Below are 107118 nucleotides of genomic sequence, written 5' to 3'. Positions count from 1 at the left end.
TCAGGACAGGTCATTATGGAACGGGGTCACCTGCAGCCAGCAATATCAACAGCGACCACTACAGGAGCGGCAGGCCAACCCAGAGAAAATACAGAACTGCTGCTGTGGCCATCTTTACCTGGAGTGGGCTGCCAGCCAGCGGCAGAGGGAAGTGGAAGTGTTCCTGAATGGGGTGTGTGTTACTCTCCAATCTCTCCAGGTAACAGTTGAAGACATACTTCCATCTAGTATATAGAGATTCCCAGCCCCCAGAGTTGTGAAACAGGAATCAGGTTAAAGCAGATGGAGGTGAGGGGTCATTTATAAGTTGCTTCAACAAAAAATGTACCAAGAGACTTGAAACTGGGCTTGTAAGCAAGCCCTCTGAGCCTCAGCTATCAAGCTCAATGAGAGAAAGCCAACACCAGCACCCCATCCCAAGTATCTGGCGCGAAAATACCCTGGAAAAGGGGTTCACAATCTGCTTAGAGCTACATCAGTTTTTTAAAACCAAAAACCGCCTGTTTTAAAAAAGATGGTAATAGGGCCTCCCCGGTGGCGCAGCAGTTGAGCGCTGGGTTGTGAAGCTGCCCGCAGCCTCTGCAGCGCTGGTTCGATCCCCAGCTGCTCCCGGCCACTTAAGGAGGGTCCCACATGGCGCACAGACCTCTCCTGCCGCCCGCTGCTCCCCTCAGCAGTGTACTTCGGTCCTTCTGCCTGCTCTGCTCCCCGCTCTGGCTCTGGTGAATTCTCTCACCCTCCCGCGCTTCTGACCGTATCCATATCCAGTGCTTGTATAAAATAAATAAATAAATCTTAAAAAAAAAAAAAAAAACGATAATATAACAAGAATCACATCAGTAACTTTTGTGGGTTTTTGTAGGAGTGATATAATGGGGGAGGGGATCTAATGGAGAGTTGGAATGGTCCCCTCTAAAAAAGTGAGAAACCTGCAGAAGGCATTTGACAACACTAGCTAAGTGTTGAAAAACAGGCTAGAACCAATTGAAAGAAGTAGAAAGTCATTAAGGGCTGCGTGGCTCAGGTATTACCACCTCTAGATTAGATTGTTCACTGCCCCCCTTTTAAGTGTTGCTTTGTAACCTTTATGACTACAAAGACACCTGGATAAGGAAAGAACTTTCCTACCCACCAAATTACTTTCTCACATTTCAGGAAGACATTTCTCAAGCATGTGGCTCTTGATTTGGGTAAGAAAGTACCCAGTGGTTTGGACACAGATGTAAGAGACAAATCTCTGTGCCCAAGGTTGATTAATGAATCAGAATACACATAGAGCCTATCTTCTCCGTCAGCAAACCAATAGTTGCTTTTCAAGTGACTGGCACCCACAGGGGAAAATACATCTCCATTTCCTAATTAGGGCATTGGTACCGGCTTAAGTTCAGAGTTGTGCTGCCTTCTTGATTGCCTTTGAGAAAAAACCTCCTAACAGCTGGAGAGCTCCCACGTAGGTCTGACAGCACCATGCCCGGCTGTACTACTAGCCGTGGGGTCATTGGATCTGCAGTATGGACATCACCTGGGAGCTTGGTAGAAAAGCAGGATCTTAGGTGGCATCTCAGACCCTGAATCAGAATCTTCATTTGTACATTAAATATTTAGAAAGCATTGCTTTAGAGCAGTACATGAAGATAATGTAAACTCATATGTATGATGTTTTAAGTTTTCTGGTAGTCTAAAAAGATAATAGGTACAATTTATTTTTATGATTAACTCAAGTATCAAAAAATACTTCAGGGCCTCCCCGGTGGCGCAGCGGTTGAGCGCTGGGTTGCGAAGCTGTCCGCAGCCTCTGCGGCGCCGGTTCAATCCCCAGCTGCTCCCCGCCCACCAGAGGAGGGTCCCACATGGCGCACAGACCTCTCCTGCCGCCCGCTGCTCCCCTCAGCAGTGTACTTCGGTCCTCCTGCCTGCTCTGCTCCCCGCTCTGGCTCTGGTGAATTCTCTCACCCTCCCGCGCTTCTGACTGTACCCAGTGCATGTATAAACAAAACAAACAAACAAATAAATAAATAAATACCATGCCTCTATTAAAAAAAAATGAAATAAAAAAATAAAAAAAATACTTCAATGTAGAGTCAGTATAAGAAAAGATTTCTGCGGGGAGAGCAGGGAGAGGAAGGAAGAAGGCTTGCCCCTATGTATCTAACCCTTATAAATAAGCCCTCTTGCTTGTTTTTTTGGGTGTGCCAGCAGTTTCCTGTTACGACCTTGTGCAATAAAGAGTCTCTGCAGAGCACACACCGGAAGCTGGTCGAGAGGGCCTAAAAGCAGACTATCGGGAATGGAAAAGTTCACTCAAGAGGCCTCAGCTTGGGTGCTAGGGCAGCCAAATTACATCTCTGCCAGAGAGATAAAGCTAAGGTGAAAGGTGAATTGTTCTCTACAGGCCTGCATACTGAGGCAAAACCATGCTCAGCTGCACACCAACGAGGGTTGGAGAGGAAGGCCAGTGACGTAAGAGCTCAGTCCAAGCAGAGGAGAGGCTGGGTGGAACAGACCTGGCTCCATCCCTACCCACCCACATCATTACACAAATGGGACATCTAACCTCAAAAAGGATAGGGGGAAATACAACCTTGCTTTTCATTTTATTGTTTGGCAACTAATTGATTTTTAATTTGTTTTTTTAAGAACTGTATTAACTTCTTAGCAGCTATCTGATTTTCTGCTGGGAAGGCAGGGAGAGAGGGAATAATTTGAATAGCGCAGGTGAGTCTGCCCAAATTAACTGGAAAATGGGATTTACTGTTCCCCCAAGTCTCAGTTTCTGCACACTGCTCATCAGTCAATTTACACTTCACACTCACCACTCAGGTGAATTACACAATCCCATTGTATACCACATGCGTCATGCTCACTGGGTGATAGAGAATTTCTAAGACTAATTTCACCTGTTCCCATTCCACCCCCCCCAATGCTAACTTTAGAACCTAATCCCTGCTATTTTATTCCAAAGAGAAAAGCAAAATATTTAGTAGAGCCTTCTAATTTCTTATTTATAGCTCATTTTAATTCAAAAACCATATTTAGACAAGAAGTCCCAAAGCTAATTTATTCTGAAGCCTGTTCTCTACAAACTACAAAGCAGATGGGGAGGTCTTGGGGAGGGGAGAGGAAGACTGGACCACCTCTCACAAGCACTATTGCGGTGTACAATGCCAGCCCACTCCCTTCCCAGCCACCAACTCCAGTGGGTCTTCTCCTCTCCAAAGTAATGCCAAGGTCATGCAAAACACCTACAATTGGGTGGTTTTGCTTAAACTAGTAAGGTGTAAACACACTCGAATTCACCCAAGGGTGCATAACCACAATGTTTGTTCTTCCCATGAGACTGTGCAAACACTAGCTGTGACCACAAATGTAGGAACGGCATGTGTATCACTAGGAGAGACTGAACATTTCCCATACAGGTACTTGCACCAACTCCAAGGTTGCAACACTAGCTTGTCTGAATCCAGAGGAAAAACAGGAATAGAAACTATCAGATTCCCTGCATGCCAGGCGCTGTGCGACGTAGAGAATGCATTTAATTACAGCACTGTTCCTGGCAGTAAGAGCTAGAAAACATCAGCTCTTATTATTGGTGCAGCTGCGGTGTACTGCAAGGAGGTTTTGGTGCAGATTGGCTTTACCTGCCCTTGAAACTCCTGTGGAATGGAGTTTGCTTACTCAATTTGCTTAATTGGGCAATTAAGTTTGCAATTAAGGGCATGGAATATACCTTTAATACTGGGAATACCCAGTGACCGAGCCTAGTCCACAAAGGTTGGCAGGGAGGCTCTGACAAGTCCAAGCTAGAAGGGGTTGACAGAACCCAGGAGGGCAACTTCTAGATCCTGGGTTAACCATTGTCCACAGTCTTTTGCAGTTAGAAAGCCCAAAGCAGCCTGCTGCCAAGGGAACTACTGGCAACAATGAAGCCCATATCATACCAAATGCTCAACTGACAGAAACAGCTGCCTGGCAGAATTCGGATTGCTGTGGGGGCATCCCTAGCCAAGAATGCTCCCATGAGACCAGCTGCAGTCAGAAAGACCAACATCCTAGATCCTTTCATCCCCTCTCCCCCTCCAGATTTCTCAATGAAAGGTACCTAAATGGGGCCTGGAGGAGGTGGGTAGAACAGGTTGGGAGTCCCAAAGGAGGTGCCTCCTAGCAATGTGCTCAGGCAGGGGATGTGGTCAGTTTTGCAGAAACCCTTTTCTTGTGGCCATTTTTAATGTGAGAATCATTTTAAAAAGGTCTGAAAATAAAATTTTAATATTAGTCCATTGTCAGTTCACCCCTTCCTTGGTATCTGATATCATCCACCAGGCAGGGAACAAAGCCAAACTGCCCCAAAGATGGCAGAGCCTCTGACTCCCAGATTTCTTTGGTTCTTTTCTGTCAAAATGAAGAGGACCAGGTGTTATTCAGAAGTTCTGCAAAAAAGCTTAAGGGGACAGTTTTCTCTACTTGTTAAGCCTAAGAGTCTCCAGCAGTGCAGGAAGGGAGGTAGTGCTGCAGTGCTGTGGGAAATGAAAGTGGGCTGCTTTTCCCAGCTTGGCACTAGGGGGCTCTGATGCACAGCAACATCTCCCTAAAGGGAAAGCTACACTGGACTATAAAAGAAGATTGGGGGGGTGGTGGTGGTGGTGATGTTTGTACCCTCCAGTGCCACCTGCTAAAATCTTTCCTGCACCCAGAGAGCTCTGGGAACTGGGTGCTGCCACAAAGTTCAAAGGAGTCATCAGTGATTTCTGAGACCCCTCAAATTATATGTCAAGATGGGTTGGAGCATTCTTAATATCCTGTGTCCCACAAGAAAACCAGATTTGGATTGGCCAACTTGGGAAAACTCACTGAGAATTGCTTATCCTGTGTGTCTACCCTGGGCAACTTTAGAACCAAGAGCCAACACCAGTGACAACCAACATTTACTGAACACTTTCCACTTGCAAGCCGTACTCTAAGTCCCGTTTCCTTTAATCCTAAAGTAGGATTCAAAACTATCAGGAAGGTACACTGAGATTGCCAATTTAGCGCAAACCACAGGGAAAGAGGACAAGCATTGCAAACTTTAGTCCAGGGGACTCTGACATAGTGTAGCATTTTCCAACATACCTCTGAGGCGTGTCATGAGGAAGGACATGGTCACCTTGAAGAAAAAAAGCAAGGTCTTCTTCACTTTTCCTGGATTGTATCACAGACACATCGATAAGCCTGTAGCTTCGGTCTAGCATGGTAGTTATCATTAATTCATGGGCCTGAAAGAAGCAGAATTATTCAGCACTGAGAGACACTGTGTTCGCTTTCAGTACACCCTTTCCAGCAAGGAGCAGCTACTACCTAAGGATGAGGGCAAAAGCAGCCAAGGACTCCAATTTGGAAGTTCCTGTGATCTACCTCAGTCACAGGAGAACGAGCTTGACCCAGCTCCAGTCCTGCACCACTTTGCTTAGAAGGACTGACCAAAGTCTACTCAACCTTTATATCTTTCTTCTTAGGGATCAGCCCATTCCCATCAGCCCTCCTCCAGAACATTTACCACTGCATCTTCAGAGTGTAAGCCTGCAGTTTACACTACTCACAAGGCTTTTTGGTGGGTACTTGACTTCAAGCCAACTTAGTTTTCAGATACTCCACTGCAGCTTTGTGGGGCCCCCCACACCTTCCAGCCCTACTGAGCATTGCATGACCACAGGCCTGAGTTCGTCCTTAATGACTTCTTAATTATGCCAAGATGTAATATCATCCTAGGTATTACCTCATGCAACTTGAAATACAATGGGTGGTGTTCTCTCAAAATAAGTATTTAAAGGGTTACAAAAGGGTAAACTCCAATGTTAAGCCAATGAAAATGGTCTCTCTTTGATGGCAGAAAAAATTTCTCTCTCCTTACCCTCCAGCAATTCAAAAAAAAGAAATCTAAATTCTCATGATTAGATTCACAACATCCTTCGATATTACCCACCAAAGAGAGGAAAAAATCTGCAAGACTTGGGTTCCATTTAAGATGCATATTTTTATTGAAGTTAAAAAAATTGTAACCAGACAAAGAATAAAGTAGACGAGAATGTTATAATCTGACTATATAATATTCTGTCATTCTTAGTGGATCACTAAAATATAACAAAAGGATTGTTCTCTATGCTAATTTTAAGGTTGTCCAGTTAAACCATTATTTGGTATCCTTTCAACAGGTTAACCTCTTAACTATTTAGAGTTTCTTCTGAGAAACATTCATATATTATACAGTAAACATTCATAGTTTATTTGGGAAACATTCAAAGTTTATACAGGATGTACAAATTTGAGACGAGACAATAAAAAAACAGACATTTGTAGCCGCAACACTATTCTAGCTGCATTGTGGTGATTACGTTGTTCAGCTGTCCATTATATACAACTGGATTTAAGAGCATTATTTACAGAGGGGCCAAAAGCACTCATCTAAAGTAAAGGCGCTCGGGTTTAATGTGCACTTTCATAGCCCTATGAAAACACAACCTATATACACTGTAAACACCACAGGGCATGAAATCCATTTCCAACCACAAACATCAATCTCACACAGGATCAAGCATACAAGCTCTAGGGTAAGGTGCCTGACTTTTGTAAGCATACTTTTCATCCAAGAGTGCTGCTATTCTTTTCACAGGACACTATTCACTTATTTAAAATAATGGTGCCAGTGCTCCAAACATTTCTGGAACCCCTTTTGAGGGCTTGCCTACGCAGTCTGCCGTGAACTCTTCCAAATGTCCTTGATGGTGGCAAGTCTTCATCCTTTGGGGATGGATTTGATTTGGGAGAACAGGCATAGTTATTCACAGCCAAGTGAATCAAACTGTAGAATACCACCCTGGATCAAGTGTGAGGTGCAACTATAAAACAATGAGACCAACTGTCTTGCACAGTTTGTAAATTAAGTTTTTAAAAAATGCCTGAGCAATGGCAGTCCTGATGGAATAAGTGCAGATTCCCCAGAGTGATGACGCCAAGAGCAACACTCACCCGAATGGTACAGCTAGGTGGGGGTATGCAGTTTCAAAAAATTGGTCCACTTGTCACCTCACAGCCTTTAGTATTCATCTTCAGTTTCCGTCCCTTTTGTTTTCTTGTGGATTGCTCGATTAAAGCTGTGGCAAGCAGGGACCCAGTGATTGTCATGCAGCCCCAGCTTGCAGCCAGGGAAGCCCTTCTGAGACCGATGGCAGCACATCCAGTACCCTGGCCCGTAGGGCAATGCCTGGCAATAAGGCTTGGGGTGCCACCGGCATAAGGACACATCCCCTTTCACATATTTTTTCTTGCACTGCTTGCAAGGATCCTCTCTGTAACGTGGGTCTCGAACCCAGCGAGAATCTGCTGGCCTGATGTTGTAGTATTCAATGATAAACTTGAAGTAGCAGCAGGTACATTTAAGAGCCACGAGACTCTTGGTAGGAAGTAACCTGAAGATTTTCACCATAATGTGATGGGGTAGAAAAGCCATGTATTGCTGAGGCTCCAAAAGCTGCTGGATTTTAAACCTGGTCTCCAAAAAGTCATGAGACACCTGCTTCTTCCAACTGGATGCCTCAAGTACCCCTGAGGTACTTTCCACAGGAGAGGCTGGTTGGACAAACGAATCAGCTGAAACACTTTTTTCCTCAGATGCACTGTCACTCTCAGCAACATTTTCAAGCTGGCTGGCTTCGGGAGACTCTTCTGTGCTTTCATTCAACTGGGAACAGTCCAACTGATGTTGACCAGGTGGCCAAAAAAACAACATCCCTGGAAGTGGGTCTTCACAGGACTTTACACCAGAAGGCTGGTCTTTCTCTACCTTGGACACAGTGATACTAATGCACAAAGATTCTTTTCTTCTCTGATCAGGATTTTTGCTAGCAAGTGGCACAAGCTCTCTACTCACACAATCAACAGCATTTGTGGGCAATTCGATGGCTTGGGGACAAGTGCGAGAAGGAAAAGGTGACCCAACAAGTTCCTCTGTCATTTCCACATCATACCTATTGCTGTTTTTCACAGCAGTTTGCTGATCTGGCTCTAATTCTGCACTGTCCATGTGGAAACTCACACCTGCCAGCAATGAGGGGCAGCCTCCAGGAGCACTGTCCCAGGTCTGGTCCCCCTTAGAAGAATGATGGTCAGCTCTTGAGGGGCTACAGTCCACAGAAACAGATCCCACAGGATTCACCTGAGAGTCAGGAGCCTCCGAAGCGCCTTTGTCTGTTTTGCCTTCATCAGCCTGAGTGCCATTTGCAAGCAACACCCGGCCGACATTTCGACGGAAGCTGTTGTTCCTGGAGAGGCTCCCAGGTTCACGTTGGCTCTGCTGCTTTAGGCACTCAGACTCCAGTCTGGCTACCATGTCAAGGACACGGATCGGCTCACTCTGTGGTTCACCAACCTCAGGATTTCCCCTTTCAGTAGCTTCTTCACACGCTACTAGAGCGGAGAAGGGTTCGGAGGCTGGGGGCACACCTCTGGACTGCCCAGAAAACCTTACCACAGGTGAATTAGTGCAGTTTTTTGCACAACTGGCTAATAGAGCACTGGCTCTTTGCTCAAGGAAGGCAACCATCTGTATGACAGACAGAGGCCTCCCAGCATAAAGGCCGTCCCCAGTGTCACTCACGTAATGCACAGAACAGTGCTCAATGCCACATGCAAAAGGCTCAGGCTGGTAGCACCGGCTGTTGACTTCCCTCATCCTTTCTAATTGTATTTTGGCTTTTTTAAGATCCCCTGATTTTTTCCTTCTTTTAGTAGCTCTCCCATCAATATCCCAGGAACTTTTTATTTTCATAGATCCTATCCTATTACTACACTGGTGGGCTGCAAAAAATGCAATTTTCTCCTTGGTATTTCCTGGTTTTACAACAGCCCAGATATCAAGCGGACCTTCCCCTTCTTCACCCTGGTGGATTGTTGCAGATGAGACATTCTTCTTGGTTTTAACATTCAAGTTGCTCTCTACAGGACTCTTCCCACTCATACTGCACAGAACATTTGGAGAAAGGATCCCAAAAGGTTTTCGAGTTGATGCTTTACCAAGAGAAGCTGAAGAAAAGACACTTGGCTTCATGTAGCTAGTTTTGCATTTTTCATCATGTATAGCTTTTTCGTGGCTCACAGGAGTTTTCAAACTTTCCTTGCTGGTTTCCACAGGTTGTACTTTCTTCTGGAGTTTCCAATATGGCTTGAGGTGCATAACAGAGGCTCTATAGGAAGAAAGACCACATTTGATTAAGAAATTGATCATATTTTTAGAAAACTTTTTAAACTTAAACTCAGATGGTTCTAGCAAGGAAATCTGATAGAAATTCCTTATTAACTCTCATTTCATCTCATTTTTAACATAAATATTCAGATTAACAAAAACAATCACTTTCCATGGTGAACAGGACAGAAAGTAAACTGCATTAGTCTGAGTAAATACCAAAAGGACATCAGTTAACATTCTATATATGAACTAAATCTTGAAATATAAAGAAATCTGAACTTAACTAAAAATATCCCAGTAAGTACAAGGCAGAGTATAAAAGAAAGTATCAAAGAAACTCATCCAATATCCCTAGTACATTAACTACTTTCTAAGTCATCACCAGTGGCATTTTACTGGCTGCAAAACAAAATTGTCAAATTGCTTTCTAAACAATTTCTTTACTGTTGACTACTGAGATGTTTGCGATTTTTTACTAGTTTGCATACACTCTGCTCACCTAGTAGTCTGATATAAGCGCTTTACTTTTCTAATTTTCTGTACATATCTTAAATCAAATATAGAACTCATAATCCTTATTACTTATAAAAATCATTTTGATTTAGCTCAGAAAAACAGTGCCTTGTTTTGTCCCCTGATCAGAGGTAGAGATGGGAGCCACTTTAGAAATTAGAGTGAAAGATGTTTACATATAGAGAGGCCTGTGGTCTAGTCGACTCCCTGCCACATGAATAACTGGCTGGACACGATGATTTTACCTTAGAGAAGTCACTTCCTCTTTAGGTCTAAGGTGAAATATTAACTGGAGAGTTGAAATACTAGATTATGTAATGAATGTAGTCAGTTTATATGTCAAAATAGCTCATTGCTACACAGAGCATGCTAAATTGAAGAAAACATGTTTTGTGAGGATGACTGGTAGTCTCCTACAAAATAAACCTACAGACCAAATAAACACCTGCAGTCACACATCAGTGGGAATGAGAAAAGAACCCCAGAGGCTTAAACACAAAGTGTTTTGCCTGTTCTCATCCATGCAGACGCTACTCTATGATGTACATATTGGACAACTCTGCATAGTCTATCTTATTGGCTCCATAAAATTCACCTGCCTGCAATGTGGTAATTACTATGGTAATTACTTTCAGATATGTCTTAATTGTCAAGAATGAAAGTGGCCATCCAAAACAAGTTTACCTTTTATTTCCTAGAGTCCAATCTCAGTAAAAGACAAAATACAGATATGACAGGTAGGGAGAAATCTTTCAATTAACCTGGCACACAGTTATCTTTTAAAATACATCCATGAAAGAGATTAATTTGTTTCTGATCTTTGCTAATTTATATCCTGAATCTGTAGCTATATTCCCCCTATTTTCATTGTAGCATTTTAAATAGCTTTCTACCACTAATTTCATAAGTTAGTCTTACAAAAGGAGCCACCTACAATCCCTCAAGAACAAGATGAAGATAAACAAATAAATGAGAAAATGATAAATGAATAAGAGAGGCACACTTAGTGCTGTCTCTCTGTGTCAATGATTTTCTGGTATTTCATATTCCTTCGACCTGATCTAAGTGAAATGAAAGAAATGGAGACTTGAAAAATTCAATAAATTGTCACATAATGATCTCATTACAGAGTGTCTAGGAATAAATTAAAGCTTCAGCAATGTGTGTGTACCATTCTGCATTGCACACTATGTTCTCTTTGTCCTTCTCCCCCACACATTATTTTAAGTGCTATTATTGATAGGCAGGAACATTAAGAAGAAACTAATCTGATTACATAATTTTGTTTACACTTACTAACCTATAAAGCCAGCTCATTACTGACACATTACTAACAGACAAGGTTTCAGCAGGTGTAATACAGGAGATGATCCCAAGGAACAGAAGTGAAAGAAAGCAATAATCAGGGTGACAAGCTTAAGGACAAGGGACCACTCCTTGGGACTCCTAAAGTAGGTAGAACTTTTAGGCAGGGGCTGGAGTCCACCACTGTTGAAGGTTGCCTGGGGTATTAACATTTCCCCTTCCTTTGTTGGACTTGAAGGCCCTGAAGAGGTAAAAAACAGAAAAGTATTGGCAAGACAGAGAGAAACTGCAGAAATTGAGTTCTGGAGAAAAGCAGTGGTGGATGAGGGTATAATGCAGGGAACCAGAGGCATCTGCTGCAAAAATACATAAAATAAAAACTTCACTTCTCTAACAGACTATACCAGATGGTGGCGTGTTCCCCACCCCACAGATTCCCACCCCCTCAAACACTGACAGGCACGGTGGAAAGCTCCAGTCAGGTTTCCATGGTTGCCATCTCTTCATCACAATTATATTTTTAAAGTTCTCTATAATAAAGTCCTGCTTTCTTATAATTAAATAAAATGCAGGTTTACAGCACTTGCCTACACATTGTGCCCACAGATACTCACAAAGGTCCTTATAAAAAATTAAGATCTCTGAGCTCACCAACAAAATCAATTTCTGGGACTGGGCCCAGAATCTGTTTTTAACCTTAGATTTAATTTGGAAGGAACTTTAAAGGTCACATTAGCTCTGATGTAACAGTATCAGTTGGGCTCTGGATTTGGGGAGGGGTATAGGGATACCAATTGGAGGTAGAACTGCCCAACCCAAAAAAATCAAGCAGATAGCCCATACAGAAGGATATTCTAACAGTTGGGTAAAGACAGCCCCATTTTCTTAGTTGTCACTCTCTCTAAAGCACAATAAAGTCAATGGCCTTTTTACTGACCACTTTTCCAAGCTCTCTTGTCCCTGGCCCTTATGCATCACTGTTTCTAAGACCTTTGTAGACCTTTGTAGGCCTTTTCTAGACCATTGTAACTCTTAAGCTATGACCATATGTTGACGACTCTCAGTAGCTTGATCTCCCTAAACATATTGTACTGACAGCCTAACTGAAGCTGTCATCTTGTCTCTGCTTTACTGTTGCTACCTAAAAGAAAGCCTAACCTATTTATCAAGGTAATGCAAGGTCACAGTACCCATTCCAGTCCACCTATCAGCTTCACACTTGTTTCGCCCTTCCATACTTCACACTTTGGAAGCTTGTTCACAGAACGATTACCAGAGGACCAGGTAGATGAAAATCAATCATATCATTAAGATACATATTTAATGGCAGCCAAGACCGTAAAACTAATGTAACCGCTTCAAAAAAACCTAAAAAAACTTCCTACTAACCACTACCATTTCCTTCTATCCATTTATCATCAAAAATTTAGTAAACATTCCAAGTTGAAGACTGCTGATGTAATTATGAATAAGACATAGTCACCCCCTTAAGAAAAAGCAAATAGGCAACTACAATAGAACGTGGTCTGAGTTACAAAGGAAGGTATGGGTACTAGGAGAGTCAATGGCTGCGGGAAGAGAAAGGAGACAGGAGGAGTGTGAGAGGAGGAGAGGGGACCATCATCAAGCTCAGTCTTAAGAGTATAGAAACAGGCCAGAGGAAACCTAATTTTCTAAGCTAAGCCCTAAAAAAAGATACATAAAATACTAAGAAATGTATTAGAAAATGAGGCTTTTGGGAAGCTGAGGCTGATGAAAACTCAAGCTAAGGTACTATGAAAGGAGAGAAGTAAATTGATTAACAAAGAAAAGGCAGGATTTTAGCTACTGATTATAAATGGAAATTGAGGGAGAGGAGTCAAGGATGGGCCCTCATTTTAAGGTTTCAGCACTGGATGAAGAATGAGGTATCTTTTAGTGACAGTTGCTGCACAAACAGACCAAGGTAACCACAGGTAAGTTCACTTTTAAGAAATGTTGTCTGCAAGATAAGAGATGACTGGCCAACAGAAATAGGAGGAAAGGAGCAAGACAGCTGTCACAGAAACATTTCAGGGAGGAAAAGCTTTCCTAAACAGAAATTAAAGATGTCTTTTTCTAAAACTTTCATAGTGAACAGATATTACTATTAAAATCAGGAAAAACATACACAAAAGAAAGCAGCAGTCCGGCCTTTCTGGTGGTACAGGGGGTTGAGATGCAGCCTATGGAGCTGTTCGCAGCCTCCATCCCCCAGCCGGCCAGGGAGCAACCCACACGGTGCAGCAGACCTCTCCTGCCTCACTTCGCCCGCTGCTCCCTTCAGCAGTGTACTTTGGTCAATTTGCCTGTTTTGTTCCCCACTCTGTCTCTGGTAGGTCCTCTCACCCCCCAACACCTCTTGACTGCACCCCAGCTCTTGTATGCATAAATAAATAAATCTTTAAAAAAAAAAAAAAAAGGAGCAGTCATTTTAGACCCTATAGAAAGGTCAAATAAAGAATTGTGTTAGTAATGAAGACCCCAGGTGACCCTGCTGTGAGGAAGTGTGGGACAGAGTCCATGGTGAAGGAGGGACTGGGAGGTGAGAAAGTGAACCACAGCAACTCTTTCACAAAGCTTGGCTGTAAAGGAGAAAAACCTTTGCACATATTTGTGCCTTAAATCCTTTCTAGGAATAAGGTGAGATATAACAATGAATCAATTAAAACTGGAACAATTTTCCTCCAATGAAGACCAAAACACAGCTTTCCAATAATTCCAGTGTTCTTTTTTTTTTTAATTTTTTTTTTTTTATAGAGGCATGTTTTATTTATTTGTCTGTTTGGTTTTTGTTTCTTTGTTTTGTTTATACATGCACTGGGTACAGTCAGAAGCACAGGAGGGTGAGAGAATCCACCAGAGCCAGAGCGGGGAGCAGAGCAGGCAGAAGGACCGGACTGCTGAGGGGAGCAGCGGGCGGCAGGAGAGGTCTGTACGCCATGTGGGACCCTCCTCAGGTGGCCGGGGAGCAGCCGGGGATCGAACCGGCGCCGCAGAGGCCACGGGCAGCTTTGCAACCCAGCGCTCAACCGCTGCGCCACCAGGGAGGCCCAATTCCAGTATTCTTTTTAAACTTTAACTTCTGATTTTGGCTCCAAAAAGCTGGACAAACTCTCACTTAAAGATAGTATACAATCGCAAAATGAAGATATAGAAGATAATTTAACTTTCTTACTAAAAAAAGTGTTTAGTAAGACACAAAAAATGTAAGTGTGAGGAAATAAATGTGTGAGGGACTATCAGAATGAGGTGAAGACCAATCTACCCAACAGGTTATAAGTACAGAACCTTACATGTAAAGCTCATCATAACCTCAAAACAAAAATCCACAAAAGAAACACATTAAAAATTGGAAAGAGAGGGCCTCCCCGGTGGCGCAGCGGTTGAGCGCTGGGTTGCGAAGCTGCCCGCGGCCTCTGCGGCGCCAGTTCGATCCCCGGCTGCTCCCCGGCCACCGGAGGAGGGTCCCACATGGTGCGCAGACCTCTCCTGCCGCCCGCTGCTCCCCTCAGCAGTGTGCTTCGGTCCTTCTGCCTGCTCTGCTCCCCGCTCTGGCTCTGGTGAATTCTCTCACCCTCCCGCGCTTCTGACTATACCCAGTGCATGTATAAACAAAAACAAACAAATAAAGAAAGAAAGAAAGAAAACATGCCTCTATATTAAAAAAAAAAAAAACTATTAAAAAAAAATTGGAAAGAGAATTCAAACATAATAAAAAAAAGATGTCAAAGCACAAAAAATGAGAATGAGAGAAATAAAAGAACAAACTACAGAAACAGCCAAAAAAAAAAAAAAATGAAATGTCAAAAAATACATTTCAATATTACAATTAATGGGCAAAGGAAGGTGGTAGGCTATAAAATCAATATACAAAAATCTGTTGTACTCCTGCATGCAAAGAAAATGAAATTTAAAAACAATCCCACTTACAATCACATCAAAAAGAGATACCCAGGAATAGAAATAACAAAGGAGGTAGGTGAAAGACCTATACAATAAAAACTACAAGACATCATTAGAAGACATAGAACAAAACACAAAGAGATGGAAAGATGTTCCACATTCATGGGTAGGAAGAATTAATATAGTCAAGATGGTCATATTACCGAAATAATATACAGATGCAATGCAATCCCTGTCAAAATTCCAATGATACTTTTTTAAAGAAAATAGAATTAAAAATAATATAATTTTTACTTAAAATGATATGGAGTCATTAGAAACTGGATAGCTAATACAATCTTCAGGGGAAAAACACAAAGGAATGAAGGAATCATATTATCTGACTTCAAACTATACTTCTAAGCAACAGTAATTGAAAGGTATGAGAATAAAAACAGATGCACTAATCAATGAAATAGAATTGTAAGCTCAGAAATAAGCCCACACATGGGCATTCCTGGTGGCGCAGCGGTTGAACGCTGGGCTGCGAAGCTGTCCGCAGCCTCTGCAGCGCCTATTCGATCCCTGGCCACCATCGAGGGTCCACACAGACCTCTCCTGCCGCGCCCGCTGCTCCCCTCAGCAGTGTACTTCGTCAGTCTGCCTGTTCTGCTCCCTGCTCTGGCTCTGGTGAATTCTCTCACCCTCCTGTGCTTCTGACTGTACCCAGTGCTTGTATAAATAAATAAATAAATAAATCAAGAAAGAAAAGAAAAGAGAGCGAGAGAGAGCGAGAGAAAGAAAAAGAAAGAAAGAAAGAAAGAAAGAAAGAAAGAAAGAAAGAAAGAAAGAAAGAAAGAAAGAAAGAAAGAAAGAAAGAAAGAAAGAAAGAAAGAAAGAAAGAAAGAAAGAAAGAGAAAGAAAGAAAGAAAGAAGCCCACATACAGATGAGCATTTAATCTACGACAAAGGAACCATGACCATATAAATGTGAAGAAAAATATCTTCAACAAATGCTTCTGGGAAAACTGGACACATGCAAAAATGAATTGAATCACTCTTTAATTCCATACACAAAAATATATTCAAAATGGATTAAAAACCTGGAAGACATGAAACCATAAAATACACAGAAGGAAACAAAGGTAAAACACTCCATGATATCATTATAAGATGTATCTTTGGGGACTTGATCCCAACAGTAAGAGGAAATGAAAGCAAAAATAAACAATTGGGACTACATTATGTTAAAGAGCTTCTGCACAGCAAAAGAAAGTATCAGCATAATGAAGAGACAGCCTACGGAATGGGAAAAGATATTTGCATATCATACATCTGATAAGAGATTAATAGCCACAATATATTAAGAACTCACGCAATGAAGCAGCATAAAAACAACCCGACTGAAAAATGGGCAAAAGATCTGAACAGCCATTTCTCCAAAGAGGACCTACAGATGGCCAACAGGTACATAAGAAAATACTCCTCATCACATTATTAGGGAAATACAAATGAAAATCACAATGAGAGTTATCTTATACTAAGAATGGCTTACATCAAAAAGACTAGTAACAAATGTTGAAAATGGTATTGATGGGAATATAAATTGCTGCAACTCTTTTAAAACCCAGTAAGGCACTTGCTCAAAAAAAAAAAAAAACTACCATATGATCCACCCATCCCACTAATAGCTTAAGAATATGAAATCATTAACTGAGTTAAATGCACCACAATTTTTTTTAAAGATTTATTTATGCATACAAGAGCTGGGGTACAGGCCAGAGATGGGGGGATTGGTAGGTGACAGGACCCACCAGAGACAGGTAGGGAACGGAACAGGCAGACTGACTGAAATATACTGCTGAGGGGAGCAGCGGGCGAGACGAGAGGTCTGCTGCACCATGTGGGTTACCCCCTGGCCGGCTGGGGATTGAACTCCTGCTGCAGAAGCTGCGGATTGCTCCATAGTACGGTGCTTAACCCCCTGTGCCACCAGGGAGGCCCATACCACAATGTTTATTCAGCACTATTTGCAAAAGCTAAGCTATGGAATGTTATGACAGGGCCTCCCTGGTGGCGCAGTGGTTGAGCGCTGGGTTGCGAAGCTGCCCGCAGCCTATGTGGCGCCGGTTCAATCCCCAGCTGCTCCCCGGCCACTGGAGGAGGGTCCTGCATGGTGCACAGACCTCTCCTGACGCCCGCTGCTCCCCTCGGCAGTGTACTTCCGTCCTTCTGCCTGCTCTGTTCCCTGCTCTGGCTCTGGTGAATTCTCTCACCCTCCCGCACTTCTGACTGTACCCAGTGCTTGTATGTATAAACAAACAAACAAACAAACAAATAAATCTTTAAAAAAAGGACATATATATATACAATGGAATACTATACAGCTATTAAAAGGATGAACATTTGCCATTTGCAGTAAAATGGAAGGAACTTGAGATTATGCAAAGCAAAATAAGTCAGAAGAAAAAAGACAAATAATGGATGATTTCACCTATATGTGCAGTATAAGGCAACAAAAACAGATGAACAGACAAAAGAAAAATAAACCACTGGACAATGAAAACAGAACTGAGGTTAGAGGGAAAGGTGTGTGTGTGTGATAGGACCAACGGTGGAGGAGGTTTAAGGGGTGGTGAAGGAAAAACAAAAAAGAAAAAAAGTACTAGCTTGCCCACAGATACTATGGGAGAATTATGTAGTGGAATGGAAAAGACTACTGCAGAAAAGAGAGGAGAGGAGAAGCAGCACTGACCTAGAGTAGATATCCAGAAGTAAAGAACTAGTCTTTGAGAGGAAGAGAGAGATGTCCTTCACCACGATATAAGGGAAGAAAATAAGATGGGCGGAGATGCTGATAGATCTACGGCTGGGAAGGTGTGGGTTTTCATTGGAAAACCTTTCTCCCTGACCCACCCTCAAAGAAGCATAAAAAGCATCAGTCGGAAATGAAAGAGCATTAGGGATGAGGGAGTTTTGAGAAGACAATATAAACGGTCACTTCAGGCAACAGAAATTGGAAGGTCACTGGGAAATAGTATTAAGATTGTTAGGCAGTACTTAAGAGAGACTGAGGCCTGTGATAAAAAATTTAAAGGAAAACCAATTTGATTGTATTGTGTTTTCCTGTTATGTTCATATATTCAGATACATACACAAATATGAAACAAAGTGGAAATTAAAACAAGGTGGAGTTTTCCAAGCAAGTAAGACATTAAATAAAAGGGAGCTGGGGGCATTTTTGTGGGATATTATGAGGATTGACCACAGAATCTAAGCTAACTAACAGAAAAAAAGATACATGGGAGCTGATGGAAAAGAGAAAAAAGTGTCTAGATAAGTGCAAGTCTAAAAGTTACACTAACTCCTTTCTATGAAGGGCTGAACCCGACTGAGGAATCAAATGGCAATATAGGGTTGTAACAGAAAAAAGATGAGATTTCTCTTAGTGCTAAAAGGTAGCAGAAGCTGTAATACAAAGGCAGATGCCTTTTTTCTGACTTGTCACTTCTGTCTTCAGCCCTTGCCCATCAAGATTTAGAAGATAAGGCATTTCCTGTTTTTGCTTTGTTGAAGGTACAGGAACACTAATTCCAAAAAGAAGCCACGATTTATTAGCATAAGAACCACTCTTCATTTACAAAAGGAGAGAGGAATAAAAATAGAATACTCTCCGAAAGACCACTGCATCCAATGTTTATCTTCAGAGGGAAAGAAGTATAGAATAAATAAATTCTCCATTTCTTTAAAAATGTAAAAGCAGGGCCTCCCTGGTGGCACAGGAGGTTAAGACGAAACCTATGAAGCTGTCTGCAGCACTGTAGCAAGAATTCTATCCCCAACCAGGGAGCAACCTACAGGGCACTGCAGACCTCTCCTGACTCGCCCACTGCTCCCCTCAGCAGTGTATTTCAGTCAATCTGCCTGTTCTGTTCCCCATTCTGTCTCTGGTGAATCTTCTCACCCCCCCTCACCCGCATATCCCTGGCCTGTACCCCAGCTCTTGTATGCGTAAATAAAACAATCTTAGAATATTATAAATAAATATATAAAAATAAAAATGTAAAATCTTTCAAAGAACATCTTAGGACTTCTTTCCTCACTGGACCACTATCAAATGATTAACAACTCCAGCTGCTATGTGTGCTGTGTGTGCTGTGTGTGTGTGTTTTGAAATCTTGTTTTGTAAATGAGGTATCAGAGGAAAAGACAGTTGTAACCGAGCTAAGTAGCGGGAGAATTAAGATTAGAATCAGACAAGTCACTTGAAACTACACTTTACTTACTACAAAAACAGCAATAAAAAACCTAGTTTTCATTATGACAAATAATTCTTACAGCACCTATTCAAAGACTATTTTATCTTTCAAATTAAGTCAATTTTTCTTAAATCCCACATAAAATCTCTACACAAACCTGTGATGAATTAAAGAAGACATATGAAAAAAGAAGTTACACTAATCTATAAGTACGTAAAATTGCCTATACCACGAGAGTGTTAATACAGGCAGAGACATAGGAAAACATCTCACCAAAAGCCTCTAAGCACTGACTTCATGCATCTAGGTAACTGCAATAGAGTACTTTAACAACACACACACACACACACACACACCCCAGATTGTAAGGCAGATAAGGCAGTATTTCTCATCTGAGCTCCAAAATATTGGGGGTTGACTTATCCCAGCACACCTACTCTAAAGTCATTTCACTATCGAAAGAATATTGACAGTAGCTTTTGGTAGCATATGCATCACTGCCAGTTTTCATTAGTCTTAGAATTCACAATGGTATTTAAATACAGTATATAGATTGCTTTCATAATTAAAGACCAAACAAGCTTATTATAAATTTGATGAGAAAAAAAAATGAAAAGGAATATAAGTTGGGAAAGGTAGCCACTACTAAGCTCTTCTAATATGGTCACAACAGAAACATCTAACACAGTTGGCAGTATGGCAAAATATTAAATTGGGACAATATGCAAATTTACATGGGTCCCCCCTTTTGTGGAGCAAGGAGGGAAGGGAGGGATTGAAGGAAAGAACACAGCTGTCAGGATTCTTAAATAACAGTTGGGGTTAGAGACAAACTGAATTATTACATTTTGTTGAAATTACCATATTTATCTAAATTAATCCAGTATACAATAGTTCACAAGGTTATTTACTATTGGTCCCATGACATGATGCCCAACACTCACCGAAAGTCTGACACATCACAGTTTATTACCATCTATGCTGATAAGAAACCCAGAGTTGGACAATCCGAACTAGACAGAATATCAAAATCCAGATAAACCCCAACAAAAAGTTTTGTCCTCAAAAAAATCATTAGTGTAGTTTGAAAATGCATTGAGCACTACCAGGAAAATTTTATCTCCAGAGATTTCCTGATATTCAGCATTCACGTTAAAACCCTCATTTTTCCTATTCTAATATTTCTTACACAAAACCGCTACCCTTCCACATAACAAACTGTTACTTCCTTGAGTGAACTGATGTCTGTTTTATTTTTAAATCAATCATTCTTCCATATATATTTTTATGTAATTTTTAAGGCAAATTTTTCACATCATTTGTACATGCAGTACTTTCAAACAACTGATTAGAGCTTTAACAGATCAGAGCTTTATTGAACCAAAATAAAACTCAGACACATTAAGGATGTCTTCTCTCCTAGGGAACAACTGTTGAAGATCTGAAGGCCAGCCATGAACAGTTCAAAAATTCATTAGGTGCCAAAGAATGTCTGCTATGAAAAATAAGAGAAAAGCTACTAGGTTCTATCTAGAGTTTACATAAATGCACTGTTGTTGTCTGCCAACATACACATATACCCCTGGGCTGGGTTTCGTACATAAACCAAGTACCAAGTAATTACTTTAGTAAACTCTCTTGCTTCTAGCACAGTTCTCTAGGATCTGTAGAATCAACACTGAAGTAGCAGTCTGTGCACTGGTTGGTCAAGGTACAGTTTGTTTGAATTACCTCTTGTAAGGAAATGAAGTTTATGGTCAATAGGAAGCTGAAAAAGCTGCTGCCCCGGGACTGTTTTTAGAGCTTAGTAAAGTCAATTTAAATACTGGAGTTAAAATAAATATATCCGAGGAGTAAAGGTGAGACATCGACCCTACCAAAAAAACAGGTACCCAGGAAACCAAACTGTCACGTTATCTGCTAAATATATATCAGGGTTTATGTACTTTTTTATTTTTTAATCTTCTATGTAAAACTACTGCTTGAGTACACAGAGGTCTATCCTCATGTTTGTATCCCCATGGGTATAATTTGACTAAAACTGGAATCCCTAAAGTCAAATATGAAATATGATGGTTTATTACAAGGTATATAGAATTCTCAGCTTCAGAGTAAACTTAGAGCCTTGAGAACCAGTTTTGCATAAATCTAGAATCTGACAAGAAGCCAGGGAGGTGGTTAAAAGAGCCCTTCTAAGTTCCATCTTCTGGAAATTCTTGGATATGAGTAGGTATCTACTTAATGTGACTGTAATCACATTGTGCAAACAATGCTGCACTTTCCATCACAAGTATTTTACATATTATTATTAAGGTCTCCAAACCTACCACCACTATAAATGTATGAGTGCCAGAATTTGTTTATTCTCTCCAAAGCTGGATTTACAATGTAACACTTTCATTAATATAATCTCTCCTGTATTTAAGGGTTTGTCCTCAGTTGATTCCCAGAAGTAGGATTCCTGAGTCAAAGTATTATTTTTATGACTGGACATATCTTGCCCAACTACTGTCCAAAAGGATAGTGCCACACGCCTATCACCAAGAAAAAAATCATGTTTTTATGCTTAAGGAAAGAAACCACCAAGGAGTTAGAGATAAAAGATACAAATAAGTCATAACAGAATAATAGAATACTTTTTCACTCTAGAATAAACAGCTCCAACACTAAATAAAATGTTTACCATGTGTTAGGCACTGTTCTAAATTCTCAACTCCCCTCCCCAAATCTAAGAACTGCATACTCTTATCATCTCCATTCATAGCTGAAGACACCACCAAAACGGGAAGGTTAAGGAACTTGCCAAGATCACACAATAAGCGCATCAAGGAGGCTGGATGTTCACCAAGTCAGGAGTCAAAGACTGCTCTTACCATCCATGATGGCACAATGAAGAATGGAGCAGATGAAGAACACATGGATGAAGCACTCCTTAGCCAGCCTATTCTTAATGCCATCCATGGAGATTGGAAAGCCAGTGAAAGGAAGCCACAGGAATCCTAGCTACAGGTTCAATTTTGGATGCCTTGAGTTCCGATGCATTAAAATTAATCTATTTGTTTATCAAATATTTAATTTCCTTTTAGACATCAAGTTTTGAGCTAGACCCTGAAGCTTCAGAATGAACAAAACTGATGGAATCCCTGCATTCATGGCAGATATGAGAAATATACATGTCCCTTAGCCTTCCATTCACTTCCAAATTTGAAAGTTTCCAACACATTGAATCAAGTCCTCAACAGAAGCAGGTATCATTAGAAACATTCAATTTTATTGTTGGTAAAGAAAAACTGCAACAACTTCAAAAACTGAATTAAGTATGATGCTCTGGAACAAAAGCATGAGGACAGATGACACTACTAGATTGTAAGGCTGTGCTAGGATGATAATACAGAATACACACAAATACTATTCTGGTGTTGATCTATAATTAGACTTATTTCATAAATAAGCCCCAGCCAGTTAGATGCCTCACTCCTTCCTGGTTCAGACACTGGGCACCAACAAAATTCTTCCTGCCCTACTTCACACCCATCACTGAGCACTGAACAGGAAGTAAATCAGAAAGCACAGAGAGTACTAAGTAAGAAAGGCAGATACATTGACAATCAAAAAAGAACTGAAACAGTGGTCAGGATCAATCAACCATTTCTTAATTAAACATGTGGTTTTCAATTCTCATTCTATCACCTAAACAAGGAGCCTAGTTAATTCCTTCATTACCTTGCATAAATGCACGTAACCACAACTTTAAAGAAAGGAAAATATTAACTACAATAGAAAACCCTAACTTTGCTGATTCTAAATTAAAGTATACAGAATTCACACCCAGAGCCCTTAGGTACTTCAATTATTAACAAACCAAACCACAAAGATACTCAAGGTCATATTTTAGTGCTGGATTAACAGATGGCAAAATTATACATATAAACAGCAAAGTCAAGAGGGTAAGAAAATAAGTGATTGAATGAAGGGAAACATGGTTAAGTTTGAAATAAAACAAAACTTTCTCACCCAAAACTAGTTATACTTATTTTTCTACTGCCAATCTTAACAGAAAAAAAATAAACTATTAGTACAAATAAAATTGAAGTAATCACAATCACAGGCTGCTGGAATTTGGAACTTGAAGCTCATAGATCCACTCTTTCTTTCCATCTTTAAAGCAGGGTCCTATTCCCTAGACAAGGCAGCATTGCAGCTAACAAACCACAACCCAATTGAAAAAAGAATGTGAACAAACACATCTTTCTAAACATAACAGCACCTAAGCTGTAAGGAATGTTTTCTATCTACACAGTACTGTCACAAACATTTCATTTTGGCCTTCTGTCCATTTCTAAACTCACTCTTCTTGGGGCCTTTAGACCGGCCATTCCTTCTTTCTTCCTATCTCTGCATGCCTATCCCCTTGGGTCTTCATGTCACCACAAACTGTGCATTATATCCCTCTCAATGTTTTTGTACTTCACAGTCTGCGAAGACTGCAGAAAAGATGATAAAAGTTCCAAAACTTGCTCAACATCACAGTAAGTGATGTAACCATTACTTCAAAGGTCAACATTTTCTGATACACTAAAAATTCAAAACATACCACATTTTAAGTTAAAAAAGATTTAAATAAAGAGGTACAAAAGTTCTCCCTATGAAAACATTCCACCATAAGTCTTACTTCATGAACTGACACTCAGCCTGATACTTTATTAAATAACATATCCCTCCCAGTTTTAGAGAGCAAAGTATTGATAAAAGACATCTCAGAGTTTTGTATCCAAAAAGCCTTCTACAGTGATTTGCAAGTAACTAACCACTACCCAGAGGCAAACCAGAAGCCAACCTGCATTACTTGGATCTTGGGGAGAGATGATATTGCTAAACCTAGGTCCACTTATATAAGTAGACCCTTAAAACCTGAGCATTCAGTGTTTCACAAAACAATTCCCCTAATGAGAATAAAATTTACTAAAATTCTTATGTCTCCTATGAGTAGGATATTTAGGTGAGAAAAATATTAAGCACCTAAAGATAATCAAATAGGACATTCTTCAGTTCCTGAATTCACTTGGAAAATACTTAATTGCCTACAAATATGCTCCAATGTGGCTGAAACCCTGATGTAATGAAGACAAAATGAATAAAGCAAATAATGTGTGAACAAAGGTTTCAGCAGTTCAAATACAGAAAAGCAGTGAGGGTGAGTCAGCAGAGTATCATTAAAACATTTGCAAAAGAATCTGCATTATCAGCATTTATACTACTACATGCATCAATTTGCTTTTTCAAACTTTATTCAAATATCAAAATAAGAAGTATTACATAGAATATGCATTTACTTTATAAATTTGCATAAGATCTAGGGTTTAGTATTTTTGTTCATATATATTTAACGCCATTAAAATAGAACAAAAAATTTAAAATTCTATCTATATTGAAAGACCTCAATAAATGTCTTTAGGACAAGATTCATATGTTACTCAAATTTACAAAATGCTGCTCCAGACCAGAAATCACTCAGTTCAGGAGAAGATGAGAGCATCATAAGAAAAACTGTTTATATACTTGTATGTGCATACCATAGAGATTTGATTAAAACTACAAAAAAGGCAAAGCTCTGAGGCCCACCCACTCATGAGATCTACAATACTAGTGTTACTCAAATTGTAACTAATCTGTGGGCCCTACAGAAATCAAGCACCTTAACCTCAAGAATTTCCACCTATCACCTTGGTGAGCTTTCTTACATTTCACATCCCATGTACACAACTGCCAGTCTCTAATTTGAACATTCAAACAATCACTTCTATTCAAATCTCAGTTGGAAGCTTATCAAGTAGACCTTTGGGAGTTATTAAGCAGATCTTCCAGTCATTCAATATTCATTAAGCATCTTCTTTGCACCAGACATTCTCCCAGAGAGTGGAAATACAGAAGTGAAAAATTCCTGTCCTCATCAAATTTACATTCTAGTTGGGAGAAGATAATAAAGCACACATTACAAGAAAGGTCTCTAGGGACAGAAAAGCAAGCAGGGAGTGTGTGTGCCACACATAAATGATACATTTAGGTGTAAAATTTTAGAATGCTATTCTACAGTCAACCATATCATGAATCAAAAACAATTTTATTTATTTTATCTAAATTTTTTTATTTAAGTTTTATTTTTATATTCCCCATACAATTACAACCCCCTTATTTTGACCCCAAACCCTCCTTTCCTGCCCCCAACCCCCATAGAGTGTCTCTGGTTCATAGTTGTTTGTTGATTTTGATATTTTCTTTCTTATATTTATTCTTTTTCCTGGTCCCTTATTTACGTTTTCTAGATTCCTGCTATGAGTGAGACCATCTGGTATTTTTCTTTTTCTTTCTGGCTTATTTCGCTGAGCATGATCCCTTCCAGCTCCATCCATGTTGCTGCAAATTGCATGTGTTTATCTTTTTTGAATGCTGAGTAATAGTCCATGGTGTATATGAACCACATCTTCTTGATCCAGTCATCTATTTTTGGGCATTTGGGTTGTTTCCAAAGGTTAGCTATTGTAAATAGTGCTGCTATAAACGTAGGGGTGCAGGTGCTCTTTGGAATTGATGTTTCTGTGTCCTTTGGGTAAATACCTAGGAGTGGAATTGCTGGATCATACAGAAGCTCTATGTTTAGTAGGTCAAGAAATCTCCACACAGGTCTCCATAGTGGTTGGGCCAGTTTGCACTCCCACCAACAGTGCAGGAGAGTTCCTTTTTCTCCATCAAAAACAATTTTAAATAAAACCCAAAAGAAAGAATATGAATGCTCATTTACATGACAAATGCTGACATGTATAAGAAAATGGATAACATGGACGAGAAATCAGGTAACAGAAAAGTAATGGTACAAAACAAGGTCTTTTTGAAACTGAATCTGATCCTGATATGTACTGATAAAAGGTTATTTCTGAAACACTAAGTGTATGTGACACAAATTTTAGAAAAACATTTATGGAAACCCCATGAAACTTTTAAAAGCGATTGACATAACACAAAGAAAAAGATGCAGGAATCAGGATAAAACTTAGTAATTAATTATTTTTTAAGTTATTCACTGTTGGTTATAAGTGTACAGTATTTCTCCTAAGTTTTCAATACTAGAGCTAAATTTACATAGAAAGGTGATTTAAAAATTAACATTTTTTTCCTAGCATGGAACAAGGAATAAAGGAAATGAGAAGGCACAAGAGGCTAAAAGGAAATCTCCTTAAAATACTAAGAAAATTTTATCAGAAAAAAAAAATGACATAAATTTTTTTTTTGGTTTTAATGAAAAAGGCTTTAATCCTAAAATGCCCCCTTATAAAAGAAGGTACATAGGTATTTTAACTCTATCTCATTATCATACTTCTTACTCATTTCTCTAGAACCCCAGAAACAAAGAAAATTCTGTGACTCTCCAAAATAGTGACTAGAAAGTCAAGTCTTTAGAAGGGGAGTGATTCAAAGAATCAAGAAACATAAAACTTGAAGTAGCCTTCAAGATCATCCAATCCTGTTACTGTACACATGTGATGTGTATTTGGCTTACTAAACAGGATGGCTTTCCTCTTGGAATTACAAATCTTGGGAATCATAAATTCATCATTAAATGACCACCTTGCCATGAGTGATGCAGAACCCCACTTTTATCACTGAGCTAACAACACTCCTAAGGTTAGCTTGTACTATAAATTAGGGGTAATTTATTCCGTCATAATGGGGATCAAAATCCCAGTATCAGAAACCAGAGTATGTGAGTCCTCAATTTATATTGTTTCTGCTCCTGGATCAAAATTAAGCCTGATGGTCTAGGTTAAACATGAAAAACAACAACAACAAAGAAAGAAGCATTTAAGAAGAATATGAACCAAGCTATGATAAATCTTGATGTAGTTTTTCATTCACCTTTGATTACAATACCTCTCCATAAGAACCAAAGCACTCACTCAAAACAGGAAGATTGTCTCTCCTCCTACCCTGTCTCTCCTAAAGGCAGAAAAAATATGATTTTAAATTTTGTTTCTAAGCTCCTTAAAGGAGCTTACTTATCAAAAGGCAAACAGATATATAAAAAAATGTTCACCATCATTTCCAGTAAGAGATGGAGGTTAAAACCAATGAGGATATTATCTTATACCCGTTAAAATGGCACATATTAAAAAGACTTCCAACAACTACTGAAGAGGAGGAGAAACAGGAATCCTATTACACTGTTGGTGGAAATGTAAACTGGTGCAACCATTATGGAAAGCAATCTGGATTTACCTTAAAAAACTAAAAATGGGTTGGTAATATTTTTGGCCATTTATATCATGGTCTTACTCACTAGAATGGAATCTAGACACTATCACTGTAGCCAATAAACCAGGAATGACCTAAGGAATCTCAGTAAATCTGAAGAACCTTCTAGTTTTCAGATAGAGGATTTAACTTATTTGGTTTAGCTTTTCATTATTTCTCTGAGTCAAAAAAGTTTGTTTCCAAAGTCTTTTAGATTGGGCTTCCCTGCTGGCACAGGGGTTAAGACACAACCTATGATGCTATCTGCAGCCACTGCAGCACAAGTTCGATAGCAGGCCAGGAGATACCCACATGGAGCAGCAGACCTCTCCTGACTTACCCACTGCTCCTCTCAGCAGAGTATTTCAGTCAGTCTGCCTGTTCTGTTCCCCACTATATCTCTGGTGACTTCTCTCGCCCCCCCCCCCATCTCTGGCCTGGACCCCAGTTCTTGTATGCATTAATAAATCTTTAAAAAAAAAAAAAACTAAAAAATGGATATATCACACAACCCAGTAAGCAATCCCACTTTTGCTCAGCTTTCCAAAGAATATGAAAATATCAACAGAAAGAACCTTATGGTCTATAATGTTCATAGTAGCACTGTTCACAATAGTTAAGACATGGCAGCAGACTAAAATGTCCATCAGTAGACCACTGGTTCAAGATGATGTGGTATATTCACATTCTGGAGTACTATTTAGCCACAAGAAAGGATGAGATAAAGTAATTTTCAACAAAATGGAGGGAGTTTGAGAGATTATGTGTAGCACAGCAATTCAGAATAAAAACAAATACTGGACATTTATATAGAAGACAAATCAACCTTTAAAAACCAGTGGTCACGGGCCTCCCTGGTGGCACAGCGGTTGAGCGCTGGGTTGCGAAGCTGCCCGCAGCCTCTGCACCGCCGGTTCGATCCCCGGCTGCTCCCCGGCCACCGGAGGAGGGTCCTGCATGGCACGCAGACCTCTCCTGCCGCCCGCTGCTCCCCTCAGCAGTGTGCTTCGGTCCTTCTGCCTGCTCTGCTCCCCGCTCTGGCTCTGGTGAATTCTCTCACCCTCCTGTGCTTCTGACTGTACCCAGTGCTTATGTAAATAAATAAATAAATCTTTAAAAAAAAAAAAAAGCCTTTAAAAAACAAAACAAAACCAGTGGTCACAATAAACACCATGAGGGCTCTGAAGTTAAGAGGAAGGATTAAAAAGAAACAAGATATAAGGCATGGTGGTGGGAGAGGAGATATAAATTTCAAATTAAATGAAATAAAAATTAAAAATGGAACTGACTCATTTATTCACTCTTGCCAATAAATATTACTCCATGGAATAAACAATCACTTTTAAGGTTTAAGAATGGGACAATAAATTAGAGAAAGAATTCAAAAATACATGCAAAATTGTTTAAATAAACTGCTTTATAAAGACATTTGCTCAAATCTCTCTGTCCTTTCCTGGGTGTCTAGGAAGTGATTATCTAGCTTTCAGTGCAAATTTTCTAACCCCACTTGTAGGAACTTTTAATAAATACATTCATTTCTGCTATATGGGATTGATGGACATGTTGGGGAATAATCTGAGTAAAATTTGAAATTTTTGTTTACACACACACACACACACACACACTTTCTCCTGTGAGAAATGCAAGATACACATATAAAATTGCACCCAGCTGACCATAGCTACATAGGAACATACAAAATACACACATTTCGGGGCCTCCCCGGTGGCGCAGCAGTTGAGCGCTGGGTTGCAAAGCTGCCCGCAGCCTCTGCAGCGCCAGTTTGATCCCCAGCTGCTCCCCGGCCACCGGAGGAAGGTCTCACATGGCGCGCAGACCTCTCCTGCCGCCCGCTGCTCCCCTTAGCAGTGTACCTCAGTCCTTCTGCCTGCTCTGCTCCCCGCTCTGGCTCTGGTGAATTCTCTCACCCTCCCGCGCTTCTGACTGTACCCAGTGCTTGTATGTATAAATAAATAAATAAATCTTTAAAAAAAAAAAAAATACACATTCCAAATATATTTTTAAAAACACAAGTCAAGCGCACACACACCATCTGTACTTCTGCTGAAAATTTTTAAATATCCTATAGCAACCCCTGTTAGTTGGATGAAATGCCTCCAGGGCTCCTCAGTTTGGAATCAGGCAACTCAAGCACCCCTCTGCCTCAAGTCTAATCACTTTAAATATAGCCTACATGCAGCACCAAGTGGTCAGTCCTCTCCAGGACTCCAGATTTGAAAAGTAATAAAAATCTGGATTTGGATAATAACCATCTCAAACTCGACATGTTCAAATTAAATTCCACCATCACTCTCCCCAAATCATCTTTATTTTAGTAAACAAAAGCTCCTATTTTTCCAATTGCTTAAGTCAAAAAACCTTGAGTCATTCTTGATGGTTTTTTTTCCCCCACAATCCATATCAGCAAATCCCACTGGTTCTACCTTAAAAATACAGTCAGAATCCAACCATCTTTACTAACCATCTTTACTCCTCCTCCTCTGGTTCTAAGCCACCATCATTTCTCACCTGCATTAGTCTTCCTCTGGTCTCTCAAATCTACTCTAACTCTCCATCCTGTCTACTTGCACACTCAACAGTCAGAGTGATCCTGTAAAGAAAAAAGGAAGTTCTATCAGACCACTTACTGTGCCACACCCTTCAATGGTTTCCTTTCTCAGATGGACTCTGAACTATTTCTCATTTCCTACTTGTCCCTTTGCTTACTCTGACTAGCCTTCTTGCTTCTTGTGTTTCTCAAACACACAAAACACAATCCCATCTCAGAGTTTTTATACTTGTTGTATTTCCTCTGCTTCATCCCCCTGATATTCACTTCTTTGACTTCTTCCATATTTCTGCTCAAATGTCATCTTCTCAAAAAGGGATTCCTTGTCTATCCTCATAAAATACTACCGCAACGCTACAACAGCTCTAAAAGACTTGGTTTTTGTTCACTGCTTCCCAGCTGAAACACTATGTTACAAACAGTACTTGTTGCTAAAAATCATACCAACTGTTATAGGAGACCTAAAATATGTTCTCAAAATGCCCCCAGAGTTTTTATTATGAGGAGTTTTTCTATCCTGTATCTCAAATTCTCCCGTTTTCCTGACACTGAACTTACACAATTTTTCTGGTCATCAATATCCATAAAGAAAAATGCTTGACTAGTCCAAAATGAATTATACTTAGATTTTCTCAAACTCTTCAAGTCTACTCATAAAGATTAGATAGTCCTCTAAACTGACTAGGTACTTGAAAATCTAGTTTTATTTTTGCCATTCTGTTAACAATCAGGGTATTTCAGACAGCGTATCTCAAAAACTGACCTATTCCTCTCGCCCCACCAACCCCTTACCTTCGATCTTAGATATAAACACAATTTTAAGGAAAATTTCTAACATTTAGGTCCAAAACAACAATGTTCTATAGTAAGAGTAAGAAAAGGCACTTCAAAATCTAATGTCAACAAACTTAAATGAAAAATAGCCTATGGGGCCTCCCCGGTGGCGCAGTGGTTGAGCGCTGGGTTGCGAAGCTGCCCGCGGCCTCTGCGGCGCCGGTTCGATCCCCGGCTGCTCCCCGGCCACCGGAGGAGGGTCCCACATGGCGGCAGACTTCTCCTGCCGCCCGCTGCTCCCCTCAGCAGTGTACTTTGGTCCTTCTGCCTGCTCTGCTCCCCGCTCTGGCTCTGGTGAATTCTCTCACCCTCCCGCGCTTCTGACTGTACCCAGTGCATGTATAAACAAAACAAACAAACAAACAAATAAATAAATAAAATAAAACATGCCTCTATTAAAAAAAAAAAAAGAAAAATAGCCTATGGCCCCTGCCTAGGCAATTTGATTCAAATCTAAAAATCACTTTTTACTACTGCCTCATTTGATTCTCAAGTTTCCCAGCCTTCTCTACCAATTGTCTTTAATGCGGATGGGAGGAATTGGGAGAAAGAAGGGATGGGCACTGGGTTTAATAAGTCTTAATAGGAAGCTATTTGATCATTCTCAGGCAGAATGTAAAGTCCATCTGGATTTGCTTTGACTAATTTGTAATGTGAGTGTCAGTTCATGGGATTTTATTTCCTTTACAAACTCAATTGTGTCTTACTCATGCTGAGGATGTTTAGGCATACCTTGGGCAGGCCTACTGCCTAATCTAGAAAAATGTATTTGGGGGCCTCCCCTGGTGGCGCAGCAGTTGAGCGCTGGGCTGCAAAGCTGCCCGCAGCCTCTGCAGCGCTGGTTCGATACCCCAGCCACCGGGTGAGGGGCCCACATGGCGCGCAGACCTCTCCTGCCCCACCCGCTGCTCCCCTCAGCAGTGTATTTCGTCAGTCTGCCTGTTCTGTTCCCCGCCCTGGCTCTGGTGAATTCTCTCACCCTCCCATGCTTCTGACTGTACCCAGTGCTTGTATAAATAAATAAGTAAATCTTAAAAAAAAAAATGTATTTCGACCGCCTTGGCTTCATTCATCTGATAACCAATGGACCCACCATCCTGCCCCACTGCAAAAATGAGTTATCTCATGGTTACTTGTTATTATGGTGATGAGGAACCTATAAACGGAGATAATTTGCCACTTCATTGAAAACTGAAAGATTCTGTAGCTTTGTTTTTTAAATCAGGAATAATGTGGGAACAGACCCAATTATACAGTATATTTATAAACATGTAAAGGAGTGTGTTTCTTGACTCTGAATAAGAAGGTTTTAAATTGTTTAACTTTCAGGAAAAAATGAAGGGAATAAGAATACTGAAGAACAAAACATTTAACACGCAGAGCTGTGTATTACTGCTAAACCTGGCACTACAGATTTTCCAGAATAGAGGTTCTCAGATTGCTTTTTAGATTGATCACACACAAAACGAATGTGTTTGTGTATGTGTGACCAACAGTCTGAATGGGAAGAAAAAATTCATTAAAGTAGCTAGGTATCAACCAAGCCCAATGCTCCTGAAACATCAACAGTTCTAAGAAAAGGTGCCATATCTTTATAAATTCTTATTAGGACATAATATTAACTAACTATTCCTGATTTAAAAAAAAAATAGCAAACTAGGGATAGACAATTAACTTCAGCTTAATAAACTGATCAGAAACCTACAGAAAATAGAATACACAACAGCAAAATATTTTTTTTTTAAGAGAGTGTTTTTATTTTTTTTTTTTTTTATTTTTTTTTTTTTATAGAGGCATGCTTTATTTATTTGTTTGCTGGTTTGTTTGTTTTGTTTATACATGCACTGGGTACAGTCAGAAGCGCGGGAGGGTGAGAGAATTCACCAGAGCCAGAGCGGGGAGCAGAGCAGGCAGAAGGACCGAAGCACACTGCTGAGGGGAGCAGCGGGCGGCAGGAGAGGTCTGCGCGCCATGCGGGACCCTCCTCTGGTGGCCGGGGAGCAGCCGGGGATCGTACCGGCGCCGCAGAGGCCGCGCGCAGCTTCGAACCCAGCGCTCAACCGCTGCGCCACCGGGGAGGCCCAACAGCAAAATATTGAAAACATTCTCATCCTAGAGCCAGAAATAAACCAGACACCAACCATCATATTACAAAAAAGATTAAAAAATTCAAAGGCAAAACACAAAAATCTGTCATTATTTCCAAGCTACATATTATTTGGGGTTTTTAAGCTAAATTATTAAATAAAAATTATCTTGTATAATATCAAGTTAAAAAACTTATTAGATGAAAGACCCAAATTAAGAACAAAAAATATTAAACTAAGAACTACAACATAGGCATGCATCCTAAATGCCCAGCTACTCCTGGGCATATATCAAAAAAAAGGGTCTTGGCACTTTAGAAGCACTGGGACCAGTCAGAAATGTTGCAAGTTGTCTCAACAAAAGGTCATGTATAACAACTTTAGGCAATGGTGCAACAGACATACATAAAGCCCTCTCCCTTAAGTCATCTGTGGATATTATCTTGATTCCGTGTGTTACTATATGACCAGGTGTTGCTGATAAATATAATCCTTTTTTGGGCAACTCACTGAATAGAAAAAGCAAAAAGGTAGTATTAATTAACCTTGCTCTTACTGTGGAACCAAGCTTAGCCAAGGTTTGGCCATTTTGTATATCCTCCACCTTGCTATGTTAGTCCTTGTACAGCCGTATTCCAGAGATAGTTTCAATAGTTACAACCCTCACTCCACTTGGTGATGAAAAAGCAGACCACCCCAGCCGCCAATGAGGGCAGTCCTATCCATAAATGGGACAGCATCACTAACCGTCTAATCAGTTTGAAACTATAACTGTGCGCACCAAAATGCCTTTGTAGTAGCCAATGAGTAATTGCCAGCTTCTTTCAAAATTCGCGCCGCTCGTGACCCTATAACATACCCCTGCTTCCTCTGTTCGGGGCTCTCGCTATCTGCCACTGCGTTGGTAGGTGCCGTGAGCTCGGACTCAGCCCCGAGCTCAGTCCGTAATAAACTCCCTTTTGCATTTGCATCAGCTGTCTTTGGATTCTTGGAGGCTATGCTCACCGAGTCTGCTGATCTTGGGCACAACACTTACCAGTAACTAGTAACTCTTATCTTAAGCTACCACATTTGACAATACTAATCAGCTTTCCTCAAACCAGCAAAACATCCTCCAGAAATCTTGCAAATCTAATCACTACTGTTTATAGATTAAGTATGTATTTATTTACTGATTTATTTAGAAACAAATTACCTGAAAATTTCAAACACAACTTAATTAGCAAAGTGCAGTCCATAAATTCTCTGTGAACATCCATTCACTATAAGCAACTAATTCCAGACCTAAGAGAGTAAATTCAGGCACTGCATTGTTGAAGTCAGCTCACTCCACATCACTTTTCATCCTAACTCACTACATACTTGCTTCTTGATTTATGTCACAGACGTTATGGAAAAAGCAGTTACATTTTAGTTTGAAATTACTGTTCATCTTGGTAATTTATGGATGGGTTGTTTTGACTTACTTTGCTGGACGTAATTCTCTCCCTCCATTTTGTTGAAAATGGCTGCATTTCATTTAATCATCTTTCTTGTGGTTATATAATACCCCCAGGTGTGTTACATACACACCTGGGTGTGATCCATTCATTGTGAAAGGAGATTAGGCTGGTCCATGTCCTAACTATTGTAAATAATGTGGCTATGAACACTGTGGAACATAGAGGTTCTTTTTAATTAATGGTTTCATATTATATATGCCCAACAGTGGGAGGGCAAGGGTGGGTCACAAGGTATTTTGATTTTTAGGTTTTTTTTAAGGTGAATACAGATTGCATTCCATAATCATTGCACCAGTTCACATTCCCATCAACAGTGAAACAGGATTCATTCTCCATATCCTCCCCAACATTTGTTGGGTGTCTTTTTAATATGTGCCATTCTCACAGATGTGAGATATCTAATTGTGGTTTTTAAACTGCATTTCTCTTATTAGGAGTAATTATCAATATTCTTTCACATGTCTTTTGGTCTTCTGAATATCCTCTTTGGTGAATTGTGTGTTCATATCTGCTGCCAACGTACTTTTTTTCCTCTGATGAACTGTACGAGTTTTTAAAAAAATATATCTTGGATATTAATCCCTTATCAGCTATACATTGTGTAAATATTTTTTCCATTCAAAGGTTGCATATTTACACATCTTATATTTTCTTTTGCTATATAGGAGGTTTTTAACTTAAGGTAATTTCAGTTGTTTATATTTGTTTTTAGTTCCCAGGCCATATGGGTTGAGTCACCACAAATACACTGCTGATATGATGGAATATATCATCAATATTTACTTCTATACATTTTATTACTGCAGATCTTTTTATCAAGGATTCATATTGTCCTTCTGAAGGATCACAGGCAATTTGTTATCCTTAGGTTGTCAGCCTGGTATCCTATGACCTTTCTACTCTGGCCTTAACCAAAAAGTAACCATCAATAAATAAAGGAAAACAGAGGATTATGAGGTGGCCTAGTGTGAAATTAAGGTTAATGAGGGTCTAACCAACCAATCATTTCAAATGTAATGGGGGTAGAGGACACTGATTTACATATAAGAGCTTAAGAGTAAGACGAAGTTACATGATTTGAGGACTCACTAGAAAATTGAGCAGAGTGGATGAGTTGACCAGGTCATCAGATGCACAAACTGAAGGGCAACTGGAATTGATACAGAAACTGGGAAAAGTAGATACTAATGTTTCAATTCTCAAGAACAAACTATGTGAAACTGTATGATGTGTTTCCTTATGTCCCCACACTTCCATATAGAAAACAGGGCATTTGGTTCAACATGTATTTATAGACAGTTACTTCTCCTTTATGGAAATCAAAAATACTATAGAATCTACGCCTCCCTGGTGACTCAAGGGGTTAAGCACCACACTATGAAGCAATCCATAGCCTGTGCAGCTTGAGTTCAATCCCCGGCCGGCCAGGGAGAAAGCCACATGGTGCAGCAGACCTCTCCTGTCTCCCCTCTTGCTCCCCTCTGCAGTGTATTTCAGTCAATCTGCCTGTTCTGTTCCCCACTCTGTCTCTGGCGGATCCTCTCAAATTTTTTAAAAATTAAATTAAAATTTTTTAAAAATTTTTAAAAATTAAATCCCAGATAGAGTACCATCTATCAAATATCATTTAAGGATGCTATTTGTTGATCCTTCCCCAAGCAACACAGACTTTTTTAAAATGATATAAACCCACAGATGTGAAAAGAACTGGAGATTACAATCACAGATTTTTGAAGATTAGAAAATGGATAAAAGTAAAGGACACAAAGACCTAGTAAAATTGAATCCTAAGGTAAGCATCAGGGAATTCTTACCCAAAAAAGCTTAGCAGGGATAAAATAAAAAAAGACTACAACAAATCATTATGGAAAGGAAATCCCTGACCCCCTCTTTCACTCTTTTAGGCAGGCAAGCAAATGGCCTTCCCTTAGCCTTTCAAAAAGCTGACTATAATGTAAGGACGGTTAAAATAGAGGGTTATATGGGTGAGGGATTGCCAGGGGGATAATTATGTAAAGTAAATGCAGTTTAGTTATTAACATGTGTACTATAACCTAGTTCACGGTATGCTGGTAAATAAATGTTAAACAACTGGCTGGCAGGGGTTTACAAGGATAGTTATCTGTAGTATTTACCGATTCCTGTGGTGTAACTACTTTTACCATGGCTGCTTCAAGTGACCAAACAATGTCACTCAACACAGAGTACAGAAGAGATGCACAGTAACCCATTATATAGCACGTCCATCATAAAAACAGAATAGTTGTAAATGATCTCAAGAGCATCGATAATAGAGCAAAATGTAATACAAAATTAGGAAGTGGGGAGTTTTTAGCATTTATTACCTTGATTTTTAGTGTAACATTTAATTACAATTTGCATAATCTTTGGAGTTGTTATATTTAGCAACTGGATCACAAAATTCCCGAAAACTTAACAACTAGTACTGATGTGCCATACAAAGTACTGGCCCTGGGTCCTCTATACCCATACCCTTCCCAAAAGTTTTCGCTTCAAGGAAAAGGAGATTAGAGAGAGAAGTCTCTCCCCTAATGTGGAGATCAGAGCAGCAACTAGTCTAAGAGGTAAAAAATAAAGATCCTTGACAAATTCCCAAACTAAATTTGTCCAGCCAGATCTTCCTACAGTCAGATAGACAACTGACAAGTTTTACTTACATATTCCAATAAGCTTTACAGGCTCTCACAATTAAATATCAGCAAATATTCAAGAATTTGGGAAACGTGGAAACAGAAAAAGAAGTTGGAAGATAAAGCACTTCAAAGCATATATCTCAGCAGTCACCCTGAAATTATAAAAGCTTTCTGTTAGGTTTAATGTAGTACTGTTGATGTCTTGGATTTCTTCAATACATGTTGGACAAAGAGCACCACCTTTTTACTCTGTACTTGGTCCTGCAAGTTACGTAGCCAGTACTGATAAAGACTAAGCAGGCAGAAGAAAATTCTGGCGGGCAGCACACCATTAATGGTTTCAGGGATATAAAAGAAAATATTACAAATTTTTAGAAAGAACAATATGCTTTTGGGAAAAAAAGTCAAAAAGTAAGAGTAGTACAAATAGGATTTCTTGGTAATTAAGAATGTGATAGCAGAAATAAAAAACAACAGTATAGCATAAGATGAGTCCCAGCAACACAATATCTGAATAACAAGAGTTCAGGAGAAAAGGGGATAGGGAGAAGGGAAAAAGTTCATCAAGTAATCTACACAAAGGTGAGTACTTAACAAACACATTAGAAGACATTACTGTGCAATTTCAAACACTGAGATCAAACCAAAAGGGCTGACCAAATAAAGAATCAGGAATCCAATGGACTTGCACTTCAAGAGCAATATAGCAAGCACGGAAGAATCTAAAAAATAACGAAGCCAGACTTTAAAATTTCAAAGGAAAATTTTCAAGCTGGGATTCTAAACTCAGCCAAACAATCAATTAAGAGTGAGAAGAGTAAGACATTTTCAGCCAACCAAGGTCTCAAAGTTTAACTCCCATGAACCTTTCTCAGGCACATAGTAGAGATATTTTCTGCCAAAATAAAAGCATAAACAAAAAACAACTATAACTAGAAAACAAGAAATCCAATACAAAGAGACAAACACTATCCCCTGCACTCCACCACTACCATCAAGATGTTGGTAAAAGGAAGTCTCAGGATAAGAACTGTGCACAAAAATAGGGGACAATCAGTCCAGAAGTGAACACATCTTCAGGAATATAAGATGCTAATAGAATATCTGAAGTGTTGGAAATTCTTGAAAGTAAATTTGGACAAGTTGCATGCACCATTATTCCATGTCCTCCTGTTGCTACAGCCACCTCCAGAAAAACCAGGCCCATATGTCCACAAACAGTAAAAAAAAAAAAAAAAAAAGACATTCACTAACATAAAATTTTATCTCCTACTTCTTGCATTTCTCACACAGATTGCATCTGCCATAGAGATAACAATCCTCCCAGTTTATACATTTTCCTTTGCACAAGGATGTTAGAAAATTACCACATGGCTGCATATAGAACAAATAATTACATTAAATATGATTTTTCTGTTTTAATCAAACTCTCCTGTCACCATAGGTAAAGTAAACTGGATCCTACCTTTGGGGTGGGAAAACAGCTGACCAGAACTCTGCATCAGTCAACTTTCTCTGCACTAGCCTTCATCTCTGGCTCTGAAAATAAACACAGTTTACATAAGCAAGTGCTGGCACATCCTCTGTTCACCTCCAGATTGGATGATGACATGGTAATGGTGAACAGAGGATATTTAAGAAGGAATTTGCTCAGCACAGAGCCAATCTGTAGACAGATGTAGTTCAGCCAAGGTGGCTACACATGTTTTCACTTATTGTCTTAAGAGTGATTTGATTTCTTTGGACTTGGTATAGAAACATTTCTGGATTTAAGGAAAACGAAACAAGGTCTTACAGTTGTTGTGTTGGCAGGGAGTCAGCCACGAAAACAATTCTAATCTAAAAAAGATCCCCTTTGCACTTAAAATTGAAGTGGGACAGACACGGTCAATAATTCATATGTTAATTTTGCCTAATTATGTGAAAGATTTTTTGTCTTCATTATTAACTAGCAAACCTACCATGGTAAAGAGGTTTGTAGGATCATAACACTCCTGACACACATAACCCTCATGCCAGTAAAATATAACCTCAGAATAAAACGCTACTCAAATTTTCCTCGCAAATGGGCGACAAAACAAGCTTCTTACCAAAAGATTTTTTTCCTCAAAGTCAAACTAAAATTTGCCAACGTACACAGAGAACATATTTACAAATTAGTGGCTGCTGGTCAATTAAATCTCAGCATACTCAAAACAGTCATGTTCACACCTGCATATTTTAGGTAAATAATACTTATCTCTTCTGGTTTCTAGAGAGCTAGCAGACTTAGGGAAGTTCATCTGGTTTCTGGCCACCTTCTTCTATCTCACTCTCCCACAAAAAATCTTGAGGGTTGTTTTGTTTTTGAAATGGCTTGCTTCTTCCATCCTGAGTTTTCCCAAACTATTTCAGGGTTCTGACAATTCTGCCAGTGACTAAGTCTCCTCTTGGGAATAGCTGCCTCATTATCACTATTAAAAACAGTCACTCCTAATGCTGACTGATAAGGATCTGGAAACTCATTGTAACTTCGGGAATGCAAATCCCACCCTACCCAATCTAAAGATAAATGCATTACAAATGGAATAACAGACTCACTGCAGGACAGAACTTGAGCCATCTTTGCATTTCAAATAAGCTATTTAGTGTTTTGCATATTCCAAATTCTTACTAATATGAAGAATGTTACCATTGTCTTCTCATAACCAATTAATTCATAAAGTACTAGGAGTCAAACAAGCAAAAAAAAAAAAGAAAAAAGAAAAGAAAAAAATGCAAGACACACAACAAAACTCAGCAGCAACTACCCTGAATTTTTCTTAGGTTAACACCCTTCCAGAAATATCTTATGCTGTACATGTGTTGTGTGGGTAACTTGTTCTTGGCAAGCTAGTCCTCCTGTTGGAAAATCAACAACAGATAACCTCAAATAAGAGGTCTTTTCCTACATCCCTCAATGGAACAACTACTTAGGAACTTAATACTGCAAAAAGGATATTCAAAATAGAGAGAAGATACATTTATTTCTATCATCACCATTTCTGCATCTATCTATCTAGATGAGCATCATTGGAAAGTTACATAATCATAGTCCATCAGTCTGGAAACGTAAAAGAACTATATAGAAACAACTTCCCCATTCACACTAACCCCCAGCCCCAACCCCCAATAAACAATGTGCAGAAAGTTCTTTCACATCAACCAAAATCAAACTAGGCCATTTTAAAGTCACTGGAGAGAAAATGCAGTTCAGAGGTATTTAACCTTTTTTTGTGCCATAACTCTTGGCAGTATGTGAAAACCATTTCTCAAATAGTCTTTTTCCCAAAATACCTTTAAATCAAAAATACATAAAGAAAACCAATTACATTAAAACACTGGTTTCAAAATATTTTTAAAACTCAAAGTATTATATATACTTTTCTTTTTTAATATATAAAATAAGTGCTAATGCTAAACCTGTTATAGGACAGGGAGAGGGGCAGCCCAAACCCCGCAAACCTGCCTATTCTAAATGGGTTCTGCCATCCGCCGCATCAACATATGACACTTTAATGGGAAGGAACTTTAATAAAAACTAGGAAACAATACAGGTAAGGCAAAGAGTCTAGTTTCTAAATGAAGCACCCAAAGTTACCCATCCCCTCGTGGGTAAAACTCCATCCATATGGGATCGGCCCAGAGCAAGGCCCCAAAGCCTGCCACAAGTCTAAAGCATCTTCCAGTGGGGACCCACAGAAAAGAGTCAGAAACAACCAAACAAGCCCGGAAGGAAAAGAGCAAAATCAACATCAAGATAAAAGCTGCCATGGTCACCTCTCCACGGGTCTCACCCACATCTGTGTCACCCAGTCCACGACCAAAAGACAAGTGCAGTTTCTTCACATGTCTCTAGGCTCCATGCACCTCCTCCAGGTCTCCTGGCTCCATCCTGCTTCCTTCCTCAGTCTCTTCTGCAGCTTCTCCTCTTCCTACTCAGCTCCACCCTCCCTTGGGTGGGGCAGGGAACCTCCCCCTTTCCTGGGGACCACCCTGTTACAAACCTACTATCGTAATTTCCAAAACAAGACCCACATAACTGATATATTCAAAATATCTGTAACAACTGCATTGTGATAAAAAAAGAAAACTATTTCTACTGATGACAAAGACACAAGGGGAGCTAATTTGCTATGGTGTGAAGGAAATGCATTTCTGTTAGAGGTTAGTGAAAACAAGTACTTTTTTCTCATTTAAGTTGACTGCCCCCTGACTCCTGAGGATTTAAAGTATAATCATTCTAGAGCATTTAAAGAGGCATTTGGAGATTGCTTGGTTCAACCTCTTCATTTCAAGAGACACTGATGATATTGCTTGTGTTGGGGGGAAAGGATGTTCTGAACAAACTCCACAAACAGGTTTTATGGACCCCACCCCCACCCCAGACCAAACTGATCCAAGACACCAAGGACTACAGATCCCATAATGTCTTGACCACCAAAGGGAGGATTGCTGGGAACTGAATGTGGAGTTAAGCGGCCAGGCTTGGTGTATAACCAGACATGTGGGCCTTGAGGGTACCTTGGTTTTTAACAGCTTTCAGTGTGCTATTGGGGTTCCAGCTCTGCAGAACTGGTAGGATTCATTCACCAATTTATCTCTCTCTCTTTCTCCCTTAGTCATTCATTTCTTCACTTCCCCCTTTTTGTAAATAAACCCTTTATTAGCCTTTGTGTGTGTGTGCCTGCAGTTGAGTCTCATTATATGTAAGTCCCTTTTAAGCGCACGGGTGAGGACTCATAGTCAGGCATGCATTTCTCATTGGGGTAGCCCTATAACACTTGCCTGAAATATCCTGATCCATATCAACATCTAACAACACTCAGCACTTAGGATACAATGTCAAAGGCAAAATACTTCAAATCTCCAACTCATTTTCATCATTGGAAAACAAGGATAACAACCCAATATAGAAACACTTAAATGTGAAAATCAAATTTTAAAATCCATGTTAAAGTACCTTTATTTTATTTTTTTAAAGATTTATTTATTTATTTTATACAAGAACTGGGGTACAGGCCAGATGCACGGGAGGGTGAGAGGATTCACCAGCGACGGGGGGGGGGGGGGGCACAGAACAGGCAGACTGATGAATACACTGCTGAGGGTAGCAGTGGGCGTGCAGCAGGCGCAACAGGAGAGGTCTGCTGCGCCATGTGGGACCCTCGCCGGCCGGCTGGGATCGAACCAACGCTGTAGACGCTGCGGACAGCTTCACAGCGCTGCACTCAACTGCCTGCGCCACCAGGGGAGGCCCATGTTAAAGTACCTTTAAAGGTAAGACTAGTACCTATGAAGTTCATCAGAAATCAAAAAGACATGTTATTCTTGCTCCTAGGGTTACATTAGGTATCATCAGATGATTCAATATGTTCAATATTTTACACTATCAAATGGATCTCCCAAAAGACAAATTGACCATAAAAATAAGTCACTTCAAATGCAAAATGCTAGGGTTTTTTTTTTGTTTTTTGTTTGTTTTGTGGGACCCTCACCAGCGATGGGAAAGAACCAGCGTTGCAGAGGCTGCAGGCAGCCTCGCAGCCCAGCGCTCAACCGCTTTGCCACCAGGGGAGGCCCAAAATGCTAGTTTTTTCTGACCCTCCATTTCTCAATCAGTAAAGCAAGAATAAATGCTAACAATCATGAGACTGCCATAGGATCATTAAAGTGTTGGCCCCCTCTCATTAAAAACATTTTTTTTTTTTTATTGCAGTAACACTGGCTTACAGAACTGTGTATGATTCAGAGGTATAGGAACACACCCCTATACCACACCACACCCATTATCAAGGTAATCCTCCTCTCTTAAAGGGTCGATTGGAATTTATGATTCAGACAACCTTCTAAAGCAGGGAGGGAGTTTTTCAAATTTCTGCATTATGGACATTTACTCTCTCCTCTTACACCAGTTGATAAAGTTATTTAAAATTATTAAAGTTATAACAGATAACATCTTCCCTTTATGGTCAATACAGACTCAGCTATCTAAAACAGTCGTTAAAAAAGTGAGCAATTTGTTTCCACAGAAACACTGCTTAAAAAGAAATGCTGAAGGTAGTATTACTACACATTGGAAAAGTAAAGGGATTAAAACCAAAGGCAGAAAATCAACTCAAAATGGATTAAAGAACTAGACATAAGACCTGAAACCATAAAATACATAGAAGGAAATATAGGCGAAACACTACGTGATTTGCATATCAAAGACATCTTTACAGACACATCACCCAAAGCAATGATAGTGAAGGCAAAGATAAACAGCTGGGACTACATCAAATTAAAGAGCTTCTGCACAGCAAAAGAGACAATAACAAAAACAAAGAGAAACCCCACCAACTGGGAGAACATTTTTGCACCCAACACTAATGATAAAGGACTGATCACAAAAATCTGCAAAGAGCTGATGAGACTCAGCAACAACAAAGAAAATAACCCAGTCAAAAAATGGGCAGAAGAGCTAAAAAGAAACTTCTCTGAAGAGGAAATGCAAATGGCCAACAGACATATGAAAAAATGTTCAACATCACTTGTCATCAGGGAAATGCAAATCAAAACTACCATGAGATACCATCTTTCACCAGTGAGAATGGCACATATTAAAAAAACTAGCAACAACAAATGTTGGCGAGGTTGTGGAGAAAAAGGAACTCTCCTGCACTGTTGGTGGGAGTGCAAACTGGACCAACCACTATGGAGAGCTGTGTGGAGATTTCTGGACCTACTAAACATAGAGCTTCCATATGATCCAGCAATTCCACTCCTAGGTATTTACCCAAAGGACACAGAAACATCAATTCCAAAGAACACCTGCACCCCTATGTTTATAGCAGCACCATTTACAATAGCTAAGCTTTGGAAATAGCCCAAATGCCCAAAAATAGATGACTGGATCAAGAAGATGTGGTACATATATACCATGGAATATTACTCAGCATTCAAAAAAGATAAACACATGCAATTTGCAGCAACATGGATGGCGCTGGAAGGGATCATGCTCAGCGAAATAAGCCAAAAAGAAAAAGAAAAATACCAGATGGTCTCACTCATAGCAGGAATCTAGAAAACTTAAGGGACCAGGAAAATGAATAACTATAAGAAAGTGAAAATCAAAATCAACAAAAAACTATGAACCAGAGACACTTTTTGGGGAGTGGGGGCCGGGAGGGGAGGGATTGGGGTCAGAATGGGGCATTTGCAATTATATGGGGGAATATAAAAATAAAATTTATTTAAAAAAAAATAAAACCAAAGGCAGGGCCTCCCCTGGTGGTGCAGCGGTTGAGCGCTGGGCTGCAAAACTACCTGCAGCCTCTGCAGTGCCGGTTTGATCCCTGGCCGCAGGAGAGGGTCCCACATGGCGTGCAGACCTCTCCTGACGCGCCCGCTGCTCCCCCCAGCGGTGTATTCCATCGGACTGCCTGTTGTTCTATTCCACGCTCTGGCTCTGTGAATTCTCTCACCCTCCCGCGCTTCTGACTGTACCCAGTGCTTGTATAAATAAATCTGAAAAAAAAATAAATAAAACCAAAGGCAATTACCAAATTTCTAAAAAAAGACAAAAGTAAACAAGCACTTGGAGGACAAGAATCACACAAAATAATTTAAATACTTAAACATACAAGTGGGAATAAATACCAATAAAGGCAAGGATACTTAATATCCTCCCACAATTTTTGGTGTACTTGCCTCTGAAAAGAATCAGGTGCCAACAGTAGACATGTCAAAGCTACAGTGACAAATATGCAAACATGTTAGTTAACTAACAATATACAGAAAATACAGTAGGTAGTCCAAGGAACACAAAGGCTCGTAGTACAAAGCAGATTTGTTAAACACTAGGGACTGAAAAAAGAACCATTATCTACCATGCCCTCCTGTAGCACCCTTTTATTTGTAGTCATAATTGCAAGCTGTTTAAAAAGACAATAGCAATATTATTAAGGATGCCTTCATGCTGTGCCAAAGCACACATACACAGCAATTCAGAACAATCAGTCTTAACTTTCATGAGAGCAAAGGTTGCAGCCAAATGAAATGGGTGGGTACCATATTAAATAATCTTGGAATTAGCTAATAGGATATAGGAAAAAATGATGCTAATGCAGATGCTTTTTTCCCCTTCTTTACACTAAATTTTTAACTATTTGAAAAACAGTAGTCAAGAAAGGTTCCATTTACTAAGAACTAAATATGGCCTATTTTTAAGCACAAAAGCAGCTTATTATTTCCTTGCATAATCTGAAAACTAAAACACATGCACTGGGTGCTAAATTTGACATCATGTAATTTTCAAAAGGATGCTGTATAGAAATAACTGAAGTAGAAACCTTTAAATATATATATATACACACTGCAATTCTAGAGAAAATCATGTGTTTCACAAACATTTAATGAAAGTGGAAACTGATGAAGACAAGTTGCAACATAAACCTAATTGCTTGGTTTTGCTGTGAGTATTCTGGTGCTCTTCAATCTCATTAAACAAGTTATTCTCCAATATGGTTTTTCTGACTTCATTTCCCTAATCATGAATGAAGTCCAAAACATTAAGCAATTGTTTTTCTGAGTTTAGTGATCATATAATTCACCTTCATGGTTTACTTTCGAGCAGAACATAAAATCTACTTGTTTTTTAAATGACTGACTAGGAAGAGAGGAAAACTATTACAAACATGCAACACAGAGTTAAGCAGGCCTTAGGCTCAACCATAGAGTTTATTTAATAAAACAGTGAGCTACGCTACTACTAGACCACACAGGTTCAAAATGTAGCAATTTTTTTTTTAAAAAATAACAGGGCCTCCCCGGTGGCGCAGCAGTTGAGCGCTGGGTTGCGAAGCTGAACACAGCCTCTGCAGCACCGGTTCGATCCCCAGCTGCTCCCCGGCCACCAGAGGAGGGTCCCACATGGCGCACAGACCTCTCCTACTGCCCGCTGCTCCCCTCAGCAGTGTACTTCAGTCTTTCTGCCTGCTCTGCTCCCCTCTCTGGCTCTGGTGAATGCTCTCACCCTCCCGCGCTTCTGACTGTACCCAGTGCTTGTATAAATATAAATAAATAAACAAATAAATAAAAAATATTTTAAAAAATAACAGTAATTTTTTTATGTATCTATTTGTATTTGGTTGTGGTAGAACTAAAATGTGGCACTTTATCTGTCATTATAGTATGTAATTATTTTTTCCAATGTAGCCAATTTAAATCATTTCAAGGTAAAAATCAGAAGGAATGAAAACAAAGCATTAACAACAATGAAGAATGATTTTATAGCCATATCTTGTAGCCTGATAACAGTATTTATGTAGATACAACACATAATAGTAAGATGGGGGAGAAAATTTAGGTCTTGGGAGAAATCCCACTACTAAATTGATTCAGTAAAAATTTTTACAGTTTTATAAAGACTTCTAGGTTTTTAAGACTCACAATTTCTTTTTTCAAATAATGTCTTTTATTTCATTTCTTGTCCTACAGAATATATTCTTTCTGTGGTTTTTTTTTTTTTTTTTTTTTTTGCAGGGGGGCTTCCTATTTATTTTTAAAAATTTTTATTTTATATTTTTTACATCATTTTTCATTTTTGTGCAATGTATGCATTTTCATCTTGATTATCGTCCCTGTAAAATTCCCACCCCCCCAACCATTTTGATCCTACTCCCATCCCTGCCCCCAAGTGTAAGACTCACAATTTTTGAAATTTTTTTTTCAGATGTAATAATCAGAAACTAGAATTAAGTTAGTTAATTGCTTACACCACAGAAATCTATTTCTCAAACTAAACTGACAGGGGAGTTAAAAAGGGAATGTCTTCTCAAAATTGCTGTTTTTAAGGGCCTCCCCGGTGGCGCAGCAGTTGAGCGCTGGGTTGCGAACCTGCCCGAGGCCTCCGCGGCACTGGTTCGATCCCCGGCTGCTCCCCGGCCACCGGAGGAGGGTCCCACATGGCGCGCAGACCTCTCCTGCCGCCCACTGCTCCCCTCAGCAGTGTACTTCGGTCCTTCTGCCTACTCTGCTCCCTGCTCTGGCTCTGGTGAATTCTCTCACCCTCCTGCGCTTCTGACTCTACCCAGTGCTTGTATAAACAAAAAACAAACAAACAAATAAATAAACATGCCTCTATAAAATTAAAAAAAAAAAATTGCTGTTTTTAAAAGAACCCCAAAGAACTTATGCTCTTCTTAGTTCCTGAGTACGTTCACCATCTACTATCCAGGCAAAAACTATATATTTGGTAATCTTAAGAAAAAAAGTCTTGAAAATCCAACCAATGTCTCCTTGACAGCTCTAAGCTTAGAAAGATGATTACAATAAAAATGGGATGCCATCAAAATAATTCACAATTAGAGACTTTAGGCAAAAAGACCAAGGTAGATGAAAATGAAGCAAATAGTTTTAGCATTTGCCTAAAGAAATACAAAAAGCAAAGCCCAGGGTAACAATTAACATCTCAAAAAGACATTCCTAAAACACTGCCCAAAAGCAAATTTTTATATTTTTTGCTTCTCTTTATCTCTAAAAAATAAAAAAAGCAATCCTTTTTTTTGGGGGGAGGGAAGGGTGAAGTGGGATGGGGTATGGTCATACATAATAAAGAAAAATACTGTACTATATAAAAATATACCAAAAATTATATCTTGTAAATCATAAATTTATTAGGATAAATGCACATTGTAAGCAATAAATTATTTTTAAAATAAACAAAATAAAATATGAGAAAATTCTATTTTCTGTATTTGGAACCTACTGAAAGGGCAAAAAAAAAAAAAACAGCTTAACTGAACAGATCATATAAGAATAATAAATCATTAATTTCAATCAAATCCCCACTTCACTCTCACTAATTTGAAGTGCAGGGACTCTGTTTTTCTCTTGCCATTTGTGGAAGCTGCCAATTTGAGATATTCTATTTTGTTGTTTTTGTTTTGCAACTAACTGACTTATGTATAAAAGAAAAGTCTTACAAAAATATATAACTTAAAATTCAAAATAAAATGGCAGGTAAACATGGGAAAGCGTACTGAAGTACAGAAACTTCCTTGAAAGGTTCTACCCCACCCCCTAAAGACTTAAGATTAGTATTCAATTAGTACTAATTAGTACTCAAATTTATATATTCTGAAAGATATTTTCATGGATAGGGGCTAGTGTTTCAAGTATTAAACAATCTGCTATCCCCAACATTAAAAGTACAGCACTCAATGCTGGCAGGTTTTTAAAAGTTTTTAATGACAAAATGAGGTTACCATAGTAAAAACTAAAATCACAAGCATAAACATAGACCTAGAGTCAATTTCATTAAAAATGAGACATATACTAATTCATATTAAACAATTTTATCACTTTAGCAGCAGACATGTCATCGTAACTAAGCAATAAATTCTTACAAGGCATCAGTTAACTTTATTTCTGATGTAAAATCCTAAATTTGTTTAATATATACAAATACAAACACGTTTTTAATAAACATGTTACTGAGGCTTTCTTAAGTCAACATTAAATCAACTTTTAAAAATAGTTAAATGAGATATTCCCCTCCATGATTTTTTATTAATTTATTAACTCAACAGTTATTTAATAAACACAAGTCACCAATTAAGTGATGTTGGTTTCTGTTGTGACTATATTCACAAATTGGTCTAGCATTGTAGTCTAGCATTGTAGTCTAAAAAGGATAGCAATGTACATACATTTGACTAATGCACTAGTTTATACTTCTTATATTAAAATTATAATATCTACTAAGAAACAAAATCACTTATCAAAATGCCAATTCTCTCTCCTCAAGTCTATATAATTTTATAGTGACAAAACCTATATTATTATTGAAGGAAAGTGACAGAGATTAAATTTAATATATCAAAGTCTTCATTTCAGATGCTACCCTAACTCCCAATCTAGTATTACAGAAGGGGTAACAAAATCTCTATTAGAAAATGCCTCAAATCCTTTTTACTGATGGAAATTATCAGAATATAGGTTCTGTCTTTCACTACCTACTATAGGGGTGGTATCAGAGGCCCAGGAAGTGGCATGAAACTTTTGTTTATCACAAGGAAACACAGAAGTTTTTAGAAACATGGGACTTTCTCTTTGCTTTACTTAAGAATCAGTGTTGGAGAACAGAATCATAAACAAACAAAAGCCTCCAAGTCTAACATTAAACACTCAACTAAAAAGCCCAATTTTGTAAAGCTGAACAGACAAGTTCTAAAAATTTAGGAGGGCAATCATAATAAACACACTAAAAGTCTCTTATACCTAATCTGTCTATTAATTCAATTGGCAACACCATAAAATGTAATACTTCAGTTCCTAACTTAAAAACTAAAAAGTGTTTCAAGATAGGTGTTAAATCCTTCAAATATTTAATAATATCTTTTGATAATAGCTCCTTCACGTCTGTCTTTTCAAAATCACTAACAATTATTATTATTACCTAGTATTTGCCAAGCCTTAAATTAGGCCCAAAGGACAAATGAATAAGACAAACACCATCCCAGCCCTCCTATAGTGCTGACAGTCCAACAAGGAAGCCAGGAAAACAGTTACATAACATGTAAGAGCGAAACAAAATTTCTAGAAGGAACAAAGGCATAAATCTTCCTAACATTGGATTAGGCAACAATTTCTTAGATATGACACCAAAAAGTACAAGCAATGGAAGAAAAATAGATCCCACCAAAATTAAAAAATCAACTGTAAGCATCAAGAAAGTGAAAAATACCTCTTCCAAGAATGGGAGAAAACACTGCAAATCATTTCTCTGATAAGGAATCTGTACCTAAACTATGTAATGAACTCTTGTAAGTAAGTAATAAATATATAACCCCATTAAAAAATGGGAAAAAGAGCTGAATATACAATTCTCTGAAGATATACTAATGGGTTATTAATGAATACATGAAAAGATGCTCAACATCATTAACCACGAAGGAAATGCAAATCAAAAGCACAATGAACTATCACTACACACATAAGGATGGTTTTGAGCTATCACTATATACATAAGGATGGCGACAATAAAAAAGATAACAAACGTCAGCAAGAATAGAGATAAATTGAAATTCTCATACACTGGTGTTCAATGTGTAGCTGCTTTGGAAAACAGTTTGGCAGTTCCCCAAAAAAACGGTAGACCTACTGTTAGCATATGATCCAGCAATTCCATTCCTAGGTATGTACTCAAGAGAAATGAAAATGTCCACACAAAAACTTATACAGGAATGATCATAACAGCAATATTAATAACAGCCAAAGAGTGGAAGCAACATAAGTGTACATCAACTGATGCATGAATAAAAAAAGGAATACTATTCAGTCATAAACAGGAATGAAGTACTGATACATGATACAACATGGATGTGCCTTTAAAACACACTAAGTGAAAGAAGTCAGACACACGAGACCACATAATGTGTCACTCCGTTTATATAAAATGATCAGAACAATCAGAGACAGAACACAGACTTAACGACTGCCAGTAACTACAAAAGGTGGAGAAATGTGGAGTGACAGCATTTTGGTATCTTCATGATAGCAAGTGGTATTCTTAGGACTTGAAATGCACTAAACTGCTATGTTATGTTAAGTGCTATAGCACTGAACTGATTTGTGAACTATAATTCAACAAAGACAATACTTTAAAAAATGTTTACAAAGCTCTATGAAGTAGTACAGGTAATTAAGGAACCATAAAAGGAACCTTAATCTAGTCTGGAGAATCGGATGAGAATTAAGTGAAAACCTAAATGCAAAACTACTTGTAGAGAATTCAAGAATGAATGGAGTAAGTGACAAGGGGGGAAGAGAGAGTAGTGCATAGCTTACATTTGTCAGACCTTTACCTATGTGCCAGCTACTGATTATTCTAAATCCTTAAATATATTATTATATTGGCTGCATTTTATAAAGAAATGGGCATAGTAAAGTATCTTGTTCAAGGTCACAGCAAGTGGCGCTATCATGACTTAAACCAAAGCACACTGGTCCCAGAGTCCCACACACTTGACCAGTTTACCCACCTTTCCTGTAAATTGCCTATATAGTTTTATATATTCAGTACTGTACAGTAACAAATACATTATACATTTGTACATAAGTTTCTTTGAGCACCAGATGAAATACTTAGGTTTGGAGACCGTATTTTATAACAGTTATAATTTAACCTTTAAACTTTGGCTTCACTCTCAACAAGGCAAGATGATCACGTAGGAGCTCTGAGAACTGAAACTTCCTGAAAGATACCTTCCCTGCCTCACAATTTAGAGCGCACTTACTCATTATTAAATTACCAATATTTCATTTGATGTATGTAACTAAGTATATACCCTGAACCAATACAGTGGAATGTGTTTAAATTTACTAATATTTGTGTAAGGAAGTGGATCAACTTAGGTTTCTAGCATGGACAATGATGCTTTTCACTTTTTATTAAGCTGGGAAAAGACAGTTGGGATACGACTTTTGTGTTCAGCTTTGAACAAGATGAGCTGGAGGAAATATAAGGCTCCAAAGTCAAAATGGTAATAGCCAGTTAGATCTTGTGTACCTGGTCCTCAGAAAAACTGATAATCCAGTGAAATGTATGACTCCTTAAAATGCACTAAAATTTTACTGGCAACATATCTGAGCACCCACCATACACCTGGCATATCTGTCCACTATTAACCCGACCCTATCTTCTCCCTTGGCTTCTGAAGTATCACTTATTCCCTTACTGCTGTTTCTTATCTGAACACTTAAACATCTCCATTCTCTTCTTCCTCGCCTTCCATCACTCAAAACATTTCATGATTCATCAGGACTCTGAGATTTCTCTTCATCATGAAAACTCTCCCAAGGCAATTCCACCTAATCCCATAACTTTGAGTACCATCCTCTACATCTCATCTCTAATACTAACTGCTGCTGAGCTTCCGGTCCTATTTCCAATACACAGTTTCACCATTCATACACTAAACCTTTCCATATTTTCCCTTCAAAAAGGACAACCATTCACCCAGAAGCCCAAGCCAGAAATCTGTGACTCACCCTCGAGCAACTGTTATCTACCTTATCTGCATAAGAACCTACCAGGTAGTTAAAAAAAAAAAAAAAAAAGTTTAATAATCCTGTGCTATATCTCTAACACATGCATACAAAATGCTTAGTAAAAATGTCATATGCACTCAATAAAAGAGAGCTTATCTTTATAAATATGTTAAATTTTTGCCAAAACAAATCTTCCGAGGCCTTTTCTTAAGTTTTGATCAGAATCAACACTTTCATAATGCCATTTTAAAAAAGGGGGGGGGGAAGAAAAAAGTTTTTAAGTCCCTCCAAGATAAACTTAAAAATTCAAATTCTTATTCATACATTTCCCAAATATCACTTGGTATAGATCTGTATAGTTGATATCAAAGGAAACAGCAAAGTTATTAAATATATCATGAATTATGGATTCTAGTTGAAATTTGGCCTATTGATACTGACAACACAAACCAGTAAGTGAAGTCTATTGTTCACAGGGTCATTCAGAGACACTGGTGAGTCATAAATGGAAAAAAAAGACACCAATATATTCAAACAAGGTAATAGGAGACACCTATGCAATACAATGTAACTTAAAAATGTCTGCAAATGAGACATTCAACTTTCTGCATTGACATTCTGCAGTGACATTCTGCAGTGACAAAGTATCTCTGCATCTCTTCTTTTTGACACTATTTTGTATTCTGAATGTTTTTAAAGAGAATGATGAAGACTTAAACAGCCACTATCTTCCAAAGTATAATGCTTTGTCAGTGCCCCCTGCCCAGTGACGTTAGCCTATGTCTACTTTTTCTTGAGGAGATATGCCACAATGGGTAATGGTGAGTTAAGTTCATTTAACGCTATAAAACCCTGCCATTTTCACCAATGACAAATTACACACAATTGCATCTCAGCTTTCTGGCTAAGATTAAGTATAAATTGAATACAATAGGATATATTCCAATATCAGAAAAACAAAGAATAAAGTACCAAAAATTGAGACTGGAGTAAAAGGTTGATTTTATTTTGGCTGCTGTTAGCTTTACCTGAACAAGATAGTAGTATATTTGTGTTACAAATGAATGAAACTATATATTTTAAAATAAAAGGGAAATGGTGATATGCAAAATCCCATAAAGTTTTTGGTATAATGCAAGTGCCAGGGATGCCAGATCCAGTCTAAAAGGCTAGGATGGGCTTTCAGTGTGAGGCAGGCTGAACAGTCTGTGCCACTTCATCAGGACAGGTTATGGAACAGTTGATTAGAACATGTGAATCATGCTTTGTGTACCCATAGTCCACTATTTCTTATCCCTCTCAGGTCACTGTTCAGGATATACAACATTTCAAAAGATCTGCATTAGATAATTTCTTGGAGCACAGGAAGAATAAAATTGGAGTATTGGGAAAATAAAGAAACAGAGGCAGGAACCATGGGGAGCTAAGACCAAGCAAGTAGATTAGCTAAAAGATATAGATGCAGATGTGGCAGCAAGGAAGACAAGTTGGTTGCAAAGTCACACACATACAGCCTATTGAAAAGTAGAGTAGCAATTTCTGACACCTTAAGTGGTAGATTCTTTTATAAGACCTCAAAACAGTTTACTGGTATTCTCAACTAAGATTTTCAGTTTGACTAGCAGGACATAAAATGGGGATGACTCAGAATTTATTTTTCAACTAGAATCAGACATTTGGACCTGAGATAATGATTATCTGTTAATTTGCTTCCGCTTGTGGAGAAGTGTGTGTAATGGTAGGCTACTTAACAGAATGGAAAATTTGGATGCTCTTGCTCACATCAAGTGTTTCTGTACTTACTATCTTGTTTGGGGGAAAGTATAGGGCTACAGGAATTTTCTTAAGAGCTAAAAAAAGCTTCAAAAAGTAATTTGCATTAAAAATCAGAATTTCCTATTTAAAATTTGAAAATTAAAAGTATTCTATGTGTGGGCCTCCCCAGTGGCGCAGCAGTTGAGCACTGGGTTGTGAAGCTGCCAGCAGCCTCTGCACCGCCGATTCGATCCCGATCCCCGGCTGCTCCCCGGCCACCGGAGGAGGGTCCCACATGGCGCGCAGACCTCTCCTGCAGCCCGCTGCTCCCCTCAGCAGTGTACTTCAGTCCTTCTGCCTGCTCTGCACCCCACTCTGGCACTGGTGAATTCTCTCACCCTCCTGCACTTCTGATTGTACCCAGTGCTTGTATAAATAAATAAATAAATCTTTAAAATATATATATATATATTCTATGTGATACATGGGATGATTTTTCCATTAGTATTTCATAGAAATTATAGGGAAATTTTTCTCTTAAAAGTTTAGAACAGCAAAACCTACCCACTGATTGCTACCTTCTACTCCACTAAATTATACTTCCTATACACCATATTAGTAACTTTTCCCTTCCAACTGAATCTAATTTTGGGGGAAGACAGAGGAACAGTATATGAATTCTGCCCCAAAATAAGTTAGTTATTCTTGAGCTAAAGGAAGTCAAAGTAATACAAGATTTAGTTAAAAGCCAGTTCTCCTCCCTTGAAAATACATTTTACTTACACTAGCATTGGCTAACTTTTAACATTACTTCTTCATCACAGTGGCCTCATTCAATCTAAATAAGTCAAGGGAAACTGGAGCAAATAAAAGATAACAGCCTCTTTGTGGCATTATAGTTCTACTAAGTTATTCCTGATTTCTTTTTCGCTTCTAGTTGTTCTTCACTAGGAAGGCACTTTCTGTGGTGAAATTTTTATACAGGTCACACTGCAAGGGTCTGAATTCCAGCTCCAATACATTGTTTAGGCAAGCTTCGTAACCTCTAAGACTATTTTTTTTGCATGTAAAAATCAGAACACTTTTCTCACAGGATTATTATAAAATTTTAAGGATAAAGGGGGAGAAGGAATGAATTAATATTGTTACGCTCACTTTATGGAAAGGAACTTCCATTAGAGATGTTCCATGTGCACATAGTGGAACATAATCAGACACGGAGCTAGTCATGAACTAAACCAGCACTGATGGCTCTGAGAAGCAATTCCATCAAAAAGATGCTCAATGCTTGAAGCAGGCAATATATTTCTGTAAACCAAAATTTATTTCCCTTTTCCACCAAGAGACTACAGAGACCTTAAAAGCACAGCTTTTCTTACCTTGGTATCATTATGGAACACAGATGGTTAACAAAAGCAACATTTTTTTTTTTTAAACAAAAAGACTTAAATATAAAATTTTTAAATGTAAATGATTTTATAACTTTCTCACGTTATATCTGTTCTTACCTTGACCCATTCAATTAATGCTGAGCACTTATGCAGGAGGCATTAGAATAAATGGATGAAATAGTCAAAACTTCAAAAGGAACTAACATTCTGGTAGTAAGAGAGAAATGAATAATAATCACAGTAAGTGAAATACATGGTATAGGTTTCCAGTCAATAACTGCTATGGGGTAAAAATAGACTATGCAGACTATGGTATAGGAACTTGGAAACGCAGAGGGAGAGGTAAAGATGTCATGTTAACCAGGGTGGTCAGCATAGGTTTCCTTGAGAAGGTTATATATAAGAGAAGATTCAAAGGATGTGAGGAAGACCAACACAAAGATTTACCTAAAAGAATAGTGTTGTTCCACGTCTGGGGAACAGTCAATCAAGTCCTAAGGCAAAGGCAAACACAGCCTATCTGATTCATAACAATACTACTAACAAATAGCAAAGTTGTCAGCTATTGTTAGTATCTAAAAATATCTCCCTCTTCCCCCAAAAAAATGTACCAATAAAGCCAAAAAAAAAAAAAATCTGTACATATTCATTCAAAAAAACATGTATACCAAACACCATGTTGAGACACCACTTGCCATGTTAGGAACATGACAGGCACTAGAGTCTATTCTAAAGAAGGGGCCTAAGGTTGACTACAAAGTATTTGTTCCCTGCTTCAGGTTTATTTGTACAAATAGCAGAAGAAGACATCAGCGCCCAGCAGACAACAGCCCAGGGGTCCCACAGGTCCTTCTCCCCTAATGTGGGCAAACAGCGTTCTCTATTCTGGAGCTTTGACTATTTCTGGGCCTGGACACCTTTGACAGCCTGCACACCTTTGGGAATCTTTGCTGTATCTGCATCCTTAGCCTGGGTTTGAGCCTTGTTCTTTGGCCAGGAGAGCCTGAGACATTTGTCGATAAGGACAGGCTCATGTTTCCCAAGCAAGGGTGAGTGAGAGATGTTGACAAGTTGACTAAGCTTGCAGCTGTGCCTTTTGGGATGTTAGCCTTGAGCTTCTTGGGCTTTACAAGAGTCTTGATAGGCTCAGAATGTGCACTCATGGCCTTGGCATTATTGGCCTGCATCTTCTTATTGTGCTTCTTGGCAAAGCACATGTTTCTTAGGAACCCTCTTATGAAATTCCTATCTAGTATCGTGATCGGGGTTTCCTGATGACATTTCTGTGCCATTTTCAGAACTGGTTGTGCATAGTGTGGTTCTTGGACTTGACCATGGCTGCGCTGAAGTCCATGGCTTCCCAGGTGACTTGAGCCAAAAGAATACAAAGCAATTTTTTGCTTATGTATAAATTATGTGTTTTTCTTGCTCTTTAGCTTATTGAAAATTGCTTTTCTAAAAAAAACAGACTTACAGAAATTTCACCTCCAAATAGGATGATACTGTACTAAAAGTATCTCAAAGTCTCTACCTTCAGATCACAGTGATCACCTCTTAAGTCTCTTTACCTAAAGAGATAATTTCAAAAGTATGAACAATGTCAATATTGATGTCTTCTCCTTCCCACCCCTAAAGGGCCAAAACATCACTTGTCATTGGGAGTCTAATAATTTTTTTTACCACTTTTCCAAGATTCACTTGAATTAGAGGGAAAAATACATGATTAATATTACCAAGAACAAGGTGCTATGTTGTCCTCTGGCAGCCAACTAAGGGCCCCCATTCTTCAGAACATCATGAAGTATATCCTCTTTTATGCTATGTACTCCTTCAAAAGAAAGAATAGTTCACAATACCACCTGGTTGCACAGAACATTACTATGACTTTTCTTCTCAAGTCTGACCCAAAAGCTTGTATTTATAAACTTAAAAAAAAAAATTATTATTCTATAAAAATCTAATTTCAGAGATTATTTTTAGATAACTTATTTGAAGACTTAGCAATCAGATAATCAAAGGTTAGAAAGTTGAGAACCACAAGCAAGAAATACTGTATGAAAAGGAACTAAATGGAATATACTAGTTGATTACTTTCTTTTCTCCAGTTAGGTTAAAAGGAAGATTAAGCTTACTTGAAAACATGTTTCTACATAGTAAGCAATGTACATGTGAAAAAGAAAAAAGAATTAACACATTCTAAACTTATACCCTACTCTACTTTTTTAAAAAAGATTTATTTATGCATACAAGAATTGGGGTACAGGCCAGAGGTGCGGGAGTTGAGACAATTCACCAGAGACAGAGCGGGGAGCAGAACAGGCAGACTGATTCAAATACACTGCTGAGGGGAGCAGAGGGCGAGACAGGAGAGGTCTGCTGCACCATGTGGGTCACCTCCCTGGCCAGGGATTGTTGCAGATAGCTTCACAGCGCTGATGCTCAACCCCTTGTGCCACCAGGGAGGCCCCCATAATCTACTTTTTAAGAGAGTAACTTCCAAATAACGTATTAGTAAGCCTTTTTGTCAATATTTATAGGTAGAAGTTACAGACAGGGTTTCTCTTTCAATTGTAACATTCAGTGTCCTCTTAAGATTTTTTTCCCTAATAAAATGAAAACAAACTAGAACACTCTTCACCCAGTTAGCATTACATTAGCTGGCTATGTACTCCATATTTTCAAGGCGCACTTGAAAAGTACTTACACTAGTTAGAACTACTTTCTCCCTAAATGTCCTATCAGAACTAACCTCTGTCATTGTTTTTTTATTATTATTATTAATTTATTTATTTATACAAGCACCGGATACAGTCAGAAGAGCGGGAGGGTGAGAGAACCCACCAGAGTGGGGAACAGAACAGGCAGACCGACGAAATACACTGCTGAGGGGAGCAGCGGGCAGCAGGAGAGGTCTGCGCGCCATGTGGGACCCTCACCAAATTAGGAAACATAAAAACCATGTCAGCAAGGATATAAAAACTCTGACCCAGCAATTATACTCTGGTAATGTATCCCACAATATGATCTATGAACAATGTTGTTGTTTCCAATAGAAAAAGATAATAAAGATAGTAAAGATTCCATTTCTCATGGGAGAAAGGAACTGTGGTGATGGATCACAGGCGCCATGTTAGTGGGAGAACTATAGGGAGGGACTACAGCAAAGGAGAAAAATCATATATACTGTCCAAAAATTAACAAAAATGTAAGAAAATAATTTAAGACTCCACATCGCAACCTCCCTTGCATTTCATGACACACTAAGTTCTCACTAACAAAACATAATTTGAAGTGTTGTGAAGTGGCAGCTTCTAGAGACCTTTGCTCCTTCTTGCTGTCACTTGAAATAGGTTGCAATAACTAGAGATTCCACAGGTCAATGAGGATGCTGGCAAATATAGGGTGGAGTAGCAATGGAAAGAACCCAGACAATCAGAAAAGGGGTGGGGAGGATGAAGATAAGCTAGACAGCTCTCTCTGAACTGCATAGATATATACAATTGTCAGAACTCACAGAACTGCCCACTAGTATTTGTGCATTTTACTCTATTCATTAAGCCTCAAAAGAAAACAAGAAAAAGAGCAACACCATGAAGGCTATATCATCCTTAGACCACCTATCTGAACAAAAATGAGATTTTGTTTCTTTTTTTTTTTTTTTAAGATTTATTTATTTATACAAGCACTGGGTACAGTCAGAAGCGCGGGAGGGTGAAAGAATTCACCAGAGCCAGAGTGGGGAGCAGAGCAGGCAGAAGGACCAAAGTACACTGCTGAGGGGAGCAGCAGGTGGCAGGAGAGGTCTGCACGCCATGTGGAACCCTCCTCCGGTGGCCGGGGAGCAGCCGGGGATCGAACCGGCGCTGCAGAGGCTGTGGGCAGCTTCGCAACCCAGCACTCAATCACTGCGCCACCGGGGAGGCCCAGAGATTTTGTTTCTTAACACATGTTAGTGTAGGTGTTCTATCACTGATACACTCTACATATACCAATATGTAAAGAATGACAAAATCAAGTGGAAAAGGTAAGACAACATTATGATGCAGAACATGCTATCTGTTTTTTGAAGAGACAGAGAAAATAGCATGCCAAAACAACATATAAGAATCTAAGAACACTGTTTGCCTCCAGTGATACAGAGTGTGTGCAAAGGACAGGAGAGAAAAAAAATTCACTTTTTGCATTTTTTTTATTTTGAAACATGTGAACATACTACCTATTCAAAAAATAAATTTCTTTAATCCAATTAAATATTCCATTTATTTGAAAAGTTTTTCAGTATAGACAGACTTTAATGATTTGAAGACTTACACTGACTTTAGTTTCAAGAGATCCCATATTGAATAATCACCAAAGAATAAAAGAAAACTGGAAGGGGAAAAAAGAGAAGTGCACTGAGAACATTCTTTCAAGAGAAAAAGACAAGAAAATATTTTAACCAAGAGGAAAAAAAAGCAGCACTGGGGTCATTCTACTGCTGGAAACATACTATATATCTTTTAATTTCTCATTATCTGCTTTTAGAGAAGAACAAGCAAAAGCAGTTAGCTAAATCAAAGAAGTTAACAAGGTTTTTTCTCTGATTAGCTGAAGGGATCATACAAAAGACTCTTTCATGCTAAGGAATATAGATTCCTAAGTTACAAATAGTAACATGAAAGTGTGTGAATCAATTAGAAATTGAAATAAAATTAGGATTTCTGAAAAATTTTCAATTGCCCTTAGAAGGTTCTTTTTCCCCTCAATACTGTTTTATAAATATGCATCTATACTCCATAACTCTTTTTCATGGTACAAAAATCTAACTACCTTTAAACAGATATTAACTTCGTGTCATTAGCCCAAGTCTTGGCGCTCACAAACATTTTGTGATTAGTGTAGATAATTTATAATCCACTTTCCCATACTTATTTCTATGTAATGATTACAATCAAATTGTATAAAATACAAAAATATTTATTTACTTTAGAAATATCCATATATTTTGGATTTCCATTTTTAAAAGGTAACAATAAGCAAGCCCTATTACTTGCCAATTCTGTATCACAGGGTAGAGGCTGCCTGCCATCGACTGATCCATCCTAATTACCACATCTCAAGTGATATAAATACATTTACATCCTCTGGCTGATAGTAGTACAAACATCAAATTGTTTCTAATGGGTGTGAAAATTAATATAAATGAGGTCAGAAGATTGTGTAAGACTTCTCATGCATGTGCAATTAACACACGAAGGAACAAATGGAAGTGATACTGCTTGCTGCCCCCGAGGGAGAAAGGAGGAGATTCCTTCTTATCCAGCAACAGCTCATGAGAATGCTATAGCCCAGCAAATGCTAAGTCACTACAATTCAAACTTCAGATTTCTCCAACGAACATTTTGGATACTGCAGTCCCTCTAAAACCTATGTAAAAGCATTTCTTCTTTTGTGATAGGGAAGTATCCCTTAAAAGGCTGGGAAATCCATGAAATATTCATAAAGGAACAATTAATTACTGAAATAATTTTGTAACTCTTCATTCTCTACTACACAGGGCAATAAAATTCAAGCAGGACAGAGTCAGTAGCTTGGAAAATAAAGCAAGATAACTACAGTGAGAATCAGGTAACTTTTGATAATATTTTAGGTAACTAAGAAGTTGTAATATAAAGGACTAAATCTTCAGGTCAAATAATGGAGAAAAAGAATTCATTTTTTAAATTCAGAAATAAAACATAGTTTAAGTTCACTTAAATGTCAAGACCATCAAATTTTTAAAAATCAGTAGTTCTAAAATGTTTTATATGGTAAAACAATGGTGTAGTCTTAAAAATACATGCACTCAAAATGTAACATTTTAATGTGAAGAAACATTAGAATCTCCTGCCAGTTAATAAAACCAAAACATGAAATTTTCAGGAAAGTGTTTATTTGCATTTTAATAATCTTATGAATGATAATTACCAAAAATGGGGGCGGAGGGATGCACAAAGCGTTAAACAAGACAAAAGAATAATTCTTTTTTTTTTTTTTTTAAGAGTTTTTTTTTTTTTTAATAGAGGCATGTTTTATTTATTTATTTGTTTGTTTGTTTGTTTGTTTTTGTTTATACATGCACTGGGTACAGTCAGAAGCGCGGGAGGGTGAGAGAATTCACCAGAGCCAGAGCGGGGAGCAGAGCAGGCAGAAGGACCAAAGTACACTGCTGAGGGGAGCAGCGGGCTGCAGGAGAGGTCTGCGCGCCATGTGGGACCCTCCTCCGGTGGCCGGGGAGCAGCCGGGGATCGAACCGGCGCCGCAGAGGCCGCGGGCAGCCTCGCAACCCAGCGCTCAACCGCTGCGCCACTGGGGAGGCCCCAAAAGAATAATTCTTAAGGATGCTACTTGCTAAATAATAAATACAAGATCTCAAAAATCTTCTAGAAGTAATACACTTAGCATCATGTCTGGTATATCTACAAATTCTTAATTTTTTTCAAGTAAATCACTGATAAACAGGTCCTGAAATTCCACAAGTAAAAAATGTTGGCACATAACTTTTATCAAGTTTAACCATACAACATGTTCAAAAAAAAACCACTCTGGCAAGGAAAATATCAAATAAAAAACAGAATTCCTACCTAAAGCAACAGCTATATGACCTTCTTATGATTAATTTCAGGTTCCAATTTCATAGTCCTCTTTGCAGTATTCCCAAATGAGCTCAAATATGATGATGGTAGAACTCTTCATTTATCCAGAAAACTTCCTGAAGCAGAGGAACTTATCCTCTAGGACTAAAGTGACTGGTGCATATAAAGTATGGGAAAACCTCCAGAGAATAATCCTGATGACTGAACTTGAAATAAAATCTCTTGTCCTACTTTGGAAACAAGTTTGCCTCTCCTAGTTCCTAGACAATACAGTAAATGTGCCTTTCGACTTCCTTATCAAACTCAAATTTCATCTTCAGAAACTCCAGCTAATCAATACTTACTGTATTTCCAAGAATGATTTTACAGCTCCAAACAGATACTTTATCAACATTAAACAGTTCACTTTTCAAGAAATTAACACTTTAATACAAAGCCTTACAACGGAATCTGCTGGAAGGTGCCTAAGTTGAAAAAAGATTTTTTTCAAAAACATTTAAAGCTACAAATTTAAACAGCCCAGAATGTCCTTAAAGATAAGGACTTCAATTATGCATCTACAATCTGGTAACATAAATTTAGAAATTAGTGGCAGGTTAAAAGTAATATTCAGGAAACAATTAGCAATAAACAGTTTATAATGAAGTGCTAAAGTGTTAAGTGGTTACTCAATAGCCAGGGCAGGAGTTCAGGTAACAAAAATTGCAGAGGTACTGGAGAGTCCAATAAGTTTTATGGGGAAAGACTTCTTATAATGATTGTATCTGGAGACATGGAAAGGGGAGGCCACACTAAAGAAACTGTGCAATCAAGCACCAAGTTTGTTGCAGGCAGTCACAGGAAAAGGCGGGAAAGGATGGGACCATTACAGAAAGTCCTAAAAGCTACCCTTTCAAAGGTGATGCCACAGAAACCTAGTGCAAGAGAGTAACATCTCAATGGTATTTTTGTACAATAAAGCTGTCAACTGTGTACAAAAAGATTAATGGCAGCAAATAATGGGTCTGTGAAAATTACCCAAGGGACAATAGAAATTTAAACTCAGGAGGATCAATTTGAGTTTGATAGAGCTTCAACAGAAGCCACTAGCCACTTGTGACTTGAACACCAGAAGTATCAGTAGCCTGAAATGAAATTATTTAAATATAAAATACACACTGAATTTCAAACTTTGTAAGAAAATAAGAATGTAAGCTATTCCAATAATTTTTATGTTACATGGGTTACATGTAGAAATCATGTTTGAGATACACTTTCTTAAGCATTATTAAAAGTATTAAAATTATTTTCAGCTGCTGCTTTTAACTTTTTTAATGTAGCTAACTAGAATATTTTAAGTTACATGCGGCTTATAATACAATTCTATTGGACAGCAATACTTTATAGTTATCTCACTTTTCTGACCTTCCCACTTCCATGATTTAAAATATTGTTAACATGTGCTCATATTTATAAACTTTATATATATCCACGTGCCACTGTACTATTTTTACATACAGTATAATACATACACAAAAATAAAAACCGAAAGAATGAGAAAAACGGGAGCTCTAGGCTCTAGTACTTTTCTTTTTTATTGTCCAAAAGAATATTCCACACACTCCAAATTGGAGATCCACTATGTTAGAAGAGACTGATCAGAAAAAGGCATTCAAATGAAAGGTTCACTAAAATTTGATGACTGGTTGACTTCAGAGTTTCTGGACCCAATTTCCAATTGGAGGAAAGGGTTCCACACACACAAATAATTCTCCAGACAGCTGAGTGCCCTACAAATGAACTCAATTCTGACAACATCTACCAGGAGACAGCATCAGGTTCCACAGGTTATGGATTCAGCCCTACAAGACTGACCTCTTCACTGATTCAGAAACCAATCAAAAGCCTAGACTAGCAACATTACTTCTAACTATAAATCTGAGGTTCCCATGACCCACATTCCTTGGATTCAATTAATTTGCTAGAACAGGTCACAGAACTCAAAGAAACATTTTACTAGATTATCAGTATGCTATAAAAGGATAAAACTCAGGGACAGTCAGATGGAAGAGATACCCAGGGCAAGGAATATGGGAAAAGCATGGCGCCTTCATATACCTGTCCACCTTCCCCACACCTCTCCATGTTCGCAAGCTCTCCAAACACCATCCTTTTTGGGGGTTTTATGGAGGCTTCAATACATAGTCACAGCTCATTAACCACTGGCCATAGCAATTACCAGCCCCTTTCTCCTCCCTGAAGGTCAATGTATAGGAATGAAAGTTCCAATCCTCCAAACACAAGGTTGGCTCCAAAGGCAACCAGTCCTAACCTGACATGCTATAAAAAGTCACCTCGTAAGTCACCACATAACAAGACACTTTTTAGCTCTAATACTTAGGAATACCACCACCCTCCTGCCTCCCCACCCTATGTTTTAAGAGTTGTGTCAGAAATAGGACGAAGAACAATATACACTTATTATAAATCAAAATATCACACTATGGGAGTAAAAGGAGAGAGGCTGGATTAAGGATGATATAAACGACATAATGGTTTTTAAACTCAGAGGCGCCACTCCATCTACTCCCACCAAAGGGTTTAGGTAGAGAATTCAGGATATCTATAAGTACAGATGATAAAAAAGTATTTTACATTTTACGTTCACTAACCTCCAATTGAAATTAAACTAGCTTGGGGTTGATGGCAGTAGCTTGCTAATTCAGTAACATTGTTGGTGGGGGCAGTAGCCCCCTTAGCAGGCAACATTCTGCACTTTCATTCTGGGGTCTGTTTCCAATAGCTCTGCTTATCTGTTCCTTCAGCCCACTCAAAGTTTATACATCTTTCTTCCTTAATAAATTTGTTCCATTTGCAACAAATACTGGGCACAAATGGTCCTGCTACAGAATAATGAACAATAAATGAAATACAAAGTAAACAGGGATAAACAAAAAGCATCCTATTTGCTGCCAGAAAATAAATTATCAATTTACACATACAGGTGTAGGCATTAGCTGGAAAGAATTATAAATGAAAAGCCCTAAAAACTAAAATCCAGATTACAAGGTGTATAACAAAAAGCTGAGAGTAGAGCTTTAGATAGTTTGGATCTGGAAGAAATAGAATTGCTAGCAAAGCTGAGATCAATAGAGGAGAGAACTCAGAAAATTAAAAGGTACTTTTGTACAATTAAATAACAAATATGACAAAGAGTATAAAAATTTAAAAGATATTTTTACTCCTCAAAAATTGCAATTGGGTACAGAACAATGTCCAAAATCCTTTCAAAATTGGGTCCCAATCACCCATGTCTGCAACTGTTCCTTTACACCAAGTCTTTTTTTTTTTAAGTCTTCTCTGAACCCTAAAATAAAGCAATTTAAGAATGACATATAGGAAGCTTTCTCTGACAATCTCAGTTGCCTTCTCTGAATTCATACAGTATTTATCTCTTCAGAAACAAACCAAATAATAAGCTTAAAGAAAGCAAGGATTCTGTTTTCATCTCTTTATATTCTGAATACCTAGCACAATATTACTCGAATGTGTTGGTAACAAAGTAGTTCCTCTGAACAGGTAGTTTTAGGAACCACAGAGTGGAAATAAGATTACAGGATATTAAAAAGTATAATAAATTGACTTGGAACGTGCACAAAGGTACTTCCTGTAATGACGGTAATGTTCTATACAATCACACCTCTTAATGACTGGGATATGTTCTGAGGATGTATCATTAGGCAATTCTGTCTTTGTGTGAATGAGTGTACACCTAGGCTTTTCCAGTTCATGTGCTACCTGTAGTTGACCAAAATGTCACATGCAGTGCATAACTGTGTATCTTGAAGGGGTTATGGGTTACACACACACACACACACACACACAGATGAATTTGTCCAGACTAAGGAAACAGTATACACAAGATTTGTACATTTTACTGTGTACAAATTTTACCTAAAAAACAAGTATGTAATTCATGACAGAAATGCTGAAAGTGTTTAGGGGTAAACAATGCTTACTATAAAGCACAATAAAAATATAAGATGGAATTAAGAATGCATAAAGGAAGAATAAGAGGGATGAATAAGCAAATATAGGACAACATGAATTACAGAATATGTGGTGGGTATTTATTCAATGTACAAACAATTCTTTCAACTTTTCTGTGATGAAATTTTTCATGATGTCAGGGGAAGAAAGCAGTGTAGAAATGAAGGTTGTGAGAGGTTCAGTACTTCTGAACCTGGTAGTTAAGAATTGATTTTAAAGGAAAATAAAAATGATATATGCATGCCTCTGAGAGCGATATGTCCAGATGGTCCCTCTTCTCTCGACCTCTAATTTTAGACTGCTTATACAGACTGGTCTTGAGCACTTGCCTCAAAGAAAGTACTTGCTCTACTAAGTTCCATTCATTCTAGGGCAATCCAAACCTGTGTAGTCTAGAACCTTTCATCTATGATGATTTATTTCCTATTTTTTTAAGCTGAGTTTCTAATAGCTAATTAAACTGACCTCCAGATGATACCTCTCACCAATCTGACATAACATCATTGATTCATCCTCTCGATCCAATTCTAGCATCTCAAACCCAAGCATCTCCATTGCAAGGGAAGGTTAAAATCAGTGGTCAAGGATGCTGTAGCAAGACAATTCATCTGTGTGTCACACAGTCTGTCACAAGCTCTGTACCTGACATAGAAGTACTCAAAATTTGTTGAATGAATGAAACCTGTGCATGACAATAAAAATCATATTTACATAGCACTAAGCTTTACATTTGTACCTACGCTGTGCTGGGCTAGGAAATGTGCGTGCTAGGATTCTTAGGTTTAATTTTGAAAATGGGACGATCTGGAGCCTCTTCTGTGGCGAGCTAATTAGAAGAAGGAATTGGAAATTAAAAGTTGATAAATTAACATAAGGAAGCATCTATACTTTTAACCATTAATATTTTCCTGGATATTACAATATGTTAATCAACTTCAACATACCACAAGCATGAATTAAAGAGGAGAAAAAGAATTATGCAAAGATAAGGATTGACAGGAATTCAATTTCCAGATGACCTAAATGCATTTGGATAATCTGCTCTTTTTTGTTGTTGTTGCTTCCAAAGGACTACAGATTATGCACTTGCTGAATTTTGCCTTTGTCACACATGACCTAACAAGGAAGGCATTCATTATACCACAGCAGCTTCCCTCAAGTATTTGGTTCTAAACAGCTGCAAATTTTGGAAAATAACACCAAGTGATGTCTCTACCAATTAATATGGTCTCTCCCCAACAAATATTAAAAAAGACTTATGTTTAGTAGAATGTCAACACTGTCCATATTAAACTGGCTGAATATAGTTAAGTTTAGAACATAAAGCAGAAAACCTGTGTAGGAACTTAAATGTTACCTTAACAGAATTGAGCCAATAAATACATTCTAAAGAATTTCTAAAATATAACTCATTCCTCATGATATTTGCTTAAATCTTTCAGAAATAAACACTAAGGACTGGTTGATTTAGCCTTTTCAAATGTAACTAAGATGATAAATATTTTAAAATAAAATTGATCTCAAATAAATTTCCATTTATAAGAAGTAAAAAGCTGACCCAAAACTGCAAGTAGCTGAAGAAAAGCATTCTGCCGAAAGTAGAAAACAAACTCTAAAATGTTTCAGAAGAGTTATGGTTGTTAAATAGCTATAAAAATATACACACAAACTGACTCCTTTATGACTGTCAGTGTTCCTCTGTCACATTAGAACACACTAAGATACTTTTTCTCCACGTAGTCATTTTTTAATGAGGATAAATAAAAATTCCTAGCTACTAAATAGAGGGGGAAATGCACTGCCAAGGAGGAGCTACTTTATTAACATCGTCCATATATCCTGAAATTTATATTCAGTTTTGACTTTCATTCCTTTCCACTTGCACTAGTGCACTAAATTTACAGTGTCATACAGGGTGCCCCAGAAAGGTTATCTGGAAAAAAACATGTGGAAGTATACAATTCCTTCAATTTCATTACATAACTTCTTGCCATGCTCCTTTCCTCTTAAAGATTACACCCTCAATATCAGCAGTCTCACACTTAATTTGGTAAACTAATCAGTCGTAAGGATCTAAAGTTCAAATTTTGTTGGTCACTCGACACTGTCACCATGAAAGTTCTGATTTCTTAAAATGAGACAGAATAACAATTTTCATTTGTACATAACAATGCTATCAAGTTTCCAAGGTATAGTGAGGATCAAAATGAGGTTAACAGTAAAGTCCTGATTTCTGAACTCCTAGTCAAATCTAATAATAAATGTTTGCCTTCATTTCTTGTATTCAGGGGCATAGCAGAACTTCCATCTACATGCTGATGCAAAATCCAGAGAGAATACCTTATCAATAACCTTCAAAACGCAAACGGTGAGCAGGAAGTATTAACACAACTCTGTAAGTCAAGGTCAGTGACAATGGATTCCTATCAAAGCTTCTGGAAGAAAACACTAAATTGAAATTACGTTTCAGTTTTAAGTCACCTACCTTTCCAACTAGACACTATTTAAATGATTATAGTGAGGAAGAAATTATTAGTGAGTCAAAGAATTAAGATGCTGGAATACCTGAAGACGGATCAGTAATGACAAATGATTAGATACACTTTAGCCTAATCTCTTTTGAAATCTTTGTAAGAAAAATATTCGTAGACGAGGCACTTTTGAAAAATTTTGTAGTTTCGTATTTGAAAGCACTATAAACAAAATTTCAGTTACCTGTCCAGGCACGCAGTCCTGGGATGTTGTTATATTGTTAAAGCTCAGTCTTAGTAAGAAAGCAAGAAAAAGGCTTGTTGCTGAGCTGTGCCCATAGGGAACCCTCAATTATCCATGGTAGCACGGGACAGGGACAACCTGGATAAATTACATCGTCGGGTAATTATTATTTAAGAAATACTGGATTAATTCAAACCTCCCCACCCCCTTGCAATAGAAAAGGCTCACATTAAGATCCGCCCTCTCTCTTCCTGGCCATTCTCTAAGCAAAATGACAACATGTAGACAGATGATCTCAAAACTGTCTAGCAAAAGAGAACGGCCAACTGAATCATCAGCACTCAAACTGGTTCCATTTTTTCCAGCAATCCCAATCAAACCAAACTTGCTTTAGTTCCCTGAATGGCGTTGAGGTGAAGCACCCAGGTCCCCTCCCCCGCCCCCCAACATCCTGATTTCCATTTCCCTGAATCAAACGTGCCCTGAATTGTATTAACAAGCCTGTTTACAATGAAGTTAAAGAACTTGACAACTATTACATGAAAATTGTAAAACGCTGATATCGAACAACTTTCGATTCAAATCCGCAGCGGCTTCGGGCGCTGCAGGGAAGACCGAACTTCCTTTTTTCTCCCCTGCGGGGTCCACCCGGTGCTTCCGCGCGCCCAGGTCCCCGCCGGGGCCTGCGGTGACATCACAGCCCCTCTCCTGGAAACCCCTGACGTCACAGACACGCGGACCCCCAGCACTATGACCTCACCGCGGGCTGGGGCCGAACCGCAGTCGACCTGCGCCAGCCCAGAAGCGAGGCCAGCCCCGAGCCCCTGCCCGGCCCGCTCCCCGCGGAAGGCTAAGGGCGGGCGCCGGCTCACCTGCGCCGGGGCAGGAACGGGCAGAGCGGCCGAGCCCGAGCGGGCGCGACCCCCGCCAAGGGCCCGATTGCCCCTCCCGCCGCGGGCCCCGACGGAGAGAGCGCGGGGCCGGTGCCCGCTCACGGCCTAGGCGTCATCTCCTCGGCGTCAGCCCGGACCCGGGACCCCGCGCCCGGCCCTCCGTGGCCCGCGGGGCGCTCCGAGCCCTGCGGGTGCGCGGGCGGAGGCGGCCGCAGGAGGCGGCGCGGGCCGGGGGGTCGCAACCCCAGACGCGCCCGGCGCGCCGCGAACCCTGGACCCGCGGGCGGCGCCCCCGCCCCCACCCGCCCGGCGCTCCAGGAGCGGCAGGAGGGGGCGGGGAGCGGCCACGGTGGCCGCCGCCGACCCCAGCCGCGCTGCCCTCACGCCCGGCCCGACCCCGGCCCCGACCCACCTGCGCTCCTGCCCCGGCCGGGGCCTAGCCCGGGGTTGCACACCCCGATGCGGCGGCAGCGGCGGGAGGCCTGGCTCGCTCCCCACCGCTGAGGCGGACCGAGCGCCCAGCGCGGCGCGGCGGAGCTCAACGCTCGCCCCAAACCCATTTGTTTGGCTAAGACGGCGTGACGTCACGCGCCGGCCCAATCGACGGTTGGCCAGGGGAGGGGCCGCGGAAACCAGCGGGTTGCAGCACCCCCTGTCGGCCGTTCTGCGGTACTGCGGGCGCTGGAGGCGGGCGGTGCGGGGACTTTAATAGGAGAACCGGCTGAAACATCTGCCGGCCCCCAAGTGGTGGACTTGTGAGAAAGCGCCAGACCTTCTGCCGAGGGAGGAATCGCACCCTCGGGCTAGAATGGTGGTCACGCCAGTGTTCATTGGATAGACAAGACAAGTTTGTTAATACTCGTCAGTTGACGTGGAGTTACGAATAGTGTTAAATACTGTTAGGTATCCTGGTAGGCTAGGGTTCCTGTTTTGGTTCTACTATTAGCTGGGAAGGCCGGACTGCAAATGAGAGTCCTCATTTGTGAAATGAAGGGTTGGAAGTCCCTTCTGTCTGTGGTTCTTTTCTATGCAAATCTTGGCAGGAATACCAACAAAAGGAGATCAACTTTGAGGTTGAAGCTAAGGGATTGTAAATGATGAATATAGAAGAGGTGTTTTTAATACTTGATTAATTTATTTGATGCTTTGAAATCAGAGGGCCAGAGAGACACCTTTTCCTACCCAGCCTTTAAAATAATTGCTTCCATTGTAAAAATGATTTTAACCACATCAGCAAACATGAGGATCTTAAAAAAAAATAAAATAAAATAAAATCCTTCACCCTAACACAACCAGTCTCAGCATTTGATGTATTTTTCTCTTAGGGTTTCTGTCCTATCATATTAATGTTACAGTTGTGATCTGTTTTTCATATTTGTATATAAGTTTCAAAAGCACTTTAACGATTGTATAAATTTATGTTAAGTGGACATGCAAAATTTTCTGAATTCTCTGTTCTTGAACATAACTTATCCTCTTTTTGCCATTATAAAGAAATCATAGATATCTTCTTGAACATAGGTTTTTAAAGATAAATACCCCTGATATGGAATTACTAGGTGAAAGAGTAACCCAACACTTACAGTTGCTAATACAAACTACTAAAATTATTTTTAAAAGGTTGGACCAAATTACACTTAAATCAGCAGCCTTGATCCTAGCCAGATATTTTAAAAGTCCTGACAAATAAAACTATTCTTGTAAAATATCTATGTATTAAATCTTATATATCAAAAGTAAAAAAAATTCATTTGCCCATAATCTCACAACTAAGAAATAGCCACTTAACATCTTTGTCTAGAGTTATCTATCTAGCTATATATATATATATCTTTAATTAGAGAGGCGTTATACCTATTGCTATCAAATAGTCTTATTTAATACTTGGTGGTATTAGTTCAATATATCATGATCATGTGAAACTTTTTTATGTCGTATTTTACTCAAAGTTCTAAATCTTCATCCTTTCAGGTTCATCTCAACATTGTCCTTAAAACTTCTTGATTCTTTAGAGAAACCAAAAAGACTGATTCCTCCCTTTACTTTTTCCTCTTTTTCTAAGGCCCTTATTTTAGTCCATATACACCTTCCATGTGTGTATTTAATACGTCCTGCTAAATTCTAAACTGCTGGAGGACATGGATTAGATTACAGTATCCAACAATTGTATAAACATTTAATGAATAATTATAACTATGCTAATGATCTGTACTATTCTCATGATGGCAAATAAATATGCTCTCCATTTTATAATAGTGTTTACTACAGTTCCTTAATAGCCAACATTTATTGCATTTATAATGTGTGATCCAAACTCTAAGATGTTTAAAATATACTGTTTCATTTAATCAGAATACCTCCATAAGGTATATTAAAATGAGGAAACCATGGTTTGAAGAATTAAAATATTTGATGTGGTACAATTTATAAAACTAAAGTTAAAAAATACTCCAGGCCTCTTACCATATCACTGCATTGTTAGTGGCAATTTCAGATGGGTGAAAGATACCAAAACTACAAAACACAACACAAAAATCGCTAAACTAAATCGCTAATATGGATGTTACCATGCGAACAGCTCATCTTCATTTACCAAAGCCTTGAGTGTGTGTGGTATTAAACACGTGTATTAACTCTGGCTAGTAACCTATGTGGGTTTTTTTTTTAATATTTAATATATTGTGATCTGATTATGTTTGTGTAATGTAATAAAACTGCCTAAAAATTGGGCCTCCCCGGTGGCACAGCGGTTGAGCGCTGGGTTGCGAAGCTGCCCGCAGCCTCTGCAGCACCGGTTAGATTCCCAGCTACTCCCTGGCCACCAGAGGAGGGTCCCACCTGGCGCGCAGACCTCTCCTGCCGCCCGCTGCTCCCCTCAGCAGTGTACTTCGGTCCTTCTGCCTGCTCTGCTCCCCACTCTAGCTCTGGTGAATTCTCTCACCCTCCCGAGCTTCTGACTGTACCCAGTGCTTGTATAAATAAATAAATAAATCTTTTAAAAAAACTACCTAAAAATTATTTTAATGATGAAATAAAAGCCCAAATTTTTTATTATAAACATAAGATTACTGTCAAGTTGCTAGAGAAATTTCTAAAACTCTTACTTTCAATTTCTATTCTTTTCATGAACTGGCTGTAAAGCTGGTCAGTGGGCCACACTTCAAATAGCACTGGTCAAGGAAAAAGAGAAGAGCAGGAGTCTATTTGTACAAGGAATGATCCCCCCCAAAAACAAAGCCAGTAGGACCAGTGCAGAGCAGCAGACCACAGGGTATATGACAAGTCTTCAGGAGGAGCTCCCCAAATGGGATCTGTTTGTAGGGGAAGGACAAGGTCCAGGTGACCTGAGGTGGCACAGCAACAGAAAATCTCTAAGTATGTACAGTATATAACTTCAATTATACCACCAAAGATTAAAACTTAGTCATGGTTAAGTCAGCAAACATCCTATTACAACCCAGTGCAATAAACTTGTTTTGAATAGACTTGTTTTCCTTACTGCTGTCTGCTCAGAAGAACACAAACAGCTTGTCACTTATCCCTTTAATATATTCACTTCTACCTCCAAAGAAAAAACACCTATCTCCTCTTTTCCCCCACCCCCAAACTCTTTATCCTTAACCAAACTTACTCCTTTCACTACAAGGGAAAGAAAACCAACTGGCTCTCTCCACTGGACTTTGAATCTAGGCCTACTGATACTGCAGAATTAGGCCTCGGGGTGTGATAATGCCTTTTCCTACCTACTTAGCCATGTTTTAGTGAAGCTCAAACAAGAAAAAAGAAGTTAAAAGTGCTTCAAAAGTTCAAAGTTTACCAAAGTAAGACATACACTTAAATATGCCTAGAATAAAGCCTTTGGAAAACACTAGAAGCCCTTTGTTTATGCCTGGGTTGTGCATGTGTGAGCACAGTTGGTAGCAGTAGGCAACTGGGTAAAGCTACTCAGCCATGAACAATAGCTTCATTCCAGATAAATGAAAGAGCAACTAAAAAGAAACAGAGAAACCAGGGCAGCAAACTGTCAACAGATATAAGTACATCTCGTAACTGAGATTTGGATTGCAAGGGACATAGAGTTGAGTAAATTTTGAAACCAGAAAAATACCAGAACATTATACTTCTTAACATTCTTTTGGATCTGTGCCCCTATGAAAATCTGATGAAAGCCAAAAGCCAGGAACATTCTCAGGGTGTGGGAGGAGGAAGCACATACTGATAGATACACTGACAATTTTGACAATTTCTTCAAAAAAGTTCCTTTACTGCAACCTGCACACTTAATGGAGGGATTTAAAGACATGTAGGATGTGCCCAAAGCTTCCTGCAGTGAAATTCAATGGCAAAACCCTATCAAAGTCCAGGTCATCCTCTTCACATGACATTGCCCTTAGAAGATCCCACTGTTATCAGTGCCCTTGGGCTTTTCAATAACATCCAGGTAATGGTTTCTACAACACCCATGCACTGGACCACTGCAATTGCCATACACCCCAGCTCTTGATAGCTTATGAAAGAGGCAAAGTTCTAGCTGGTGTGGTGAACATTTCTAAACCCCACACCATCCCCTGATTTTCTGTAAGCGTGGCAAGCATCAACTTCACAAAGTGACACAATAGAAGGGCGAGGAGTCTCTCTGTGCCCAGGGAAAATAGCATTATGACAGGAAGCAGAGTGACTATGCTGGGCACACTAAGTCCATTTTCCAGAAAAAGTCTGAAACTACAAAGGAACAGCTTCAAAAGGATGGAAACGACAGTTGAATCACTGCTGTATTCTAATGCCAACCACTGTACCCGGCATTTAGAAGGTACTCAGTAAGTAATGATTTCTTTTAAAAGCTAGAAAGATTATTCTGCAAGGGCAGCAGTACTCTATTTAGGAATGTTTTAATCCCTGCAAATATGAGAGAGGGAAGATGCTTGTGAAAGGGTGGTAGAAAAAATTCCACTGGGAGCATTACATTCGGCTCCTAAAAGAACCTAAAGGGATTTTCCCAGAAGACATCATCTCCCACAGTCAGTGAAGTAAGCTCAAAAGGACAGTCCAGTTAAGGACTCAGACCTATAACATGAAGCCTGTGGGAACTAGAGGTCTAAAGTTAAGGGTTGGAGTTTCCTAGAGGACCAGGAGGAGAAAGGACTATGCTCAAGCCACTGCAAGGCAAGACAACAACGATATCTTAAGAAACAAAAAGGGAAAGAAAAATCACAAAAGGAGAATTCAGGTTTGTACACCCCACAAATTATTGTAGCACAGATGGAAATAAGCTTAGCCAAGAATCATGCTGCATTCCAAGTACAGCAGGTCCTCAAGTAACAATGTTCTGTTATAATGTTGATGAGGGGGAAAAATCTGTGTCTGGTACTAGGGCAAGCATCCTGGGACAACAGAGTTGTTAACTAAAGAGAGCGTAAGAAGAGGGAGAGGCAGAAAGATGAAAGTCACCTGCGTCCTCAATGACATCATGCCACCTGTTTGCCGTGACATGTCTTGTTATATAATAATAAATTCTAATACAACTTGTCATTTATAGAACTTTCTAGAACAACTGTGGCTGAAAATATTCTGTTATATATAATACATATGTATATCTATATATTTTTTGTTTATTGCATGGAAAATAAAATGGGAGGGAAGGGAGACATTAAACTTCCCTGGCAGGACAAGCTCTAAAATTGCCAAATAATAAAGTAATTTCTCTTTGCTGTGCTTCCAGAATAATCTTAAACTAATGATATCAGAAGTTGATAAAATCGGGCCTCCCTGGTGGCACAGCGGTTGAGCGCTGGGTTGGGAATCTGCCCGCAGCCTCTGCAGCGCCGGTTCGATCCCCGGCTGCTCCCAGGCCATCAGAGGAGGGTCCCACATGGCGCGCAGACCTCTCCTGCCGCCCGCTGCTCCCCTCAGCAGTGTAATTCAGTTCCTCTACCTGCTCTGCTCCTTGCTCTGGCTCTGGTGAATTCTCTCACCCTCCTGCGCTTCTGACTGTACCCAGTGCTTGTATAAATAAATAAATAAATCTTTTTAAAAAAAAAAAAACCAACTTGAAAAAAAAAAAGTTGATAATAATCTTAGTCTATTAATACATACATTTGTATTCTCTAAATAAATGAGTAAGAACTGATATGATACCTTGAAATCTTGAAGCAAACAATATTTTTCAGTCATTGAAACTGAATTTGGGGGTGCCTGAAGCATTGGCATAAGATTAGCCAGTCTGTCCTTGTTCTTCCTAAACTCATATGCACCTGCTATAGCAAGGAGAGGCTGCCTCGCTAAAATAATCTAGTTACATCAGCTTGCTAAAATGGTCCAAGGGATAGATTTGCTAAGAATTGAATTCTTTTTAAAAGCCACCAATTTGTTCTGCAGTTTTAGGATTTGCTGACATTTTCTACCAGGCATAACTATACTTTTAATGCCAAGTCTTGCCTTGAAATACCAAAGACACTTTTCAAAAAGTACAGAGCATGGTTAACAGTATTTTCTTGCAAAAAGTCATTTGTCTTGTCAATTAGTAAGGTATCCAAACTAGATATTTTGCCTTGGAAAGAGGAGAGCTTGAGGTTCTCTCAGTCACACCACTGCATACTTCCTAACAGAGCCCCATGCATATATCACCACACCTCACCACCTGCCACTTTGTAAGAGTGCTGAGTGACATGTAATTTTTCCAACGTGCCTTCAGCAAAACAGCAGCTGAAGCGTAACACATGTGTATTGTTAAAGTGAGGCTAATCTGTCCTTTCTCTAGATGGTCTTCTCAATAAAGCTGAAGTGAGCCTTCAAAGCAGCCTGATGACCTTATAAACAAGTATGGGCATCTAACTGATCCCACTTTTTCAGAGCTACTCTCATTCTCTTACCTCAGAACCAATATTTTCACTCAGATTTTATGTTCCTCAGAACCCCACTGTTTCTGTGGGTTTTGCCATCTGCCACTTATTTCTGCATGTTTCTCTTCTCTTGCCTCTGTCCCCACTGATCATCCATATTTTTTACTTTCTTACCAAGTGATTTGACTTTTACAGTCCACGCTAGCTGACAAGAAAACTTTTGTTAGTCCATACAGGACGTCACTTGAATCTCTGCTGATTGGGTCAAGGTTTGAATCCTCTCCCTTTCTCAATTATTTTCTTTATTCCCTGTTACTCAGAGGCAACATTTTCATGGCTATTTGCATTTTCTTTTTTATATTTCTACTATCAGCAAAGCTCTAGAACTCCACTGTTTGAATAAAATTGATGTAACTAATATGTGTGGTAATGGTACCATTCTTATGTTCATTAGGGAAGAAGTTGTATTCTGTTAACAAAAGCTTTATTGGAATATCATAGGGAAAAAAGTGCCTTTTAAGTCTCAAAATCATTGGCTACGTCATCCCTCCTTCAGAAGGATATATAAAGACTAAAATGAATAAAATTGATATTATTCCTTTTTTTATATTTCTGCCATCACTTTTACACTTGGATGACTATGGAATTTCAGGAGCAGAGTCAAAACCATGGCTCACACAAATACATTAACCATTGATTACAAACCCCTATACAAAATTAGGTATTCCCAAGATCTGTGATCTCATAGTATTTTGTCCCATTTTTTCCATAGCACAGCATATTAATACAATTAATTTATCAACGTATAGAGTTCATCTTTTCCCTCTGTAATCTTTTTAAGGACATGTACTACTGATTTGCTGAACCAGTACATGGATGAAAGATCTGCAAGAACAATTTCATTGACTGCATCAAAATATTCAGAGGAGGATCTGTACGAGTGAACTTAATATAGTATATACAGATGTTGATTTATAATGATTCCCAGATGACCTTGATGTTCTAGTGCAATGGTACTTCAATTTAAAAAATTATAAAAAATATTCAGAGGGAAAAATCCCTTTGCAAATTGTCAAACATGTTGGTTTTACATAAATGGAAACTAAATGAAAGAACATGACCCTCTCCAATGACCATAGCTTTGGGACCCTTCCCTGAGGAAGCCAGTGTTCACGACTAGAAAGCTGCTGGACTGAGTCTTGAGGGTTCACATCAGCCTTAGTGCTTTTTCAAAAGTAAAATGATTTACATGCTTGCCACAGAAATTTTTTTCTTTTGCTTTTAAGATTTATTTATTTATGCATACAAGAACTGGGGTACAGGCCAGAGGTGTGGGGGTGAGAGGACTCACCAGAGACAGAGTGGGGAACAGAACAGGCAGATTGACTGAAATACACTGCTGAGGGGAGCAACGGGAGAGTCAGGAGAGGTCTGCTGCACCATGTGGGTTGCTCCCTGGCCGGGGAACAAACTCATGCTGCAGGCTATGATAGCTTCCTAGGTTGCATCTTAACCCCTTGAGCCACCAGGGAGACTCCAGAAAATTTGATGCCATAAATGAACAGATTGGGTCTTACAGATTGGGTTATATTACAATTTATCCACTCTTGCCAAGATAAATTATGTGAAACTTCATGAAATTATTAAATTAAACTAATGAATTTGTGGCAAGAGCTGTTTTTTCATTTGTTTTTAAAGCACAATTTAATATTCATTTAGGCAGCAATTGAATCTGCAATTTTTTAAATGTTATTCCTATCTGAGCTCTCCTTCCCTTTTCCCGTCAGTCTCGTAAAATTGTTAGTCCAGTTTAAATCCAGAGCAGAAAAAAATAATAAATCCAGAGCAGGACAGTAAAGTAACTATTTTTTTTAAAAAAAAGAGGAGGACTAGACGGTCGGAAAGAAAGCTGTTTTCAAATACTTCTGAAAAAGTAAACTACTTTCCTCATATATATATATATTATATATAATTTCTTCTTTCTGGAGGGGAGAAGAGAATAAAGCAGAAGTGGGACAAATAGGAGATAGATGACTACAGGGATTATACATTCATACTATGGATTAAGAAACAAGCATTTAAAGTGAATCATGTAGGGCCTCCCCTGGTGGTGCAGGCAGTTGATCGCCGCGCTGTGAAGCTGTCTGCAGCCTCTGCAGCGCTGGTTAGATCCCTTCAGGCTGGTGAGGGTCCCACATGGCGCAGCAGACCTCTCCTGTTGTGCCCGCTGCTCCCCTCAGCAGTGTATTTCAGTCAGTCTGCCTGTTCTGTTCCCCACTCTGTTCTGGTGAATCCTCTCACCCTCCCGCACATCTGGCATGTACCCCGCTTCTTGTTTAAAATAAATAAATAAATCTTAAATAAATAAATAAAGTGAATCATGTAGATCTGTGTATGTCAAGAGATAATCCTCAGAAAACATCAGCTCAAAACTAAAAGCAGGTTGCAGTGGGTACATGATACATGCTATAATTTGCACAAATCTTTTTTAAAAGATTTATTTATTTATGCATACAAGAAGTGGGGTATAGGCCAGAGGTGGGGGGCAGAGTGAGAGGATTCACCAGAGACAGAGTGGGGAGCAGAACAGGCAGAATAACTGAAATATACTGCTGAGGGGAGCAGCGGGTGAGACAGTAGAGGTCTGTTGTGCTTTGTGAGTAGTTCCCTAGCAGGCCGGTGATAGAACTCCTGCTGCAGAGGCTGCGGATAGCTTCACAGTGCTGTGCTTAACCCCTTGCGCTACCAGGAAGGCCCTACACAAATCTTTAAAACAAGCAAAACATACACAACAGTGATAGATACTGTTTATGGACAAATAGTTGCAAGACAAATATAAAGACTTGGGAGAGAATGGTCCAATACAACTTCAGAATAGTAGTTACTTCTGGAAAGAGAGGAAAAAGAACCTATTAGAAGAGGCACAAAGGAGGACTTTGATACTATCTGTAACATTTGATTTATTTAACAAAGAAAATACCTGAAACAAATATGGTTGATTCCAACATGAATGGAGCTGGAAGGGATCATGCTCAGTGAAATAAGACAGAAAGAAAAAGAAAAATACCGGATGGTTTCACTTACAGGAGGAATGTAGGAATCCAAATAAGGGATTGGGGGGAGTAATTATAATAAAGTGAAAATCAAAATCAACAAGGGGAGAAGGGCATGGGATCAAAACAGGGGTGGAAAGAGCATAAGGGACTACGGTAATGGTACACGGGTGAATCGGTGGTGGGAATTTCACGGGGACTATAACCAAGATGAGAGAGCATACATTGTACAAAATGAAGAATGATGTAAAAAATATATAAAATTAAAAAAATTAAATTAAAAAATATGGCTGGTTCACTGCCATATTTGAGGTAGTGAACACATAAGCACTTGTATAATTAACTTGAAAAATTTCACATCTTAGTAGTATTTCATTAATGTAAGAAATAGAAGCAAATTTTTCACTTGAAAATTTTAGAAGGGGTTATGATGTGTAGAATGCCCATGGGAAGAAAGTCAATTAAAGTATTGTTTATCGCCTAAAGGTCATATTGACACAAAGCAAACAATCCTTAGGTTCATTCCTATTTGTTTCTCTTACATCTAAAGCATTAATGAAATACAGACATTATTAGCTAAACATATAAAAATTTTGCTGTGCAAAAATGATAATTCTTTATTATGTGGCAGAAAATGATATGAAGATTTCTCTCCACTTATGCTGGCATTATTGCTCTATTTTTCCAGTGAGGAAACAATAACAAATCCCAGGCATTTACAGGCCACATGGAACTTGAACTCTAGGGGCAAGTTCATTCCGTGTAAAAGCATGCACAGAACTGGCAGGCAGACTGAATATCAAAGTTCTCTTCTTACCCCTAAGTGACATTCCTGTCAGATTCTCTTCAGGTTGGTTCCATAACCTGTGGAACCAAAGTTATAGACAAAGAAAGTACAGAAATATTGGCTGACAAATTACAAAGCAACATCACTCAATGGCTAAATACTGTGGAGGATGCAGAGAGCCAAGACATTCACAAGGAGAAACCCACACAACTCTGTCCAGTATCTCTATGGAGCTGTGGCAGACACTGACTATGGTCACCCCAAGTACCCAATTCCTTGACCCTTATGCTTCATGCAAAATAAATTTCAAACATAACAGTAGAGTTAATGACGCCTCATCAAGTTCTAAATAAAAGGCCAGATAATCCTTTGCCTAAGTCACTTAAATACTTTGTGAGCACAAAGAACAAAAAGAAAAGGCACCATTTATCTAAAATGAGCTAGTGCCAGAGACTTGGGTTATAAGCAGCATCCAACATAAATAAACCATTCTGTGATATTAGACATATGATGGGAAAGAGTCCTGGTAACACCCAAGCATCCTCAGGAAGGATTTCCAGCTGAGAAAAGCCTGTGGTTCTGTGCAAGGCATTCAACAATCTTTTCACATTCTGTTCTGTACTTGCATTGGGGGAGAGGTTCCAACAGATGAGAACTCAGAACTTAATAAGGTACTTTATTTTTCCTTAAAGAGACATGTTGGAAGGGCCTCCCCGGTGGCGCAGCAGTTGAGCGCTGGGTTGCGAAGCTGCCCACAGCCTGTGCACCGCCGGTTGGATCCCCGGCTGCTCCCCGGCCACCAGAGGAGGGTCCCACCTGGCCGGAGGAGGGTCCCACCTGACGCACAGACCTCTCCTGCCGCCCGCTGCTCCCCTCAGCAGTGTACTTCGGTCCTTCTGCCTGCTCTGCTCCCGGCTCTGGCTCTGGTGAATTCTCTCACCCTCCCGCGCTTCTGACTGTACCCAGTGCTTGTATAAATAAATAAAATAAATAAATAAATCTTTAAAAAAAAAAAAAAAGACATGTTGGAAACATCAAAAGCTATCTCCCACAGGGCCTCCCTGGCAGCGCAAGGGTTTAAGTCTCAGCACTGTGAAGCTATCTGCAGCCACTGCAACAGGAGTTCAATCCCCAGCCAGGGAGATAACCCACATGGCGAGGCAGACTTCTCCTGTCTTGCCCACTGCTCTCCTCAGCAGTGTATTTCAGTTAATCTGCCTGTTCTGCTCCCCATTCTGTCTCTGATGAATTTTTTCATCCCCCCCAGCCCCCACTTCTAGCCTATACTCAGCTCTTATATGCAGAAATAAATAAATCTTTAAAAAAAAAGATATTTCCCACAATGAACAGACCAAAGGCTGAAAATATTTTCAGGCAGTGGTTCTGGATCTTAGCTACCACTTAGCAAGCTTTTGAAAAGTAGGGTGCTTAGGTACCACCCCAGATCAATTGAATCTGAGCCTCTGGGAGGAGGAGACTAGGTACTTGTGACCTTTTAACAATAAAAGTTAAGAGTTACCACTATATTTGATTTCTCCCCTGAGGTGTAGTGCACATAGTTACTGTCCAAAAAGTAACAACAATGTAAGAAAAAAAGTTTTTTGTAATGATAAATTACACATTTAGAGATGAAAAAAAGAATTACTGCCATAGGGCAGATAGATGGTGGAAAGCACCCTTGGGTGGATTATTTGAGTATTTGAAGGAGTTCTGGTTTATATGGCTTGTGCCTCTTTCATAGTGCAATTGCAAGCTACTAGTGTGACGGCACTGAATGTGGAGTCAGGTGCAAAGTTGGCCCTCCAGAGCTCCCGAGTGTGAGCTCCCCAATGATGCACTTGTGGACTTTTGATGAATTACAGTAAGGACTGAGAAAGCAATATATATTGTGTCTTCAGACACTTTACATGCTACAGAATCTTAAGTCTATTTAAAGAATATAAAGAAAAACAAACATTAGATTAAAAAGTAATTTATCAAAAAAAGTAATTTATCTGCCATTTCATCAATTTTTGCTTTTCCAATCTATTTTTAAAACCAAAGTTTATTTTAAATTTTAGTCTTGTAAATAGAATTATTATCTTTTTCTACTTTACTAATAATTTTTCAATTATTTCATTTGAAGTATAAATTAAATTAGACACTCTAATGACAAGAGTAAATTCAGTCTGGATTATGGAACTAAACTGAGTTTCAAATATCTCTGGTTGTAAGACTTCTCATATAAGACTGTTACAACAGTTAATACTGTAGAGGACTTGATAGAAACAGCTGAAATACTACCTTTACACCAACTAGAAATAGAAGACAATGAAACAATTCTCTTGTGAAAGTCACTTTTAAATAAACTAGATGTATAAAACACTATCCTGTAAATTAGAATCCTATCAAACTTATATTACAGCAATTATATAATTACTCAAATATAGCAGAGAAACTAAGTGACAGAAAGTTCAAAAATCACTATAAGAGAACAAAAAAATGCTGTTTCTAGATCAATAGAAGAGACTTGTTAAGTGGCAAAACAAAAATTTGACTTTCTAGAAATAAAATTAGAAACAATTTACTAGTAACAGTCACATTATATAATGTACAGTTAGAAAGCCTATTTAAGTTTCCACTTGACCTATTGTATAATTGGTTAATAAAACCAAAAGAGAAAAAATATTTTAGAAGACAAAAAACCATGCATTTCTGAATTACTCTGATGAACTTAGAAACAAAAATATTGTGTTATTTTATCTATTTCTGAATTACTCTGATGAACTTAGAAACAAAAATATTGTGTTATTCTATCTACAAGTAAAAGCAAATGCAAGTAATTTTCAAGATTCATATTTTTTAAATCTATAACTATAACACATCTTTAAAATTTATAGTCCTGTCAAGCTTTATTGGTGCCATTGTATAATCACTTGGCAATAAAACTTAAAGGAAAAAGTATATAATTAACCTATTAGGGAAAAAAGTAACCTGCTGTGATCTTGGATCTTCAGAAGTACATTCACTAGATGGCTAGATCAATTTGAAGACAACACACTTTGCATCAGGCTGTGTGGACAGAGGCCAGTTTAGTTTTGGTGTATGGTCACTTCTTATTGCTGGAAGAGAATGTGCTGAGTAAGGAGGAACCCAGGGGAGGGAATGGAAGGATTCCTGGGGGGCTTCATCCTCACTCTCCATATGGCAGGAATGAAGGGCTCTACTTCTCAGGAATTGCTCTGTTCCCCTACAACATCTGATCCTTGACAAGAGGCTAAGAGAAGGAACAGTCTGGATCAGAGTCTCCCGGTTTGAGTGGGAAATTGTATGAAAAAAAGGTTCTGAGCACCTTCAGTATGAGGATCTATAAGATGTAATTGGCATGATGGAGGGTTCTTTCTTCCTGGGACCCTAATGCTGTAGGAGTGACATCTGGTCCAAATAGGATACTGTATCCTGGATCTCCATGGCATCACAGTTGGATGCCCTTTTTCCTTGGGGACCTGGTCATCCAGAGAATTCTCTAGTGATCCATTTGAGTCTCTGCCAAATATCTTGCTTGGAATATCAGGAACATAAGAACATTTTCCCAAATGTCTCAGCACATGCATTTTCTGTTCTTACATTATCAAGTTTTCTCTAAGCCAACAGAGCTTTTAATTCATTATTATAAACCTGTGTTTTATGGAAAATAAACTAATTTCAGTATAACCAGCAGTTAATTTGAAATTCTCTGAATTTTTGGTTTCTGTTTTATAGATGCTCAACTCTTCACAGCATGGTTGATCTTTATATCTGCTTTTATATCTCTGTTTTCACAGAGAAATTCTCTCTGAATTGGTCATTTGGTGAAAATTCGTTTCTTTTTCTTGATGCCATTCAGAAAGAATTTGAAGTTACTGCCAGAGTTTTGATCTCTCCCTTCTCATGTTTATGCCATGGTTTTCTTTTATTTATTTATTTATTTATTTATTTATTTATTTATTTATTTATTTATTTATTTATATATACAAGAACTGGGATACAGGCCAGATTAGTGGGAGGGTGAGAGGATTCACCAGAGACAGAGTGGGGAACAGAACATATGCCATGGTTTTCTAACTACAAAGACATATATTCTCACTTGGAGACTTTTCATATGGTCTTTAAGTCTATTAAATAACTTACCTTCTTTAGATAATTTAGTGTATGTTTGGTTTCTTGTTACTTCAAGAGGCTTTAAGTAGTATATACTAAAGTCAGATATATAGATCCATTTCTTCAAAACTCCTTTTGATTCATCTTCTAAAAGTTCATCATTTTCAAATGCATTTGTTACATCCACCATCTATGCTGTCTTTTCCAAGATGGCAGTCCATCTTCAGCACATTCTCATTTGCTCTGACTGCCCTTTTAGAACTTGTTCCATGTATACTTTCTTTCATTTTGCATTTTCTAACCTTTCTTCTCTTGGATTCATTGGTCAATCTTCCTTTCTATTCTCTAGTTTCTTGTGAGTAAGCACAGCTTCCCTAAAAGTCAAACTTTTTTTTTAAGGATTTATTTATTTATGCATACAAGAGCTGGGGTACAGGCCAGAGGTGTGGGAGGTGAAAGGATTCACCAGAGACAGAGCAGGGAACAGAACAGGTAGACTGGCCAAAGTACACTGCTGAGGGGAGCAGTGGGCGAGTCAGGAGAGGTCTGCTATGCCATGTGGGTTACCCCCTGGCTGGCCAGGGATTGAACTCATGCTGCAGAGGCTGTGGACAGCTTCATAGGTTGCTTGTTAACCACTTGTGCTACCAGGGAGGCCCTAAAAGTCAAACTTTTTTTTTTAAGATTTATTTATTTATTTATACAAGCACTGGGTACAGTCAGAAGCGCGGGAGGGTGAGAGAATTCACCAGAGCCAGAGCCGGGAGCAGAGCAGGCAGAAGGACCCAAGTACACTGCTGAGGGGAGCAGCGGGCGGCAGGAGAGGTCTGCGCGCTATGTGGGACCCTCCTCTGGTGGCCGGGGAGCAGCTGGGGATCGAACCGGCACTGCAGAGGCTGCGGGCAGCTTCACAACCCAGAGCTCAACCGCTGCGCCACCGGGGAGGCCCTAAAAGTCAAACTTTTTATTCAAAATAACTTTTAGTGCTTCTGAGTTTGTTTTTCATTCTTGCTGTTTTTTTTTAAAGATTTATTTTATTTATTTATGCATAGAAGAGCTGGGGTCTAGGCCAGAGGTGAGAGGATTCACCAGAGACGGAGTAGGGAGCAGAACAGGCAGATCAACTGAAATACACTGCTGAGGGGAGCAGCAGGCGAGACAGGAGAGGTCTGCTGGGCCATGTGGATTAGCTCCCTGATGGGGGATTGAACTCATGCTGCAGTGGCTGGTGATAGCTTGATGGCTCTGAGACTTTAACCCCTGTGCCACTAAGGAGGCCCCTCTTGTAATGTATTTTGAAGGCTGTTTTGGTTGCAGCTATTTGAGATTTTATGTGTTTTGATGCATCTTCTAAAGACTGAATCTTTCTTAAAATGTCAATCATCAATTTAGCTGATTTCAAGTGTTTAGATTTCTCAAACTATTTTAAGCTCAAGAAAAAAGTTAGAAATTTCTAGCTCTTTATTTTTGGCCTCCGGTTTTTATATTTCTGATCATCTCCTTTATGTGGCATCCATTAAAGCTTATCCAAATATATTTTCTTTTCCTGAATTAGACTACTAAATTTGACATGGATAAATTTGCTAAAATAATTGATGAAATGTCTCAGCTCTCGGGACTCAGGATTAGGTTGTACTGCCAGTGTTAATTTTCTGATTTTTGATGATTACTTTGTCATTTAATAGGAGAATGTCCTACACACACACCCCTAAGTTTTGGGGGGGCATCAATTTGGAAATTTATTCTCAAATAGTACATATCACTTTCAGATACCCTTCGAGAGGATTAAATTGGAGCAGTCTATTTTTCTCTGTCTGTATTAAGCAGAGTTTTTCTACAAGCCACCTGAAAGGGTAAATATTTTCCTTAGGTTTAGTCTGTAGGTGAAGAATTACAGTGATGAGTCTCTGTCATTCATGTGTCCAAAATCTTCTGAACATTCTCTCTCCATAACCATAGTTCCTCACGTGGAAATCCTGTGACATCTCACCTACACCGAGGTCTTCACCTGTTGTCAGGCACTGGTTTGGTTCTAAACCAAATACACACCAGCCTGTGTTCTCTGTAATCTGAGGTAGCCAGCAGTGTGAGCAGCCTGAAAGTTCCAAAATGATGGCCATAATTCTCTGTCACACCAGTCTAGAAGCAGTGCTCCTGACAATGTGGGACTTCATTCCCCACCACCCCAAGTGGCTCTGCAAGGGGCAGTGTGACTTTATGACCATAGCTACTGCTAGGGGACCTGTCTTCTAGTCCCCACGTCTCTGGAGTCACTGCTCTCTACTCTTGTTTCTTCAGGCCTATGGTGAGCAGCTTTGGACTGTTGTTAATGCCTGGACACTTCACCAGCCTTCATTGTATCCTTAGGCCTGCCCACACCTCTGATAAAAATTCCTTTTAAAATTCTTCATTTAAACCCACTGAGTATGCCATGTCTTTCCAACCAGCACTCTGATACATTATATTTGTATTCTAGAAAGGAGGAGATATGCATTTGTGCCTAAGTAGTCTTACCATTTGGAGACAGGTCAAGTTCACACAGTCTGAAAGAAGTACAAAACCAGCTTTTACTTGTAGCATTGAAGATGTAGGGGAGACTCCTCTGTTTTCTTCTATCACTTTCTACTCTCAAATTCTCTCACTGGGACCAGTTCTCAATCCATTCCACCTCCACCCCTTTATCAGAGAAGCCTCTCCCCTATAGCTACAGAGTTTTGTTTTGTTTTACTCTCCCTTTTTCTTGACTCACAGAACACATTGTTTTTTGTATCCACTACCAGTATGTTGACCTAGTCAGATGCTTTGCAAGACGGACTGGGATTTTTTTTTCCCCTCCCTTCAACAAGTCCTTTTACTTTTTACCTGAGTCAGAAAAGAAATATAAAAGCAGTCTTTACACAATATTACATTAGCCATAAAATCACACCCATGCGAAGGGATTATTAATCCTCAAAAAGCCAAGGCAGAATTGGATGCAAGCGGAATATATTTTTGCAGATGGTTGTGCCATGGTGTATTTGATTTGAAAAATATTAAACAAAGCAATACCCCTTTTCTGTTTGCTTCCCTAAAAAAAAAAAAAAAAAAAAAAAAAGAAAAAGAAAAGATGGACTGGGATTTCTAACGTTGAAGGTTCAAGTAGAAAGAAAAAAAGAAGCTTTTTTAGTGTAGTCTGTTCTAAATTTATGGCATCTATAAAATAAATAGACTTCTTAGGTAAGGTTAAACATACTGTAGCTGTTTCTTGCAATTGCTGGAAGGTTTGCTAAAAGGCTGGATGTCTTCTGTTAGGCTGGCCTGCCATGTAACTGATCCTGGGAGAGAAAGAAAGAAGGTGAAGAGACCCACCCCACTACCTTGGAAACTACTTCTTTGAGGAAGCAGGATTTGGGCTTAGCTTTAAAGAAGAAATGAAATTAAATAATGGATAAGGAAGATAGTGATTTTGGAAAGCAGAGAAGCAATAAGAAGCAATAATATGGGAATGTGACAGTTGGGACAAAGTGGGTGCATCACTTTCCTGGTGATGTAAGCAAGTAGAGGGAAATAGGTTCGGAAGGCTAATTAAAAAACAATTGGAGAGACCTAAAATGCCAGGGTAAAGGAGTTTTTATTTTTTTTTTATTTTTTTTTTTTAAGAGGCATGTTTTTTATTTATTTATTTGTTTGTTTGTTTGTTTGTTTATACTTGCACTGGGTACAGTCAGAAGCGCGGGAGGGTGAGAGAATTCACCAGAGCCAGAGCGGGGAGCAGAGCAGGCAGAAGGACCGAAGTACACTGCTGAGGGGAGCAGCGGGCGGCAGGAGGGGTCTGCGCGCCATGTGGGACCCTCCTCTGGTGGCCGGGGAACAGCCGGGGATTGAACTGGCGCCGCGGAGGCTGCGGGCAACTTCGCAACCCAGCGCTCAACCGCTGCGCCACTGAGGAGGCCCAGGTAAAGGAGTTTTTAAACGCTAGTAGAAAGCTAGTACTTCAGAAGTCACTCAATGTAAATTCAGTCAATCATTCATGTAAAATGGATTGAAGGGGTAGAGACGGGATGACAAATTAGGAAATTAATGCAGTTATCCAGATGTGACACTGAATGTGCCAGCATATTGGTCCTTAAAAAACATTACAAAAAGAAGAAACTACACATTGGTTACTGAGTAAATGTGGTAGGAAAAAAAGTAGAAGACAAGAATGACTTCAAAGTTTAGAAATTGAGAGACTGAGGAAATGATGGTCCATGGGCAAAAATAGACTTTTTTTATAAGACAAATTCATTTTTAATTGTGCTGCTTTCAAACTACGCTGCATATCACATTTCCAAAGATGTAAAAACCTAACTAATAGAAAATATACATGATCATTCTGTCTACATAGATAACAGAATCTGAGTCTTGAAACAAAGCACATCAAGTTCAAAAAGTATTGGTGTTGTGCATCTCTCTAATAGAAGCAAATAAGAGATTTTTATTGCTTTTTTTCCCCATAATACCCTCTGTGCAGTAATATTGGAGACTCAGTTCTATTTATAACTCTTTTCCCACTGCCTAAAACAGTGCCTAATACACAGTAGGTACTCATAAACTACTTGATAAATGAATAAAATATTTCCCAACATGGAAGCAGATTAAAGGTCTTTCTGTAGAAAAACAAAATCAAATTCATTTGTAGATTTTGTAGAAAATCGGAGTAATATTCTAATTGATAGGATCTGCTGTCACATTTGTGGTGTAATACATCCCTTTCACATTATTGTGTTTCCACCAGTAAATATGCAGGGACACTTATTTAAAGAAAGCTGCAACAATCAAAAGATAAGCTCTATTACTTTTACGAATAATATAAATTGACTGCTTCTAGAAAGTTGTCTAAACTTTCATTTTGTTGTCTAAACATTTACCTTTGCATTTTACATATCTGAGAAGGCAGTAAGCATCACAGTTAATTAAGATCACAGGCTTTGGAGTTAGGCAGTGACACCCCATTCAACTTATTTCCTTCTATTCTTATAGGAGGAAATTTTAATACCACAACATACTATGACATCATGCTAGAAAAGGAAAGAGAAATCATCAGCTGATGAACCAGAGACTGTGCCATTGAGAGTGTGTTTCCACAGTGTTCCACTCATGTATTTCAGTTTGGCATTTTGACAGAAAAAATAACTTCCACGAGCACAGCTTTGAACTAAAATCAAAGCACTATTTTTCATTTCTCCTGCTACCTTTGTTAAGTACTATTGCCATGGAATAATTATTTCACTTAAGTACATTTATTTCTTCTAATATAAAATTAACAAAATTCTAGTCTTCAGGAAAGCAGATAAGAAGATAAAAATAGCATAATGTGCTATTTTTTAAACTCAGCAATTAAGGAAGCAGCAGGGTGTGGTGGAAAGTGAACTGGACTAAAAGAAATTTTGGACTCTGAAATGTCACTTAGGAGTAGCTAGTCTTGTACACACTGCATAATCTCTGTGGGTTAGAATCTAGCAGCTAGATGATATCTAGGATTCCTTCTAACACTTGAAAAAAGGTCTATGATTCTAATCATTATTCTGGAGGTTACTATTGTATATGTCTAAAACTTTCCTGAAAATTCTTCCCTTTTTTGCTTCATGCTGGAGTCTTTAGGGGACTAATATCTAGCACCCACTCTTTCCTGTTCTAGTTCTCAATCAGTTGAGAAGTAATACATCACATTTATTATTAAGACTAGAGTGGATAATGTGGTATCTAGCTACAGGCAATTGGACTTCTTAAAACTGAACCCCAAACTTAGAAGATAGTCTTGTCCACTGTAGGGTAAAGAAAATGTCAGGCTTTTCTGCCCTCCCGCCATCAGGATAGATGATGGATCCTTGTCCTGAATGCATGCCTGATGGCGGGCGCCTGGAGTGGGGTGTGGGCATAGGTAGATGGGATTCAGCTGAGCTAAGACTGTGCTTTTAAGGGCGGCGTCACGGGGACGCCAGCAGCAGCAGTAGAAGCCGAAGCAGAAGCCGAAAGAGAAGCCGAGAAGCAGCAGAACGAACGCCAGAGAGCCCACATAGAGTGAAGACTTGCTGGGGGTTGGGAGGCCTGCCAGCCTCCCAGCCCCTCAGCCAGCACCCCTGCCTGCCACATGCCTGGTGAACCCCAATAAAAAACCTGCAAAACCGCTGAGGACTCTGACTCCTCCTTTACCCGGTCTGCATGGGATCAGAAAACCTGCACTGTGTCCTGGTCCTGCCCTTACACCAACCCAGCCCTAGACATTGAACTGTCTTAGACTTTCTCACATAAAATCACGTATAAGTAAAATTTTGGGAATGGAAGAACAAATGAAAGTGTGTGCCTTTCAGAGAGAGTTTTTATAAATGTTCTTTATTAAATTGAGGGAGTTACCTTTTATTCCTGGCTTACTGGCTGCTTTATCATAAAAGGGTGTTGAATTTTGTCAGAAAATTTTTCTGCATCTATTGAAATAAGTATATGGCTTCTGTCCTTTATTTGATTGATATGATATATTCCATTAATTACTTTCAGGTATTTAACCAACCATGCATCCCTGGGATAAACCTCTCTGGTTGTGGTATATAACCCTTTTTATATGTTGCTGGATTTAGTTTGCTAGTATTTTGTTGAGAATTTTTGTATAAAAATTCATAAGAGAGGGCCTCCCTGGCGGCGCACGTGGTTGAGTGCCACACTGTGAAGCTGTCCGCAGCCTCTGCAGTGTGTGTTTGTTTTATTTTTATTTTTTTTATAGAGGCATGTTTTATTTCTTTATTTTATTTGTTTGTTTGTGTTTTTTTATACAAGCACTGGGTACAGTCAGAAGCGCGGGAGGGTGAGAGAATTCACCAGAGCCAGAGCGGGGAGCAGAGCAGGCAGAAGGACCCAAGTACACTGCTGAGGGGAGTAGCGGGCGGCAGGAGAGGTCTGCGCGCCACATGGGACCCTCCTCCGGTGGCCCGGGAGCAGCCGGGGATTGAACCGGCGCGCCGCAGAGGCCGCGGGCAGCTTCGCAACCCAGCGCTCAACCGCTGTGCCACCGGGGAGGCCCTGCAGCGTGTGTTTGATCCCAGCCGGCCGGCGAGAAACCCACATGGTGCAGCAGACCTCTCCTATCTCACATGCTGCTCTGCTCAGCAGTGTATTTCTTCAGTCTGCCTGTTCTGTTCCCCACTCTGTCTCTGGTGAATCCTCTCACCCTCCTGCACATCTGGCCTGTACCCCAGTTCTTGTATAAAAATAAATCTTTAAAAAAATTCATAAGAGATATTGTTCTCTTTTTTCATTTGATGTCTTTGGCTTTGGCATGGCAATACTTTTCTCATAGACTAAGTTAAAAAAATCCCTCTTTATTTTACAATAGTTTGTGAAGAATTGATATTAATTCTTTAAAAATTTGATAGAATTCACCAGTGAAGCTAGTTGGACCTGGACTAAGCCTTGTTTTAAAAGCGTTCCAGTTGATCAAGTCAGGCTACCCAAGCTAATTTCCCTTTGATTAACGTGAAGTCAACTAATGAGGGATTTTAATTAGAGCTACAAAAATCTCTTCACAGTAGCACCTATGTTTAATTGAATAACTAGGAGAAGGGGTATGTGTGTGCTACAAAATGACTGTTGTCACCCTTCTCTCCTCCAATTCTTACAAGAGAAGATCTCTAGTTATCTACCTCAATAGAAAGCATGTCATTAAGAAATTCTGGGGACTGAAGTTCAGCCTTGCCAAGTTGACACATAAAAAAGCTATCAGTTTCCAAACTTAAAGCTGCTTTAGAATCAAAAAGAATTTGTTAAAAATACCATTTTAGGACATACAATCCAACCTCCTGAATTCAAATTGCTAGCAAGTTGTGTGTTTTTTTTAAGCCCATAGAGGGTATTGATGTGTCCAATTAATAGACTAAGATTTAAAAATCTGTGCCCAATAACAAGTATAATAATATGAGCAATATATACTTAATCTATACTTTGTACAGTGTACTAGGCAGAACATTTTATTTCATTTAATCTTCACATCAGCACTGTGGTATAGGTACTGTTACTATATTCCCATGTTATATATGAGGTCGCTGATATTTAGATAGGTCAGTTGATGTGCTCAATGTCACATTGTGGAACTTGAGTTTGCAAAACAGGTGAACAGCCTTTTTTTAGTCTCTTGTTCTTACCTTTAATTATATATAAAGGACCAAGGGGACTCCCTGGTGGCGCAGCGGTTGAGCGCTGGGTTGCGAAGCTGCCCGCAGCCTGTGCAGCGCCGGTTCGATCCCCGGCTGCTCCCCGGCCACCAGAGGAGGGTCCCACATGGTGCGCAGACCTCTCCTGCCGCCCGCTGCTCCCCTCAGCAGTGTACTTGGGTCCTTCTGCCTGCTCTGCTCCCTGCTCTGGCTCTGGTGAATTCTCTCACCCTCCTGCGCTTCTGACTGTACCCAGTGCATGTATAAACAAAACAAACAAACAAATAAATAAATAAATAAACATGCCTCTATAAAAATTAAAAAAAAAAAAAGGACCAAGGAATATGTTAAAAGACACGATGGAAATTCAATCAGAAGAATTCAGAATATGAGAAATTCTATGACAAATGACTTGATTTTCCCCAAAAGTTAAATTTCAAAGAATAAAACAGAGAGAAAAGACTTGTAGATCAGCACTGTCCAATAATTTGTACAATGGTGGAAATGTTCTGTATCTGCACTTTTCGTGTAGTTTTGTGGCACTTGAAATGTGTTTATTACAACTGAGGGATTTATTTTATTTTAATTAGTTTAAGTTTAAATAGTTGCATGTGGCTAGTACCATATCGCACAGTATAGTTGTAGATTAGACTGGAAAAACATATTAACCAAATGTTATGGATAGACTTTAATCAAATCTTGAGTAAAACAGAATTTTTTTTATATTTTAAAGTTACAGGTTTATTAGGAAAAGGAGAAAGAAAAAGAGAGGCATCTGTATAGGCACAGCAGGGCAGGAGAGCTGACCAAACAAAATAACTATGAAAAAAAATTTTATGAGACAGGGAAATGGACACTGTCTAAATAGTTGTTAAAATTTTTAAATATGATAATGGTATTATAGTTATGGTTTTAAAAGAGAGATTGTATCTTTGTGCATGCTAAAATATTTAAGGATGGAAACAAAATGATATCTGCAGTTTGTTTTATAATATTCCTTTTGGGGAAGACAATACTGAGTGAAGTGTAAATGAACATCACAGCCCAGATGAACATCATGAGTAGGTGACTATTGAAACTGGGTGATAGCTGTGTCCTTCTCTTACCCAGAGAACACATTTGAGATTTTCAATAATTAAAAGTTTTCCAAAGGCATGTATTTGGTGTGTTCCCCATGCCCTAGCTCATTTAATCATCACAACTGTCTTGTGAGATAACTGGAATGACTCTGGGTTACAGACAAAGAATCTGAAGCTCAGAGAGAATAAGTAATGTGCCTGACAACACACAGCTAATTAGAGACATGGACTCAAATCTAAGAAGTATGACTCCAAATCTAAATATATGTTACTCTACTACCCCATATTCTGTATGACAAGCTGTATATCATCATGCATTGCTTAATGGAGAACGTAAAAAGGATCAGAGAAACAGATTAAACATCATTGCTCTAGTTCAGAATGATGAATTTTTAACATATGCTTCTTTAATTAGAAAGAGATTAATACCAACCAGCTGCTATGAGTTTACTATGAGCACAGAGATCCATCTATTAAACAAGATTGATTTATACATTCCAGGTGTGAAAGAGAGGTTCTATTAACTTTTTCCTACATACCATTGAATGTGATAATAAAAACAGTTTTACGACATTAAATTCATTGACCGCAATTGCTCTTCCAGACTCAAACATATTATGCTTCTTTTCCTTTAAAATATAGTCAAGATGTACTGAGAATATTTCTCAGGTTACTATCTGAATCAGGGATAGTAATTAACTCTATTTGGATCTTTTTATTAGAACTATTGTCAAAGTGAATGATTTTTGTCTCTGATCTGTTATGACTTCCTTTTACCTTTTGCCTATTGACCTATGACATTTACATTTCATACATTAAATATTTCACAGCAGGGACACAGTTCAGCCAATACTTTTAGCCAATATTTTTACTCCTTGATAATTATAATACAGTGGATTATCTTTCTTATTTGATAAATTAACCACTAGTATCTAGTAGAAATAAAACCAGGAGATATTAATAAGCCAGATATTACTGTAGGGTAGGTAAAAGGTGTCAGGCTTTTCTGCCCTCCCGCCATTAGGATGGATGATGGAACCCTGCGGTCCTGAGTGCATGACTGATGGCGGGCACCTGGAGTAGGGTGTGGGCATGCATAGGTGGGAACACCTGAGCTAAGAGACTGATTTATAAGGGTGGTGCAGCAGAGTGCGGTGTGGTGGTAGTGCGGTGTCGAGGGTGAGGAGTGGAGTGTACGGAGGAGTACAGTGACTACAAACAACCGCGAAGAGCATGTGGCTGCTAGAACCATTCATAAATCTACCCGGAATGGGTTGGTTGCTTTACGATTACTATTTGCATCTAAATCATTGGCCTAGGTTCCACTATTTATAGGGTGTATCCTATAATGGAAGTATCTCAGCAATTCAATGAATAATTACATGTAACTTTATAAGCCTGAAAAGATTTTCAAATATTTGACTAGTTTTGTCAGAAGTGATAAAAGACAATGGGCTAATAATGATATGATCAAAACATTCAGGAAAAGGGGTCATGACGTGAATCTTGAAGCTATTCAACTAAGTGTCCTACAGAAGTTTATTCCTAGGCTGGAATATAATGACTGAAAAACCTTAGTTTTCAGAACAAGTGCCTGCTTTTTAAGCAACTGTGCTTAATCCCATATCTCTCTCATCTAAGCAGGAGTCAATTCCCGCTTCAGGTGTGGGTTTACCGATTTTACCTGAGAGCTGAAGTGGAAGGAATGTGGGTGTCACACAGAAGGTAAATAGTAGACACAGTTTATGAAGTGGGTGAGTCCCAGTGATTAAATAATCCACAGGTAACATAAATAAAAGATGTTGCAACACACATTGTAACCTAGAGTGCCTTGGAATTTTCTTGGAAGAGAACAGGATTGTGAATACTTTATCACAAGGATCTGAGAAGGCTTTGTAAATTAGGGATTTCTTTCCTTGTGTCTTTAGTGGAGACTTATTTATTTTCTTTAAATTCTTGTATTTAAAAAAAAGGTGTGGACAAAAGAATTTAAGACTTTGCCACCTTCTTGAAACGGTGAAATAATTAAAAGTCCAAATGATTTTCCTTATGAAGAATTTAAACTTTTCTGAATTAGTTGTGCCCTCTTCAAAGGAAATTTCATACCTGATTTGGAGAAAGGCAGATCTTGAAACAAAAGTTATTCATTTAGGAACATTCAGATGAAAGAAAGCAATCCTCATTCACACTCCCAGAGATAATGTAATAAACTCTCATTAAATCTCATACTTTTATTAAATAAAATATCTTACAAAAAAGATTGAATGTATAAAATAAGAAAATACCTCTGATTGTTCCAGAAGTAAAAATATCATCAGTTTATGTCAAAAGTCATTCCTGATTTATCACCTGCTACAATCCTTTTTCACTCTGTAATTTATTGCTTATTTATACAGGACAACTCAGCAGATGTCACATCTGGTTATCCTACAGGTTTGGAGTTTTAGTTTATTTTTAGTCAGGATGGCATGATAAAATTTAACTCCTTGGATAAGCTTACACTGCAAAAATTTTTAGCCTGAACTTTGTGAATATCTAGGATTTTCCTGAAACTTTAAGACTGACCTGATAGGGCAGGAAAAGTGAACACTATTCAAAAGAAGGGCAGGGCCTCCCTGGTGGCACAGGTGGTTGAGCGCAGTGCTGTGAAGCTGTTGGTGGCCTCTGCAGTGCCGGTTTGATGCCCCTCAGCCATGGAGATACCCACATGACGGGGCAGATCTCTCCTGACTCGCCTGATGCTCCCCTCAGCAGTGTATTTCGGTTGGTCTTCCTGTTCTGTTCCCCACTCTGTCTCCGGTGAATCCTCTCACTCCCCACACCTCTGGCCTGCACCCCAGTTCTTGTATGCATAAATAAAATTAAGTCTTTAAAAAAATTTCTCTTGGTCAAAATAAATTATAGTATAATATATATGTGATCATAACTCAATGACCTCATATGAGGCAGGTTTCTTCTCTGTTCTTTATTAGTCACATTAAGCAGGAGTCTGACACAGTTTGTCACCATCTCACAGCAACTTTGCAAGACTTACTGTTGTAAGAACGTGAAATTAATCACTTAGAAGTGTGCTAACAGCTTCTGGTGAGATTTAACTTAATAACAACTGTAACTGTTTGTTTTCCCTGACAGGCATTGGAAAATATTTAAAGTTTTGATGCCTATGAGGGGTTTTTCAGACAGATAGGGGGTCTCCAAAAACAGATGTACATCATCCATAAGGTGGTGGCTCACTCTGGGGAGAGGTGGAGAGAAAGTGGTGGAATTTTATAAACAATTCTCTTTTCATAGAAAGGTATACAGTATACATCTATATGGAAAAAAAAAATCTGAAAGGAATGTAAAAATATTTATCTCTAGGACGATAGAGAACAGAAAACAGATAGAAAACAGAAACTCAAGAAGCCCTAAGAAACAAGTGAATTTATTGTCTCATTTGAAGGGAAAAATTTGTGAGAAGTTTCAGATGCATTTTGAGTGAGGACACCACAGTGCCACGAGATACTTTTTCTGGGTTTCTACTTCATCTTTTGCACAGTTGAAAGGTGCCCTCTGAGGGCATGTACCTGACAGCCCTGATAGACTGGATGGCTACCAAAAGCAAGAATGAATGCTCTTTCAGTAAGTCAGCCACTACTCACTGATTTTCAAGTGTTCATCAGTTCTAATTGACTTATATGCCCATCCTTGAATTGATCATCTCAATTGTGGTGATGGGCTTGAGGTCAGGTTCACCCAAACCAAGTAACATAGAATGGAGTCTGAATGTTTCACCAAAAGAGACCGTCCTGGCCAGAAACAGCCAGTATCCACTACTGTAGATAATATTTTACCAAGTACATGGATGTATGTCTATTTATCATCTTTCTATCATCTATCTATTTGCAGTCCCTAAGTCCTAAACTCAGCTTCATATGCAGGGACTGTCTGTATCTTTCATTATCCTATCCTCTTATTTTTTTTTAATAATTTTTTTTATAATTTTTTTAAATAATTTTGGACTTTGTATAAAAGTTTATATAAAAGTGATCTTTAGGATCTGTTTCTTTCACCTAAAGGTGTGCTTGTGAGCTGTATACATGTCAATGCAGCAATGTTGTGCTGCTGATGTTTCAGTTTTATTTGTAAAATTGACAATTAGTGGGCCTCCCCGGAGGCGCAGCGGTTGAGCACTGGGTTGCGAAGCTGCCCGCAGCCTCTGCAGCGCCAGTTCGATCCCCGGCTGCTCCCCGGCCACCGGAGGAGGGTCCCACATGGCGTGCAGACCTCTCCTGCCACCCGATGCTCCCCTCAGCAGTGTACTTCGGTCCTTCTGCCTGCTCTGCTCCCTGCTCTGGCTCTGGTGAATTCTCTCGCCCTCCCACGCTTCTAACTGTACCCAGTGCTTGTATAAATAAATAAAGATAAATCTTTAAAAAAAATAAAATTGACAATTACTGCAATTAGCTAAAATAACTATCACAAAATAGTTTCATACTGTTTAAGGTCATTGTTACTAATTAGTACTCAGGATTTTTTCCTGTGTTCAATTTCAACTACAGGGCAAAGTCTAAGGTGGCTTATATAAAAAGATTCTAACTTATACTAACTTAGATTTTTATTGCACTATTATATAAATAGTAAAACTCACAAATCTTAAATATATAGCTTGATGAATTTTCACATAGTGTATATACCTATGTAATCATCTTCTAGTAGGATACAGGATATCTCCTGATTTCTTTTACTATGACTTTACAGCTGCTGATTTCTGTTAATTTCCTATTACAATCTACGTGCTAAAAATTTAACTGCCTAAACTTGTGGACACATGCCTAATACAGGTCCCTGTGATACTGGTTTTCAGGTGCCACCACATGGTGAATCTGCTGTACTGCTCCTTGGTTTCTTTAAAGAAGGGTTCAAGCAATCAGCTTTCCGAAATGAAGGGGAAATAATACTGACTCTGATGCTTCAGCAATTAAAGTAGATGAGCTAAAGTTTCTATTGAAAAGAAAAAAATACTTACCTTCCCAACAGGAGGATTTAGGATTGATATATATATATATATATATATATATATGTATATACATAAATATGTGTATATAGTTACATAACTTTTTGCTTGTATATTTAACATAGAAAGAAAAAAAAATGACCTCAGGATGGAATTGACACAAGATATATCATTTTTAAGTATTGCATTTTATTTCAACTGAATGCTGATCTTCAAAAAATTCTTGGCATGCAAGCCCAGTAGGCCAACTTTGATTCCTGAGATACGGTGAATCCAATGGCAATAAGGCACAACATATTCTAAACACAAACATTACTAAACATAGAAAAAGTCATTGTTGATTCTTCTTGGATGACTTTCATGAAAAAGCTATTATTTGGGTTCAGTCTTGAATAAAGAATAGGAGTGTATAAGGTAAAAAGAGTTAAGAATGACACATTAAATGAAGGAATAGAGTGACAGTGGCATGAGAAAATGAAAAACTTGCCTTGTTCATAAACAGAGAAAAATCCAATGGTTAGAATATGGGTGATGTAAGGGTGACCAGTAGAAAATAAACTTTATAAGGAAGTTTGAGTCCAAATGCCAATGGCTTTTATGGGCTTTGGAGCTTGGATGTCACCCTGCAGGGCAGGCAAGCATTCTTTTTTTTTTTTTTTAATAGAGGCATGCTTTATTTATTTATTTGTTTGTTTGTTTGTTTTGTTTATACATGCACTGGGTACAGTCAGAAGCGCGGGAGGGTGAGAGAATTCACCAAAGCCAGAGCGGGGAACAGAGCAGGCAGAAGGACCGAAGTACACTGCTGAGAGGAGCAGCGGGCGGCAGGAGAGGTCTGCGCGCCATGTGGGACCCTCCTCTGGTGGCCGGGGAGCAGCCGGGGATCAAACCGGCGCTGCAGAGGCCGCGGGCAGCTTCGCAACCCAGCGCTCAACCACTGCGCCACCGGGGAGGCCTCAACATTCTTAAGAAAGAGTACATCAAAAGCAACTGAGAAAATGGAACTTTTGTTTTTCAACTAAAGCATTATTTTCTGTCTATGCAGAGGAAGACAATATTATACGTATACTTAAAAGTCTATGAGAAGATATTGTTATCAAACTAAAGTTTGGAAGAATTAAGTCTTTTACCCATGGCTGTATTTGGACTTTTTTTTTTTTTTTTTTTTTTTTTGTGGGACCCTTGCTAGTGGCCGGGGATCAAACTGTCGCTGCAGAGGCTGCAGGCAGCCTTGCAACCCAGTGCTCAACTGCTGCGCCACCAGGGGAGGCCCCTGTATTTGGACTTTAATCTATGGAATTAAAAAGTGTCGTGGTTGGAATTTAAACTCAAGTCTATGGACCAAAGCCCACACTCTTTCCATATGACATTTATCTCACTAACTTTCTAGTCCAATACTTGGTTTATGTGGACTCTAGAGCCATTTAGGCATTAAGTGTATTAGGCATATGAAATAAGAGCAACATTAAGACATAGGGAAACAGAATTTTTAGAGAAGAATCCTACACCTGTAATTTCTTTATTCTTGAATTCCAACGGTTTTAGAACCCCTTCCACCCTACTTCCAGCCTTAAGGAAAATTGATTCATAGAAAATTAATTAATTAATTGATTAATTTGCCATTCAACCCCCACTACCTGTCTTGCCAGAAACAAGCTTGGTCCAGAGAATGAAGGGATGCTAATAGGATTTGGTCGCCATCCTAACTTTCCCAACTGTGGTCAGCTGCAGTGACAGCCTTTTTTTCCTAAATAATTTATTTATTTATATATATTTTACATCCATTGTTCATTTTCTTTTCTTTTCTTTCTTTCTTTATTATTATTATTTTTTACAATGTTTGCTTTCTTTTCTCAGGTGTAGTCCCCATAGAATTTCCATTACCCAGTTCACCCGTGCACCATCACCATAGTCCCTTGAGCTCTTCTCACCCTCTTTTTGATCCTTCTCCCTCACCAACCCCTGCAGAAAGTCTCTGATTTATAGCTGTCCATGTTTTTTTGTTGTGTTGTGTTTATTTTATTATTTTAAAGTGTTTACTACCCGCAGCTGCTGTGTTAAGCCCTTTAGACATTTCATTTAACTATCACAATGACGTTATAAAGTAGACATTAAGGGCCTCCCTGGTGGCACAAGGGGTTAAGTTCCAGCACTATGAAGCTATCCGCAGCCACTGCAGCAGGAGTTCAATCCCCAGCCAGGGAGGTGACCCATATGGCACAGTAGACCTCTCCTGACTCCCCACAGCAGTGTATTTCAGTAGATCCACGTGTTCTTCTTCTCACTCTGTCTCTGGTGAATCCTCTCCTCCTCCACACTTCTGACCTGTACCCCAGTTCTTGTATACATAAATAAATAAATCTTTTTTTTTAAAAAGTAGGCATTGATATTATCCACTTCGGTGAAGTTTGAAAACAGAAATGGAGCATCTCCAAGAGAGCCCAGGTTCGGCAGATTCTAAAATTACTCTGCACCCCTAATATTTTAAATTTTTTTTTGAATCAAAGGATTCCTCTTCTTTCTGGGGGGGAATTCAATTTCAAGGTTTCAAGATTCCATTTCAAGATGTCTACAGATAAAGCCCATCAGATGAAGTAAGTAAAAGTTGCTTTATTTCACTATGAAGCTATCTGTAGCCACTGCAGCACGAGTTCGATCCTGGCCAGCCAGGGAGCTACCCACATGGTGCAGCAGACCTCTTCTGTCTCACCCGCTGCTCCCCTTAGCAGTGTATTTCAGTCAGTCTGCCTGTTCTGTTCCTCACTCTGTCTCTGGTGAATCCTCTCATCCCAGACACTCTGGCCAGTACCCCAGTTCTCATATGAGTAAATAAAAATAAATCTTTAAAAAAAAGGTTGCTTTATTTACTTGCTGCTAGCGGTGGGGGCAAGCTTCAAATGCAAGCTAAGGATTTTTACATTCATTGAAAAGAACATTCTACCTTTATCATTTCTTAAATCATTTCATTTCCCCATTTAAACTTCAAGAAAATGTTATCCAAAAGTCAGTACAGGGCCTCCCTGGTGGTGCAGGGGGTTAAGACGCAACCTATGAAGCTGTCTGCAGCCTCTGCAGCACGAGTTTGATCCCAGGCCAGCCACTCTTACCATTTGATTAATACCCTTTTAGAGAATTAAAGATGGCTACAGCAATTGGGGTGAAAGAGGAATTGCCTCATCTTCCAAACTAGGTAAACACGTTAAGATCTTATAACTTAGACACTGAGCATGTCTAAAATTTACAGTCATTATGATCTTTCTTAACATTCACATTGTGAAACGAATTTAACATATTAGTAATTGGAAAGTAACAGCATCTTATATTAACATTTTGAAGAAGAAAGAAACAAGTCTCTCTCTCTCCATATTAACACTCTAAATTACTATAATTATTGGTATAGTTACTATAATTTCGGTATAGTCCTGTTTACTTTTTTCAATAGTGAGCAGGTACCTCGTATGTTGCATTTAACAGTAACCCTATGTCACATACATTACATTTCCCCTATGTTGTTTTTTGACTTTCATATTTATGTTCTTAGTAATTGCATAATAGGCCATCAAATAAATTAGACTCTACTAAACCATTTCCCCAGGCTGACATTTAAATTGCTTCCAATTTTTCATTGTCAGGAAACTGTGAACATCTTGAGGCATCTGATTTTATGATCAATCATTAGATATGGCATTTTGGGGTCAAAAAAGATCTGTAGTTCTTATGACTCTTGGCACATACTGCCAAAGTGCTTTCCAAAAGAATTATATTAATTCACACTGTCATCAGCTATATAAAAAGAATTCACTATCTACACACCTGAATTCATTGATATAATTATCATTTGGCATAATTTCCCTGCCTCTAGAAAATCAACAATTTATAACTTCCCTTCTCTTGTATACACATATTCATTTACCCAAGAACACATAGTAATGGAATTTTAATTTTTTTTTAAGCAGCACTATGACCTCTTTTCTATAGCTGCTATCTTGACAGTTTTTTATGCAGGGTTTCTATAATTAGGGTAACTGCTGAATCATTAATTTTCAATACTGAAATACTATTCTCATTTTAGGCCATTATTTTAGTCTAGAATGTATCATAAATTTTGCACAGTTCAAGTTTTTAGAAATGACAACAATGATTTTATAAACCTATACTTATTAACTTAAAAATGTCTCTTTAGCTCAGAAAAATTTATCCTTCTTACAGTAAAAACATCAACTAAATTAACTGTGCTATATTTGCCAATTTGATCTAGAAGTGCTTTACATATAATGTAGATAAATAAAGTTTCATAAAAATCCATTAATTCCTTTGTTCCAGAGGTTCCCTCTATTCCCTTCTATGCCTATAATATTTGTTGAAGCTACTAGATGATTTATGAATTTGTTAAAAGGAATAATTAGCCCAAGATAATCACTGTTAGGAAACATAATTTCCAAAGACTATATTAGAAGAGTCTCATTAGTAATTTTGGAAAAATAGTGTAAACGGACTGTTATTTATGAACAGCATTTTCTTTTTTTCCAATTAAAAATATTTTAACAGTAGATGTTATCCACAGAGATTTACAGTTTTCAGAACATTTCCACATGCATTATTTCCATTTTCTCTTAAACATAACTCTATAAAGTATTATGTAGGCAGATAGTACCATGTCCATGATATATGGAAAAACAAAAGTTATCGAGTCACCATTTGCCCAAAGATAACTATCTAGTAAATGGTAAGATAAATATCTAGTAAGACTGAAATACAGCTTTAACATCTGGCAAGGAATTTTTCATTTTACCATAATACTACTACACATATTACACACACCTGAACACTCCTCCCTGGCTATATGCATTTTTCTCAATTAAATATTGAGCTTCAGGGCCTCCCTGGTGGCACAAGGGGTTAAGTCTCAGCACTATGAAGCTATCTGCAGCCATTGCAGCATGATTTCCATCTTGGGCCAAGGAACTAACCCACATGGCACAGCTAACCTCTCCTATCTTGCTCACTGTTCCCCGCAGCAGTGTATTTTGGTCAATCTGCCTGTTCTACTCCCCACTCTGTCTCTGGTAAATCCTCTCACCCCCTCCCACCTCTGGCCTACACCACAGCTCTTGTATGTATAAATAAATCTTTTTAAAAAATATTGAGGTTCTCATGATGTGCCAAAATATGATTGAAGAGCAAAGCCACATGTCTATTTAGATGGCTTCTCTGAATGAGACCATGCCACAAACCTCAGGAAAAAGTGGATCTTCAGTCAGGAAACAGACTATACAGACCAGTGCTAGAAAAGTAGACAAGTCTTGTCTGGGCATGTAGGAATAGACACGAGGTAGTGGACTTGATAGAAATTCCCCAAATATGAAGAGCAACAAGAAGGTGAAGGGGTGAAATAGGCAAGATCTCTTTATTTCTGGGTTCCCTTGGGTCTGAACCAGATATATAGCAAATTAAGATTCTCTTCTGTGCTTCTTACACTGGAAAACACCTAATCACAGGATAATGATGGGGCACCTACTTTTATGGAAGATTTTGGGAATGAATATTATATTAATATTAAAATAAATTCCATATAGAATTCACATTTTATGATGAAAAATGCATCATTGTGATTTTTAAGGAAAACATGAGAATTTGACTGAATTAGAATGTGATGGATCACTTTGGCCTGCTGTCTCAGGCCACTGAATAGACTATGAATGTTCTTTTTACCCTCAGATATCCCCAATAAAAAATGTTTAAGAAATACAGTATAACAGGTTTTCCCTTTCTTAATCCCCTAGCATTTAAAGTGAAGTTCTGTTTAAAATAAACCAGTCATGTTTCAGTGATAATGAATCAGTGGGCAGGCTATGTGGGCTGAAGACCCCTAAGAACTGCTGTATTTCAGGGAGATTAAGTTGGTGATGCAAAGATTAGTTGCCCACATTTACAAAGGCTGTAGGTTTTATTTTTAGTAAGGAAGATGGCATTCTTAATACATGCTTTCTCTCTTCTATTGAATTTGGCCATCAAGAGAGTTGGAGGAAGAACCTATTGACTTTTTTTGTAAAACTATTTGGTCTTGGTGTTTTCTATAGGGGGGAGAGGAGAAATTAACCACAATTCTAATTTCTTTAATTAGTTTTCAAGATTGGCCTATTGTTCTCGATGGTATTTTCTGCTTATCTTTTTAATACTTTTTCTGTTTGTACCCTTGCTGTGGGTTGCTAAAAATGACTCCAGTGAATTATTCCTTCCGATTCCCACTCCTCTTTGAAGGTGACTTTCCTGCTCCTTCCATCAAGACTCAATTGAATCTGGGCTGGTCCTCTGATTTGCTTTAACCAACAGAATGAGATAGAAGTGACATTCTGGGACATCCAAATTCAGGTTTCAGGTTTCAGTTTTCAGAGGTCTTCCATATATGCTGGAAAGGAACCAGGCTGCCATGCAAAGATATCTAAGCTGTGGGCCTCCCTGGTGGTGCAAGGGATATACACGCAAACTATGAAGATATCCGTAACCACTGCAGCACAAGTTCGATCCCTGGCCAGTCAGGGAGCTACCCACATGGCGCAGCAGACCTCTCCTGACTCGCCCACTGCTCCCCTCAGCAGTGTATTTCAGTCAGTCCGCCTGTTCTGTTCCTCACTCTGTTTCTGGTGAATCTTCTCACCTCTTGCACTGCTGGCCTGTACCCCAGTTCTTGCATGAATAAATAAATAAATCTTTGGAAAAAACAAAAAAAAGGCATGCCTCCTTGGTATCAATGGTGGTTGAGCGCAGTGCTGTGAAGCTGTCTGCAGCCTCTGCAGTGCCGGTTCGATTCCTGGCAGGCCAGGGAGGGAGATACCCACATGGCACAGCAGACCTCTCCTGTCTTGCCCGCTGCTCTCCTCAGCAGTGTATTTCAGTAGATCTGCCTGTTCTGCTCCCCACTCTGTCTCTGGTGAATCCTCGTGCCCTCCTGTGCCTCTGCCTCTGGCCCGTACCCCAGTTCTCGTATGAATAAAAAAATCTTTAGAAAAAAAAAAAGTATCCAAGCTGTAAAGAGGGACCAAATAGAGCATCTGTTGGAGCATGCAAGACAGAGTAGCTCCATCCATGTATTTTCCACTTTTCATATACTGTGCTTTGGGTATATATCTCTTATAAACAGTATGTTTCTGGATATTTAAAATCCAATCTGTCTATCTTCTTACACCGTGAGTTTACTTCGTTTGTGTTTGCTGTGATTTTTGCTACATTTAATTATTTATGTTCTCTATCATCTTATTTGTAATTTCAGTTTGTTCTACTTTTTCTACATTTCCTACACAACAGCAAATTTTATAAAGTATTTGCTCACTTTCAGATATCTATTTTTATTTTTCTCTCTGTATTTCCATTTGTTATCTAAGAATAGGCACACTTTGTACCAAGAGAATGACAGGGAGAAGCAAAAGTCAAACACTAATCATTTCTTTCGTGTTTTATCCTCCATTGCCACCTGCCTTCTGCCCATATCCTTTATTCCATAAATACCAGTTCAGAATAGACACAATGTCCAGAAATTTCTGTTTCCTCTGTTTACAAGCAACTTGGTTTTTTTTTCCTCCCTCTGTAATTCCTCTAAGTTGATCTTTTGGGGAAAGAGCCAATCATTTTACTTTGTCAGCATCTTGGTAAGAAGCAGAACTGAAACGAATTATTTCATTTAATCCTCCTGATATCCCATCAGGTAGATAATGAAATGGAGATTCAGAGAAGTACAGAAAACTTGCCCACTGTGAAGTGGTGACTTTAAAATACAGCCATTTAATTCCAAAACTGATGATCTTTTCCATTCTTAAATCAACCTTGAAACAAGCCATGTTTCCAACCAGGAAGGTAAAAATACTTAGGTTTAAGTCCTGACATTGCTACTTAATTAGCTGTGGTAACTTGTACAAGTCATTAATCTTCCTTTTCATCACTAAAAATGTTGATTCCCATTTATACTTCTTCCTGTGTTTCAGTAATTTCCAATGAAGCTTTAATTCATTGCAGTCTGGGTTCACTGCAATTATTCTCACCAATGGTGCCAATCTCACCCTTATTGCTAAGTATTGAATATGCAATGTATCTTTCCCGTAGGTTATGCTTTGTTTCATATTTCTTAATGCACTAAATTACTACAATTTAACTCAGAAAATCACCTGGGGGTTGCTGAGAAAACTTAACCCACAAACATCCACACATACAGGTTTCATTTGTGTGAGGTGCTGGACAATATGTTAAAAAAACAGAAGAAATAATTGGAGATATTGTAACAGGGTGGTCCCCAGGAAAGGGGGAGGTTCCAGCTTCCCTGCCCCACCCAAGGAAGGGTGGAGCGGAGCAGGAAGAGGAGAAGCAGAAGAAGAGACTGAGGAAGGAAGCAGGATGGAGCAAAGAGACCTGGAGGAGGGGCATGGAGCCTAGAGACACGTGAAGAAACTGCGCTTGTCTTTTGGTCGTGGACTGGGTGACACAGATGTGGGTGAGACCCGTGGGGAGGTGA

The 107118-nt window shown here is 39.0% G+C and overlaps 1 protein-coding gene across 7 annotated transcripts; it reads right to left on the bottom strand.

The window, feature by feature from the left end:
- Nucleotides 1-4062: 4062 nt before the first annotated feature.
- On the bottom strand, nt 4063-70149 carry FBXO34 (F-box protein 34). 7 transcript variants are annotated; one of them, XR_005123758.2, is made up of 6 exons: nt 69993-70081; nt 38595-38668; nt 30013-30094; nt 7003-9215; nt 5110-5252; nt 4063-4389 (listed from the first exon to the last, which is right to left on the bottom strand). XR_005123758.2 is itself a non-coding variant. In XM_054690615.1 (4 exons), the coding sequence occupies exon 4, from the start codon at nt 9203-9205 to the stop codon at nt 7070-7072; it is 2136 nt and encodes a 711-aa protein (XP_054546590.1). In that variant the 5' UTR covers nt 9206-9215; nt 30013-30094; nt 38595-38668; nt 69227-69379; the 3' UTR covers nt 5994-7069. The 7 variants fall into 7 exon arrangements, 6 of the variants coding, with proteins under 6 accessions (XP_054546590.1, XP_054546594.1, XP_037359288.1 ...); XM_054690615.1 differs by lacking the exons at nt 4063-4389; nt 5110-5252; nt 69993-70081 and adding an exon at nt 69227-69379 and having other exon boundaries at nt 5994-9215; XM_054690619.1 differs by lacking the exons at nt 4063-4389; nt 5110-5252; nt 30013-30094 and having other exon boundaries at nt 5994-9215.
- Between the last annotated feature and the right edge of the window lie 36969 nt (nt 70150-107118).

Source organism: Talpa occidentalis, unplaced genomic scaffold, assembly GCF_014898055.3.
Source record: "Talpa occidentalis isolate TD23 unplaced genomic scaffold, MPIMG_talOcc4v2.1 talOcc4.11, whole genome shotgun sequence".
NCBI classification, from domain to species: domain Eukaryota; kingdom Metazoa; phylum Chordata; class Mammalia; order Eulipotyphla; family Talpidae; genus Talpa; species Talpa occidentalis.
This window is presented reverse-complemented; position numbering and strand designations above follow the sequence as displayed.

What these genes read in the sequence shown, in the direction of transcription:
- FBXO34 (XM_037503392.1), bottom strand. Translation starts at nt 9,205, where the DNA reads ATGCACCTCAAGCCATATTGGAAACTCCAGAAGAAAGTACAACCTGTG.